General features: G+C 39.4%; 5 protein-coding genes across 12 annotated transcripts in view; 2 read left to right on the forward strand and 3 right to left on the reverse strand.

Moving 5' to 3' along the window:
- Positions 1–12116: 12116 nt before the first annotated feature.
- On the reverse strand, positions 12117–53918 carry mtbp (MDM2 binding protein). 2 transcript variants are annotated; one of them, XM_034698316.1, is made up of 23 exons: positions 53725–53918; positions 53262–53345; positions 53092–53165; positions 51920–52056; positions 51566–51624; positions 50364–50508; positions 49780–49894; positions 44906–45022; positions 34605–34699; positions 34348–34414; positions 34028–34145; positions 33465–33644; positions 29623–29736; positions 24092–24256; positions 21768–21861; positions 20471–20629; positions 19912–20007; positions 19514–19735; positions 18148–18311; positions 17442–17554; positions 14496–14609; positions 12338–12403; positions 12117–12252 (listed from the first exon to the last, which is right to left on the reverse strand). In XM_034698316.1, the coding sequence occupies exons 1-23, from the start codon at positions 53789–53791 to the stop codon at positions 12214–12216; spliced, it is 2604 nt and encodes an 867-aa protein (XP_034554207.1). In that variant the 5' UTR covers positions 53792–53918; the 3' UTR covers positions 12117–12213. The 2 variants fall into 2 exon arrangements, with proteins under 2 accessions (XP_034554207.1, XP_034554206.1); XM_034698315.1 differs by having other exon boundaries at positions 19472–19735; positions 53725–53917.
- Positions 53919–55439: 1521 nt separating this feature from the next.
- LOC117823444 (zinc finger protein ZFAT-like) lies at positions 55440–68680 on the reverse strand. Of its 3 annotated transcripts, none has more exons than XM_034698645.1 (24): positions 68475–68680; positions 66813–66971; positions 66229–66408; positions 66013–66141; positions 65757–65864; positions 65509–65631; positions 65329–65402; positions 64020–64099; positions 63584–63658; positions 63227–63375; positions 63001–63092; positions 62388–62536; positions 61521–62298; positions 61257–61383; positions 60932–61164; positions 60686–60767; positions 60407–60526; positions 59007–59180; positions 58450–58538; positions 57765–57903; positions 57469–57575; positions 56149–56236; positions 55965–56062; positions 55440–55881 (listed from the first exon to the last, which is right to left on the reverse strand). In XM_034698645.1, exons 1-24 carry the CDS (start codon positions 68491–68493, stop codon positions 55681–55683), a joined length of 3573 nt encoding a protein of 1190 aa, XP_034554536.1. In that variant the 5' UTR covers positions 68494–68680; the 3' UTR covers positions 55440–55680. The 3 variants fall into 3 exon arrangements, with proteins under 3 accessions (XP_034554536.1, XP_034554537.1, XP_034554538.1); XM_034698646.1 differs by lacking the exon at positions 68475–68680 and adding an exon at positions 68290–68409; XM_034698647.1 differs by lacking the exon at positions 68475–68680 and adding an exon at positions 68227–68245.
- A 4308-nt stretch (positions 68681–72988) lies between these two features.
- Positions 72989–78388, reverse strand: LOC117822589 (protein tyrosine phosphatase type IVA 3). The gene is made up of 6 exons (XM_034697409.1): positions 78255–78388; positions 76422–76560; positions 76153–76245; positions 75931–76061; positions 75689–75763; positions 72989–74593 (listed from the first exon to the last, which is right to left on the reverse strand). The coding sequence occupies exons 2-6, from the start codon at positions 76515–76517 to the stop codon at positions 74476–74478; spliced, it is 513 nt and encodes a 170-aa protein (XP_034553300.1). The 5' UTR covers positions 76518–76560; positions 78255–78388; the 3' UTR covers positions 72989–74475.
- Positions 78389–92737: 14349 nt separating this feature from the next.
- On the forward strand, positions 92738–96324 carry LOC117822588 (protein NDRG1-like). Its single transcript, XM_034697408.1, has 12 exons — positions 92738–92825; positions 93093–93198; positions 93404–93524; positions 93650–93712; positions 93823–93883; positions 94138–94224; positions 94347–94403; positions 94496–94662; positions 94944–95043; positions 95153–95188; positions 95303–95354; positions 95469–96324. Exons 1-12 carry the CDS (start codon positions 92775–92777, stop codon positions 95696–95698), a joined length of 1131 nt encoding a protein of 376 aa, XP_034553299.1. The 5' UTR covers positions 92738–92774; the 3' UTR covers positions 95699–96324.
- A 6377-nt stretch (positions 96325–102701) lies between these two features.
- LOC117822586 (focal adhesion kinase 1-like) overlaps positions 102702–144179 on the forward strand; it is a 79354-nt gene continuing 37876 nt past the window's right edge. For 2 of the 5 annotated variants that reach the window (XM_034697403.1, XM_034697405.1), the window contains exons 1-14: positions 102702–102971; positions 114122–114148; positions 131489–131775; positions 131863–132029; positions 135109–135196; positions 135359–135438; positions 135582–135644; positions 135751–135805; positions 136125–136265; positions 137327–137404; positions 142675–142782; positions 143310–143427; positions 143780–143810; positions 144142–144179. The exon at positions 144142–144179 is cut by the window's right edge and continues 33 nt beyond it. In XM_034697403.1, coding sequence (XP_034553294.1) covers positions 131533–131775; positions 131863–132029; positions 135109–135196; positions 135359–135438; positions 135582–135644; positions 135751–135805; positions 136125–136265; positions 137327–137404; positions 142675–142782; positions 143310–143427; positions 143780–143810; positions 144142–144179 — 1210 coding nt within the window. In that variant the 5' untranslated portion in view covers positions 102702–102971; positions 114122–114148; positions 131489–131532. The remainder of the gene's footprint in view (positions 102972–114121; positions 114149–131488; positions 131776–131862; positions 132030–135108; positions 135197–135358; positions 135439–135581; positions 135645–135750; positions 135806–136124; positions 136266–137326; positions 137405–142674; positions 142783–143309; positions 143428–143779; positions 143811–144141) is intronic. The other 3 variants (XM_034697404.1, XM_034697406.1, XM_034697407.1) reach the window with 2 other exon arrangements.

Here is a 144179-nt window from a genome sequence, read left to right on the forward strand (position 1 = left end):
ACAACCTTGACCCTAATCACAGCCCAAACCTAACCCTAATCACAGCCCTTATCACAACCATTACCCTAATCATAACCCTAACCCTAATCCTAATCATAACCCTAATCATAACCTTAACCCTAATCACAACCCTAACCCCAATCACAACCCTAACCCTAATCACAACCCTAACCCTAACCTTAATCACAGCCCTAACCCCTAATCCTAATCATAACCCTATCCCTAATCACAACCCTAACCCTAATCACAACCCTAACCCTAACCCTAACCTTAATCACAACCCTAACCCCTAATCCTAATCATAACCCTATCCCTAATCACAACCCTAACCCTAATCACAACCCTAACCCCTAATCCTAATCATAACCCTAATCACATCCCTAACCCTAATCAAAACCCTAACCCTAATCCTAATCCTAACACTAACCCTAATCATAATCATAATCATAATCATAATCATAACCCTAACCCTAATCACAACCCTAACCCTAACCCTATTCCTAGTCACAACCCTAACCCCAATCACAACCCTAACCCTAATCCTAATCACAACCCTAACCCTAATCCTAATTCTAACCTAACCCTAGTCACAACCCTAACCCTAATCACAACCCTAACCCCTAATCCTAACCCTAACCCTAATCACAACCCTAACCCCTAATCCTAATCATAACCCTAATCACATCCCTAACCCTAATCAAAACCCTAACCCTAATCCTAATCCTAACACTAACCCTAATCATAATCATAATCATAATCATAATCATAACCCTAACCCTAATCACAACCCTAACCCTAACCCTATTCCTAGTCACAACCCTAACCCCAATCACAACCCTAACCCTAATCCTAATCACAACCCTAATCCTAATCCTAATTCTAACCTAACCCTAGTCACAACCCTAACCCTAATCACAACCCTAACCCCTAATCCTAACCCTAACCCTAATCACATCCCTAACCCTAATCAAAACCCTAACCCTAATCCTAATCCTAACACTAACCCTAATCATAATCATAATCATAATCATAATCATAATCATAACCCTAATCACAACCCTAACCCTAACCCTATTCCTAGTCACAACCCTAACCCCAATCACAACCCTAACCCTAATCCTAATCACAACCCTAACCCTAATCCTAATTCTAACCTAACCCTAGTCACAACCCTAACCCTAATCACAACCCTAACCCTAATCCTAATTTTAACCCTAACCTTAATCATAACCCTAACCCTTACCTAAATCCCTAATTGGTTGTGGTTGTTTGCTCCAGTTTGGTTCAGTTTCTGTTTGCTTGAGTTTGGCTCTGGTTCTGTTTGCTCCAGTTTGGTTCAGTTTCTGTTTGCTTGAGTTTGGCTCTGGTTCTGTTGGCTCCAGTTTGGTTCTGGTTCTGTTTTATTGAATTTGGTTCTGGTTCTGCTTGTGTATGCATGTGTTCGGTTATGGTGCGGTTCGGGTTTGGTACTGGTTTGGTTCTGTTTGTGTTCGGTTATGGTGCGGTTCTGGTACAGTTCTGGTAAGGGTCAGGTACGGTTCTGGTTCGGATCTGTTCGGTTCTGGTTCAGTTCTGGTACGGTTCTGGTTCGGTTCTGTTTGGGTTCGGTTCTGGTTTGGTTCTGGTTCAGTCCTGGCACGGTTCTGGTTCGGTTCTGGTACGGTTCTGGTTCGGTTCTGGTTCGGTTCTGGTTCAGTTCTGGTACGGTTCTGGTTCGGTTCTGTTTGCGTTCGGTTCTGGTTCGGTTCTGGTTCAGTTCTGGTTCAGTTCCGGTTCGGTTCTGGTTCGGTTCTGGTTCGGTTCTGGTTCAGTTCATGTACGGTTCTGGTTCGGTTCTGTTCGGGTTCGGTTCTGGTTCGGTTTTGGTAAGGTTCGGGTATGGCTCTGGTTCGGTTCGGATCTGGTTCAGTTCTGGTTCGGTTCTGGTTCAGGTCTGGTTCGGTTCTGGTTGGGATTGCTTGAGTTTTTTTCACTTGAGTTTGGTTCTGGCTCTGTTTGCTTGAGTTTGGTTCTAGTTCTGTTTGTATGCGTTTTGGTTCTGGTTCCCTAATCACAACCCTAACCCTAACCCTTATCACAACCCTAACCCTAACCCTAACCCTAACTCTAATCACAACCCTAACCCTAACCCTAATCACAACCCTAACCCTAACCCTAACCCTAATCACAACCCTAACCCTAATCACAACCCTAACCCTAACCCTAATCACAACCCTAACCCTAACCCTAACCCTAACCCTAATCACAACCCTAACCCTAATCATAACCCTAACCCTAATCACAACCCTAACCCTAACCCTTATCACAACCCTAACCCTAACCCTAACCCTAATCACAACCCTAACCCTAATCATAACCCTAACCCTAACCCTAATCACAACCCTAACCCTAACCCTTATCACAACCCTAACCCTAACCCTAACTCTAATCACAACCCTAACCCTAATCACAACCCTAACCCTAACCCTAATCACAACCCTAACCCTAACCCTAACCCTAATCACAACCCTAACCCTAATCATAACCCTAACCCTAATCACAACCCTAACCCTAACCCTTATCACAACCCTAACCCTAACCCTAATCACAACCCTAACCCTAATCACAACCCTAACCCTAATCACAACCCTAACCCTAATCACAACCCTAACCCTAACCCTTATCACAACCCTAACCCTAACCCTAATCACAACCCTAACCCTAATCACAACCCTAACCCTAATCACAACCCTAACCCTAATCACAACCCTAACCCTAACCCTTATCACAACCCTAACCCTAACCCTAATCACAACCCTAACCCTAATCACAACCCTAACCCTAATCACAACCCTAACCCTAATCATAACCCTAACCCTAACCCTAATCACAACCCTAACCCTAACCCTAATCACAACCCTAACCCTAATCACAACCCTAACCCTAACCCTAATCACAACCCTAACCCTAACCCTAATCACAACCCTAACCCTAACCCTAACCCTAATCCTAACCCTAACCCCAAACATAACCCTAACCCTAATCACAACCCTAACCCTAACCCTAACCCTAATCACAACCCTAACCCTAATCACAACCCTAACCCTAACCCTAACCCTAATCACAACCCTAACCCTAATCACAACCCTAACCCTTACCCTAATCACAACCCTAACCCTTACCCTAATCCTAACCCTAACCCTAATCACAACCGTAACCCTTACCCTAATCCTAACCCTAACCCTAATCACAACCGTAACCGTTAACACAACCGTAACCGTTATCACAACCCTAACCCTAATCACAACCTTAACCCTAATCACAGCCCAAACCTTAATCACAACCCTAACCCTAATCACAACCCTTATGCTAACCCTAATGCTAACCCTAACCCTAATCACAACCCTATCCCTAACCCTAATCCCTAATTGGTTCTGGTTCTGTTTGCTCCAGTTTGGTTCTGGTTCTGTAAGCTTGAGTTTGGTTCTGGTTAGGTTTTGGTTCTGGTACAGTTCTGGTATGGTCCTGGTTCGGTTCTGTTTGGGTTCGGTTCTGGTTCAGTTCTGGTTCGGTTCCGGTTCAGGTCTGGTTCTCTGCTGGTTGGGTTTGCTTGAGTTTGGTTCTAGTACTGTTTGCATGAGATTGGTTCTGGTTCTGTTTGCTTAAATTAAGTTCTGGTTCTAACCCTAACCGTAATCCTAACCCGAACCCTAATCCTAACCCCAATCGTAACCCTAACCCTAATCGTAACACTAACCCTAATCCAACCCTAATCACAACCCTATTCCTAACCCTAGGATCAGGGTGAGAATGGTTTTGTAAAAGAATAAATGCACAAAATTGGGCAACTATACGGCTTCTCATAAAAACATTGTACGTAAAAAGGTTTTCAACACAAACCATTATTTTTTGCAAAGTTAAGGTAAAATATACGGCTACAAAAGATCCTAAATTAAGAGCCGCTCGGGAGTTGAAAGAGCCGGCTCCTCTTTGGGAGCCAAGTTAAAAAAAGCTGTCTCCCAAAAAAGAGCCGAACTTCCCATCACTAAAGCACATGCTTACTACCATTTGCACTCTTAGTTGCCCTTGGAACTAATTGTATTGTAAAACGTATCAATGTAAATACTTCAGCTCTGTACCATAGTGATAAACAGATAACACTTCAATTTGAATCAAGTAAATACCACTTGTATACTTCATTCATTGTGGACTCAACATGACATCATTTATACTTTTCAAGTAATTGATCTTAAACGCTTTCAGAAAATTAACAGTAGCAAGACTCACATATCCCTTCGAGGCACCAAATGGTATCATAACAATGGTATATGCTGTTTTGTAATGACACAGCACAATTTTATAATTTATTAGAAATTTATTCAAATTATTTCACGGACCCCCACGCTATGGTTCGCAGACCCCCAGGGGGTCCCAGGACCCCACTTTGAGAACAACTGAGCTAGAGTACGGTACTTGAGCTCTCAGCCTGCAGGGAAAGTTGTTAGGCACAGACCCCCAAGCTCTCTGCCCGACTCCACTGGTCACACTATAACTTAAATATAAGACTCTTTGAATCAAAAGAGTACTTTACAAGGTTAATGTACCATAAAACATAAACAATATACCCCCGTTTTCTGTGAATGCATGATTATGAAGTGAAGGAGAAAAGATGTGAAAAAAGTTGCACAGTGTCGCTGTCTTTTCCAGCACAGCGTGCACTCAACTTTCAATGAATGGGGATGTGTTTTGTTAATAGGGTCAGGTCACACGCAGCCATGTTGGAATAATTTTCCAGGACTATATGTGATTTTCCAGGACATTTTACCTTTTCTCCCATTTTCCAGGTGTTTTCCAGTACTGGAAAACTGGTCAACTGTTTTCCAGGTTTTCCAGGACGCGTGGGAAACCTGCTTTAGTTTTGAATAAATCTTGTTGATCTTCGATCTCTTGCCTTTGATCTTTTATTGTAAGGCACTAAGTGATGTCAATTCTTCAAAGCTGATATCTAAATACACTTTACTTACTAAATGAATAGTGAGCGGGACCTAGGCCTGGTGCACTCTGGCTCTTAAATGACCTTCTGGTTTCCCCATTCATTCTCTGGCTCTCCCTGGACCTTGGGCACCCTGTGGCTCTCTGGAATCACAAGCCACACACACACACACACACACACACACACACACACACACACACACACACACACACACACACACACACACACACACACACACACACACACACGCACGCACGCACGCACGCACGCACGCACGCACACACGCACACACGCACGCACAAACACAAACACATGAGCATTGCACCTCGCAGTATTTAGCTAGTTACAGCGGCAAGGAAAAACTTCCTTTTAAAAGGCAGAAACCTCGAGCAGAACCAGACTCATGTTAGACAGCCATCTGCCTTGACCGAGTTGGAGTTGGACAGAGGGATGGGGGGGGGGAGAGAGAGAGAGAGAGAGAGAGAGAGAGAGAGAGAGAGAGAGAGAGATTATTTGTCTATAGAGACTATTTGTCTCATCACTATCATCGCTCTCTCTCAATTCAAAGCAAATTTGAATTGAATTGAATTGAGAGAGAGTGATGATAGTGACGAGACAAATAGTAATAGTAGTATATACATACAGTTGGGCTCATAAGTTTACATACCCTGGCAGAATTTATAATTTCTTGGGTAGTTTCTGTTGTCATTATGATATAAAAAGAGTTAACACAGTTGTTTGACAATAAATGGCTTCACCCAACCACTAACCATGAGTGGAAAAAAGTTTTTCTCTTATCATTCATATTCTCTGAAAAATGGCCGAAAAAATCAAAAATTCTGCCAGGGTATGTAAACTTATGAGCACAACTATACATGTAGATTATGTTTCCTAAATAAAAAGTTGGGGGAAACAATAAAGTGAAGTAAAAGAAACAAGTTGAAATACCTCTCAGCTGTGCATCAGGCTGGTGACATGGTGTCTGGTCACAACTGGGTGGGTCCAGGATCATCTCTCATAAGGAGAATCTGGCACAGATGGCGTTTGACTGTGAAAGCTAGATGACAATCATGACTTTAATTTCAACTTAATGGCTCCTCGTTTTCATTAAGTTCTATAAAAGGTTTGTTGATGTGTATTTTTGCTCCATCATTTTTGTCATTGAAATGAGTGCTGTCACACACTGATGCACTCGTACTAAATAAAGCACCTTCCCATAAAGTGCCACAGACTTGGCACACTGTAGATGCTGAGTGGGATCCTATAGTCTGTGCAGCACTAATTACTGTTCTATAAAATGTACAAACGCAGCAGTCTGCAGCGGCCTGTTTCTCCAGGGAATTTGGAGTCTTTTAGCTTCCAGCTCATTACTGTCCCAGTAAAGGTATAGAGAATCAATCATTACCACTGCAGAAGAGTTTCTCATATGTGGGGTCAGGATTCAACATGGCTGCCTAATCACCGACGCAGATCTCTCTGATGTAGGGACTGTCAGTGTCCGTCCAAATCTTCTATTGCCTCTCCCAGGCTAAGTGCTGATTTTTGAGATTCTGGTTTGTATTCCGTCTTCTTTTAAACTAAAATTATACTCCAACAACCTACACAAAAACATAATAAAGGGCTGCAACTATAATACAAAAAAAAAAAACAGAGGTCTTGTGCCTGGGGGGTTTAAACATCTGAGAAGGAACAACTCATTTAATTTTCTTATTTAAAATGTTGAGATTACTGATGTGTTCAGACTGAATCAAAGTAAATTTAAATGACATGCTGTCTAGGAATAACAGATCACTGATGTATTGACCAATCAGATTTGAGTGTTAAACACCGCCTGGTATCAAAACACAGATAATTAAACAGAAGTTGAAAGTTTGAACATAAATTGGCTGCATTGTAAAAGACAAAACACTGTTGAAACATTGTCAAAGAGAGATACAATGCTGCATGGAATATAAATTCACTTCTGGAGTCACAACTTTCCATCAGTAACAGTAAAGCCTCTGGAATTTTGACTTAACATATTAATAATCCATGGGGAGCATCAAAATTTAAAGTGTCATGAAGCAGGCATGGATATCTGAATAAGAGACACTTATATGAATCAGTAAACACTGTTCAAAGTTAGCTTATTTAACTAGATCAGACCATAGACTGTATATTAAAATGAATGCCATAAGTGTTCACTGACTGTGAAGCCAAAGGTTCTCAAGCTTCCCTGACTGACTGGCTGCAGTTAACCCCACCCCCCCATGTTTAAGGATGGAAGATATGCCAAACTACAAACCACCTTTCAACATAAGAATCTGTTCTGCTGTAGACTGTACCGACCTCAGGGATCTTGACGTTTTAATAGTAAGTTTAATGCTTGTTTTTGTTTGCGAAAATAGTGTGAAGTTAGTCCCAAGGCTCTACCAGCCAGGTTCCTTTTGAACGCTCCTTGGCTGCACGAGTGCAATATGTCAATTGTCTTTTAGCTTAACATCTCACAATGGCCAGAAATGAAGGCATATTGTCCATTCTATATAAAGTCAATGGTTTAAACCAGGGGGTTCCCAAACTTTTCGGGCCGTGACCCCCAAAATATAGGTGCCAAAGACTCGCGGCCCCCCTGCCCCCAAAAGTGATTTAATGTGTCTTCATTTAGCTGGTCTGCAGAAAATTAGCCTACCTATATGAGCATGTGGCTGTGTTTCCTGTGCCGTTATGAATTAACCTACTGCTACTGATGCTTTTGATAATTATCTGTTCACTAACCCTAAACTTTGGAGTCATCTGACAAAAAAGAAAGGTAGAAAGCTCAGTACATTTTCTATTTTCAAGGTTTTATTTCAACTTAAGCTACTATTTTTGTCGATATTTTTTTACTATAATGGGTAAAATTTACTATTTTTAGATAACTTAAACTTTATTTTTTGCATTTTTTTCAGTATTTCTTTGTTCATCAAAAGTTAACGAATTATATATAAGAAACACAAAACCAATAAAGAGAAGAAAAAAATCAATAAATTAAAAAAATTAAAACATAATAATGATAATAAAGGAATAATCATGATTAAAGGTACAAACAAAAAGGAAGATGAACACAAGAAAACAAGGTAAATTCACTAAAATAAATAATAATACATATTTTTAGATAACTTTAAAAAAAAAAACATTCTGGAAGACATCTCACGACCCCCCATTTGTGTCTCGCGACCCCCCAGGGGGTCCGGACCCACACTTTTGGAACCCCTGGTTTAAATCATTTACTTAGGACTGTGTGGGCCTGGCAGTTCATATCTTAATTGACTAATGTTAATCAAGCCTAAGCAAGCCATTTAGCTCATCATGTTTGAGCCTTCTGATTTTGAAACAGAGGGCAAAGAAGACGCTCTGAAATGATTAATTTCAGATGGTCGCTGAGTAGTGAATTATAAAGTACTTATATTACCAAGTGACTGTGTAGTTGGCAAACACATGACATGCTAATTACAATTATTTATTTAACCATATTCAGAGGCTTCTGTGCTCACACTTGTTTTACCAGTGCTAATTTTTAAATGGTGGCACTGACTTACCAAACTATGATCATACATCTATCATACATCATCTGCTATCTTTTTGAAGGCTCCAACTTCCTGCAACTGTTGAAGGATAAGCAGTAAAGATAACAGATGGATGAGCGTCTTAATGTTGAGGTCATTTTAAACAAAACAACGCAAATGGGAAGTGAAGAAACTTTTAATGCTGATTTCACGGTTAAGAGGACACATGTTTAAAGAATCACACTGTGAGAAAATTGGTTTGGCAATACTTCCCAGTATGATTCAGCTCTTCAGTGCTTTGGTGCACTTACACACTGTCTTATCTTGGTACACCTGTTGTCATGAAGACAGATGTTTTCCTCACCACACTCTCACAGACTAAATTGTTTCTCTGGCTAACAGGCATCAGAGTGGTCTAGCTTGGCTGGGAGTACTTCACACATTGAGTCTGCCTAATGAAATGTTCAGAAATAAGATGGAAGACCATCTTTTCTCTCTGACCTTTAATTCCCTCTTTCATCTCTTTTTCCTGTATTTATCTGCTTCAGCCTAGTTTCCCCCATTCTTCTTCATCTACTTTTTCATCACTCTATCAGTTAAAAAGACAGACCTCCACTGCCTGGAACAAGAGCCTCCCTTGGCCATTATTAACAATTATTTTACACGGTTCAACAAGCAGCAGAAACAGATGGCCAACTCATCTCATCGTTTGCTGTGCTCATTTAATGGGCCCACAGAACATGCCTGTAAATTATTTTAGGTCCTGGCTTTAGAACCAAGACAGCAAGAGTACAATGTGGGAGTTCTTAGATGCCGTAATATTTGGTTGTGGATGTGTTGTTCCACAGAAATCCTCTACAGCTTTATTTGTGTATTTTTCTTATATAACAAAATGTTAGAAACAACAATTCAAACAGTTAAGTCTTCTTCAAGCTTATGAAATCACATATCACTTAGATCCAAGTGAAATAACAAGTGATAAGTGATATTGTTTGGTGTCTTTTCTTCTGCACAGCTACAGTGTTCCTTTTCTGCTCATTTTCTACAGAGGCATGTTTGTTCTCCCAGTATAGTGTACAATGTACACTGCTTTATCTCCTCTTGTCAACTTTGATATAACACCCAGATAGTAACTTTTTTAATGCAGACTCTGAGGGTTAGTGAAACTCCTACTAATGTATACTAATGTATGTATATTAACAAATGTTTACACTCAGAATTTTCCCACAAAAGCCCACTATAAATGTCAGGCTGTGCAGTGTCCATGACCTTTCATATTCACTCAGGGTATCCCTACTACCAAACAAACACACACAGGCTTTTATATTTGAATAGTACACATTTGAAACTCAGCTGTCAGCCGGCTGTAGAGAAGTAGAAGATTTGTGTAACTTGTCCATAATTCTATATCAAATTTGATCAGAAAACACTGACTAACACGCAAAAAGAGAGTGCGGTTCAGAGTACTGAGAATTCTTAAAAGTAAAGAGATATTACTACTCTCTAAAAGTAGTATGGGAGGTACAGCCTTCAGTTATCAGGCACCTCTCCTTTGGAATCATCTACCATGTAAGGGTCAGGGAGGCAGACACCCTCTCTACTTTAAGATGACTTCCCCTCTCCCTTTCCCATTGAAGTAACCAAGGCAGATGGCTGTCTAACATGAGTCTGGTTCTGCTCAAGGTTTCTGCTCAAGGTTAGAAGGAAGTTTTTCCTAGCTAAATACTGCGAGGTGCAACACTCATGATGGATCACGATGAGATAAGATGGGTAAGAGGGGACTGGATCGTATCCTGTCTTAACGTTTGTTGTGATTTTGCGGTATACAAATAAAGATTGATTGATTGACTGAGAAAAGACAGTGACTTTGGTTGAATATCTATTCTACTGAAGTGGAAACCACATACACACCAATTTAAAAAAGACGATATTTGCAGCATTAATAAACATATTTACAGCCTGGTTCAAAAAGCGGCTTGGCTCTATGAAGCTCATTTCGGCACACACTGTACAGTGGATGGTTTTTTTTTCTAACGCGACGGTTCAGAAGATTTTAAGATTTCGAGTTTTTGCCCAAATAAGGACATGACTGACTTGAGTCCCGGACGGGAACACATAACTGTTGGCTAGGAGGCTCAAACTCCGCCTCTTTACGTCACACTTTGGTTGTGTTCCGCATTTCCAATATGGCTGCCGCCGTCGATTGGCTTCAAAACAGCGCTCAGGAACAGATGGGTGACATCACAGATACTACGTCCATATTTTGTACAGTCTATGATTCTACTACATAAGTACAGCATAATCAACGATGTACCAATTTTAAGGAAAGGTGTGATACAGCTCAGTGCAAGCATTGACTGAGCAAATTAAAGAAATGCAAAAATGCCCAAAAGCATAACTTAAAAAATATATATGTTCTTTTAATGGTAAAATACAGGATTGATTTTTTTTTTAATCTATATTTGAGAAGAGGAACAAGTATTATTCCTATCTCTGTGCTTTACACCATACTGCATATTTATTATTCCAAAAAGAATATAAAGCCAGTATCAAACAAATGAACAAAATACCACAACTCTAATAATAAATCATTATTAAATAATGCCAAAAATACATCCAGTCACAGAAAATGAGAAATCACCCAGCTAACCACCTGCCCCCCTTCATTTTGGTACTACTGAACATCGTCCTCCATATTGTTCTGCATTCAGACAGTCATGATTATTCAAGTTGTATGTAATAGTTACGTCAGTTTGACTTTTACACTAAAGTGTTTAATAAACCAAACCAATAACTATATTGTGAGTAAGCTATTCCTGTTCATGGATCAATCAACCTGTTATATTTGATGAAACAGAAATGTGCTCATCATGCACAGTAATGAAACTGTTTGTTTGGTTATCCTGTTTATCCAGTCAACACATTGCCAAGACAGAAAAAAAACATCCACTGCTGTGAAGCTGAAGCTTTTAGTCTGTTAAAGTTTCACTTCACAAAAAAAGAAGAATGTTTGATGTTGTCTTGGCACGTGAAAGAACGTTTTTTGCCAGAAACCTGTGGCCAGCTCCTCCTGGCTGCAACAGTGGCATCTCATCAGCTCCTGATCAGTTTGTTCTGACGACAACCAACAAATCTGACTCTCGGTGATAATCAGCCGCCGCATAATGTGCTGCAATGCTCACAGCTTTGTTTTCACTGTCTGGATAACAGTTACCATCCAGACTGGGCTGTAAGCTGTCTGATATGATAATTTTATACATATTTCTTATAGACAGAACACACTGCTCACATTCTGTCATGTCATTTTTTACACGCACGCGCTCAGGCTGTAATCAGGAAGCTACACTCTGCAAGGTTCAAAAACACTTTATTGTGTCACAAAGAGAAACATGTGAAACACAGAGATACAATATGTACAATTAATAAGCTATAAAATTATTATATTTAGAAACAAAACAAACAAAAGGAACACATTTAAAATCATGTTTGAAGACAGCTACAAAGAAAAGACAAATTTCAACTTTAAGCTGTACGATGTCATACACAGCACATTTGAAAGAAATTAGAGGTTACCATACGATGATGACCTTGAGTACAATAAAATAAAATTAAATATTTAATCAATTACAAAAGGGTTTATTTAAAAACGTAAAAGTTATTGGCTTAAAAGTGAAATACTCAAAAAAACATGAAAATAAAATATCAATTGAAGCGTCTCTACTGCTTCGAGGTCTTCTCCAGGACCCAGTCAATGACCTGCAACGACAGCAGATAACTGTGAGGTGGTTCAGGTAGTACAGAACAAAACAGTTGAGAAGCTGTTGGTGTTTTGAAGCGTTACCTGTTTAACGTTGCTATTTGCCGCCTTCTTCATCTCATCATGCAGACCCCGAGATGTCTTCAGGTCCTGAGAACAAGCACAAGGTTTCAATGATTTACAAACCCACCACAATTTGTTCTTACAAACATTTTACACAGCGTCCCAACTTGTTTGGAGCTGGTGTTGTACATTAACATAAACCTTTACGTCAAAACTGAACATGTTTTGACTTAAGAGAGGATAAAGCAAAATAAGTGTTACCTGTGAACAGTTGCAGAACTTTTAAAGCTCATTTTCTGAAGCATTGTAGGGATGGGCATTTCAAGCCAAAATGCTATTCGACAATCACTGGCATTCATTCTGCAATTATTCATAATCGAGCCCTCTCACAGAAGGTTATTAAACGTCAAGTTGAGACAACAGTGGCAGTCGCGTAAACCAGCACCAGGACGAGGTGCTGCTATTAGCGGGCAGTGACAGCGTCTGTCTCGACCTTTATGCCGGTGTTTCTGTGGCGCAGCAGCGTGGCGTGTATGTTTACATTTAACAGCCATGCTCAGTCTCTGCAGTTATCTCCGTTTCTGAATCTCACTCCAGTGCAGTTAGCATTCTTCTCCTTGGCTGTTTTCAAAACCACCTGCTACATACTACCTACGAATGTAGTATGCAGTAAGTAATGCATACTGCATACTGATTACTTGAAGGTAGTATGTAGAATGACTGCTCTGTTGGATTGGTTATGCAGTCAGAGCCAGGCGCTGCTGGATTTCAGGTTTCCTGAAGCCGAAGTAAACAACAGCTAACCTGATAGCGAAACTGCTTCTTAGCATCCACTTATGATTTAAGAAGTGAGTTTTCTAAAATTTAATAATTTTCACAGCACCTAAAAACTGAGTGCTCCCCATCAAAAAATAAGTAAAAAGCAAAAGTGGAACATAAGCGCTGTGCATTGTCAGAAATCAGAAATACTTTAGTGTGGGAAACAGTACGCTAGGCAGACTGGTCTGCTGTATACTGAGAAATTTTCCTAAATCAGTAGACATCCGGGTATTTTTGGAATAATACAGATTTAGCTCTCGTTCACATACTGCTTACTATATACTGAATTTTGGCCAAATCAGTACGTACTACTAGTATAGTAGGCAGTTTTGAAAAAAAAGCCGTCCTGTTAGCTACTTGAATGCGGTCAGCAAACAGCTTTAAGATGCTCTATAGCCACAATCTGGCGGGAATACCGTATTACAACCATAGACAAGATTACAACTAGGCACAGGTGGAAAAGATGAAAAATGTTACTTTTAAAATGAGATAATATTCACATTAACTCTTCGATTATTAACAGTGAACAAATATTCAAGAATTTGAAAATCATGTCCCATCCCTTAAGCATTTTAATGAAAATTGAATTTGATGGAACTATTAAGAGCTAATCATTAGCTGCTATTCAAGTCTCTCCTCCAAAAATGTTCAGCAGGAGATATTGTGTGTTGTATCTATATTAGCGTTATTTGACAGGTGCAATTATTGGATACCCTTTCATATTAAGGTAGATTAAGCCTTTGTGGTATTTTTTCCACTCAAGAGAAAAAACTTTAAAAAAAAAGAGAAATAATGATCAAAGAATTAGCAAATAAAGATTGTAAACAGTAAAAAAAACATTTATACAAAAGGTCCTCCACTGATGACTTTCAATTAGCATTTCCTTGTCCAGGATTGAAAATGATAAATCCATATACAGCAAACTCAAAAATACTACTACCTGTATATACTGTATGTTGACCATTCTGTCATTGATACATTTTTCAAAACTTGTACTACATTTTCCTAACAGGTTATTTTACCTAATCAAAGTAAATAATCTGTGCATTCCTTCACTAACTCCTGGCAAGAAAGACTCTTTCCCTTTTTTTTGTTGACATCCAATCAGACAAAAACACCTGATCACAATATTCAGGAAGGCACAAGAAATAGATGAAAAGGTTTCTGTTGCCAAAAACAACTAAAAAGACAAATTATGTCTTTAAACTGTGTCTGTGATCGCGCCAGTTTGTTCCAAGGATCTCTCGCAACACACGACATATGGTTGAAATCCAGCCCTGGATGTACAGAAGAAAACAAACAAAGAAACAGTCAAAGAGAGGACAGTGCTCACTGTGTGTGGGCAGTAAAAAAGACCAACCTTGAGATAGAATTTCGAGATATCAAACAGTCTTTTGCTGCAGGCCTCAAAGCACTCATGTTCGCCAGTGATCCCGTGGTGTTTGAGGGTTTTAGCTACAACTTCCAGCAGCATCTGAGGACACAAAAGACAGACACACCAACACGATTTCATTGCAGCACAAATGTGAAAACATGGAATCTAGTTGTGTTCAGTCCCACACTGCCTGACACTAACCTGGTGCAGAGCAACTAATTTTAGCACAGCTCCCTTTTTAAAAAGAAAGGGATGTTGAAATGTCTTGACTTTGGGGGGATGTCCTTGCACAGATTGTCTTTCTGCTCACAGCAAGCACACAAATATTTTCCTGCAAGCATCAGAATGAACAGATCTGCCTTTAATCTTGTCACAGCGACTGCTCTGAGGAAACACCATAAATTATTGTGAGGAATCATCGGTGCCATTCAGTCTCACGAGGAGCAGAGAGTCGGCATTTAATCTCTGTTCTGAATAAACTGCTATCATTATTTCTGAACAGGACCAACTGTTCTCCTCTTTGTTGGGTAGAGTTGGATGATGGGCTTGTTTGCATACAAATTAAGTCAGAAAGAGTCAAGGTCAGGATGCAGATTGTTGGAAATTATTTGCAGGAGTGTGCGTGTGTGTGTATTTACATATATGTTTTTCTGTTCTAACACAAATCTTTGCATAAACGACACAGATGAGAGAGTGAGTAAGTGCTGGCCCGTGGAGGAAGCCAGCAGGTGATCTGATTGTAAAACTGTTGAATTGGTTCTGCCACAACATTATAATGCAGCCCACACATCCACTGTAATCAGGCTAAACATGAGCTGGTGGGAACTCTCAGCTGAAGAAGGTACACTGATCACCCATAACATCATGACCACTAATAGATGAGGTGAAAAGCATTAATTTTTTTTCTTTACAGTGGCAGCTTTCAGTGGGTGGGAAATATTAGGCAGCAAGTGAACGCTTTGTTCTTGAAGTTGATGTGTGGGAGGCAGGAAAAAGGAACTCTGACAAGCGTCAAATAGTGATGGCTAGTTGGATGGGTCAGAAAATCTTCACAGTCTACAGGGGTCAGTACCTACCAAAATTGGTCAAAAGAAGGAGAACAGGTGAACTGCAACAGGGTCATGGGCACCAAAGGCTCACTGATAAAGGTAATGATGATTCTGATAGAAAGGTGTCAGAATACAGTGCGTTGTATTTTGTTGTGCATTGGGCTGTGTAACTGCAGACTGATCAGGGTGCCCATGCTGACCATTGTTCAGAGCTCACAGTGCCTGCAATGGGCATATATATATATTACTCCCTCCATGACATTTACTCTTCCCGCCTCACCCGAAAAGCCCTGCGCATAAGCAGGCGACCCCTCCCACCCGTCTCACAGCCTCTTCAGCCTGTTGCTATCAGGAAGGAGATTACGCAGTCTCTGGGTCAGAACCAGCAGACTGAGGGACAGTTTTATTAACCAGGCAGTCAGGATGCTGAACTCTCTCCCTGTTTTGCCCCTAGTGCCCCCTTCACAGACTTAACCCGGTCACTGACCCCCCCCCCCCCCAAAACCAACGCTGAGGTCTGTCATCCTCAAGACTGAACACGCACACACTCACTTTGATTTTAAATTGCACTATAGCAAAGTTTTTGCACTGTTTTAAACTGAATTTTATTATTAGCTTACTCTTTTTAATTTTAGCTTATCTTTTTCTAGTTATTTCCTATGTTTATCTGTTGTTGTTGTTGTTGCTACTAGGGTCTGAGAGAGAAACGTAATATCAAATCCTCTGTATGTCTGGTGCATACTGCAGTTTTTGACAATAAAGAAGACTTTGAACTTTTTTTGACTTTGAATTATCAGGAGAAAGGTCAGAACTGGACTAAGGAGCAAAGGAAGAAGGTGGTTTTGCTTCCAAATTCCCCAGATCACAACTCACAGTGCCTGGAACATATTGCTTGATTCCACAGCACATCTTTAGGGGTCTAGTGGAATGCACCTTTGTGTGGAGGGACCTACAATCAATCAATTAATCAATCTTTATTTGTATAGAGCCAAATCACAACAAACACTATCTCAAGACACTTTTACAAACAGATCAGGTGTAGACCGTACGCTATACCAAATTATTAACAAAGACCCAACACCAAGACAGGATAAGATCCAGTCCCCTCTTACTGACAGGACTCGATCTTATCTCACCTTAATTCACCATGAGCATTGCACCTTGCAGTATTTAGCTAGTTACAGCGGCAAGGAAACATGTCCTTTTAACAGGCAGAAACCTCGAGCTGAACCAGACTCATGTTAGACAGCCATCTGCCTCGACTGAGTTGGGGTTGGAGGGATAGAGGAGAATAAGAGAGAGAGAGAGATGACAGCTATCTACATACTGATTTCAAATTGCAAAAGTCAGTCTAAATGTTTTAAATTCCTTTTCATACAGCTAAAGACCCAGCTCTTTAGGAAGCACTATGCACTTAGCTAGACTGTTCTCCACTGTTGTCCCCAGTGGCAGATCATGTCTTCCAGCTACAGTTGATTCACACTGTCCTGCTCTACTCTGGGAATCTGTGTTCAGCTCTTGAGTGACCCAGCACTTGGTACTTTGGTCATTATTGTGGTGATGTTAATTGTTGATGATGATAATGGAAGGTCTTAAATTGTTTGGTTGCTTCATTATAGATGTTCCTTATTTTGAAAAAAAAAAATAAATAAATACAATTCCTTACTTATTTTTGTGCAATGCCTTTACACTGCTTGGCAGTACCTGCACCCAAATTGACTTGAAGCACTTTGTTACTCTTACTGATCTTGTTTCCTCTTGTCTAGATCTTTGCTTGTGTTGTTCTTGTTCTCGTATGTACGTCGCTTTGGATAAAAGCGTCTGCTAAATGACATTGTAACATTGTAACATCGTAATACAGAACCGACACACAAACACTCACCCTGTTGTGTTTCATGGAGCGTGACTCTTTGGAGGATTTGTCCTCTGTTTGTTCAGGATGTGTCTTCTGTTGTTGAGCTTTAGGTTTGTCAGCAGAAGAAAGCGCCACCAAACCTGTGGAGCAATGTCAGGAGAATGAAGCATGGCAGTACAAATCTGTAGCATTTCAAACTGAATCTCAAAGACTGATGGGTATGGTTGAGTTTCCCCTGTATTTAAACAGTTTATAGATAATTGAAATATAATGAAAAATAAAATAAATGCACATAAATAATAAGACCCTATCATGGTCTGTGATATACAGTGAAATAAGGATGAAAATATTTGAGAGCCTCTCTAACATCAAAAGGACAGGTGATGATTGGATAGCTTGAATCATCTTGACGATACACTGTAATCATACTTCAGACGAAATGATGGGCCTCTCACTTATACAATAAATATAGGATTTCATTATGTAAATTATAGTACAAATATATTATTACTACAGTTAATGAATACATTTTAGGTTCCATTTTTTAGATAATGTGTGTTCTTCTCACCTCCATACACACAAACTAGGTCATGTTTAATGTATGGGTATAGAGGAAGTATATTTTAAACAAGGACACATGGCATCATTTCATGAATGTTGTGTGGAAGAAAATGCAGCTAATGTAAAGCAGAATTATTCATCTTTTTTTCCCATTTCAGATAAAATGATTTACCTGAGGATGTCCGTTTTGGTGCTGAGGAAGATGAGGGACTACTGGTTGAGGAGGTGGACTGGGATCTGCTTGGTTGTTGCCGCAGAGACCTAACAGCAGGGTGTGTCCCACTGCTGCCGCTGCTCTGAGAACAGAGGGAGTCGCTGCTCTCCGACTTTACTAACCTGGATTATCCAGACAAACACAAAGACACAAACATGTAGAGGAGGGCGATATTGAAAAAGATGTTATCACAATAAAATATTTCATATCAGTCGATATCGATAATTATCACGATAAATATCAAATCATTATTTCATTTAAAGTTAAATGCAGATTTTTGAAAGTTGAAGACATCAGACGGTTTATTAGCTTGTATATGGATTTAGTTCTCTGATAAGCGTCTTGAATCACTCATTTTTGCAATGCTGACAGGAGGCACGTCTTTTGTGTAAGATTTTTGTGAAGTTTTAGTTTGTAGATTATTATTATTTTTTTCCAGGTTGAAATTATTTATTTAAATTTACAACAAAGAGATATCAAACTGTATACTGTGTATCAGTTTATAGAGTATTGTTTTGAGAAGTGCACTCCCTTTAAGATTACTAAGAGTTACGGGCTGGGTGATATTGTTTCCCACAGTGCAGTGAATGCATGACGCCTGTTCAGTGTTCAGTTGTACTACAGTCGTGGTGGACATTAAACGAGTTGGAAATGCACAGCAGAAGTTGTCTCCCGACTCTTTCTGTACCCACATCCTTAAAGTATATTTAATGAAGTGTATTAAGTTAACGTCGAGTCAGCACAGTGTTAGACTAACAACTCTGCTTTAAGCTGGTAGGTTTTGTGTTTTCTTCAGTGTTGCTCATTTCAGCTGAGTTTGCATTCCGCTCCAAACGTCTTTAAGCCTGCCTACCTTTCTCCCTGCAACATGATTGGCTGTTCAATGCTGGATGGCAACTAGTGTTCAAGGCACATTGGAACCATCCTCCCTTTCCAGTAGTTGGGGGTTGTAATTACAGGTTTAAATATATAGAATTTTTCTCAAACATTTGTTATGTTTATATTGAGAAAAATTATATCGCAATAATTATCATTATTGAATTATCCCACAGCCTTACAAATATGAACATCACTGACAGGAGCTACAACCCTGAGATCTAGCTAGCCTTCCACCAAACCATTCCTTTATCTTCATACTGCTAACTAAGAGCAACACACACACACACACACACACGCACGAACACACGCACGCACACACGCACGCACGCACGCACGCACGCACGCACGCACGCACGCACGCACGCACGCACGCACGCACGCACACATGCACACACACTCATACCTCTTGCGAGGGTAACCCCCGATAACGTCTGTGTCCCATGACCTGCGTTTGAGTCGTGCTACGTCAGCATTCTGCAAAGTCTCTCCATCAGGCACACTTCCTGGTTCTGACATCACAGCAGGGGAGGGGGCAGGGCTGAGAGTGAACGGGAGGGCAGATGGTTCTTTGGAGCAGGTAGTTTGGGTCTCGTACCGAATCAGACGGGACTGGAGTTTCATAAAGGTTTGGTCCCGGTCTAAGGAGCGCTGGTTGTCCAGGCAGAACCTGGATGAGCAGGTAAGAAGTTTAAAAACTGTAACAATAAAAACCAAAGACGTAAAGGAGACTGATGTGACCAGCTACTGTATGAGCTTGTGCTGATCAGTGTGCGTTTTTGTATCTCACAATATCAGGTAGATATCCGTGACTGCATAGTTTTTGCATTGTGAGGAGAAACTTACTCTATGCCATGGTAATGTGAGGCCGAAGCTTTGTTGAAGGACATCTGGCTGACTCTTCCAGGAGAGAGGTCTGGTGACAGCTGAAACACATTGATACTTAACAGATAGAAAAGATTAAGAGCAGGGGGCGGGGGTGGAACAAAGGGAGAGGTAAGAAGGAGAAATTAACGGTTAGTCAAAGAAAATCAATTTAACTGTCTCTTGATCAAACCACAAACACAAATTACACTCATTAAAACACACAGTTCGCCTGACTGAATCATTAGCACTAATTGATGGCTTTCTGCCCCAGAAGGATTTTTCAACTGAAATCAATTTTTCTAGAAAGGCTGTAAGCTCTTTGCAGCAAGCTAATGATCATAATCAAATCCTTATTACAGCCTTATCAACTGTTGATTTATCAGAGTCACTTAGTTTAACTGTGAGTGAAGCTTTTGTGTCTAAACCAGGAGTGTTATCACATGTTCATCTTTGTGTCTGACAATCATGCTGTTATCCTCTTCAGGTTACATGTCAAGGTGCCTCTTAGCACAGAGCCAGTAAAGATAACATGACTTACCCTCTATTGACAGGCAGGGGTTGGAGCTCCCCAGTGGGCTGACCATCACAAGTGAAGTGTTTGAGAAGTTCTTTGGCGTCCAGTAAATTTGAAGAGGCCTTTTGGACATCTTTAGGACCCAGTAGACTGTCACTGGAGCCTGGACCTAACAGACCCAATCTAAAAGACACACAGCAGATTAGACACAGATTAACAGGAGTTACAGCTGTCCTAAACACGAAACTGAAAAAAGTAATAATAAACAAAAAAATACTGAAAATCAGACATTGCTTTTAAAATTGTGTGTTTTGGGTCATTATCCTGTTGGAGGACCTGCGACTTAGACCAAGATTTCTGACACTGGTCAGCACATTTTACTCCAGACTGCCTTGATAGTCTTGAGATGTCATTGTACCCTGCACAGATTCAAGACATCCTGTGCAAGATGCAGCAAAGCAGCCTAATAACATAACCAAGCCTCCTCCATGTGTCACAGAAGGTACAGTGTTCTTTTCTTAGTAAGCTTCATTTATATATCCGGGAACATAGAGCTGATGTGACTTGCCAAAAAGCTCCACTTTGTCTCATCAGTCTCCCACAAGCTTTGACGGATGGTGTGATCTGACACTGATGTACCTTGACCTTGGAGTTCACCTCTAATCTCTTTGGAAGTTGTTCTGGGCTCATTGGTTATCATTCGTATTATCCTTCTCTTCAATTGGTCATCAATTTTCCTCTTTTGGCCACGTCCAAGGAGGTTGGCTACAGTCCCGTGGACCTTAAACTTTTGAATAGTATGTGCAACTGTAGGAAGTCACAGGAACATCAAGCTGTTGAAGATGCTCTTACAGCTTTTGGAGATAGGTCTCATTTCTTTCTAATGAGACAACTCTCTCCTTAGTTTTCTATGGTGCATGTTCAGTGTGTTACACACCATGATGCCAAACAGCACAGTGACTACTTTTCACCCTTTAAATAGACAGACTGACTGATTACAAGTTTGAGGACACGTGTGATGCTACTCAGAGGACACACTTTAGTTTAAATGTCCCTATGGCCAAATTATTTTCAGTCTTTTCTAGAGGTACCATCATTTTGTCCAGGCCAGTTTCATGAGTATGTTTTTTTTTATATTCTGTTGAACCAAAATTCAAAAGCAATGTCTGATAATGATTTGTTAATTTTCAGTTATTTATTGTGTATTATTACTTTCGTCAGTTTCAGGTTATTTCAGTGACTATTGTGGGTTTCTCTTTCTTTAACGGAAGGGTACCAGCAATTTTGTCCACGTGTGTACCTCTTTAGAAAACGTACTCACCTCTTCTTCTGTCGTCTCCTCTGCAGGTTTTCTATGTTGTGGAGGACGCCTCTCTCAGGCCAGTCAGCCTGCAGCTGTGAAAGGAGCTGTAAAACTACAACAACAAAACAACAAGGCAGCAGTTTAGAACAAGGTAGAAACTATTACAAAGGCATACAGTGGGTATAATGGCATTGAATACTACATGATAGATTTGCCATTGAGCCAGGTCAACACACTGAACTCTAGGCAGACAAAGAGCTGAAATCTCAGCATCTGAAGTATCATCACTCTGCCTTTTTCTTGTGGCTGAACAGCAGGAGCGTATGTTATCTTCAGGAGAACAGAGATGTCATCAAACTCAAACAGCAGGTTCGCTGACATGAGAGGAGAGTCACAGACGCAGTAATGTCCCGAGGTTATAAATGTGTTACATGAAGAAAGAGAATCACTCTGCCACAGGTTTGACAGCCCACACAAAGTCACTCACACCTCCCGGCCACGCATACACACACATGCAGAAAACACTGCTAATGGACTGCAGATGATGTTTACTGCTGTAAATGACATCAGAGCAGAGGGTGGGCAAGGACTGCAGAAAAAATAACATGATTTGTTAGACTCTATGTCTCTGTGTTGACACTCATCTGTCACCTCTTACAATATTCACTCACATCATTTTTGTGAGGTCCTTGAGAGCTTTATACAGTGAAGCTGGTGCAGAACATGAAATCAGGAAGATACACAATGACAAGGCTGTTTAAAAGCATTACACAAGTGCTGCTCTCACTGGTGACACTGATTGTTTATACCAATCTATCCCTGTACAAGCACACCATAAATATTATGTCAAAAACTGTTGTGCTGAAACTCTCAAAATAATTGGAGGTATTGCAACAGAATTTATGACATCCTAACAGCTTGACATGCAGGTCCATTGGCCCTACAGCATCATGTTTTAGACTTGCCACCCTCATTGTGCACATGGAGTCCTAGCTGAAAGCAGGATCCTGTTCTTTTGTTTGCATTATTAACACTTTATTAGCTGGTATTTTTTCTTAAAACTGTCATCCTATGTTTGTATGAGATGCACATCAATCAATCTTTATTTGTATAGCCTCAAATCACAACAAACGTTATCTCAAGACGCTTTAACAAACAGATCAGGTCTAGACCGTAAATTATTAACAAAGACCCAACATCAAGACAGTATACGATCCAGTCCCCTTTTATTGACAGGACTCGATCTTATCTCACCTTAATCCACCATAAGCATTGCACCTCACAGTATTTAGCTAGTTACAGCGGCAAGGCAGAAACCTCGAGAAGAACCAGACTCATGTTAGACAGCCATCTGCTTTGACCTGAATAAATTAAGGTATTTAACAAATGTCTTAATTTGAGAATAATCTTAGAGAGATAAGCTTGGAGATTTTTTACAATGCACATGTCGGACAAATAAATACGTCTTGCTGTTTATTGCAACAGGCAGTCCAAAAAGTCTGTGCTGCCTTTCTTTTGTGAGTGAAAATCTGTTTATGTCATCAAGGTCATGGTATCTCCAAGTTTAAACTACAAAGGAATTGGGCTTGGTGGTTCATGTTCTTGTTTTAGCACTAATCAGCAGGTATTGATGTTTGCACTCAAAAACCCCCCACCATACCTTGTAAGAGTGTTTAATGTTTGTCATACATTGATTTATTTGTATCTCTGGCACGAGAGTCAGAATAGTTCTTGACTTTCCCTTGCAGAGAAAACTTGTGTCCTTCCTGCTGACCTTCATGATGTGAAGACACAGCCGGGCTTGTACTGTTCTCCCCAAGCAAGCTCCATATTAGCTCTCTTAATATATGAAAAGCTGCAGCCAGCAACCACAGAAAGAAAATCTCATTCTGTGGGACACATGATGGGTAACTAGCTCATTCACTACATAATGAATAAGCCAGGAGCATGGACTGTAAGAGTGTATCTTTAATAAGTCTATGCTTGCAAACCTCACTCCTCTCCAGTGCCACCCTCTGTAGAGTTTGCCTCAAGCTAGATTTCCTGCAGCTTGAATGATTAAACAATACATGCAGAATGCTTCCCTACATGACACACAATCTGATAGTGGAAAACACTTTGAAACAACAGGTGTTAGAGCACAACAGCAACAAGTACATTGAAACTGCCTTGCCAAGCAAGACAATGTAAGATTTGTTTTTAGTCTATTGAAATGAGACTTGCATCAAACCACACTTGTCAGATCTTCTCAGCCCTCTGACAAATGTAGCTCTGTAGGTATGCACTGTATCTTCTAATCTATGTGAAAAAAAACACAGTTTAGTGCTTTATTAAGTCCATACCTGGGTTCTTAGCGTCAGTGCTGTCCTCCTCATCTGTTAGAGTGGTGGCAACAGTCGGCAGCGTGGAGTCAATCATCTTCAGATATTGTTCTCTGGCCAGACTCAGAATGACCTTCAAATCATTGACGGGTATTAAGGTTGAGGCTGAAGCTTCTTCTCTCCGTCCTGCACACAAACAGAGGCTGGTTTTCACTACCGCAACATGTGATTGTGTTCCCTAAAAATAGGATAGGAAATCTATCTAACAAGCATTTTTTGGGTTGGATTTATTGAAATTTCCTTTACATCCAATCCAAACATTAATCAGTACATCAAATAATCTACCCCACAGAGCAAATCATCTGGTATCTGTGGCTTTAGCTGACCATAAAAAGTCAGTCCTATTTGAACCCAACGTGGATGGGTTGGCCTATTTCCCTGCTTCCTACCTACCTGCACTCTGACTCTGCACTTATTGCACATGAGGGGAATTTTCAACAAGCTCAAACTAGAAAGCCAGAGGCACAGGCTGGCAGAAAAGATAGTTTTACACTGTAAGTTGTAACTACAATACCCTGCCCTCCTCACCCCAATGCTTTCTTATGAACAGGTCTTGCACACTGAGTGGGGCAGATCCCTTTTATTCATGCGTGGCTGTGGCTTTGACTTTTTTTATTGGACTCTCCCAAAAAAATATTGCTTACTCTTGCTGGTTTTTACACAGCTGCCTACCTCATCCTTAATGACTGGGTTAATGGTAAACTCTTCTCCTGAGTGTTTTTCTTTTGATTAGTTTTCTTTTTTTCTTACTCTTTTATAAAGTAAGGTTTCTCTTTCTTTTAGTCTCTCCTTAGAAGTGCCTAAGGGGTATAGATCAGACACGATCAAAAGGGCAAAGTTTTGGTTTATTATGCAACAAAAAGAAAGTTCATTCTTGCCCCAATTAATGGAATGTGTACTTAAAAATCTGGAAAAGGATGATGTCTCTTTAGTAGGGTTGGAAGACCTCTGATTATTAACTTCTCATTATTACCCGGCTTTCTTAATGATGTTCAGGTTGTGTAAGATGCTTGATTCTGATTGGTCAAATCCCCTTGACAACGGTGATTAACTTCACTAATATGAGCAACACCAGAGGCAAACTGATCACATGTCATGTCAAATCAATCCACTGAAAAGAGTTCCAGCACATATTGCATCTGCTTGTAGACACCACAGACCGTACGGAGAGGGGAAACCTTTTGTTTCCATTTGCATCAAAACAATAGTGGCTAAAACGCTAGTTTCAGTTAACATGCTAATGCAGCTGGCTAAAAACCTTGGATATTTACATCTTGGATCCTGTCCAGCATTCCTAGCAATGAGCAAAGCAGGTGAGAGCAACTTTGTGTACTGATTGCTACAAACAATCTTAAACCATGAGCGGTGGTGATGATAGCAGAAGTGTTCAAAGTTGTGACTGTATAACTATACAGCAGTTGCAACCATTGTTCTGTTTAGGTGATAGATGTTTTCTTGAGAGCTTAACATGACTTTATTGAAATGAAGTGTCCTGGTCTCCTAACTGTGTGTGCGGAGTAGGCAGGGCTTACCAAAAAGCGTAGCAAATCCTTTTGGTTTCATTTCACATAGTTAAGCGTCAGGACTGGTACGCCTTGTCGGTGAGTAATTGTATACTGGCAGCGCCGATGTTTCAAACGAGAATTAATGTAAACTTATGTTGGTTAATTTTGAGTTATGTTTTGTGCTTATATTGCAGGTTTAAGAGTCCAAATAACTTCTAACAACTGAGTGTCGGTAGGCAAGCTGGCGTTTGTTGTGTATGCCTGTGCAATAAATGTAAAAGAAGGATACTTAAGTTGTGTCCACCGTATCTGTTCTGACAATCCTTGCAGAGGGGAGATTATTAAACTACAGTAGGTACATTAGTAAAAATCTGGACAGTGACTATTGCCCCGTTTATTTTTTAAAGGTGTGTGAACCCCAGAGCTCAGAGAAGGAGAGCTGAATGAGGACAGTTTAATGTAAAATCAACCGCAACAGGCAGATAAGAATCCATCCCAGTGGAACGCTAACTGCAGTGGAATCAGTGGGACTATTTTTTTAAACTGTAAACATAAATCCCTTTCAATCAATAAAATGATCTTTTAATCAAGGTTTGTGTCACCGTGTTTGTATTTTATGTTAGTAGCCGGGTAATAAGGGGGATAATGTATGGTTAGCAGGTAGTTAGGGTAAATAGAACCCCTTCAGGGTTACTTGTACTGATGTACAAACTTGGCATCTCTGACACTCTTTAGCAGGGTTTACCATGGCTAACTAGCGGACTAAAATCCCCAATCCAGTTAGATTATATACATAAAGATGTAGGTGACATGATTCTTAATGCTAGAGTAGTCAGCTGGAAATGTATTAATGGCACAATGACAGTTCTTAGGAGTAGAACACAAGCCTCATGTAGGCTGCTATAGGTGTGTGGGAATGAATTGCATAAAAGGAACAGATAGTTGAAGCTTTTTTTTGACCATCCAACTCCAATTCACCCAACGAAATGACAAGTGAGACACTGTCCTACATTTCAGCATAATCTGCAGAGTGGCTGGGGATTTGAAGAAGCATTTAAACTTCCAGTAGTACTCCTAACTTCTCTTCAGACTTAATGCAGAGTCAGAAAATCCTGCAATTTATCTTATTAAGGTCTGTATTCTTCCAGAGGTCTTCATTTTGCTTCAGGCATTTCACAGTACAGTCTTATTGCTTTTCCTCAAGTCTGAAAAATTCACTCCACTTCCTGTTATCTGGCTCCTCTCCACTGGTGCTACACTATCTTTGTTTGCCAAAGGGACATTTTGAGAGTCTGTAAAATAATGATATTTCAGCAGTCTTTCTATGCACCAGCCTTGGCTGAGGGCTGGAGGAGAGCTGAGAGTTCAGGATGATGACAGTTCAGGAAGCTTTGAGAAACCCCCGACAGTGGATAATTCTCTTCTGTTCATTTGGCTTCTCAAATTCAACCACACATCTTTCAGACTGAAGTTTGATCTCAAATGCAGTTATTTTCAGAAAAAACAGAGAGGGCTGAGGACAGTTTATTTGACCAGCAGGTGACTGAATAAAGCTGCCATGTACAGTCAGTAACAGCAGTACAAGAGCACAATACTAATATCAAAGAAAGTCTCTTCTGAAAATGTTTTTTTTAAGTTGTTTTTCTTATTTTCTTTTCAAATGAAGCAACTGTTGTTATTTATTTTAATGTATTTAATTTAATTGATTTAGTTGTTTTTTTACTGAATTAATTCTTCAACACCCCTTTCTAAACTTTGAGAGAAAAAAGTGTGATATCTATTAAATTTCACTTTTGATCATTGAAAAATCACAATTCCAAAATGTCCTTTCCTTATAAAAATAGAAAAAGCAGCAGATTGAACAAAATCAAATATAAATGAATAATTAAATAAGGTGTTATCATAGCGGCTGTAATTGTTTCAGATTGATGGAACACTGTATACCAATCCTTCAGGCCCTAATAACAGTATCAGATGAGATCATTCATATTTTTTTAAAAAGATGAGCTATGAAAAAAATGCTGTGACTCCAATAATTCCTTTTGCAAACTGATCAGCCAAACCATGAAGGCTCAGATTTGAGAGTAGCCCAAAGTGGCTGTGTCAGTCTGCCTACAATGAAGAAGATGAGATTGTGAAAAGGACTTATTATGAGAGGAAGTGTGCCAACAGCCATCTTCAGGGTCAGGATAGGGGTAAGGGGCAAGTCTTCTTCATACTGTATGATATATTAATGATGTACACTGACATCTTGGTTTATATGTGTGTATGTCTGTCTTTAAGCTAACATAAGGGCTTTTTTATTGAATTGTCCAACAATCTTCCCCATATGGGACAGCACAGTTATTGGTAGTGCTGCACGATTAATCTAACTGTGATTACAATCAAAAAACTTTAACAGGCAGAAAACTCGAGCAGAATCAGACTCATGTTAGACAGCCATCTGCCTCGACTGTGCTGGGGTTGGAAAGAGGGATAGAGGATATTAAGAGACTCTACCTGTGTCATTGAAAGTTACTAACCATAAACCTTTCTGGAGTCCCTGAGCTCCATTGTCCCGTAGTTTCTTCTGAGCTGCCGTAGACATCCTCCTGCTGTGGACGTTCGAGACTCCAGCTGATACGGATGTGCTGGACTCCAGCAGCAACAGCTACTACTACTACTCCTCTATCCCTCTTTCCCAACTCGGTCAAGGCAGATGGCTGTCAAACATGAGTCTGGTTCTGCTCGAGGTTTCTGCCTGTTAAAGGAAGTTTTTCCTTGCCGCTGTAACTAGCTACACACTGCGAGGTGCAATGCTCATGGTGGATTAAGGTGGGGTAGGACTGAGTTTTATCCTGGATTGATTTTGGGTCTTTGTTAATAATTTAACATAGAGTACAGTCTAGACCTGCCATGTTTGTAAAAGCATCTTGAGATAACTTTTGTTGGGATTTGGCGCTATACAAATAAAGATTGATTGATTGACACGCAAGTCGGCTAAAAAAAAATACCTTGAAGTATTAATAACTGTTGAATCTGAAGGACATTTTTAAACTATAATGATAATCTCTTATTATCTCAAAAATCATCCCTTTATCAACACTTAGTGCCCACGTCTTTGTATCTTTAGGCAGTAGCACGGTAATACGTGGGATAATGTGTATTGTGTGAAATAGAACCATGCATAATAATCAGCTTACTATACAGTGCTGTGAAAAAGTTTTTCCCTCATCCTGATTATATATATTATTGCACATTTTTAACACTTACATGTTTCAGATCATCAAAACAAAACCTTAATATTAGACAAAGATAACCAGAGTTAATACAAAATGCAGGTTTTAAATGATTATTTTATTCATTGTGGGGAAAATAGCTATCCAAACCTACCTGACCCTATGTGAAAAAGTATTACCCCCCCCCCTTGTTCAATCACAAATTAACTGTGATTAACCAGATTTTTTTGGAAAGCTGAGCTCAATTTCAATGCTCAAACCCTCCAATTTAGCTGAATTAAAACAATTCTGTGAAGAAGAGTGAGCCAAAATTCCTCCAGAGCGATGTAAAAGACTCCAGTTATCACAAACGCTTGTTTGCAGTTATTGCCTCCAAGGGTGGCACAACCAGTTATTAGGTTTAGGGGGCAATTACTTTATCACACAGGGTCAGGTAGGTTTGGATAACATTTTTCCCCTTAAATAATAAAATCATCATTTAAAAACTGCATTTAGTGTTTACTCTGGTTATCTTTGAATTTGTTTGATGATCTGAAACATTTAAATGTGAAAAATATGCAATAATATCAGAAATCAGGAAGGTGGCAAATACTTTTCCGCAGCACTGTACATTATCCCCTGTATTCTTTATAGTCCATATAACAGAACTGGTACAGAAACCTCTTTGCCAACAATACTCCCCTGCTGGCTCCATTTTCCTTTTATTCCCTGAACTATATATATGTCCTCTGAGATACATTCACATGAGCTGTTTAGGTGTAGTACTTACTGAGGTATTCTTTCAGTACCAGTGCCTGGGCTTGGGTCACCTTCCTCTCTCTCTTCAGCAGGCTGTCTCCTTGGAGACAAGGCAGGGGGCAGAGGGTGTTGCTTACAGCTCCTCCTAGTCAAAGAGAGAGTAGTAGGGGATGAAAAGGAGAGAATGAGTGGCTGTGGTGATCTAACGGAGGGAGAGAGGATCTAATTAAAAGGACTGTTTAGCTGCATTACAAGGGTTCAAGGGTCCATTTCAAGAGCTTGAACCATGACAGCCTCCAAAAAGCATTTCTTTTTATCCCTTTGCTGCTTTAATTTTGACATATTCTGTATCTGTCCACAAACTTAAAAGTGATTCTTTTGAAATCTACAATGAATTACCCAAGAAACTTAACAGTATGCCTAATAAATAAAAGCTGTAACCTCTTTCCAAGAAAATGAGACATTCACTTCACATTTCCATGAAACCTCCAACTAGCACAGCACACAAAGGTGTGTTGAGTATTTGATGCTTTTGTTAGGGGGGAAAAAACCTTCAGGTGAGCACTTTAAGACTTTCATTTGTATTGAAAAGTGAGCTGTGTTCCTGCTGTGAAAACTGTGCTGTGCTCATACTGTGCCATTTCAGCTGTTAGGGCACCTTTCACAGGCTTGCTTTGCATTTAAAGGTATTTCAAAAATGTCTCCTGAAGGTTGAATAAAATGTTAACAAGAGCAGGAACTCTCTGGAGGAAACACCACAGCCTGTCTCTTGAATTTCATATAAAGCCTGAGAACAATGAAGGGCTTTTATCAAGAAGAAAGATTTAATCTAAGGGAACAAAAACACGTTTGTTTTTCTTATCAGCCATTAGTTTAATCAATCATCTGTCCAATCACCTATACATTCACACTTTTCCTCCTCATCACCTTTCCCTCCTTTTGTCTCCCTCTGTTAGTCAGTCTGTCCCTTCAATACCCTCTCACTCTCTTCTTCCGTCATTGATTTTTCTTCTTTTAGTGACAAAGACAAGGAAATCCTGAACAGAGCAGTCACAACTCTCAAGAGCTGTAAGAGTAGAGACAGAAAGGAGGAGAGGAGTTGAAGAGGCAGAAGAGAGCGGTAAAACAAAGACACGTAGCCCCGTTTCTGTAAAACAGCAGAGCCTGATAAAAAAAAATGACAAGCGTTCAGACTGTGTAACTGAAGTTGGAGGGGCTTCTACTTCAATCACACGGAGGAGCTGCTTTAAAGAAACAGGGGGATTTGAAGGGTTTTTCTTACCAAACAGAAGAAAACAAATAACTGCTTGATGTTTCCAAACTACCATGTTTTTAAATGAGCGCTCTCTTATTGGTTATTACAGCACATACTTTGGAGCTCTTCTCCACAGGGGAAAAAGAGACAAAGGTGTTATGAGAGGTTAGAGTTAGATGCATGCTGAAGTTAGCGTAGTTCGGATCAGCAGGGGACACACAGCCCATGTGACATAAAGGCAGTGGCGGTTCTGGGGAGGGGCAAACAGGGGCCAGTGCCCCTGTAAAACTGAACCTGGACCACCCTGTGGCCCCCCCTCCACCCCAAACTAATATTATACAATAAAAAAAGCTTCGGTATCGCGTCAATGTTACAGGCGGAACACATGCGTGTGGCACTTGGTTCCAGTTCCTTAGAGCACTAAGGGACTCATGTTGAGTGTAAACAGCCAAACAGCTGCTGTCAGTCTGCATTTTGATATAGTACACAGTAGTATATATGTCTAGTATATAGGGATGCACTGATGTTTTGCCAGTTTGTTCTCAGCCGGTCCTTGCCCTTCTCAGTCTCTTTTGTCAGGGTTGAATGTGTCCCTCTGACAACACCCTTGGCCCCAGCCTGCCCCCCCAATAATATTGGTCTAGAACCACTACTGCATAAAGGCACTTTCAAACCTCCAACAACTCAGTTCAGTGTGTACATATTAGATGTGCTAAATACTCAGTGCTTAAGATTATCATTATACCACATGTTAAGGCAAAGTGATGTCAATAAATCTTTAAGAATATGTGGGAAAACATCAATCCTTATTAAACTAGATATGACACGCTGATCTTATGCCTTCCCCAGTGAAAGTTGTCAGAGTATTTATAGATATACTGCAAACACAGGCATCTAAAAGCTATCTTTTCACAGCCTTGTATATTTCAGATTAGTTCAAACAGAGGTAAAAAAAATGGAGTGACAAGGTAGTATGGGAAAAAGTGTCAGATTTTATCAGCGAAGAAGCCGTCACATTTAGAGTTTAATAAGATTACAATCACTGCCGTGTGTTTCTTTGCTTCTGCAGATCAGTAAAGTTGCAGTTTATATCCATCACTATTTTAGTACAACTGTGGCAGGGAGGGAGGCATGTAGGGTGAACACGTGATTATACAGTACTATATCCTTAAGACAAAACAACAGCATAAATAGGTTAACATTAACCCAGGGGGACCTCACTGCTCTGATTTCAAGGGGAGATGGGATTGCAAGTACACCCTTGTGTACAAAAAATTTACAAGAAGGGAAAGTCGAGGGGATGTTGTCTCTAAGTGATTGCTGTTGAGTTGGTTATAGTTGATTAAAAAATCAACAATGCTTTTTAAAAAAGAATCAGATGTAATGCAGTTCCGTTCCAAAAATGTCTGAGGTTTTAGGTTCACTAAAGTGGGGCTGGCTGTAGTATGGATTCTAAAGGGCTCATTGTGTCCTATTACCCCTCTAGAACACTACACTCTCTACATGCAGGCCTGCTCGTCGTACCTAAAGTCTCTAAAAGCAGTATGGGAGGTAGAGCCTTCAGTTATCAGTCACCTCTCCTTTTGAATCATCTACCAGTCAGGGTCTGGGAGGCAGACACCCTCTCTACTTTTAAGAGTATGCTTAAAACTTTCCTTCTTGATAAAGCTTATAGTGAGAGCTGGCTCAGGCTTGGACCAGCTCTTAGTTATGCTGCTATAGGCTTAAACTGCTGGGGGAACTGGCACACTGACACACTGGGCTCCTACTTTAACTCTCCCAGTCCCATAAAATCACTAACCACAGACTTTTCTGGAGTCCTTGAGCTCCATTATCTCATAGGTTCCTCTCAGTCGCTGCCGTAGACATCATGATGCTGTGGACGTTGCAGACTCCAGCTGCTATGGACGTGCCGGACTCCAGCGGCAACAGCTACTACAAATATTACTACTACGATTCGTCTCATCACTATCATGTCTCTTATTCTCCTCTACCCCTCTTTCCAACCCCAACTTGGTCAAGGTAGATGGCTGTCTAACATGAGTCTGGTTCTGCTCGAGGTTTCCTTTGTTTCCTTGCTGCTGTAACTAGCTAAGTACTGCGAAGTGCAATGCTCATGGCGGATTGAGATGAGATAAGATCGTGTCCTGTCAGTAAGAGGGGACTGGATCTCATCCTGTCATTTGTTGTGATTTGGCGCTGTATAAACAATGACTGATTGATTGATAGTTGAGTAGAGGAATAAATATTAATCAGTTCTGCTATGCTATGCTATTTAATTGGTATGTTAAATGTGTGCTTTGTTTAGTGTAAGAAAGGTAACGTCACTTATGTTACGTCGCAAAGTACTATGTAGATATTTCCTTCATGAGAATGGCAGAGGTTAACAGACGGCCAATAACCTAAACACCTCTCTACACAAATAAAACTCCTGCAGTACAATATCAGAAAAACACGCTAACTCTCTCACGCAGACTGTAAGGTCTAAGGTCTTGCAATTAGGTTTGGCAAATTATAGCGACACTGAAGCACTCAGTAAGAGCTATGACATACACAGAGGCGGGAATACTCACACACACACACACACACTCTTCTATGAGCATGAAAACATTATATACCTGATGATGATAAAGACTTCTCTCTCAGCAACCTGGAGACGGTTGCCATGGCAGCAGATCCATTGATTTGGCTGTCTGAGTGCAACATCCTGACCCTGCAGGTTCCACTCTCGATGTCCTCAGAGCCCTGAACTAACAGGAAGTAGTGAGCACTTTCACCTTTCACTTCCACATCAGGGACTGTAGAGCACAGACACAAGAAAAGAGGCCACACCTAGTTAGAGCATGATGCAGGAAGAACTTAAACTTCTCATTATATCAACTCCAATATATATTTATAATGTTTATAGTAGAGCAAATACTTCAGTTTCACAATGCTTTTATGAAGTTTGATTTGTGTGAATTTTTCCCCCCAGGATTTTGTTGTCCTTCTTGATTACGTCCCCCTTCTACAGTCTTAAACATATGGCTATATTTTCTGTGTGCGGTCTGTCCCAGTAACCATTATTCCCCAACATAAGTTGATATAGCTCTGCTCTGATATAGTTTTCACCAAACAATCATCCATAAACAAGGCAATTAAACAGAATACAAACCAAAGAAGGGAAATAAATCAGTCTTGCCTGGTAAGGACTTCGGTCTCCTGGCGATAGACTCTCTCCAACGCGTGGAGCTGAGTTGGCTGGCTGCAGGCTGGGCGATGGGGGTGATTATACAGGAGAGGCTGAACAATGCTCCAACCTGGAGACACACACAGAGCAGATAGAGACACAAAGTGTCCCATGAATCACATAAATGAGGATTATATTATTTTTCCTCTGAGTAAAGTACACAGAAAGCTAAGTCTGAATTAATTTAAATTGCATATTTACTCCATGTCAAACTTATCATGTTTTTTCCTGAAATATTTGTACATGTATGAGCAAAGATCAGAGGTCAATACCTTTCCACGCAGTGACCTCAGCTGCTCCAGTAGAAGTTTAGATTTCATTGATTTCCCACACAGGCTCCTGTTTGTTGCTTGTGAAGGAAAAATACTTAGCTGAGGAGAGGAGAAGGTGCAAGCACAAAAAAATAAAAATCCAAGCTACACTTTACAAGCTCCGTAAAATCAATATCATATTAAAATCTTTATATGTGGATCAAGAAAATCAAGGTTGTTTTTTTTTTGTGTGAGACCTGCAACTGAAGTAAGGATACAGTTCAAACTGAGTAGGGGAGAAAAGAAAGCTGGGCAGGTCTGACGGATCGACCAATTGGACCAAATCTAAGACCGGTGCGTAGTAATGGAAGATCTGCAAACACATAACACACAGACAGACAGCGTTTGATGAGGAGAAAAAAATGCAAAGAAAGACACAGATGCTGAAAAATCAAACAATCACAGAACGTCATTCAAACTTTTGGACTTTTGTTGATACAATTTCAGAGAAAAAAAAAAATATTAAACAATCCTGTTTTCAAAAAAGGTTTGAAACTGTGTAAATTCTGAATAGAAAAATTGCTAAAATAGCAACATTTTTAATGTTGAAGCTACATATTTGATTGCTTTTGGAAAATGAGAAGCCAATTTTGAATTTGATGCCAACAACATGTTTCAAAAGAGTTAGGACAGGGACAACAAAAGACTGGAAAGGTTGTGAAATGTTAGAAAAACATACCAGGTGGAACATCTCAGAGTAATTTCAGTTACCCAGCAACAAGTTAGTAACATGACAGGGTATAAAAGGGGCATTTTGAAGAGGCTGACTTTGTGAAGAATGCACTGGCAAACAGTGCAAGAATTAAGAAAACATATCTGAACATAAAAATGCAACGAGTCTGTGAAATTCCACACTTACAGAACATAGCATGATTAAAAAGTTCAACAGACCCCATATTCCCTACTAATAGGAGAGAGGTTGACAAATCTAGACACCCTTAAAAGCCAGTGGGATGGAGATTTTGATATGAACATTTCAGAGACCCTTTGGTCTAAGATGATGGGGAGAATATATAAATACTCGATATGTATGAAACATAGTATTATGCAGTTTAAAAATTTCCGCTGACTACACTTGACCAAAGTTAAACTGTCTGAATTTGTGTCCACTATAAACCCCATGTGTGATCGTTGTAAACAATCCGTAGCCACTTTAATTCACATGTTTTGGGAATATCTTGGGTTATCTAATTTCAGGCTGTTAATATTTGATATACTTTCCAAAACTATAGGTAGAGTTTTAGAATTGTAGAATCTGAAGAAATCTCTGCATGCCAAAAAAAATGTATTGCCTTGAGATGGCACTACTCTAAAAACAGGCATGATTATGCGGACATCATTGCATGAGCTTAGTAACACTTTAAAAACCATCTGTGGACAGAGTTCCTGATGCATCTACGAATGCAAGCTGAAACTGTAGCACACTGGTATCCTATCTCACTCCTCTCCCCTCACTACCATCACTTACTTTAAATCCCCGTGTCCCATTTAAGTCAAGAACCATAGACCTTTCTGGAGTCACTGAGCTAACTTGTCTCGTAGGTTCCTCTGAGTCGCTGCCGTAGACGTCCTGCTGCTTTGGACGTTCTGGACTCCAGCTGATACAGACGTACTGGACTCCAGCGGGACCAGCTACTACTACTCGTCTCATCACTATCACCACTCCCTCTATCTCTTATTCTCATCTATCTCTCTTTCCAACCCCAACTCGGTGGAGGCAGATGGCTGTCTAACATGAGTCTGGTTCTGCTCGAGGTTTCTGCCTGTTAAAAGGAAATCGCTGTAACTAGCTAGATACTGCGAGGTGCAATGCTCATGGTGGATTAAGATGAGATAAGATCAAGTCCTGTGAGTATGAGGGGACTGGATCATATCCTGTCTTGATGTTGGGTCTTTGTTAATAATTTAACATAAAGTAAGGTCTAGACCTGCTATGTTTGAAAAGCGTCTTGAGATAAAGTTTGTTGTGATTTGGCTACACAAATACAGATTGATAGATTGATAGATTGATAGATTGATAGATTGATAGATTGATAGATTGATTGATTGGAAGAGTAGAAAAGTGTCCTCTGGTCTGGAGAGGCACATTTAAAATTTGGTCAAGAAATCATTGGCTTGTCCCCCATTGAAAATGTTTGTCACATTATGACACATACAACTTGACAAAGGTAACCCTCAACTGTTGAGCAGCTGAAAGCGTACACGCAAGAATGGTCAAATATTCTACCTTCAAAATTACAGCAATCGTCCTCAATTATTCTTACAGAGGGCTGTAAAAAGAAGAGGTGATGAAACAGAGTGGTAAACATGACCAATGTTTTGCAATGTGCTGCTGGAATCAAATTCAAAATGGGGATACAATTTCAGAAAAACAATGACTTTTTCTCATTTACCATTTGATGTGTTGTCTTTGTGCTATTTTCAGTGAAATGTGGGGTTCCAATGTTTTGCAAACAACACACTGGATTTTCATTTTACACTGTTTTGCAACTTTTTCAAGAGTGACCCCCTTTTTCTGTTGAATCAAAACAGGATAATGAAGTTTCAATTGTTCAAATATGAATAAGAAACAGAAACGCAGGAAATCTACACACTTGAGAAGCTATTGTAACTATTGCACATGGTTCCCTTTAGAAATACAACAAAATTAAATTCAATTAAACTTGAGCAGCTTCTTATCAAGGACCTAATCAGTCATCAAATAATCTCTCACCATTGGAATGATTAAGACCAACCACCTAAACACACACAATGCCCGCAGTACTCTTATATTCTCACACTTCACTTTATCATTGTAAGTCACAATTCTAAAGAGGCCTACACTTCAACATTCTGCAGCTGTCCTACTTACCTAATGAGCTCATTATGTTCTGAGAAAATCAATAATATATAAATAAAAAGTCACATAGTAAAAATAGGTCATTTGCATATACAGAAAATACAAGAACACCAAGGAGAGCCGGAAATCTCAACCTCATAAGTTATTGATCTGGAACTAAGAATGACCTACTTCTGATAGAGTCCTATAGATAAAGAGCAGCTGAAGATTTTAATGATTTCAGACAGATTTACAGCATGTTTGTTAAGTTTAGTCCTCTCCAGTCCATACCACTCCTATGCAGTGGACTGAAGAGATGACACACACAGATCATGAAGACCTCCAATCTTGAATCGTCTTGGTTTACACGCCTGTGGTTAAAATATGTTGGGTTTGTGTTTACATAGTTTCTTTTTCAGTGGCATTACAACTTGTAATCTCTATTCATGTCTTGTGTGTGGATTGCTGTAATTCTCATGTGCTTTTCTCCCTAAATGACTGTGCAGTGCTCAGCAGTAATTGCGGCACATTGTCGTGTAACACTGTAGAGCAGTCACCCAAATAGAAAGGCTGCTGTGAAGGCACTTCACTGACTATCACTGTTCTTTTATAAACCATATAGAAAGCTTTTACTTCCATGCCAACAAAGAAACTATTGAATTTGCGTGACACTTCAATTTCAGCCATCATGTCATTAGAGCACCGTTTTTGTATTTTTTTTCTTGTGTATTTTGTGGTGCCTTACAAAAGTAGGCATCAACAAGCACAGAAGTTGGTGCATTTTTACTAAAGAAAGAGGATGCTTCTAACAGTGACAGGCTGATGAATGGCTATTACAGCAGGTTTAGGGAATGAGGAAAAGGGGGAGGTTTTGAATGCATATTTTTGTAGTTTAAAATCCTAGAGGGAAAGTGCAGTGTGATGCCGATCCCCTCCCATGACGGACAGGGGTGAGGTGATTTTTATAAAACTCTCCAGGACTAAATGTCAACCAATGCTGTAGGGTAGCAGGAGAATATTCACCGATAATAAAAAGTTGTTCTCATCGACAGCTCCCTGAGAGTAAAGTTAAGAATAAAAAGGGTGACTCTCACAATGTAATTCAGAGAAATGTCCTCCATAAACTTTGAAATATGGTGGATGAATGAACAAAAAGAGATTGGACAACACCACCGTTGTATAGAGCAAGTTATTTAAGATGATTTTTTAGACAGATAAAAAAAACAGTGTCCTTTTTGTGTGAGATGTAATCAATCAACCTTAATTTGTATAGCACCAAATCACAAGAAATGTTATCTCAAAATGCTTTTACTAACATAACAGGTCTAGACCATACTCTATATTAAATTATTAACAAAGACCCAACATCAAGACAGAATAAGATCCAGTCCCCTCTTACTGACAGGACTCGATCTTACCTCATCTTAATCCACCATGAGCATTGCCACTCGCTGTGTTTAGCTAGTTACAGTAGCAAGGAAAAACTTTTAACAGGCAGAAACCTCGAGCAGAACCAGACTCATGTTAGACAGCCACCTGCCTCGACCAAGTTGAGGTTGGTAAGAGGGATAGAGGAGATTAAGAGAAAGAGAGAGCGATGATAGTTATGAGATGGATTTTAGTAGTAGTAGACTAGTAGCTGTTGCCGCTGGAGTCCTGCACACCCATAGCAGCAGAATAAAGATGTTCGTTGTCTAAAAATATGATGTGTTTCCAGCTTGCTGTAGTGCCATGTTACATGTGTTTACCACAATGAAATGATTGTTCCAGCATTAATGCTTATTTAAATTATTGTAGCCAGGTTACATCTATCAAAGGGTTTAGAACTGTATTTTCAAAGTTATTAAACTTACGAGTTTAGCCCAAATAAGGAAATGACTGACTTGATTGACAGGCGGGCACCCTGTAGCTGTTAGCGAAAAGACTTAAGGCCCGCCTCTTTACCCCGCACTAGCTCAGATGAAGTTTGACTGTGTTCAGCAATACCAATATGGCACCCGCTGATGATTGGCTTCAAAAAAGCGCTCAGGATACTCACGGATATCACTGATACTACGTCCATTTATTATACAGTCCATGTTAGCTACTTAAAGCAGTTAGCAAAAAGCTTTAAGACGCTATATAGCCACCATCTGGCGGGAATACCATATTACAACCAGGCACCATTGAACACAATGAAAAATTTTATTTTTAAAATGAGATAATTTTCGCATTAACTCTTCGATTTTTAATAAGTGAACAAATATTCGAGCATTAGAAAATAATGTTCCATCCCTACTTATTCATGTGTGCTTGAAGCAAACAAACGTATTGCAGTTTACTTTGTAACTACTGCGTAACTTTGAATAACATCTTCAGGTTTGATGCTCACACAGCACAGGATGGTCTCTCTGGCAGCTGAGGACACACGTGTTTGAGTCAGGTTTTTTCCATGACAGTGAAGTCTGACAGACAGCAAAGTCTAGACTGTAAATAATATGGGAGTGCAAGTTATTCTACAGTGTCTCATCCCAGCAGTGAGTTAATGTGATAGTTTTGTTGTCCTCAGAGTTTTTTGTAATGTTTGCCAAGACAATCACTGCCATCTGCTTCTCCATATAGGGATCTGATTAGATCACACACCCACACAAACACAACACAAACACACATAAATACAAAACCTCATAGTCCAAGTCTCAAAGGACGTATAAGAGGAGCACTTACCATCTCGCACACACATATACAAGCACACATGGTTTTACTATATAATAGCTGTGTTAGCTGAGAAAGAGCGACCACAACACTTACTATCAGCTCCAAGACACATACTCACAAAACAGACGCAACATTCTTCCACCTGATTGTCTTTAGTGTTTATGCTTTGATGTTGAAGGAGAATAAATGAGTGCTACGGACCCACATCAAGCTTTAACAACTAGTGTGTGTAGTTTTATTGTTACTGATATTAATCTTCATAAGAAAACTCATTAAAGAACTAAAGTACAGCAAGTGGTATGAAAGAGAAAGTCTCATTCTTAGAACATTTAATATTAATATACAGCTTTTAGACTGCAGTCACACACGATACAACCTGAGAGCTCACTGCTGCAGCATGTAATAGTTCTAGTCTTTTATGTGGGTTAATGTCTTATTCTCAAAGGGCTGAGTTCTCTGTGGATATGATTCATATGAGTTCATGGCTTTTTCAGTGGCTGTTTAATAAAAGAGGGAGACCACTTAAATGCACTTTCTGCATTTTTCAACTAATTGCATAGTTATATTTGTAAAATGTAGTGCTTAAGCTGAAGTTCACTCATTCAAAGGTCAGTCAACAACTGACAACTTCATCCTTAAAACTTGTTTGGTATTATTCAAAGTATTTATCAGGAGCTGAAGGAAAAGCATTAGAATCACTTTGAAAATGCTGCTAATGGGTCTGATGGTTTCAGCTTTGATAGAGTGAGGCTTTTAAGCTTTTCTCTGTATCATGTAACTCTGAGATGAACTTGCTTGAGTTTTAAACTGTTGCTCTGAAAAAGAAAGGTGTCAATATCTGAAATCTTCTTTTTCAACCCTGAAATGTTGACCAATCAATATCAAACAGAAGGAACTGATGGAATTATTCTGGAATGAATTGTTACAGGCCTGCTTGTCGGACCTGAAGTCTCGTAAAGTAGTATGGGAGGTAGAACCTTCAGTTATCTGGCACCTCTCCTTTGGAATCATCTACCAGTCAGGGTCCTGGAGGCAGACACCCTCTTTACTTTAAGATTAGGCTGAAAACTTTCCTTTTTGATAAAGCTTATAGTTAGATCTGGCTCAGGCTTGGACCAGCTCTAGTTATGCTGCAATAGGCTTAGCCTGCTGGGGGAACTGACATACTAAGATCCTATTTCATCCCCCTTCCCCACCCCCCATTACTTACTTTAACTCTTCCCGTGCCATTAAAGTAACTAACCATAGATCTTTCTGGAGTCCCTGAGCTCCCTTGTCTCGTAGATTCCTCGGAGTCCTACTGCTTTGGTCATTCCAGACTCCAGCTGATACGTCGTTCCGGACTCCAGCTGCAAAAGCTACTACTACTACTTCTACTATCCGTCTCATCACTATCATCGATCTCTCTCTCTCGCTTGTTCTCCTCTATCCCTCTTTCCAACCCTACACGGTCGAGGCAGATGGCTGTTTAACATGAGTCTGGTTCTGCTCAAGGTTTCTGCTTGTTAAAAGGAAGTTTGTCCTTGTCACTGTAACTAGCTGAATACTGCGAGGTGCAATGCTCATGATGGTGGATTAAGATTAGATAAGATCAAGTCCTGTCAGTAAGAGGGGACTGGATCATATCCTGTCTTGATGTTGGGTCTTTGTTAATAGTTTAACAGAATACTGTCTAGACCTGCTATGTTTGTAAAAGAGTTGTTTGTTGACAATCACAACAAACAAACATTTTTTGTGATTTGGCGCTATACAAATAAAGATTGATTGATTGATAACTATGAGGGGTTTGCTTTGAATGGGTGCGTAAATATGAAGATAGATTATGAAGATGTGTAGTATGAATGCATTTTGTCGCACATGTAAATTTAAATATTTCAGTGCTTGCAGATGGAATTTGTTTATTTTTCTTTCCTGTATTCTTTACTTGTGTGTTTTTTCTATTGTTTTTCTACATATTTGAAATAAAGACATCAAATCAAATTAGACAAGGCCATTTTAAAAAAGTCAGTGTTTAAACATAAACCTCAACTAAGGCTATGCATGTATGGAAATATCATAACACATAAAAAAACTCAGTGGCAAATAATAGGTTTCTCTTGTTGGTATGGTAAATCAAGTTTTCAGGCTACAAGTCCAAAATATGAGAAGTTCTTTAATAGATAATACACATTTGATTTATCTGACTGATGGTCCTTCTGTCACAGGTTCCTCAATGTGAGTTAAAGGATAATGTGGATGCGACCCTTTTGAACTCATTTCCTTCCAGCCACAAGAAATCATTAAGAGATGAGAGTGCAAGGAGTCAACTCTTCAGCTTGGAGGAAAGATGTAGGTTGAACTGGGATTAAAAGGAACAGTTCTTCCCTAACAGAACATGCAGTCATTATAAACTCTACATCCTGTCAATCAAAACCTGCCCTAGAGTTCAAGAACATGGACACGCACAAATGATTTCATCAGGTAAGAACCGTCTCAGAAAACCCTGAGTTTTTTAAACAAGACTTCCTTATTGACAACATTTGGATGGAGTGCAAGGCCTGGAGCTCTCTGGCAGAAGATTGTGTTGCTACTGTTGAGAAACTGCTGGCATGTTTGAGAACAAATCTTTGCCAGCTAGGAAAAAATCAAGCGCTAATGAGGGGAACAGTTGGACTTTTTAAACAACAATGCGATTGTCTGCCAATAATCCTCATAAATTCATCCGCCTTAGGTGTTAGGAAAAGTTAAATGAGATGCAGTTATGACTTACCCTGGTTACAGACCTCTGACTCTCCACTCACAGCTCGAATATATAATCAAGAGAATGAGTGTGTTTCTGCCAGCTAACTGCTGTTTCCCCTTCAGGAGAAACATTCAATCAATCACAGATTTGTATGAGAGATTCAAAGCAGGAAGCTCTTCATACTGCGGCAGGCTCGCTTTTGAACTTACTTCTGTGGCAAATAGCTTGAGGTGTGGGTGCAGCTATATCAGTGGCGAAAAAATCTTCAATTAGCATAATTAATTTTGTTATTGTGGGAATTAGAAAGAGGTTACTCTGAAGAAAACTAAAAAGTATGGTTCGTATTATCTCAAAAAAACACAGCACTGTGAGTAATCAAGCAAACCTCATGCTTGTTTTTCATGAAATACTTTTCAAATATTTAGCAAAAGTTTCAAACCAGGAGTAATTGAAAGATGGGTTTATTGCAAGCAGTGTTATTCTTCCCTGCCTCTGTATGTTGCATGTGTCCACCATCAACTGGTCCTCACTAAATACTGTGAAACTGGTGACTGAATGCAAGTTACAAACATAACAGAGATCACAAGATCTCACCTCTAATCGTTTGCAGGGGTGGCATAAGTTGTTTTTCGACCGCAGGAACTTAACCCCGGAACTACTTGCTTTTCGACCAGAGGGGTCAAAATTTTGTTCAGGGTAGGGATTGGTACGATTACTTCGAATAGCATTTTGTTACTCGCCCACCTGGCAACATAACTTGAACACATACAGCGTTACATGTGTGACCATGTGCTTTTTGTTTTCACCTAACTGAATACACTAGGTAGGAAAATAATTAATGGGATATAAGCGTATGACTTCTCCGGCCACAGCTTCAGCTTTAGAACACACCGAGCCAGATTTCAGCAAAAACAACTGTTTTACGGCAGCTACGGCAACACTTTAGGAGCACATTAGTCCACCGAAAGAGAAAGCACAACAGACCGTCTGCGACACCTGCGACATGTTTGCTAAACAAAGTGATGTCTGGAAGTACTTCGAAAAAACGATGCAGTTAATGTGCAGTGCAAGATATGTGGCGTTTAACTTGCATACCATAGAAATACTAGTTTGATGATTAACCACATACGCTTAAAGCACAAGGAGAAAACAGCGGAGACAGATAACAGGCAGTCTCGTCTTTTGCTAGCCATGTTAACTCACGTCGTTGTGACGAAACCAGAGCCTGCTAATAACCAAAATGGTAACTGGAGATATGCTCCCATAAAGTTTTGTGGAAGGAGAAAGCTTCAAAGACCTGATCGCGTTAGTTGAGCCGGAGTACAAGCTACCATCACAGAGAACAACAACTACGAGAGTGGCAAAGATGTCTGAAGAAAAGGCAGCACAACTTACTACAATTCTGGTCCGGGAGGTCCGTGTCCGACAGACTTTTAATTTTTCTTAATTAATTAATTTAACTTTTCTTAATTTGTTTTTATTTGTTCTATCTTTTTTTGTACGTGTGTACTTAAAAAAAAAAACGAAGCTGTGATTCACTTGACTAAATAACTTGTAACAGCAGCCTTCTCTGAGCCCATCGCGAATTTTTCTCTTCAGGTGGTTTGATTTTAAAAGTGACCCTGTAAATCAAAGACCTTCAAAAGCCTCTTCGAAATCTGGTTGGCCCCGCCTGATGCCCCCCCACCAGATCCTGAAATATGATTGGCTCTTTGCTTTGTCAGAGGCAAGACTTTTTTTAAAACCAACAGCGTAAGTTGTGTTGCAACAGGCTGCTAGCTTTCTTTGCATTTCAATGAAACATGTTTTCATGTTGTTAATACTTTACAGTGATTTTAAACACTCCTTTTCTATCTAGCTCTACTTGTGACTGCCATCTCTTTCATTCTCCCTTCATCATGTAATTCTGTCTGTCTGTTTTGCACATAGGCATGCTGTGTGAACACAATCTCAAAATGAACGTTGGCTGAGAAGTTAAATAAGATTTTAATTTCTTACCCTTGTTTCTGTTGTAAAAAAATAGGGAAACATGAGTTTTCTGTTTTACACCCAGGACCCACACACTCAGAAATCTTTCCTCTTCCTCTCACACCATGTATAAGGCAGTGAGTGAGTTGTTGAATCCTATATTCTGGGCTACACTCTTAAGGTCAAGGGGCCAGCGCTCCCTGGAGCGTGGAAAACTGGAGAGCCTATTGTCTCTGCTTTGAGCTGGCTCTGGGGGCCATTCACAAAAAAAGTGCTAAGTGGTGAAGAAGAGCCGATGTCAAGTGCTCGGGACTCACCTCAGACTGTAGTTTGTGGTCTGTCATGTTGTATGGGACTTGCAGGAAGCTGGAGTCAGACATCTGATTCACAGGAGAGCGCAGAGAAAAGCCATCGAAACGGAGCTCTGACACATACTGATGCAAAAAAACACAAAGGGAAGAGGAAGGTCATAAAACAGCAGGTGTATTTATTTTTGTATAAATTACACACAAGCTCTCTTGGTCAGTTCAGGCCTAATGCCACCTGCTGTGTCATTACAGACAATCATGCTGACATCAAGTGTTTACTCTCAATCAAAATTTGCCATGGTTTGTTCAGTCACATGGCTGTACAGTTAAAGGAACACGTGCAGAAATGTTTTTAGGCTGACATGTTGCGTATCACACAGTTGTAGTGTGATGGTTGTTCTTAGACAGGCATTTATTCCTTAAGGAGTTCTCCTTTGTTCCAGTGCTCCCCAGCTGTGCAGCTTTCAGTGGATGACTGCTGGAGCCGGCTCACTTCAAAGGAAAACATCGGAGAAAAGGTCACTTTATTGAAGGAGAAGCTGCATGTTTGCTCCTGTAGACTATGTGCTCAGGAGGCAAAGAGAGATGAGGGGAGTAAACTTTTGTCAAGTGCATGGCAGCTTCATACTGTATGTTGACTTGGATAATTATCTGACTGTCTAGATTTTCTTGTTTTAACTTTTTTTAGTGTGCAGAAACACCGGAAACCACATACACACCAAGGTAAAAAATACGATCTTTGTAGCAATAAAAAACAAATTTACAGCCTGGTTCAAAAAATGGCTTCGATCTGAAGAGCTAATTTCTCTATCAGCACACACTGTACGGGGGGGTAAACATTTTTCCAACACGACGGTTCAGAAGATATTAAGATTACGAGTTTTGCCCAAATAAGGACATGATCGACTTGATTGACAGGCGGGAACACTGTAGCTGTTGGCTAGGAGGCTCAGAGCCGGTCTCTTTACCTCACACTAGCTCGACAGCAGTTAGCTTGAGTTCAGCATTTCCAATATGGCTCCCGATGACGATTGGCTTCAAAACAGCGCTCCGGAACAGATGGGTGACGTCAAGGATACTACGTCCGTCTATTTATAGGCAATTTATAACCCAAAATGCAAGTCGCAAGCACCTTTATACTTTAAATGCATTTCATTATAATAAACCTTAAGTCATTAGAGTAAATTAAAGTGGGAATGTCCAATTAACACAACCATCCATCATCTTGACTAGGGATGTTAACAACTAATCAAGTATCGATTAATTTATTGTTAAGAACTTACCGGATCACGTTTTTTTGTTTGATCATGGAGACTTAAAATTGACATTCCTAAACTCTACCGCTGGTTCACACTCACACCATAGACTGTATAAATATTGGACTTAGTACGCCTGTCAGTCAAGTCAGTTATGTCCTTAAATGGGCAAAACTCTTAATCTTAATATCTTCTGAACCGTCGCATTAGAAAAAAATTGCCCCCCGTACAGTGTGTGCCTATAGAGAAATTAGCTACGTAGAGCCAAGGCGTTTTTTGAACCAGGCTGTAAACACGTTTATTAATGCTGCAAAGGTCGTCTTTTTTGAATTGGTGTCTATGTGGTTTCTGGTCTTTCTGCAGCCAGCCTCAAGCGGATGCTCGATGAATTGCAGTTTATAACACTTCTGCATGAGCTTCATATTTGGAGACCGGAGGTTGCTGCTTGACTCACACCTACGGCCAATTTAGAGTGACCAATTAACCCGGTGAGCATGTTTTTTGGACTGTGGGAGGAAGCCGGAGAATGCTTAGAGAAGCCACTCATGCACAGGGGAGAACATGCAATCTCTACACAGGAAGGCACCTGCCCAGGATTCGAACCAGGAACCGTCTTGCTGTGAGGCAACATTATATTATCATATCAACGCCAAAAAGGGAATTTTTCTGTACTGCAGTTTTTTTAAGTCTTGAGTTTTTTCTCTCCAACGAATGGAATACATGCCACCAATTTCTTAGACCTTAATCAATTTAAAGCAAAGCTGCGTGATTCTAAAAGAAAAACACACATTCAAGTATTGACAGTGAACAAATCATAATTTCATATTCTTAGCAAAAACTTATTTTATCCTGAAGATGAAACTTATTTTTTGATACAGTCTGCTCAGTGCATAGATGGAAGCTGAAATTCTCAGCCAATTTAAAAATCCCAACAGTGTGAGACATAAAGGGAAACTGCAGCGAAACAGATTGCTGGAGAAGAATAGCACAAAATTGGCCAATTCTATCCAGAGACAGAAAACTGCTGCTCCTGCCAGAGTTCCTGCTTAATGAGGAAGAAGTACAAGTGGGTGTGAGGTAATCTCCAGAGTGGCAACTGAAAAATGCTGTCAGCTCACCTCAGCCTATTCACACTGATACCAGGAAGTGTGTGAAGCTGCGGGAAGCCAGGTAATGAAGTGCACTACACGGCCAGTCAGATATCATAACAATATGCAATGTTAAACCTGTCATTCAAAAACTCAATGATGACAGTATGCTGACATGACTGCCTTCAAACTTTAGGAAAAAGCCTTACAACGAATGAGAGACTGGCATTTTTAGGATAAATGTACACTACCGGTCAAAAGTTTTAGAACACCCCCGTTTTTCAATTTTTCTATTGAAAATGATGCAGTTCAATGTCTTATTTGTGTTCTGAAATGAAAACATCAAACAAATAAACAATTGAATTTCAAAAATAAATCATGGAATCAATTCATAAACCAAAATGTAGTCAAAACTTTTGACTCATCGAAGCAGCCACCTTTGGCAGCTTTTTCTGGCCATCTATTAAGCAACACATTAGTTTCTGGAGTACAAGACTGTTCAAATGATGTTCATGAGGGTATGGTACCACAGTGTGTTTCAACACTACTTGTATGCAGACAGAGGAGGTTGTAAGTAAGGAAAGTTGGGACACCTCTAAGTAATTGGTAGCACCAACTTTCAAGGCTTGACTAACCTCAATTGCTGCAGAACAGTAACCCATTTCTTGTTCCCTGAAAAAGGCCTTTCATATAATTCTAAAATGTACATTATGTTTTCAGTTTTGGGTAATCTTACCTTTTTTTTTTTCCTCTGACAGTTCACCACTTACCTTTGTACCATTTCAAGCTATTCAATGGACATGAATCGCTTGGATTTCAATACAAAAGTGGGAAAATTGGGGTGTTCTATAACTTTGGACCGGTAGTGTATCTCTTTGAATGAGGTATGCTCTGAAGAGACTGTTATATATTATAATAGAAAGAAATTATATATTTTTTTCAGACTGAACAATTTGTCTAAAGTTGAGAAAAAACTCAGAAAACAGTCAATGTTGAGCATAATTTTTTTACACAGGATCACAGAGGCTGCGAGCAAACAAATTTGTTGCACAGTGTGGCTTACAAAGCAGAGTTAGCACCACCAGCCCTCAATCTTCCTTGCAGGATATCATCCACTGTATCTGCTGTTTATGCATTGCTCCAGTTGAGGGGTTACATTCCAGTTTAATCGGACACAGCCTACATCAAACTTTATCTCCATTGTCTGGATCTAAATGCTGCCAAACTGCACCTAACTGCATGATGCCATCTGCCTTCTGTGCTTGTTTACATGAGGTAGTAGATAATTATAGCATTATGGTATTGGCCAACAACCAGAGCTATAGCCCCGCCCAGTGGTGGGTGGCTGCACTACAGCTTAGACTCCATATATACAGTGGGGTGCGAAAGTTTGGAAAATCATATAAGAGCACAGATTAACTTGTGTCTGGATCTCAGTACCAACAGCACTATCCTTTACATACATACTGCCCAGAGGCGTTCTCTCACACTTGTCCTTTCTTAGATCCAGACCAATAATCAATTACTGTTGAGTCAGAGCAGAGCCGTGCCAGGGAGGGCCAAGTTTACCTTTTCAGGGCAATGCCAGCAAGGCAGAGCGATTTCCCATGACCTCTCTAAGGCCTCCAGTAATACCCGTAAACTCAATCACCAGCTCAGACAGATTCAGTCAAACAATCTAATCATGAAAATATAGGAAAATGACACTATGGCCTTGTGTTTTATTCAGTCTGTGTGTACTGCAGATGAATTGAATAAGAGAAAAAAAAGGACCAAATATGGATGATTAACCTAGCCCATTATTAACCTGGCCCATGATTAGCCTTGGTTTTCGAAGGTTGTTTGGGAAACACTGTTAGTTCTGAACTATGCTAGCTGTGTGCTCCAGCCTACAACCTACACTGCTAACAATAAAAAGCCCCAGGCAAGTATGCAGGCAAGTTCAAAAGGACGCAGCTTTTTCTCATGCACTCTACAGCACAAACAGAAACAGAAACACAGCCACAGAGATAAGACAGAAAAAAATCCTCAACAGCTAATACCTCACACACACCTTCTCCCTTCTTTGCTGCTTTTAAAACAGCATCACGACACCATCATGCCTTTCAAAAGTGTACCTTGATGCATGTAAGCACAAAAAAAAAACAGCTGACTAATCTTTCTTTTCTCTGCGAGAAATCCAGCTTTCATCTTGGTGCTCATGTTTCTCAATGACTACATGCTGAGACAGAAATATTGTCCTCACACATATACCCACAACCCTTTCCACATTCTCTTTCCTCCTCTCTTTAATAAGCCGTCCTCTTTGTTACCCCAGAGTCCTGTGTCACCAGCACCCTCTCGTCTGTTTATAACCATTACATGGTGTTCTATACAAAAAAAACCTCTCCGCTGGGATGCTCTCCTGCTCTGCTGTACCAAGTTTTCTCTAACTCCTCTGTCTCTCTGCACTGAGAGAAGACAAAAGTGAAATAAATTATGCAAAAACTACACAGAATGTTTCTTCCGCACGCTCGCTCAAATTTTCTGTGGTCATTACCTTCTTCTCTCTGATAACCAGGCTGCCCCTCCATTGTTCTCTGTGACTGATACAACTGTCAAGGTCAGCGGGCTCAACCAGACAGGCACTCAGGTAGGATGCTGCTTTCTGCCACCTGTGACAAAAAAAGATCCATTAGTTGATCTCTTAGTTAAAGTCCTGATTCATTGTGAACTTTAACTCAGACAACTTTAGCAGTTCTGAATTTGGTGCAGATTTTATTTTTCTCTTCAGTAAAGCTTCGCGCTTCTTAAGACATGCTACTGAGGCTTTTCATCCATCACCCTAAGCCAACACATGCTCATATTTACTCTTCTAAGACCCCCTGGTGGTGAACTGGGAGCATTTCACAAATGATACTGTCAATGATTTCACACTATACTCTGCATTTCCTGGATTTTCAACAATGCTTTCATCACTTCTTAATGCTTGAATCCTGTTAAAACAGTGACTATAGGAGACTCTTTCAGTTAGATTATAAGTGAGTTCTAGTATTAGACTGTAGATAGCCTGTTCAAACTGGTTTTGAAAGTGTTTTCATCACGTGCTTTGATTTGATGCATGTGTATTCTTTCAATCCTCACCCAGTTGAGTGCTGTGTGGCTACAGTGATCTTCGCAGCGTGCCAGCAGGACATGTGTTTGAGTGCTCCGAGCAGAGGCAGCAGGTCTTTAATAGGAGGGGATTGCTCTGCAGAGCCCAGCACTAGCACATCCAGCAAAGCTTTACCTGAGGGGGAGGACAAAAATTGGACGAATCAGAGAGGAATTCATTAGAAATTTTCTTTCTTCCTCAATTTCCGAGCACACATCCTCATGAGAGGTCAATGAACGAAGCAGCACTGACTGACTTTTTTTTTTTAACAAAGACGCAGTATTGCCCGTGTGCAATAATAAATACCAAGATCTTTGCAAGTGAAGTTGGAAGCTAGAGCTGACTCCAGGTCCTCAGGGCAGCTACAGATGGAGGGTGACCGCTCCTGAACTCCTGTGGAGGTGGCGAGCTAAGAAATGCTCTTTAAGTGAAATATGGCTTCAGGAGGCAGACTCACTGAGAAGCAGCCGGAGCAGAAGTATCCCATCTTCCCAGTGGTGAGTGCATATGTTTGAAGTGAACCAGGCCACCTTTTCTACAAGGCTGCAGCAGCAGGCAGGTTTTCAAAATGTAATTACATGAATCTGGACTGGATCCTTGTCATACAGCCGAGAAGTTTGGCTCAGGTAAACAGGTTTTAATTCCTCATTACTGGCAGCTTTAGGCAAAGACAAATCTCAGACTTGAGACATTGTTTCTTGCAGTGAACGCACTTCTTGCTCTGTTGCCCTATCAGTAAGCAAGACCTTTGTTGTTTTCCTCATTAAAGCAAAATAGAGGAAACTGCTGAGCTTAAGCTGTCCTGTGGAGACATTCATAACACCCGAATCATCTGAAAAGTGAAGGGGCTTTGGGTAAAACATCATGAAGGGAATAATTGGGTACAATTCATGATTTATATTATTTGAATGAAACGTTTCAAAATACCAACATTCTCACCGGGCATGGGGTCAAAATCTTTACGAATGACAAGATGACGAATAGGAAAGTTCTGTACATGAAGACAGTGATGGACTGTACTTCTTCTGACCACTCTAAGCACTTTTACTTGTCACATCAACCCATTAACACTCCATTCATACACTGGTGACAGAGGGTGCCATTTAAAGTGCCCAGCAGAATTAATAAATCCCGCTCTCATGCATGCACACTCCACTGGCAAGAATCCAGCCGCCCTTGTTGGTCTGGGTACCTGGAGGCGGCAGCTTGTCTGTCAGCAGGTGAAGTCCCTCTGCAGCTTCCTCCAACAGTCTGTTTAGTAAAGACAACAAGATCAATCAGTCCCACTGGGTAATATGTTACACTAGGGACTTTGATTCTTTGAGACTATGTGCTATTCTTATTATCATCTTTAGATATCTCAAAATCAATCTATTAATTAGATAGCTGCCGAAGAAGACGTTATAAACGTTGATGACGATTAAAAATTATGATATCAACTTCTTGTAAGCTCACAGAGATATATTAGACCCACATCTGCAACACTGTGTTGCAAAATAATGATCATGTTTCATATAAAGAACATGAAATGTTATCCGTCGCTCACTCTGTCAGTGCTGGCTGGTCCTGTGAGTCGTGATTACTCAGATAACTGAGACATGACTCTAAAGCAGAAGGCGTGTCCTCCTCGCTGTCAGGCTTGGGTTGAACTGTCCCCGGTTCTTCCCAGTCCAGGCTGCAAAACTACAAAACAGGGAATTAAAGGAAGTATCAGGGGGAAGACACTTCAATTTTAAAATGTCATATTATCTTCATAGTTGGAGAGGAACACTAATGGAGCACTAACAAATACATAGGATCAACCACTTAAATGCTGCTGGTCATCATCATACAAGTGGATGTAACTTTGTATGGACAAAATGTACAACATAGAGTAAATACAAACACTAATGTGGGGTAAAGATACTGTTGGCACATGATAAAGTTGCTATAGAGGTGTGTGTGTGTGTGTGTGTGTGTGTGTGTGTGTGTGTGTGTGTGTGTGTGTGTGTGTGTGTGTGTGTGTGTGTGTGTGTGTGTGTGTGTGTGAGAGTGTGAGTGTGTGAGTGTGTTTTGTATTATTACAAAATAATACACAAACATATATAAATGTATATATATCATAAATGTATACACAAACATATATAAATGTATATATATTATAAATGTATACACAAACATATATAAATGTATATATATTATAAATGTATACAAAAACATATATAGATGCATATATGCATATATATGCATATATACATACATTTAAACATATATACACACATATATACTTATGTATAAAAGTATATACACATATAAACAAATATATATACACATACATATACAAACATACACACATATATACATATATAAATGTTTATAGAAACATATTACAGTATATTGTGTGTGTATGTATGTATGTATTTATGTTGTATGTATGTATTTATGTGTATACATGAATATATATATATATATATATGTATATATATATATGTGTGTGTGTATATATGTTGCAATGATTTTAAGTATTGGAATGATTGAAGTATTGAAAACTGTAAATAGAATATAAAAGCTGGCACATAATGCTGGTTCACTGTATCTGAATTTAGTTTAATGGTTGAACAGATATTTCTCAAATAAGAACACTTTAGTGCGGTTTGTAAATATAGAGACATTCATTCCATCACACCGTGAGTACCTTCTTCTGTGGCAGGTATTTCTTGAAATGTACTAATATCTCACCTGTGCTGCTCCATGGCAGGCCTGAACGGCAAAGTACCACCTCTGAGCTGCTGGACTGCCACTGAGAGAACATGCTGGGAAAGGGGAGAACAGTTACTGAAAGAATAAAACAGCTTCTGTGTGAAAGTTAGAAAGATTAATAGACGCCTTTATCTACAAGATGACTGTACCTGGAAACACAGAGATCCCTCTCTCTGATTCCTTTGTTGAGATGTCCACAAGTCTGTCAAAGATCTGCTTCACTGGCTCATGACCTGTGACAAACTCAACTGTCAGGCTTCACCACATCCATGGTCAAACTTGATTTACACAAACACATTAAAGCATGTTCTGAATTGGCATCGATCAGCCCATTATCAAATCAAACATTCAGACTGAGAAAGCAATTTAATAACGCCAGTAACCAACTCTAACCACACTTAATGACCGACTTACAATAATAGTTCACAGAGAATAACTGCGACACAGAAGAAGGGTTAACAATCTACATATAAAGTGTGCATACAGGCTGCCTAAGCAGACACACATTAGAATTTCACACAGACTCAAGCTAAGAATGTGTTACAGAAACTTAGCATCACAACGTTAGCAGAGTAACTTTCAAACCTGCTCCACATTAGAGAGAATACTTACACTCAAGGTCTTCAGAAAGCTCTTTATCAGTTTGGCAGAAAGATATGACAAGCACGTACCGGTCCATACCTTCGTTACATTAAAATATCCCCATGTAATGTTTGCAAAAGCTCAATTCATGAGTCCACACGGAACAAAATGTTTCGCGCACTGTCAAATTTCCCACCAGTACTTCTACTTCTGTTCTTACCACCAGTCGACGGTAGATACCAGACTACAAGACGCGACACCGCCCCCGTGTGGGCAAAGACGGAACTACAGGACAAATAGACCTGCAATGCTGTTTTCTTTTTCAAACTTTTCTTTTTCTTTTTGTTTTATATAGGCATATAACAATGAACAAGTGAGGATTAGAACATTACAGTATAATCATTAAAAAATAAAATAAAACTTAAGTATGATAGACAAGTAGAAAATTATGGTGGACCTTTGTTTGTTACAGGCGAGGCGTTTAATGTGTGTTGCCCCTCTCTTGGTCGATGGTTAAAGGAATTAACAGCAAGTGTAGCTCTTGAAAAACGTACTTATGTTGTGCAGAAGAAGGCTTCCGAGTTTAGTGATATCTGGGAGACATTTTTGAATTTTATAAAAAATGTTGACATTGAAGAAGTGCTGGAATTGTGAGGCAATGATGCGAATGACACATTCTATAATTGTATATTTATGATGTGAGGAATTTTTTTGATACATTTTAGTTTTTTATGTATCATTATTATTATTATTATTATTATTATTATTATTATAAAAAATAAATAAATGTCATTTTATTTATTGTAGGGGTTTGTCTAGAATTTTCTGAAAATGTACTCTAAGCTCTAATAACAATATAAGCGTTACTCTTATTTCATATTTTTTATTATTATTTGACGTTTTCTGTATGTGTTTCATGTGTGTGATATTCTGCCAATATTTTGGGGGGTTGTGTTTTCTTTATGTTTTGATAAATTCTGTGAATACCCTGTGAAATGTGAAAATCAATAAAACATGTTTACAAAAAAGTATTATAGACAGGTATAGTACACAACAAAGGCATCCAGACCAACAGAAAAAGTTAAGAGTCTTTGTGGTTATAGCAATCCCATTTTTCCCATAGTTTATCCCCCTTCTCCTTCTGAAGGTGAAGAGCAAAAGTCATTTTTTCCATCCTGCGAATGGAGTTAATAATGTTTTTAAGTAGTTTAATGGCGGGAAGGTTCATCTGAAGCCAGCCACTTTTTATTGCTTTCTACTTGCAGCAAAGAAAATCTCCAGAAGGTATGTGTCCCCTTTTCTGAGGACTTCAGGTATTTCCCCAAGGTTCAAAAAGATGAAAGAAGGTTCAAATGTCATTTCTTAAGTCTCTGAGATTAAGTGTTCCACACCTGTCCAGAAGAGCTGAAGAAATGGACAAGACCAAAAAACATGTACAAAGTCATCAGAAGTCCCCAGAAGTTTAAAGTATCAGTTCTTGGTGGCATCCAATGTGAATTTGTCCATCATTGTTTACTTAGATGAGGTTTTCTATGAAAGTCTAGACATGTTAGATCATATAGACTTAAAATAAGATGTTGAATTAGATTTCCTAAAACACAGCCCCATCAGGGGCTCATTCTAGTTCAATAGATTAATTGTTTTCTAAGTTAATTATTTAAGTGTAATAGTTTTCAAACAAAACAGCTGAGAACAACAGACTTCCATCAACACCGTCTGGGAAATATTTAGGAAATGCAACTGTATCAAGTTTACATGATAGGGATTTTATTTAAAAATAGGTTTTCTACGTACAAACAAATTTCACATTTTTACAATGAAGTAGTGCATGCATGGTTTTACATTATTAATATGATTAATTACACTATTAATCATGATATGCATACATTCACTTCACCAAAATCATAAACTTAATTTCCTTCTCTTGTGCAAACTGGTCTTCTGCTATCCACTGATCAGCTGTTTTATCATTAAATGATAACATCATCAGTTGATTTCCACAGTATGCTCCTGGACGTAGACAATGTAGTGGTGGGTATTGTCTCCCTGAGTTAGGACCGTCAGAGCCTCCAGGCCATGTGCGTCCTCCACCACCATCACCTGGTCCCCGGTTAGATCTCCGTCTGCGTTCACCACCATCAGCTGGTTGCTGCAGTCACCGACTTCCTGTTCATCACCAACCTGCAACTATAGATGTAACTCAACATCAGTATATTGTTCTCAACCTTCCTGACATCCTGGGTAGTTGAAGTGATGTAATGTTTGTTTACCTGTTGTACAACAGTAACAGTGCCAGGAGCCATGGCAACCATAGATGTGACAGCTTCTTGAGTCTCTGAAGTGAACTCAGTGATCTGCTGGATGTCAACTAAGGAAAACAACAAACATACTGTATTAAGTTTCATGAGTTGCATTGATTTGTGAGAGTCTTGTATCTCCTGTATGTTTAGTTACCGTTCTCCTGCAGGGCTTCTACAGGTATTTCAGTCAGCTGCTCTCCATCCTCAATAGTCACATACTGGGCCTCTACAGCCTCACCAACCTGGACATTCATACAAAATACAGCTCATGTTATTGTGAATATACTGGTTATGACACCTCTAACCATTAAACTGGTACTGCATACTAACATGTTTTGGCTTGGAGCTTCTTTTTTCTATAAGAATTCTGTTCTGTTCTGCTTTAAACCATGCCATAGCACAGAAACAGCATTACCAAGTGTTTTTAATGATCTGTTGGTAACTGTTGACTCAGGAAACCTTGCCATGCTAGTGCTCCTTGACTTAACAGCTGCCTTTGCTTTGACACTGTAGATCATGGGATCCTCTTGGCACAACTGGAACAGTGGGTGGGCATTACAGGCTCTGCTCTCTCATGGTCCCAGTCCTACCTCTCTGATCGGAATTTCTCTGTGCAGCTAGGTGAATTCACCTCATCCTCAGCACTTCTCACCCCCAAGGCTCCATCCTCATACCAATTCTTTTCTTGCTTTATATGCTGCCATTTGGATCAATTTTCAAGAAATGTAATATTTCCTTTCTTTTGCGGGCGGGGTTATGGGAGCAGAGAGGGGAGGGGGAGGTGAGTGAGAGGAAATCTAGTGGGAAGGGGTGATGTTGGCATTCGAAATCTCTCTCCGAACTGATGTTTATATCTTGACTACCAACAGCAGCTTTACAAGTATTTTTTGTGCAGTTTTCAAGTTTTATTTTGAAATATAATTTTTGATAAAAAACACTTAAGGTGTCCTCAGAATCTCTTCATCTACATATTTAAGAAGTCTTTATTTTAAAAAAAAACTCATCCTGCTGTCTTTTCAGCATGCTACAGTGACATTTTCACAGCAAAGATTCACAGCAAGTGAGTCTTTGCTGTGAAAATGTCACTGGAGCATGCTGTTTATCACTACATCTGCCTCCTATATTCTAGCAGCAGTTTCAGGCATTAATAATAATGATATATTGAAATAATCAATCTTGTCCCTAATGTTTTTTTTATCCAGTTTTGTAGATCATGCTAAGAGAAAAGTATTAATTTTACTTTGTTTCATAACCAGTAAAAAACTACTTACAGGAGCTTTGATTTGAAATGTTAAACCAATTGGGAAAGGTCTATTCAAATATTAGTGGATCATAAATGTCTGTACAAAGGGATCCAAAGGTGTTTTACTTGGGAAAGTCGTAAGTTCTTGACCAACAGACTGATACAAAACCACTAGATTGACTTAAAAGAAACAACAACACCCTTTTCAGTCCATGCATGTGTGTTATTTACCTCCCAGGTGCCTTCCACTACTTTCAGACTGTGTTTGTTCTTCATGTGCCGGTTCAGCTCCCACTTTGTGCCGTAAACATACTCACACTCTGGACACTTTATACCACCTAAACACACACAAAAACACACCCATGTTTTTACATGTAAATGTGCTAAATGTTAACATAATAAATGGCATAAAAACTACTTTTACTTAATACAACACTGCTATTTACTATTACTCTATAAAACAAGTGCTGTTCTGACACAGTTATTTTAAGAACATGAACAAGGCTGAATGAGAGCAGAGATCAGACCTTGCTGCTTCAGAGCTTCAGCGTCAGGCAGTCCAGGTCCAGTGTTTTCATATTTCTGATCTGGGTGTTTTAGCTTGTAGTGTCGCTTCAGGGGACCAGTAATGTTACACGAGTAGTGGCAGTGGGCACAGCGAAATGGCTGTAAACATAAAGAAAAGCCCCAAAGTGAATGCAAATGAAATGATAACTGGATAATGCTGTTTGTTCTGAAATACTACATTATTTATGTTTTTGCTTTGTTATTAGGTGAAGTCAAGGTTAGCTTCATAAACCATTTGAATGTTTGATGAAAAAAGAGCTTACTAAAGCCTAAAGTTATTCTGTAGTCGTTCTTCTGTATCTTAAAGAATGTTCACTTTAAGTCAAATGAATCATGCAAAACTGTTGAAAGTGAAATACTGCTGTTGGGTCTCATTCGGGGCACAGCATGGGGACAAAATAATGAAGCAGGAAAGAGCAAAACAAAACATTTTGAAGGAATTTATTCCTACCATATTTCACCTTATCAACAGAGAGAGTTTTGATTGAGATAATTTCTATATATAGAGTGTAAGCTCTCTGTGTGTGTGTGTGTGTGTGTGTGTGTGTGTGTGTGTGTGTGTGTGTGTGTGTGTGTGTGTGTGTGTGTGTGTGTGTGTGTGTGCGCGTGTGTGTGCGTGCGTGTATGTATAGTGTGTGCTCTGACCTTAAACTCAGCATGTTGCTCCATGTGTCGGAGCAGGTAAGGTTTATAGACTGAAGTGAAGTCGCACTCTGAACACTGAAACCGTTTTCCTGCAAAAAACAAAACATTTAACATTTAGATTTAACACATAACATTTAGATTTATGTTTAACATTTAGATTCAACATTTAACATTTAGATTTAACATTTAGATTTAACAGTGATTGTAACTTATGTATATTTTTTACAACAAAATCAAATTTGAAAAAGATCACAAATATTCCTCTGTATGTGATAGAAAGTGATTTTTAAAATTGCACAATACATTTTTATGACGTTTTGGAGCTAAATGTGGAGAATTGTTGCTTTTATTTTCAGTGTGCACAACTGTACAAACGGCGCCCCATATACCAGATCATAATTTTTCACTTCTTTGAATTTGTGTAGTCTGGCACCACTCTTAACAGATAAAGTACCTTTAAATGCAATGATAACATAGGTAATAATGAATACAGACATTAATAAATAACCACTAAATTAGCAGGTACATCATCAGCTTCATCAGCAAAGAGCTCAAACCTTCATCTGTGTGACTCAGTCGGTGGCTCTTCAGTGTGACTTTGGATTTAAACTTTTTCCCACACAGATCACAGAGGTGACTTCTCTCTGTGTTGTGTAAATTCATGTGAGTCTTCAAGTTGCTCCGGTTGCGGGTTGCATAGTCACACACAGTGCAGATGTAGGGCTTCACTCCTGCACACATGGACATTCAGAAAACAGAACACAAATTCAAAAGATTACACACAGCCAAATAAAGAAGCATTATCCACATTTTTAAATTTTGATTCCAAGGGAAAAAAATGAAAAAAGGGAATATTTCACTTTGGACACCAAAAAACATTAATAAGTAAAACTTTTGCTTTGGATGTGAAAAAACATGAAAAAGTGAAATTTTTACTTTGTATGCCAAAAAAACATGAAAAAGTGAAAATTTTGCTTTGGATGTGAAAAAACATGAAAAAGTGAAATTTTTACTTTGTATGCCAAAAAACATGAAAAAGTGAAAATTTTGCTTTGGATGTGAAAAAACATGAAAAGGTGAAAATTTTGCTTCCAAGGCACATGACAAAAAGTGAAAATATTACTTCTGAAGCGAAAACCAAAAGGAAAAGTGAAATATATATGCTTTCGAAGCGAAAAAACATGAAAAAAGTGAAAATTTCACTGCTCAACGTATCAACACGCACTATTTTGCAGAAGGATCCACAGTGAGCATGTGCACTGCAGGGATTCTTCAGGTAAATTGGCTGTTTTTACTGAAACCTTGAGAAACTTTTATACTGGATTCATATCTGTAAATTATATTGGCCCTAAAGTTCAGATGTGACTTCAAGCTTTACAGCTCACCAAGGTAAGGATGTAATAATGTAGGGATTAAGGGAAAGAGGAGAAAGTAAGAACAATTACCACTATGTATTAGTCAGCACTACAGTGTTTTGAAACAGTTTTGAACAAACTTATATTTGATGACAAACATGTTTGGTAGATATCAAAAACCCCAAACCAGATCATTTGAATAAAAAAAAAACATCCTGTGATATTACTTCTGTGTAACCTTTATCACTACTTTAATCAATTTAATTTTGACCTAACACCAGCAGCATTATTCTCATCACTTCAGCTTTAACTTGACCAGCAAGCCAACTTCCTAAATCAACAGCTGCAGTGTGTTTTCAGTCTAAGTCTATTCTGGAGGGCGGCCAGGAGGGACAGATGGAAGCTCATATTGCACATTAATCAGAGAAAAGTTCTTCACTGACCTAAACGTGTTCCTCCAAACTTGAACAGTGTGTGTGTGTGTGTGTGTGTGTGTGTGTGTGTGTGTGTGTGTGTGTGTGTGTGTGTGTGTGTGTGTGTGTGTGTGTGTGTGTGTGTGTGTGTGTGTGTGTGTGTTTGTGTTAAAGCAAGTTAAATCACACCTTGGTGGGCCCAGATGTGCCGCTGAAAGTCACTGCTGCTCTTCACGAAGTAGGAGTCACAGTAAGGACACTTCTCTGCACCCTGCGCCATCAGGCCTGCACCCTGAACAGGAAGTGTGTCTGTCCAACATACATGCAAACAGATGAACTGTGAGCTCTGATTGTAATCTGAACAAATGATAACATGGTGATCACACTTTTATAGGGAAAGGATTAAAATTGTAAACATAGATTCACAGGAGAGGTTTATGTCTTGAGACACACTTGTGTGTTCTTTACCAGGGTGGGAGGTCTTGATGTGATGTTTTAGTCTGTGCTCTGGATAGATCTGCTGGCAGACAGGACAAGCTACACTCTTCTTCTGCAAAGAATTACAAGACTTTAACATAAACATGTCTGACAGGTAAAAAATAAGAATCAATGTTCTTTGAAAAGAGACCCTCATGCTTTCATCAAGGATACCCCTTACTTTTTTACTCAAATAATCTCAAATGTTTAGCATTGTTTAGTGTTGTTGCTGGTTACCTTGCCCACGTGCGTCTTCATATGCGCCTGTAGTTTGTATTTGTCCGGCGTGTTGTATTCACAGTCCTGATGAGAACAAGTCAGCAGCAGGTCGCTGTGCTTCTGGATCTGGTGCCGCTTTAAAGAACTTTTCGTGATGGTGGAGAAGCTGCACTTGGAGCAGAAATGCGAGTGCTCCTTGGTGTGTGTGCGTACATGGACGTTATAATGGACTTTGTACATAAAGAGTTTACCTATGTAGCAGGAAAAAAACACGTGTTTAGATGTAGTGGAGACTTATTAATGTTCAAGTCACAATAAGGAAAGTAGTGTGTCATTATCTCACCACAATATTGACATTCCAGTTCTCCGTATATTCTCCTCAGCTGTTGGAAAGACTCGATGTTAAGCCGTGTTTTCTGAAGGGACGAGAGAACCTCCTGGAACGCACTTTCATGGGAAACTTCAGACACCTGCAAGATGTGAAGAAACAGTTCACTTGTTGCGGATGAATGAGAAGTTCTATAGAAATAACTAGTTATGGTTTCAAAAAGGGAGCTTTTGACTTTTAAAACATTGGCTACATTTTGAATTGAGTCTGTTGTCTTACCTTTTTTGTATGTGAAGTCTGTGTGTCTCCCCCTCGATGTATTTGTACACTTGAACCATTCAAGTGTGTGTTTCCTGGTGTAGAGGGTGTGTGTGTGTTCTCCTCAGCAGTGTGAATGCTTTCTGTTGGTAAAACTGTGTCTGTGTTGGGGGTGCATGAGTCTGTCATATCGTCCTGCTCATCCCGTCTGTTAATTGAAGATGTGGTTCCTATAGAAGCCTCTTGATGGGGCAGTTCTTGTGGTTCACCTCTGTTTTCTAATCCTCCATTTCTCTCTTTCTCTCCCTCTACCGCCTGCTCTCCCTGTGCAGTGTCACCCTGTACTCCAACCTCCTCCTCTTTACCATCTTCTCTCCTCCTCTCATCTTCACCTTCCTGCTCTATCCTGTGCTCATTCATCATCCCTTCCTCTGCATCTTCCCTCTCTCCCCACAGGTTTTGTCCAGCCTGCGTCAGACAGAAGCTGTCGTTGATGCAGTCTGTTAAGGCTGCGTCCTGGTCCAGCTCGTTATGAGTCTCCTCCAGGTGGCTCTTCAGTCTGTGGGCGCTTACAAACTTTCCGTCACACGCGCAGCAAACATACAAGAAAAGGTGCTTTCTAACATGAGCAGCAAGGGCGGCCATCTTTGTTGCAGCATAGTCACAAAGGAGGCAGGAGAAGGGACGCTGAGGTCCATGCACCAACAGGTGGCGTTCCCGCTCCAGCTGGTTCTTAAATTGACGTTTACAAGTGGGGCAGTGGTAGAGGAGCTGTCTAAGGCCCTGACGAGTTTTTAATCTGAGGGAGATCAGAAGGGCAGATGAGTTAAGACAGGATGAAATAATATAAAATAAGAAGTTAAAATAATGTACACATGATGATTCAACCTGAGTTGTTGGTAACTCTGTTGGACAGCAGGGTCTTTCAGGTTATGCCATTTCTCCATATGCTTCAGCAAGTTCTTCACATCAGAGTATTTTTTCTCACAGAAGCTGCAGTGCTGCTTCACCTTCAGATGGACTCGCTCTATGTGAACCTGTGGTACCAGAAACACCAAATTAAAGTATCAATCAGTTTCTCTTCTCTGATTCAGTTTTTTGCACTGTTTCTCAAAGTGGATCAGAGTGGTCAAGGCAGATGGCTGTCTAACATGAGTCTGGTTCTGCTCAAGGTTTCTGCCTGTTAAAAAGGACATTTTTCCTTGCTGCTGTAACTACCTAAATACAAGGAGATGCAATGCTCATGGTGTACTAAGATGAGGTAAGATCGAGTCCTGTCAGTAAGAGGGGACTTGATCGTATCCTGTCTTGATGTTGGGTCTTTAATAATAATAGTTTAACATGGAGTACAGTCTAGACCTGCTATGTTTGTAAAAGCATCTTGAGATAATGTTTGTTGTGATTTGGCGTGATACAAATAAAGATTGATTGATTGAGTGTTTAAAAACACATAAGCACAGTTACAACAAAAACAAAAACAGTTATAAATCAATGACGGCACCTTGAGGTGACCCTGGCTGAGACAGGTGAAAGGACAGTGCGGACAGCTGAATTTCTCTCCTGTGTGCTTCCTCAGATGAATATTCAGGTTTGCTTTGAAGAAAGATGTATTGAAGAAAAAAGATAAGAACGTAAGAAGATTCTAAAAAAATCAAAATAACTTCTCACTGAGCTATTTTTGTTTAATTTGGTTAATCTGATACTGTGGTCCCCTCACAACGATCTACCTTTGATGGCTGATGCGTAGTCACAGTGTGGACACTGGAACGGTTTCTCCTGGGTGTGCGTCCTGAGGTGAGCGACCAATGAGTGTTTGAATTTAAAGATCTTATTGCAGAACTCGCAGGCGAAGACTTTCAGCTGGCTCTGGTGTAAACTAAGACACAGGGAGGGACGAGATTACATGTTGATCATTTCAGCTGCTGATGTCGCAGATTAAATCGAGAAGTCCTTCTTGGACTTGCTGAAGGCTGCAGAGGTAACAAGATTACCAACAAACTAATCTTGAAATAGAAAGAAAATAACAAACCATTAATAAATAACACTGACAGTCACACATTTCAATAAACAAATTAATATAGTACTTGGGAGCATCTTGCTTTAAAGAATATTCCTGGAAGCCTCTGCTGGTTGTTGTTTTTGTTGAGGTCAGATTAGAGCTGGGGAAAAGAACACAGGGGGGTCAGACTTCTGAGAGCAGAAACTAGAAGACATTATTTTTACATGTAGACAAGGCAGCCTTCATTGTCACATTTTCTATATTATATTATTTGGCACTTAACATTAAGTTATGACCGCTATTTTGTACTTTTATAAAGCAGCTTAACACTCATTTGTTAAGACTAGCCTATGTTTAATCTGTTGCTTTATATACCATGTATATTGTTATTGCTTTTACTATGTTTCACTACTATGACAGCACTAGGTAATGATCAAATAATATACTTGTTTTGTTTTTTTAAATTTGTAATAAATTGTAATAATTAAAGGACGGTTAGCCTTTTTTTCCAGTCATCTTACCTTGCTTCCTGATCTATTTCAGGGTTGCCTTCGGCTTCACTTGTGAGGCTTTTTGTCTGACTCTGCAGGACCGCAGATATCTGGCAGAGTAGAAAAAAAGTTTAGGTCGATAATTCATAGACCTAAACATAAAAACATAATCTGACCTCAACAATAGAGTCATCATACGTAGATCATGCACCATAAAACTCAACCCCAGACACCCCTTCTACCCGTTTTTCACACTGGCTGTTGATGCAAATCTCTGGCGAGGAAATGAGCTCGGTTTGGCAGGAGCTTTGTCCGGTTCGCTATTGCATTACTCAACAAAACCACCCGGTAACTGCCCTGTGTGACGTGAACTAATTTATATGTGTAGTGTGTGGGGTGTGTGAGGGTTGTGAAACTGTATGGTTGTCAGGCAGGGTAGATGTTTAGTATTCATGTTTTCTATGTATGTATGCTTGTGCAGACTGTGTGGCAACACATTTTCTCGTTAAGGACAATAAAGGTCTATTCAGTGTATTTATTTCTACAGTGCTTTATTTTTTACCTACTTACAGTACCTGCCTGCCTGCCTACCTACGATTCTGAATTTCACTCCAGCAACTGTCCTACCTGCCTGCCTGCCTGCCTGCGTTTCTGAATTTCACTCCAGTCACTGTCCTACCTGCCTGCCTGCCTGCCTGCCTGCCTGCCTGCCTACCTACCTTTCTGAATTTCACTCCAGCGACTGTCTGTCTGTCTGTCTGTCCTTCCTTCCTTCCTTCCTTCCTTCCTTCCTTCCTTCCTTCCTTCCTTCCTTCCTACCTACCTACCTACCTACCTACCTACCTTTCTGAATTTCACTCCAGTGACTGTCCTTCCTACCTACTTACTTACCTCCCTACGTTTCTGAATTTCACTCCAGCAACTGTCCTTCCTTCCTTCCTTCCTTCCTTCCTTCCTTCCTTCCTTCCTTCCTACCTACCTACCTACCTACCTATCTATCTATCAGTCTATCTATCTATCGGTAAAAAATACATGTGAATTATTAAATATTATATTCATATTAAATGAATGCTAACATGTTCAAAAACAATGCAATGTTCAGAAAGAAAATGTTGCTATATTGTTTTCAAACAAACGACCTCTCTAATGAACACAGTTTTTATGATAGAGAGAAGTTTCTCTCTGTGCTTGTAACTTAAATGTCTAAACACTGTCCATCAGAACAGGGACAGTGTTTCTGATGGGAAATGTGGTTGGTCGATGTTTTTTTTCCACTGTGATAAGCAGCACAAAAAGAAACAACCATACGTAAAATCATTTTTAATATTCCCCTGCTTACCTGAGGCTGAGCCTGGATGCCTGCAGACCCTGTTTCAGCTGAGTTTTCCTCTACTGGGATCATTTTAGTAACACCTGTCAAAGAAGACACATCTTACTTTGAAGGATTTTCTTAATCTTTTAAATCTACTGTTATTCAGAATGAGAAAAACAAGCACGAAACAGGCTCCTCGGGACTAACCTGGAAGTGTTTCATCTTCTGTCAGAAAAACACTGATGAGTGACTTCTTCTTCCCTGTTGCCTGTCTTCCCTCTTTGGAGTTGTGGCCTCGGTTGGTTCTGGGAGGTTTAGAGTTAGGTGTGTCTGCAAGCAAAGAGCAAGAGGGTTCACTCAGACAGAGAACATCACACATTCATCTAAATCTTTACTCCTTAACTCGTCTGGTAAAAAGTTATTGCGAGGGAATCATCATCTGGTCTCACACGTACTCTTTTCTCCTGCAGGTTTTACTGATTTGTGTGTACTTTGGTTTGGATCGCCTCCACCTGGATCCAAACTTTCAGGACCTTCAGCTCCTGCCTGGCCACCAACACTCCCTGAAAACAAGTTTATCTTTTATTAGAATCCGCGTCATCACCAAGAGGAAAGCATATAGACTTTCTTCAGTACATTTATCACATACCTCACTTAGAGGTAAGCAGAACTATCATTTTAACATACTCCCTCACTTTTTTCCCTCCTTACCACTGTCTTCTCCGTCCTCCTCTTCTTCCTCTTTTCTCAGGCAGATGTGTTTGAGGATCTGTCGTCTGTTGCCAAACGAGCGATGACAGTTTCTACACTCCAGACCCAATAACTCATCATGACTGTTACCTAACAGAAGAACATATAAAGAGTTAGGTAACAGAGTGTCTCCTAAAAAAGGAATGATGGAATACTTGAAAATGGAAAATGTACAACCTTGTTTTGAGTCACTTTTTCTGTCTGCCTCTTTTGCCTTCTTTTTCTCCACTCCTTCTTTTTGAACATCTTGAATATCCTGTGGAGAATGAGTAGCAGCAGCATCGCCCTCTCTCAAATCTGAGTTGTTCTTCTTCTTAGAGCCTTTCGGTCGTCCTCGTTTACGTTTCCCCGAACTCTCTGTAAGCCAAGAACAAAAGGGAAAGGGATATAAAATACTTAAAAATAAAACCATGATGATTAAATCAATACAATAAAATCAGAGAAGTAACAGAAAAATAAAATAAAATCAATAAAATAAAATCAGACAAATAACAGAAAAATAAATATAACATACATATCATTAAACAACGCTGGGAATGGGAGCTTGGCCACGGCCCCTAAAAGTGTACACTCGTTTTAAAACTCTGGCAGCAGTGTATTGAACAAGTTTTTTCAGAGACTTTTAGGCAGACTGGTAAAAAGGGCTCTTAATGCAACTATTCTGATATATATATATACCCACACACATACACACACACACACACACACACACACACACACACACACACACACACACACACACACACACACACACACCTTACCTGTAAGCGTCTCCGGAGGTCCTCCTGCAAGGGGCTGCAGTGCAATGACAATGTCATCTGGAGACTCCTGCTCTGGGTGCGACCGGGAGCAATGTGCCAGAAGTTCAGAGCGAATGGGGGAGAAGAGGTTGCAAAGCCGACACATAAACACTGAAGCACCTGGACAGGTGTGGAGAGGGGGGATGGGGGGAAAGAGGCAAGTGGTAGAAAAACAGAAAGAGAAATTTAACAGTGAGCAGGTAAATTCGAACCAATTTCCATGGCAATGCTGTGATTTTGAGTCATTCATTACTGTTCTTTCAAACATCTTCAAAATCTTATGGAAGTTGAAATCTGAAGGGCCACAAAGACGGGACAAAAAGTGGCTCTTTGCATACATTGAAGATACTTTAGATAGGGTTAATGTGTTATATTAATAATGTGTAATGTGTAATGTGTGCCGGCTATAGGTGTTTTGAATGTCTGGTATCTTGTGTTGTTCAGTTATTTCTAGCCTATTTTGTTAAGTTTCTGTGGATTTTTTTAGGTGGTGGCTGACAGGAGAATTATGGCCAAGCTGTCATCTCTGATGGACTTTTTTTTTCTATATATATTCTTGTTGAAACTCTTGTACTGTACACCTTTTTTTTTTTGCTGATGTAACTCCATGAATTTCCCCGTTGTGGGACGAATAAAGGAGTGTCTTATCTTATTTTATTTCAATTCCACAGAAACTCTCTCTCTCTCATTCTCCTCTATCCCTCTTTCCAACCCCAACTCGGTTGAGGCAGATGGCTGTCTAACATGAGTCTGGTTCTGCTCGAGGTGTCTGCCTGTTAAAAGGACGTTGCTGTAACTAGCTAGATACTGCGAGGTGCAATGCTCACGATGGATTAAGATGAGATAAGATTGAGTCTGTCAGTAAGAGGGGTTGGATCTTATCCTGTCTTGATGCTGGGTCTTTAATAATAATAGTTTAACATAGAGTATGGTCTAGACCTGTTATGTTTGTAAAAGCATCTTGAGATAACATCTGTTGTGATTCGGCGCTATACAAATAAAGATTGATTGATTGATGTTATTTTTTTTCATTTCAATTAAATTCCTGTTGGTTTCTTCCAGTCATTAGGTTTTTTTTTTTCAGTAAAGCAATCTCAGACCCACACTTTGTGAGATATTTCACATCAACCTTCTTTTTTTTCTAACAAATACAATTTACATAGTTAAGAATTTATAACATTGGACAATTATTCAGTACTTCAAAGTTAACTTGATCTGATACTTTTCTTAAAACCGTTAATTGTTGCTTTTGTGAGAATTGATTCAAAACCATGAATATGAAAATAAATGATTAAAGGTGCATTTCCAGTAGTTATTTGGGTGTTTCCTTCTCAAATAAAGTCGTGTATCAGTATCTGCATTTGTTCCACCCAACTTGAAGTTTGCTCAATTACGATATTTTGAAACACCAGGACACATCAAGTATTTCACAGTCAACCTTCTGTCACATTGTGTCTTCCGGACAAAACACGCCAAGCTTTTTTTTAACAAAGAAGTCATTAATCTCCAGCAACAGTACATTAGTCTAGTTACTGTCTACTGATGATAATACATGTTTGTTTTGTTCGGCCAATTTACAGACCTCACAAACACATTCGAGTTAAAGCCAGATTAAATCCGTACCTGCTTTTTGTTTATCCATCACTCCAGCGTCCAAACGATAAACGAATAGTAATTCATAGATAAATATGAGTCAGCCTCCGAGTGAATATATTCTCTAATTATGAATTTAGAGTCTTATTTCACATTCATCCGTCCACATTTCTGACGAATCTGCCACATTGAGTCCTTCCAGCTAGCGGAAGTAGCCATTACACAGTATTACAGTTGGTAGCTCAGCAGCGCCCTCTATGGCGGGAGGACCGCACTGAGGCTGGCAGGGGAAAGAACGGGAAAGAAACAGAGACATGATTTTTAGTTTCCTTATAGACATACATTTGGTCAGACAGTTCTCTCTACAAATCTTCACCACCTTTTAATAACTTTCGACTGTCTCGTGTGTTAACATGCCTCTTCAGTTTTGCATAGGTCTTATCAATCAATCAATCAGACTTTATTTATAAAGCGCTTTTCATACAATGACATTGTAACACAAAGTGCTTTACATAAAAACAACCTAAAATAGAATCAATTAAGAAACAGATCCCACCCTCAGCCCCGACCCCAAACCCACCCACAACCCTAAGGTTAAGAACACAATATATGCAACAATAGTAGTAAAACCAATACAAATTTAATAAATAAAACATAAAAAAATAAGTTACTGAATGAACTGAGGAAACGCTCTCGTGATATCTAAATGAGGAAACACTGGAGGTAAAGTAAATGTTAAAACTCAACACAGGAAATTAAAATCACCAAAATAAAATATGTGTCTAAGATAATAAAAGACTAAAATATTAAACCATTAAAAGAAAATAAGATGCTATACTTAAATTTAAAAAAAAAATAAGTACATAAATAAGTAAAATAGAATAAAATTTACTAAAATTTACTTAAATTTGAACTAGATAATAAATAAATAAATAAATAAATGAGTAAATAAAACTGTTATAAGAATGAAACTCAGGTCTTATTGTACAAGCGCCGAGTATCATAATACTTGACTGACCTCCTTTAGTGTATTCAAAATATGTCTCTTGCAACTAACATCAGACAGCTTCAGTTTACTGATTGATGATTTAAAGTTTTGGGAAAAGTGTTTTGTTACAACTAGCTAATGTGTAGCTAGCATATTATTTTAAGAACTACTTTATTAAAAAAAGAAGTATCAGGGTTCCCACTCTTTTCCAGAGATCATTTTCCAGGACATTTCCAGGACATTTTCATTGATGATTAAGCTGGTATGACAGTCTAAATTTAGTTCCTAATTTAGTTCCTAAACAGTCTAATATGTTCCTCTCAGTGGAAGTCTACATTGAAAGATGTGTAGTCTATGGATATCTATGAAATCATCTCTTACATACTTAAAAATTATGGCAAATTGATAATAGAATAATGCAACCACAGATGTAGGGCACTTCACTTTATTAGTGCAACCAAGTAACAATGATGGGCAACATCTCAGCTTTCTCTTTCTCAAAAAATATAAAATGAGCTAAGAAAAAAACAAAAGAGCCTGCAAAGGAATCAGGAATCATCATGCGGCCGATCACATGTGAGGATATAGGGTATAGGTGATGGAGGGGAGGCTGTGTATCGTGGCTACATCTGTTCCTTCTGAGAGGGTTAGGGTTCTTCTCGAAGACAGGGCAAATACTGAGAGGAGAAATCAGATCAGCCCATCCAAGCTGAGGCATCTAATTTTTCTCAATGCCAACCTGCACTGAGGACATTAATAATGTTTGCTCCAGTTTGGTTCTGGTTCTGTTTGATTGAGTTTGGTTCTGGTTCAGTTTGCCTGACTTGGTTCTGGTTCGGTTCTGGTTCGGTTCTGGTTATGTTCTGGTTCGGTTCTGGTTCGGTTCTGGTTCGGTTCTGGTTCGGTTCTGGTTCGGTTCTGGTTCTGTTTGCTTAAGTTCTGTTTGCTTAAGTTCTTGTTCGGTTCTGGTTCCGGTTCGGTTCTGATTCGGTTCTGGTATTGGTTCTGGTTCGGTTCTGGTTCGGTTCTGGTTCAGTTCTGGTTCTGTTTGTTTGAGATCTGGTTCGGTTCTGTTTGCTTAAGTTCTGTTTGCTTAAGTTCTGGTTCGGTTCTAGTTTGGTTCTGGTTCGGTTCTGATTCAGCTCTGATTCAGTTCTGGTATTCGCTCTGGTTCGGTTCTGGTTCTGTTTGGTTCTGGTTCTGTTTGCTTAAGTTCTGGTTTGGTTCTGTTTCGGTTCTTATTTAGTTCTGGTTTGGTTTTGATTCGGTTGTGGTTAGATTTGGTTCTGCATCTGTTTGGTTCTGGTTCTGTTTGCTTGAGTTTGGTTCCCTAAACCTAACCTTAACCCTAACCTTAACCCTAATCCTAATCCTAATCCTAACCCTAACCCTAACCCTTAAGCCAACCCTTACCCTAACTCTAACCCTAATCATAACCCTAACCATAACCATAACCTGAAACCCTAACACTAACCCTAATCCTAATCCCTAAACCTAACCCTAACCCTTACCCTAACCCTAACCCTAATCCCAATCCTAACCCTAACCCTAACCTTAACCCTAATCCTAATCATAACCCCAACGCTTACCCTATCCCTAACCCTTACCCTAATCCCAATCCTAACCCTAACCCTAACCCTAATCACAACCCTTACCCTAACCCTTACCCTAACCCTAATCCTAACCCTTGGGTTATCATAAAAATGGTGTATATGCTGTTTTGTAATGACACAGCACAATTTTATAATTTATTAAAAATGTATTAAAATTTTTTCACGGACCCCCATGCTATGGTTCGCAGACCCCCAGGGGTCCCAGGACCCCACTTTGAGAACAACTGAGCTAGAGTATGATAATTGAGCTCTCAGCCTGCAGAGAAAGTTGTTAGGCACAGACCCCTGAGCTCTCTGCCCGACTCCACTGGTCACACTATAACTTAAATATAAGACTCTTTGAATCAAAAGAGCACTCTACAAGGTTAATGTACCATAAAACATAAACAATATACCCCCGTTTTCTGTGAATGCATGATTATGAAGTGAAGGAGAAAAGATGTGAAAAAAGTTGTGCAGTGTCGCTGTCTTTTCCAGCACAGCATGCACTCAACTTTCAATGAATGGGGATGTGTTTTTTTAATAGGGTCAGGTCACACGCAGCCATGTTGGAATAATTTTACAGGACTATATGTGATTTTCCAGGACATTTTACCTTTTCTCCCATTTTCCAGGTGTTTTCCAGTACTGGAAAACTGGTCAACTGTTTTCCAGGATGCGTGGGAACCCTGAGTATAGGCCACTGTCTGTGAGAGTGTGGCAACACACTGAAGCCTCTAGGTGGTGACCTAGGAACACTGAATTATAGTTTAAGGAGTTTTTGTTACAGAGCCAGGCCAGGCACTTTCATTTTCACAATAAGATGGCCACTGCATGAAATAAAACTCAGAGCATGATCTGATTGAGAATCAACTTGTTGATATAGAGGAATTTAAGGAAAGTTTTGCTTTGGGAAAAACTAAATGTTGGCTCTTTTCAATTGTTTAATGCTAAATCTGAATCATGTTTTTTATATCCACCAACCGCAAGGAAAATAATTGTTTGGGTTTTCAGGTCTACACTACAAAGTTGTTTGAGATCATTAACTAATGGTGGAGACCTTTTTCATCATCATCATTCTAATTATTATTATTATAATTGTTAATATTATTTCTTTATGCTTATATCTTGACTTATTTCTATGCAAGTTAGGTATGTATTTATGCGTGTGTGTGTTTGTGTGTGTAAATATATATGTATATTATATATATATATATATATATATATATATATATATATATATATACACACACACATAATATATATATATTATGTACAGCATAAAGTTTCTTAAAACTAACTCCATAATTTGCAAAAATACTACAATTCAAGATATGTCATACTGCAGATAACATTACCTTGTTGCCATTTCTTCAGCTCCCTACCTGTTTAATTTCTGTTTCTGTTGCCACTGTTCCTTGTCATGTGTTGTGTATAACTTTGTTAACTGTCCTTTTGCTTATTTGTTAATCTCGAACTTCACTTATTAAGTAGGAAAATAAAAAAATAAAAATAAAAACAGTGGAGATCATTCATGTATCTTGAAGCTCATCAGTACGTTTCATTTCTGTTTCAACAGTCATTACAAGAGTGGTTTTATTACCAGGCTTACTGATCAGCAGAAATGTTCTCAGTAAGATGGTTTGACATACTCATTATTTTGTGGCAGATAGTTGAGATGCAAACGTATCCTTCCCAACTGAAAGGAACTTATTCAAGGATCCATAAAGGTGCATTTAAACTAACACAATGGACAAGACCTCTTAAAACAAAGTGACAATGACAAAAAACCTTTATTCAACAATGCAAGAATGTACAGACAGACAGACAATCACAACGTGTGTCAAAAAAGTGTCAGCTCAGATCAGTCAGTGATCAACACTACAGTTTAAGACTACCACACACACACACACACACACACACACACACACACACACACACACACACACACACACACACACACACACACACACAAACACACACACACACATACATAGACACATGCATTATCTGAACAAGTGATTTACTGCCAATTTGTCAAAAAATAACACTTTCAAATAATGATAGAGGATCATCTTTTCTCTATAAATTGCGACTGCCCTCATTCTCACAAAGTGCTGTTGAGGACCTTAGTTCAGATCTAAGATTTTTTCCTTTTTTTAATGGAGTACAAGAATGTCATGAGCAACTATTAATTACATAAAAAGTGCATGCTCTAACATCAGCAAAAAACAACAACAACAGATCAGAAGCATTGATTACATGCATCATTCAGGAAGAAAAAAATACTTCAAACCACCAAAACAACATAATGTATTCTGTAACAGTGGCTAAAGGATGTGCACAGTGATGCACAGGAGTAGATGCGGAAGGATTAAACCAATATCTTGATCTATAATAAAAATATTTTGTTCAAGGGATTTTACAATCTCAGAAATCGACTCTTCCTTGACAGAGACTCATTTTCTCACCAACATCTTGGAAGAGGGGTCCATCCTGATCTCCTGATTGAAAAATAATAGAGATCCTTATTTTATATTATTTACAACTATTTTACATGTCTGTGTCGATTTGTTTTTATAAATAAATTCCTCTTTATCATACATATGTGCACATGGCTTAAAATCAGCTTCTTCTATTGGTGAGGCTTCCTTCTGTGGGTGTCAGTAAACAGAGCACAATATAATGCACACATTGATTTGTAAACACAATTTGAGCACAATATTAAAATGGTGATGTAACAAAACCAAATGAAGGCTTGATGTTTCTAAAAGATACTTTTAAAAGCTGATTTTATGATGACTGATTATAGATGAATGGCATTGATGGCTAGGATGAAAATGATCCTAAATTTCTTGAGTGATGATTATAAAGGAAGAGCATCATGGAGTGTTGATATAAAGCTACAGTGAAACAGCAGAAAAACTGTATGTATTTATGTACAATGACAATGGTGAAGTTTTGACATAATGAAAATCCATGCAATTAATGAAAATTTGTGTCTTTTTTTTCAAAACGTCTGGTATGATTAGAGCTTTGAAGGCCAACATATGAGTTGTGATAAAACAGGTCTGTCCAGGTGCTCTCCAAGATACACATTATGGGTGTTTGTTGAAGATTTGGACAAAATAAAGCCAATAAGCCTGAACAATATGCAACCAACTTCATTTAAAATGCAACTTTCCCTCTTGCTGTTATTGCCATCTTTCTTTACAGTAAACAATATTATAAAGCAAACATGCCAAGAAAACCCTCATTAAAAGACAGCCAGAAACAATGGAACAAAGATGAGTTCTACTGAAAAGTATTCCGAGCTTCCCAGGGTAGACTTTGGCTACAGAAGCAAAGATATTTCTCTGATTGTGATGGTGGAAGAAGGCTGAATGGTTGGATTCCTGAGAGCATCTGCTGAAGGGTACAAGATTCTGTGTTTGTGTGTATATGTGTGTGTTCACATGGTACAACACTTGTTCTTGCGTGTGTTAGAGTCCTTGAAGCGAAGCCTCTGCTTGGATCGATGTTTCTCCAGGTAGGTGAGCTGTTTACTGTTAATGGCTCCACGACGTTTCCTGAAAAACATAGAGCATAAAAGAGGTCACCGCTGCAAAACGCACTCTTCTGAACTTTAACACTAGATGGCGCCAAAGATTAGATGAACTGAGTATCATGTGCATGTGAATTATTGGTGTTGGTGCTGCAAGGTGATATTTCTAAATAAGTTGAAGCGGAAGCCCTAAGCAGACATAAATTCATAGTGGTGTATTCAGAGGGGGCCAGACTGCCCCCCCCCCCCCCCCTCCCTTTTGGATGCCCCTCAAGTGTAAAAAATGTAAAAAATGTAAAAAAAAAAAAAAAAAAAGCACCCTCTTGATGCACTTCTATTGATCTTAATGTGGAAAAATACCCTCTGGATGCCCTTACAGTCAATAAATTGTTAAAACATGTCCTCTGGGTTCTTCTCAGTTGGATTGAATGGACAAAAGTGCCCTTTGAACGCCCTTCCAGTGAATTGTGTTATGATCATTATGTATATATTATCAATAATATATAAATATATCAATAGAAATAAGGAGGACCCCCAGGTCCCCCTCTTGTCACCTCAGCATCACTTCATTTAAATGAACCCTAAAATATGAGTACCAGGGGTTTGAAAGGAGGTGCCCTTTTTTGTGATTTTCGCCCCTGCCCCTCAAACAATCTGATTACGCCACTGTGCATTCAAATAATTTATATAGTCTGATTTTCCTTGATAACAAATCAATTTCATTTCTTGATCTCAACTTAACATCAGATGATGGCAGCTTGTGTCCCAGGAGTAGCTTATAGGCTTATTTTACCAAATTAGGCATCATTAGGACTGACCACGACATGGCATGTTGTGGAAAAAATAAACCGATATTACTGGATATCATGGGGAAATTGAACAAATAACATGTATGAAAGAGGGTCTTCTTAGGGCTTCCGTACATTTAACAGGTGACTTTTTGTGTACAGTTTAGTGGTGTTCTTGTTTTCCTTACCTCATATAGATGCAATTATGTTGTGCTATGAAGACATATATCTCCAATATGAAGCTCTTTTTTTGTTTCTACGTTGACAGTGCTCTCACAACATGATATGTGTCATTTCTGCACTGACTGGGATGTTAACAATAAAGCACTTACTGTCTGATAAGTTGAATAGCATCTTCATACTTCATCCCGCTTTCTATCAGAGCCAGAGCAACCAACACAGGAGCCCTGCAAGAATGTATGCATTGATACACACAAGCACACAGAGTCAGAGGTATTTTTATTATAGCCAACAGTGCCATTAGATACTGGTAACAACTTCTGTTTTATCTATGTCAATAATGTCTGCTGTGCATTCATAGAAGAGTTTTTGTTTTATTTTGCGTGTCCCTCACCTGCCAAGTCCAGCCACGCAGTGAACAGCAACGCAGCTTCCTGGATCTTCTTGAAACTTCTTCTTCAGCAGATTCAACCAGTCATCAACAAGCTTACTGGGGGGTGGGGCTCCATCATCAAATGGCCAATCCTGAAAGAGAAAACAGGACGTTTGTAGTACTTCTGGCACTTGTGCAAATAATGTCCAGATGTGTGTTCATTTGTGTTCAGTTGTTGCTCACCACCACAGTGATGCCGTCTTTCTCTAGTGGTGTCTTATCATAGGTGATGTCACAGACACGAACAACTGTGGTGGCACCATATTGCTTCAGATCCTGAAACAGAGAACAACAATAATGGAGGATTTTCAGATTGAGGCCCACAAGGTGTTGGATCAATCAGATGAAACATCAACGATGTGGTTTCCGCTTACATGCCAACTGCAATGGAATCAATACACACAGTTTATACATTATGCGTGAGTGTTTCTGTCAACACACACATTTCTTACCTCTAAGAAGGAAGTGAGTGTGCTGTCTGTGGGGTTGTGTGTGATCAGGAATCTCATGTTCTTGTGGCACAGTTCCACTGGAGCTGGACGGTTCATGGTGACCAGTGTGTTCTTTGCTATCTCAAGATGACCTCTGACCCTTATGTGGGAGCAGAGAAATCATGTAAGTCAAGAGCCTAAGGCAAGTTCAAATGTAACACATTAAACATAAACAACTTGTGATATTTGCAGTTATGGCTCAGCCATTTTTGAGACGGCACTCTTTGATCTGCTGTATCTTTAACTACAAAAGGCTTGTTCATGTTATATTTTCATTGTGGGCAGTACAACCTGATTCTAAAGGTTTAAGTCGAGGTTACCTGGAGTCTGTTTTAAGGATCGGGCGAGTGCTGCGTTGAGTTCTGGATGATAAAAACAACCTCTGATAAGAAAACCCACAGACATGTCTTCAGTCTGCTTACAGGACAGGCTTTATTTGTGAGACCTCAGTTCAAAATCACAATGTAGTCAATGAAAATCAAAGTCAAATGTCAGCACAGTAGATCTTTCTGAACATTTTGGATGGAGGTTGAATCAATCGGTGACGCGCCTAAAGGACTGGACGGTGGGACTGACGGCGCAACATTTCGTGGTTTAAGGTCTAACCAATTAAATCAATGATGGTTTAAGTTCATTTGGCTGCTGTTTCAGTCTCATTGCTCATTGCACATTAATGGATAAGAGCCCTCGTTAGTGTTATTGATCAAACCTGCTTCTCTCCTCAATCAAACCTCAAGATCTCATCACAAGGTCACATATTTACAGAAATGTTATATGGAGTGACAAGAAGCAAATCATGTGATACAATGACTGAGAGGACAGAAGAGATGTGTGTGACTTAATTAAAAGCTCCTGCATGCAAAAAGGTGTTTTCACTCATTTCTTCATTTACGACTAATTTAAGAACTCTGAGTGGACTCTAATGACCATACTTCCATTCTATGTAAACTAAATAGTAACTGGCAAAAAGATTAAGTTTTCCCCTTTACATGCAGAAAAATATAATCTGCAGAAAGAGGATAGACAGATGCTCTAGAGATCTGTGGATCTGTGCTGTAGAAACAGGCTGTTTCTGCAGCTTCATCTAACACCATACCACCAAGTCGCAGTTTCAGGCATTTAGAATAATGATAGAGAAAAAACTAATCTCCTTGTTGATGGTCTTCACTTTTGTAGGCCATATAGAGACATAAGACCTAATTCTAGTCTGTTTCATACGTTACATGAACTAACAAAATGGCAGGTACTCCGTGTCCTGTGCTGACTGGCATTTCTGTTGTACCCATCTTCAGTAAGATAACACAACTAGGAGAGTATTCTAGGAAGAATTTTAATTTCTGTAATCTTAATTCAAGGATGCCACACATTCCCCTGATACTATTTTAGTTAGAGCACTGATAAGAACTATTTGGTGCCATCAGAGTCCTCTGATGAGGAAGGCGGCATGAGTGTCTAAGCCAGAAGGCTGGCTAGAGATGAGTTTGAATATTATAAATGTGTGACGGTCTGGCTTCATGCAGCTTGTCAAAATCTGTACTGCTCATTCATTTCACAGATTAGCATCAAGTACCTTTGTTTGGCAGTAACAGGTTTGTCTAAAGTACATGTGACTCTAATTGGGTCAACACTCCACATTGGCACTGGCTACAGTGTAAATATAGTCTTGTAAATAAATCTAATTTGGAAAGGAAAGCACAAATTTGAGTTCAGGTTATACTAATAGAACTCCAAAATAAATGCAGAATGAGTTAACCAGCTATATATTATGATGTGTGTTGGTGCACCACTACTAACCTTAGTCCCAGCTGTAGCAGGTAGCTGCTTGGTCTTCACCAGTTCTTCAGATGACTCTGGACTTCTTGTCTCTGGTTGAATGTTCTATTCAGAGACTGTTTATAGCCGTTAAAAGTACTTTCCTGATTCTTGGGTCCAGTTCTTATATTATCCCAACAGGTGTCTGTATCCTTTATTCCAGAAGGCTACAGAGTGTCAACTCTTTCTCTGTCCGTCTCTTTGGTTCTGTCTCTCTGATTGCCCAGTTCTTATCACTCTTTGTCTTTCAGCAGCGGTCTTCCTCTCTCTCTCTTCGGTCAGCTTTCGGTGTCACGGCTCCACTTGTTACCCCATGAGCTGGGCTGGTCCAGAGGGCAAAGACCAACTGTCCCTCAGGTCTCAGGGCTGCAGATCTTCATGCCTCATTCCAGGTAGGGTTTAAATGTGTTGGGCGTGGCAGTAGTCACCACTCCGCCGCACAAACTCCATCAACCAGTGATTCTAAAGTAGAAATTGTGGTAAGAAATTTGAGTCACTAACACTTTGACAGTAGATACAAATAAAGTTTCAATAAAAGGTACAATTGTTATAAATACACCAAATACACTGATGGCAGCTGATTGGATGGTTCACCATCAAGACACAAACATAAACATAAACATGTGCATACATAGATGTTTTAAAAGATTTGCCTTTGAAACCACTAAACAAAATCAGATAATAATTTTCTGTCTGAACTTTTGGAAATAACAGCTCTGTCCCTGTAGTCATTTTAAAACAAGCTAAAGGCTGCAAAAAAAACAAGACCATTAGAAAATGTTATCATTCATTATCCCAAGGTAGTTCTAACTCTGCCTTGTATGAGAGGCCAGTTCTGTGCTTACAACACAGGGCTGCATAATAAGTCAAAATTTCACCTTTTATTTATTACGTAATATCAGTATGACTATCCAATATTAAAACATCACTGAAGCCTGAATTTATCCCGATGAATGAGAAAAAGATATGCAGACAATGATTTCTCAGTCAGCATGTGTACATGTTATCTGTTGGATGGAGGCCTGGGTGTAATGGTCATGCTTTAACACCAGTTTGATGCAGTCATATGAAGATAAGCTAGCTATCAGCTGCTCTTAGACCAACTGGTACCAATTTAGTCATGCTGGATGTTGTGCTTAAAGGTTTTGTTTTGATTAGGGAGCGACATGTATGAACCATGAAGAACAGCAGATATAGTTAGAGACTGTGAGTTTTAGCAAATATGTGCCCTTGAATATTGATTCAATTCAGTCAGACAACTCAAGTTTTTATGACTTGACAGGTTTATTGCAGTAGCAGGAAATTGTTTGGTGTCAGATTTATTTCACATAAAATACTTCACGGAGTGATGAGATACTGTGTTAAAGCCTTTGCCAAAGTCTGTGTGTAGATATTTGGAAGGTCAGTTTGAGCACAGCACTGGCGCAGGGCAGTAAAAGGAGTGACCAGGAATCTTACATCTTAAATAAATTGAGAGGATACTTTTGTCAAGTGATTGCGAGAATGACGCTTGTCAAGTGAAATCAGTGCAGCTATAGCTCCAACATGTTCCTGTATCAATCTCACTTCATAACATTGTTACAGCATTAAAAAGTGTTATTCTACATATTATATTTTTCATCTATTGTGAAGGCCTAATATAAACACAGTGGTTAAACCATAGACTGTATAAATAATGGACGTAGTATCTGTGACGTCACACATCTGTTTCTGAAGCGCTGTTTTGATGCCAATTGTCGGCGGGAGCCATATTGGAAATGCTGAACTCAATTGAACTCAACCTAACTGCTGTTGAGATAGTGTGAGGTAAAGAAGCAGGCTTGGAACTCCTAGCCAACAGCTACAGTGTTCCCGCCTGTCAATCAAGTCAGCTGTGCCTCTCATAATGGAAAACTCATAGCCTTAATATCTCCGAAACTGCTGCGTTATGACAAATTTCACCCTCCGCACAGTGTGTGCCGATTGAGAAATGAGCTATTCAGACTAAACTAATTTTTTGTGCTGGACTGTGAACATTTTTATTTCTGCTGTAAAGATAGGCTTTTTTGAATTTGTGTGTATGTGGTTTCTGATACTTCAGGAGCCAGCCTCAGGCAGACACTCAAGAAACTGCAGTTTGTAACGCTTCAACATTGGCTTCAATTCTAAAAACTGGGCAAAACGTGTTCCTGATTACTGAACATGTAAGCAGGCAAACAGATGACAGATGCAGTATGAGCTAGTAAATGTAATCCATGGTGTGTTGACATTCACAAAATATGGAAAAATTACTGAATGGTACAAAGAAAATTAAATCAAGTCTTAAAAAAAGAGGAGACACAGTCTGAAAACTGGATGTCTATTCACTGATTATAAGTGTAGAGTAGCTGTGAATTAAAGCAGCTCCTTGGGCTTGGGAACAAAGAGATTTTACACTGTTGTAAAATGAAAATTCAAAGGCAGGCTCAGGTTAAGGCAGTCCTCTTAGGACTTTCAGTTTGATTGACAAAAGTATTTTCATTGGATTTAAAGATTCTCATCATATCTTCTGGTTGCATCTTGAATTCAAAACAGCTTTTGTCTTTGGCACACTGAAGCAGGGGTTCTTATTCAGATAAAGGCCTGTAGTACATGTAGGTGAGAGGCTTGAATGATATTAGTATGAGATGGGTGGGTTTCAAATAAATTAATGTGCACTTTCCAGCTAAACACAAGTCAATTACTTGGAGGATGGAGCATGGGCTTGTTGACTTTCTTTGAGAGTCAACAAGTTTAATACCTTTGACACGTCAACAACAGAACAGAACATTTTGAAAGGTTCATGATGAGGGCAGGATGTGACAGGAGTAGTAGAGAGAATACGGCTTAACAATTAAATTAGCTATGTGATGGTTTTTTCTTTTTTAGTGAAAGAAAACTCAAATCTGAAGATGAGATAATGACAAGGGGAAAGTTATGGAGGTGGTCTTCCCACTCACGTGTCCAAATATTCAGACAAACAACCAGAGAATGTCCTGAGGCACTCTGGGTAATCCATTGTCACCTCTTCACCTAAGCTCAGTCCACACACGCACTCACAGACACAGTCAAACACACACACACACAAACTCTTTGTAATCACATGCTGACTTACTCACTAACTCTTCTAGAAGAGCATAGTCTATTCCAGGTTGTTGACTATCTATAATTAGGAATTTATCCTGTGTTACCGCTAATCAGGCTAAAGGTCAATCATTTCTCATCAAGTCCATACAAAGTGTTAACATTACTGTCCTGTACTGGGCTTTAAGGAGATCCCTGTTTATGTTTACAGCCTCATAACACAAGCACCACTAAATCAAAACTGTGAAACACTGCATCAGAAAAAAGCAACACAACAGAGGAACAGCAGAAAAAACAGTGACTGACACTAAGGCATCAAAAATCTATAAATCCTAACATATATAAACACATGTAAATACTACCTCTTAACTAGGACTGCTGTCACTTTATGCATGTGGCCACCATCTAAAACAAGAGACTTAATCTAATACGAAATATTAATGCATAAAGGACCATGAGTGATGGGGCTAGAAGATAATTCCCTTTAAAACTGTAAAGCCGATCTCCCCCTGTTACCTTAGAGGGCAGTCTGGTTTGTAAAAACAGGTGCGTCTCCAGTTGGTCGTCAGGCTGCCTTGCTGTTTCCCTGTCACAGGCTGGGTCAGGACCCAGAGAAGTTAAAAAAGGATCTCAATATTATTATAGAGCCGCGTTTAGCTGCCAAAGTCTTTCTACAGAACCTGCAACGTGAGGCTGAATGAGACACAGTAAGCTTGTGGGTTAGTAGTAAAGACAACAGCGAGGAAGGTTAGTATTAGTCTTAAATCCTGTTACATTCACCTCCACAGCCTAACAACTTGAGAGGAGTTTTACTGTAAAAGCTCTAATATGTCACTGTAAAAAAAAAAAAAAAAAAAAAGGTGTGCTAAATGCCTAAATCTGGACTGAAGGCTGCACTAATATACAGCCTTCCCTCTTACCCAAGTTGACAGCTTGGCTGCCGAACAAGGAAATCCCCAAACCACTGACCCAGAGCTACACCAAAGTCCTGCAGAAGCAGCAGCAGCCGTGCAACTGTGGGCTGACTTATCACCAGCTGACTGCCTGATATAGTAAACTCCCTGCAGCTGTATTTATAGCTGTACTACAGCTTCTTGTTTGAAACATCAGAATTGTGTGTCTCCAGTGCTAGTCCAGAGCGTCTCTTCCTGCTCTCAGTGTGTTGTTCCAGAGGATCAAAGAGTTGCGTGATGACTATTTTACTAACACAGTACTAAAAAAGATTTGATCTGTTATCAAGAGTCAAAAGTTGCAAAACCTTTTGTATAAAAGACAGCATCAATAAGCTCTCCAAATACAGATAATTATTTTTTTTAGAAACAGCAACAAATCAAATCTTACCTGCTATTAAATGTCTCCTCCAACCACAGTCTTAACATCAGCCACCTGAATCCTCCTGTTTTCAGTTTTTTCTGCTTCTAAAAGCCAAATTGTTTGACAGTCACGCAACAGAGAATAACACTTTTCCTGCAACAACCTGTAGCTTTGCCCCACTGTAACACTGAACTGTGAATCTCCACCTGTGCCTCCTGCGGTGTGCTGCAAGTGCCAGATTGTGTCTCTGTCTTGCTGTGGCGGTGCAGTGTGCTGCGTTGAGGATCTGCTGTGAGCTGGTCTAATCAGGCTGAGCAGCCATCTGACCCTGACAGCCCTGTCACCAGCAGAACACTCTACAGTTAATGCTCTTAGAGAGAGAGGAGAAGAGTCTCACTCTCTCCTCCTTCTCCTCCTCCTCTTCTTCATCCTCCTCTTCATCCACTTGACTCCTTTTTCCCTCCCCTCTTAGGGTACAAAAGAGGTACCTTCCTCCCACTATGTTTTCTTCTTCTCTCTTCTCTGCAGTCTTCTTTCAGGTTGATGTGGTTCAGTCCAGGAAGTCCTTGGGTACATAAATACACACAAAAAAGTAAGCAGAGGAGTTAAGAAAATAAATGCAATCAAAGCTTTAGGATCAAATTTCTCAGAAATCTTTGAACAGAATATTCTGATTTGAAGGTCTAATGAGCTTTTACTGCTCAGACACTTCAGCCTGGATCTCCTCTTGTTTTGCTTTCCTTCGTCTCTCCCCCCTTTTCCCTCCCTGAGCTGTCTAAAAATAGACGCTCCTTTGAGCTGGCAGACAGATTGGACGAGTCAAACCTTTGAGGCCTGTTTCATGGAATTAACTTTCTCTTTAACTGACAAAAGTACCTCTGATATTGCTGTTGTTGTGAGGTTTGCAGACTAGCTAACGTGTGAAGCCAGTGTGCTGCCGCCAAAGCACATGAGTTTATGTATTTATGTACCCGAAAATCAAATAGTAAGGGTAAAAGTTTATGGACACGCTAGTTCGACCAACATCCCTCAGATAAAATCTATGCAAATTTGTATTTGTCAAGTTTTTTAGATTCCCATTCAAGCCGCTGCTCCATCCAAATGTGTTTTTACAAGGTTATGATGAGGATACGTGAGTCCATGGAGTCACAAGGCAGTCACACTGTAGGCACAGAGTTTTTTTAAAGTGGAACACGCCAGGGCCTCACCTCACTATCAATCATTTTGAGTGGAGGTTAGCATGACTGTTCACCCGCGCGCAGCCGGACCTGCTAAAATTAGCTGACGCACAACTTGAACGCTATCCAGTTTGTCACATTAGGATCTGACTGTTTGTTATCATGACTGTGGCTGATATCCAGGGGGCCCAATATTTCAGTCTTTGAGCGATATCATCACATATGTTATTGTATTTGTGAACTGTACTATGGCCAAGTGTTATCCCACATTAGTTTGTAACAGTAACCTTTGACCTTTTTGAAACCCAATGTGTCCATTAGTAAGCCCCAGACACAAAGTGACGGTAAAGACCTTTAAACAGAGGAAGAAGATGGTAATGAAAATTGAGAAGGACTCCTCCTCATCCTCTCATGACAATTTTGATTGCCAACAAAATCTAAACATAGAACAGAAGTAAGTAACTGTGGCCCGCGCACATACAGTACAGTATGTTGGCTTACAACTTGAAGTATAGATGTCTCCATCATGTGTGTTAACAGAGGAGAGGGAGAGACGGAACATGGGAGTGAGATAAGGACACAGCATGTAAAGGAAGGCTCAGAGGGACGTAGTGGTAAGTGAGTGAGTCTCAGTTTATATTAATTCTGAAAGCAGTCTAAATAACAAACATCAGAGTTAAAGATACAGCCAGGGTTGTTTTAATAATATGATTTAGAATTACATTTAGAATCACACTGACGTTAAGTATGTTGTATTGCCTTGATGTTCAATCAATTAATCTTTATTTGTATAGCACCAAATCACAACAGATGTTGTCTCAAGACGATTTTACAAACATAGCATGTCTAGACCATACTCTATGTTAAATTATTAACAAAGACCCAACATCAAGACAGGATAAGATCCAATCTCCTCTTACTGACAGGACTCGATCTTATCTCATCTTAATCCACCATGAGCATGAGCATTGCACCTAACAGGCAGAAATCTCTGGCAGAATCAGACTCATGTTAGACAGCCATCTGCCTCGACCAATTGAGGTTAGAAAGAGGGATAGAAGAGAATGGGGGAGAGAGAGATGATAGTGGTGAGATGGCTAGTAGTAGTAGTATAAGCTGTTGCTGCTGGAATCTGGTACGTCTATAACAGCTGGAGTCTGGAACGTCCACAGCAGCAGGCCATCTACGGCAGCGACTCAAAGAAACCTACAAGACAAGGGAGCTCAGGGAATGCAGAAAGGTCTATGGTTAATACATTTAATGGAACAGGGAGAGAAGGTGAGATAGGATCCTAGTGTGTCAGTGCGCCAGTTCCCCGGGCATTCTAAGCCTACAGCAGCATAACTAAGAGATGGTCAAAGCCTGAGCCAGCTCTAACTATAAGCTATATAACTGTTCACACACTAGACAACTTTCTTAAACTATTTTAAAACCATGGGAAATCAAACACATAGGACAGTTACGGTCAATTTCTGCACACTATACAGTAGACAATTCCATGAGATTGCTAGATCACACGCTTGACATTTTTGGTAACAATTTCACTGCGGTGATTCCACAAGTTTGTGTTGCACTACATTCTCTGCCATGTTCGTGAGCTGTTCAAGTATGCAACCAGTTGGTGATGCTTCCCAGTCTACATCTCTCATTGATTATTACTTGTCTTGCAGGCAGTCTGACCTGGAATCGTAAATATAAAAAATGTTGGATATTTACAATCCCAGCTTGGGAAGGCTCCAACTGGATCGGGAGCAGTAAAGTAGTTGTGCTGACACCATACACTTGATTATTTGAATAAATAAACAGTTACAAAAACCCTCTGTCATCTTCAGCCTACACCAACAGACTCTGCTAGATTGTTGGGCTAACCAAGTCTTTATTGCATGGCAAAGTCAAGCTCAGTTCTGTCTTTAGCTTATCTCCAATACATATCCTATTGTTCTCCTGCTTTCTACTGTGACTCATACCTGTTTGTTTCCCTATATTCAGGACCTCAATTTCTGACAGCCTGCCTCTTCTCCAAAGAGTGCTCCAGACTTTTGGTATCACTTTACTTGGTTGGTTTTAAATCCTTCCTGTTGCTCTGTTGGTCTTGTTTTGTATATGTTTAGGAAGTGTTTCTGACAAGAAAATGTATCACTTACTGCGAGGATTTGTTGAAAAAACTATTTAAAATGCTCTTTTTAGCATGCTGTCAATCATCCGGTATGTTACCTATCTTCCTAAGTGGTTACAGGCATTGAAAATGAGAGCATAGAAGTAGTCGGTCTTGATGCTAATCGTCTCCTTTGCTTTGATAGGCCATAAAAAAATAAAACTTTTAATTTTAGACTATTTCATAACTAGCCAAAAACTCCTCATTGGGGCTTTCAATAATTAATTAACATATTAACCTATACACAACTGGGGTAAGCTCCTATACACTATAACTTATTGTAATTAGAAGTGTTCCCCATAATTCACATACTCTTCCTCTCAAGGCCTTCTCAGTATGAGCCTCAAGAGGAACAGTGTACTCCTGTCTGACCATCTGTTTTGACACTTCAAATGACGCTGGCACTGGCCTAAACATGGTTGCTGCAATGGTTTTTGGAAATGTGAGCTGACTTCTTGTAGGTCAGCCCTCAGCTGGCAGTCCTGTGCTTTATGAGGAGCCTAAAGGACACTTACTTCAGAGACCGGTTAAAGCCTGATGAGAGCGACAGGCTGACCTGCAAAGACTTTAACCCCAGCAACACAAGGAAATGCCAAGAAGGTGGTAAAGCCTTTATTTTTATCAAGTTATCATGGCTGAGGGTGACAAAAAACAATAATAAACAATAATACAGCCAAAATGATCTCTTATCTCTTTGTCTTAAGTTGGAACAAGTTTGTTCTTTGTTGTCACATGTACTGGTTTCTGAGACAGAGTTTTTGTGTTTTAAAGATGACACGATGTGCTTGCAACAGGCCAACAAATAAAGAATAGTATAATAATAGTTTATTAAGGAAGACATTTTCCATTATCTTCATTGCGCTGTAGCAGATTATGCAAAACTAAGTTTCTACCCTCATGGATTCACACCACTGAAATCATCAACAGTCATAAAAATAGACAAATGTTGCTGCAAAAGCTCAAGAGGGGAAAATGAAAGTACTTCTAATTCCATTATTGGTTGTGAAGTTTCATGTTGTGATTTGATTAACCAGATTAAGCTCCTCTCAGCCTTGTGTAATGGTGGTGCTATTTAAACCTTTTATCACCTTTCTAGAAGAGCCTTAATCTGTCTCAATCTGCTGTATTTGTGTCTGATGAATACAAACATAGCATCCAATGAGAAGACAATTAGCTGCAGTGATATAACCAGAACATATAACTGTCTACTTTGTCAGCCAGCAACTTAGATAAACTGTTTGTTAACAGCTACTGCTGAAATAACAACAGCAACAGACCTGGTGATAAAGCTACTGACACTTTGATCAGCGGTAGCTTTTATCTCACATAAAAACAACAGTGATAGGTCCCTGTTAGGAATTTTATCTCTGATAGAACGTCTTCTTAATTTTGTTTCTGTCATTCACTCCTGATGAAAGGCAAGCTTAACATTTACGCTGACTTACAATGTTTATATATACAATTTCAAAGTGTTCCCTTCCCTGGGTAGTTTGTAATTCTGTCTCACAGACACACTCCTCATGCAGCAGTGTGAAATACTGTGTAATTCCCTGAGCAATAAGCAGAAACTTGATCTGAAAAGGAAGCTTAGTTTCGTTTATACTGAGCTGTCATTTCCTGGTTCACATACAGTTAAATGATAATCTGATTGGCACTTACTCACACAATGTCAGATTTGAGTTTTATACACAGGTGCATTGCTACGCTGCGAAACAGAGACCCTGATTGGTCAGGGGTGCATGGTGGAGAAGTCGCAGTATGCTAAGAGTCAGATTCTTGAGGAAATGCTACATTCAAAATGCATGCTTGTTTTCCGTGGCTACCTAGCTTTAAATCCAAATGCTAGATATAAACATGAATGTTCAATTTTAAATATAAATGTTAAATATAAATATAAATGTCAATGTTAAATTTTATGTCAAATCTAAATGTTGATTTTTAAATCTAAATGTTAAAATGTTAAATCTAAATGTTAAATGCACAACTTTACAAACGGTGCCCCATAGTAGGCAGTGCTTTGTTTCAAGAATTAAGGAACCTGAGAGGATTAACTGTGTCTTTGATTTTTACTTTAGGGAAACTATTTTAGGAATTCTTTTCATCTAAATCCCACAGAAAACATTGTGATACAATCTCCTTTTACTCATGATACATCGTGAAGCCTTTTAAGCTCATTATACCACACATTGAGGACTGTAAAATCCTGTGTACACTACTTATAGACATAAACATGTACATATAGAAGAGCTAACACATGCAAAAACACATGCATTGAACTTGGTTCAGAGAAAAATCCTGAACATAGATCTCAACACACAAACACATACACACGTACACACACAAATAACAACAAACACACTCATAGACACACAGTCAAGTATGTGGCAGGCGGCAGCAGCTGCTGTGTGTATAATTAGACTGTTTTGAAAACTGAGAGTTGGACGGCAGGACTTTCACCTGCAGACTGAAGAGTTTCCATGACAACCAGCTGTCAGCATGACAATACAACAAGACCATAACATTTACATTTTCATGTATGCATGCATATTTAATCTGGATGTCCTGGAGTTATGAGACTAATAGATTCATGCATTCATGCAAACTGTTATAAATCAAAGAAATTAGATTACTTATCAACTGCATTAAAGACAGTCCATAACACATGAACAGCTGGTTGTATAACAAGTTACACATCAATGCTTGTTTCTCAATGATCACTTCACCATATGTTTAGATTTTTGGCTTAAAAAGAGTCACTTTCCATCTCAATGTCAAACCCCTCTGCTTTGGAAAAACACACTCATAAAGGACTTCAAGACCAAAAAAGATCCAAATGACCCTCTTCAACTGTCTTAATGGGAGCATTAAACCTACACTTGTATTTGGTATTTAATCTAAGCTAAGCATTGTACAAATTTACCAAAGTAAAGACATATTTCAGTTTGTTGTATTACATTTTGTGTAAAAGGCATGAATAAAGCAGCATTAGCCATCACACACTGCAAGAGTCAGTGCAGAGCTGAGCAACTGGAGCAACATGTCCACATCAGAACTGTCTTTGAAACTTCAAGTCATACCACTCAAATTTTTCCAGTGTAAAGCACAATATATAAATGCATATATCATGGTTTTTTCACCACCCACGTGACTTCCCATAGTCCAACAACAGCACACTGATCACTTTAAACTACAAAGAGAGACATAAGACACAGATGTGGTTTTGCGGGAAAAAAAATCCTGGATTCAACAGTGCTGTAATAACAGCTGTACATGCATGTAAAAGCAAGATTATTAAACCAGTGTTTAATATACGGTTCTGAAAAATATCTGAAATTTTGTGTTTATCAAACTAACTATAGTTATTTTCCTTTCAAAGTTTGATTTCTCCATATTATGTAAACAACTGATGTCTAAAGGGGCTATATTCCCATTGACTGTAGTATACAGGAGGATAACAATTCTGCCCTGTTTTAGATAAAACTCTGAAATATAATAATTAGTCTAATTTTTTTGATCAATCAAAAATCCATCATGATCTCTCAACAGAACTGCCACGTCCTGAAAACCTAACTCAGTGTGGTTTAAAGTCAAACAGTATATTGACACCCCCTAGTGGTTCATTACCTGCATCCAGAAAGTTGACAGCAAACTCCCTCTAGTGGATTCTAGAAGGAAATGACCCCACGTGTCCAAGTTTGTTGACAATCTGACCAATCTGATATTTAGCAATATAAATTAAACATTTATCTTATATCTATTTCACAGTTGTAAGCAAGAAAGATAAGTATTCTTTAACTTACTTTTACCAGGAAATGCAGATTCACATTGCAAATTTGAAACTGTATGGCTTGCTGATGGTTTACATTTAGAAGACTGATCTTTCACTTAAGATTTTTTGACAGATGATCAGATCCCTGTTCTGACTTACCTTTAATGGGATACTGAATAAACATGATAGAAAGGAGCCTTGGTCGGTCCTACTAAAACACGTGCTATAGTTTTAGCTGTTTCATGACCTCAATTCACTGTCTGATCAAGTGGCTAAGTGTTTCCGGTGACACAGTCGCTGTGCTCTTCACTGACTTGGCAGAAATTCCAGCTCAGAAAATAATCACTATGTGTTCAGACAGTTTGAGCTTTAACACTTCTGAATTGTAACACTTCAAGTTGTTAATAAATCAGAAAGAGAGAGAAACAGAAGGTTACGACTCAATTAGTGTGTAAAGTGTCTTCACGATAGAGTCACTGAAGTGCATAAACACTGTAAACAAAGATGGATATTGTCTGCATTGTCACTTTTAAATGATTCCTGCAGAATATGACTCATCAATCACATGACAGATGCTTCAAAATATAGGACAGTGTTGAATTGAGAAATAGGCTAGCAGGCCTAAGCTTAGTCAGGGTTAGTTTAATGTTCAAAAGGCTTCAGACTGACGTTGGGCTGAGTAAGACCCATCTGCTGCCCTCTGCTCTTCAGCCACCACTAACTGGATTAAACCTACTACCCACGCTTGTCATGTTGGTGTGTATGTGTTGATGTAGTGGTGACATTATGTCTCCAAGAAAATGCTCACATGGCAGTCTGCTGAGTTTCCGTTCCGCCTGCTGTTACCATGTGAAATGCGGTTTACCTGCTGCTGTGTGCACCTGCTGTGGTTTTTAATCTTTCAGTCTATATTAATATCCAGTATGGCTGTAAAAAGAACTGCTTTATAATGAATGTTGAGGGTTCAGATGATTGGGAGTGGAGAAGGCATTCATTTATCCAGTCTGATTTTCTGAATGTAATCCAAATCCTCAAATCCTTTGACCTCCTGCTATCATGGGGGAAACCCCTATTCATTCAAGAGCAATTTGATTACCCTGGACCATGCAATGCAATGTAATTTAAAATCTTTGTTTACCGTAGCCAGCCCACTTTTAAAGCACCAAACTCTTATTATGCATTTGTAAACTTATTTGTGATGGTGTAAATTTCAAGGCTCTTCATTTACTCTTAATTTTTTTGTTATTCAACCATTAGTTTTTATTGTGTGTATTTATCTTACATTTTTATCTTTATCTTTTTATTGCCTTAACTATTTATGTTTCAGCTAATTATTTATTTCTTTAATAATTTCACAATATTTTAAACTATATTAATTTATGTGATTTGTGTAGATTAGCCTGAACTGTTAAATCCATTTCTGTTTTAAGCTTATAATTATCTTTTTTTATTAAATCACTGTGAAGAACTTTGAATCCCAGTTGATTAAAGATGCTATAAATAGGTGCTATCCTAATGAAGATTGATTGATTATCTGGACTTTAAACTCCAATTCAATTCAACAAGCATTTCAGAATCTTATGAAATATGATTAATTACTGTAGAAACTATCCAAGTGTATATAAAGTAGTTAAAAAGCAAAACCTTAAACACTTTAGGCAGTAAAATACAACATACACATTAATACAGCTGCAGTTTCAGTCTAAATCTGCATAGATATTGTATGGTAGTATATTGTATAGTAGCCTACTTTGATAATTTTGGTTAATTACCTTGCTTTGAATGCAGGACTTGAAGGTGTTTAGAGATTCGGAATTTAATTAAAAAGTTGAATCAAATCAAACTAGTTAAAAGCTTTTCCCTCTGATTTTTTCAAAACCACCTGTAGCTTCATACTGACCATAATAGAATTTTCACTTAATTCACTAAAGCTTCAAACTGACTCGAGGGGCCCATGTGACCACCATGACATTTTTGATTTTGTTGGATTTCCTGGACTTAAGCAATTAAAGAATGTAAAAACAAAAGTATAAACCAAAAAACAGAATGACATTTTTAAATAAAGTTTCCCCCTGGTTTACTATTCTATAAATATTACGACCAATGCCTCATGTTTTTTCAACATACTGTGGAGTTGCAAAGCTGAAAGATTTGTCAGTAGTTACCAGTGGCCTTTGAATGTCTGATACCACATGGTGAGGTCAGTGTAGGCATGTATATTTAGTTGACATGCTAAGTTAGAAGGAGGGTCAAGGTTACTAAACTGCAGGGTGCTGAATGCTTTGCAGTGAGGAACAGATGGCATGCTGGGATTAGACAGGTGACCTACTCAGGACTTGGCTGAAGATGCTGGGATTCTCCTGACGCCAAAATATAACAAGCTTTAACTGATATTTTACATTCAGTTCCAATGAATCAGCTTGTAACAAGTCAAATGTCTGACCATGGTTTGCATGCATTTCAGTTTTTCTGGATATATACTTCAAGGCTGAATTCCAGGAATATTTCAACTTTACTAAAATGACAAGAAGTTTCAGAATTATGACTGTGGGAAAACAATTAAATCTTGTGTCATTGCAACAACACATTTTTACTTTAGGTATCAGAAGTTGCATGAAAACTTCACAGATAAGTTGTGTTTCCTATGATCTTGATGCCCTGCCTAATTCCCCAAGGAAATCCAGGCCTGTCTCTGTGGGAACACAGCAGCCTGAGGTCAGATTAAATCAGGAAGGGGCCAGTTGGCCACGTGCGAGACAGGTTGGAGTTAAGGCTTAGAGAGAGATCAGAGCTGGAGGATATATAAACCAGCTCAAACCCATAGACCATCACACACAAAAATCACTGCTGCTCTCTGGTTACTTCTTGCAGCACAAATAAGGAAAAAAAAACCCAACCTGCTTGAGCCACTCAAGAACTGAGGATCTTCACCGTATACGGGACATCTGCCCCTGCATCTTCTGCACATCTTCATAACGGCTGTGGACTCATCTGCATCAGCAACCATGGTTCTGGAGGACAACGAGTGTGACTCTGTCTTTGAGCCTACAATCACTGTGAGTATCCCATCACACAGAGCATAAGCTAGCCTTGAGGCTAGATATGCTGTTTACAGGTGTAATCCCTCTGCAAAGTTAAATAACTTTTATGTTCTGAGACGATTGGGTGAAATTGCATGATCACAAAGAGTTTCCAGTCTAGATTTATATTTTAAAAAATTAACTTCTGTTTAGTGTCTTGCATTTAAAACAAGCACACAGACAGCATCATGCCTTATTAGTCTAAATGAGAGACTGAATTTTTCCCTTTTTTTATTCTTTTAGGATGAGCATGTGGAGACGCAGTATGGAAATGTCCACTGCATCATGACAGGAACTCCAAGGGCAAACCGCCCCGTCATCCTGACTTTTCATGATGTTGGACTGAACCGTAAGTCCAAACCCAGCAGCATTGTATCTGCACCGTTACAACCTGCACATACATATCATGTAGATCTGTGTTAAAGATGGGAGAGAAAAGCTATTATGTTGAATTTAAATATAGTGCACTTGCCTAAAGAAACATCTTCGAAGTTTTGTATCTTTTTGTATTATTTTTGCTGCAACTGATATAATTGTTGTATTTTTTCTTACAGACAAGTCTTGTTTTGAGCCGCTGTTCAACCATGAGGACATGCACGAAATTACAAGACATTTGCCTGTTTGTCATGTCGAAGCACCTGGACAACACGAGAGAGCAAAAACTCTGCCAGCTGCGTAAGTACACTGTCCTTAATACTCTGTTACCTTGCTCACCACATCCTGACCCTTATTCTACTCACCCATCAATTTGCTGTAGGACAATCATGAGTGACCTTTTTTTTGGTTCTGTTGACGCCCAGGTATACCTACCCATCCATGGACCAGTTGTCCGAAGCTCTGCCTGCTGTCCTCAAACACTTTGGGTGAGACAAAATACTTTTAAGCTGCCCTTTCATTAAATGTTAAGATATCTTATTCACACAGCGTACTGGAGTATGTCTCAGTTTTGACCTTTTGTCTGTGTGCTTTGTAGGCTGCGCAGTGTGGTTGGAATAGGAGTTGGAGCAGGAGCTTACATCCTGGCGAGATTTGCTGTGAGTTCCAATCTCTTCTTTAAATCCCACTTAAGCTTGATGCACATGGAGAGAACAAAAGTCAGCAACTAGTGTTTCAATTATAAGGTCGAAATATTTTCTCTTTTCAGTACAGATGATCAGGGTAAATGAGAATGTGTAAATCCAATATATGTCAGGGTTAGAGATGAAATATTTTCTGTGCAAAGCTATACATAGACAGAGCTGCAGACTAGCATAAGTCATCACTAACCTGTCTGTCTGTCTGTGTGTAGCTGAATCACCCTGACCTGGTGGATGGATTGGTTCTGATCAATGTCAACCCCAGTGCCGAAGGAATTATTGACAGTGTTGCCTCCAAGGTTGGCATTATTTCAGATCTTGTGTCACATTCAATCCTGTAGTATGACATTAGAGTCATTTCACTGACTCTGATATTACCACAGGCTGTTATCTGAATGTGATGTAATTGTGTGTGTTATAGATCACCGAATGGACCCACACTCTCACAGACCAGGTCATTGCACACTTGTTTGGAAAGGTAAATTATCAATGATTCAGCTTCAGTTACTGTGTGTGTCTTACATGTTGGACGAAAAGGATATCTGACTTACTTTCAAATCAACTTTTCAGGAGGAGATCCAGACAAACCATGACCTCATAGCTACATACCGTCATCACATCACAACCACAATGAACCAGTCCAACGTGAGCCAGTTCTTCCGCTCATACAACCAACGCAACGCACTGGAAGTGGAGAGGCCTATTCCTGGGGGAAACATCAATGTCAGGACCCTCAAGTAAGTACAACTACTGACCTAAAACAGGAAACAGACAACTTTACTCTTTAAGTCAAGCTTATACTCTTGACCCAGTTCAATGAGTGGGGTTGGAGTCTGGTCAAGTTGGCTGAACTTACTCTCCACTTCCTGAATCCACTGACCTCAACCTGCTTTAACCTGCTTACCACACATTACAGTTACTTTAAAGGCTAACTTGTGCGGCATCATAACTCCATCAGTGGTTGCTGGCTATGCAAATTACTACTTATCCATTTACCTGCCTGTCTGTTGATCTACAGGTGCTCCACTCTGCTGGTTGTAGGAGATGACTCACCAGCTGTGGAGGCTGTGGTTGACTGCAACTCCAAACTCAACCCCACCAAGACCACGCTGCTCAAGGTACAACTTAAAGATAACAATTGGCTTTTTGTTAAAAGATCCTTATTCAACTAAGTCAACAAAGTAAAGGTTCTGCCCTCAAACTAAAGCCTGCTCTTTGCTCTTGTAGATGGCGGACTGTGGAGGACTTCCTCAGGTGTCTCAGGTAGGCTGTAACATCATATTGGTCACTCTGCTGGCAAGGATGTACAGAATCTGCTCTAATCATTGATTGATAAAATATCCTGTATATTAATCCCTTTTCATATCTTCTTTACAGCCAGCAAAAGTGACTGAAGCCTTCAAATATTTCATCCAGGGCATGGGACACTGTAAGTTAGTTCACTCTTTGAGAATTTTCCTTAGATTTTATAAAAGCATATATTACAGAGGTGGATTATCAGTAATGAAATACCTTAGCTCAAACCTATATTTCCTCTCTCCAGTGTCAAGTGCCAGCATGACCAGACTTCGCTCACGGACAACCTCCAGCTCCAGCATCTCGTCCTACGATGGCTCTCGTAGCCGGGCACACACCAATGAGCTGCGTGGCAGAACACACTCTCATGGCACTGAAGAGAAGCGCGGGCGCTCACACACTGATGTCTCTATGGATAGTTTTTCCAACAGCAATGTGGACCAGATCATCTCAAAGTCCACTGAGCTGGCATGTTAGTTTCCCTAAATCCTATGCACTTAAACCCACTCATACCTCATTATATCCACCAGATAGGACCCCTCCTCTTTTATTCTCCAGATATTTTTCATGCCCTTTCATCTGCACTATCTCTAGTTAAGAAGTCACTAGTCATGTGACTCCATATGACTTTAATCTAGGCTTTTGTATACTCTTTCTATATCTTCATTTTAACCCATCCGTCCATCAAAGTCCTTCTTATTGTACCCTGAACTGTCGCTGTATGTCTCTACCTCTGTTTCTTCTTTTCTACGTATTGTCTTCTCCCTGTCCCTCTTCATGTCTTTGTCTTCTTCTTTTCTCCCCTTGACACTGTTCACCTTGTACTTCAGATTCTGCTCCAAGCTTCCTCATGCTCTGATATCCTTCATGGCATACACAACATGAGGAAATTATGGAGACAGGAATATGAATGTTAAGTCCTTAAGCTAACACGTGTTGATGTGAATCTCATATGTGAATTCATTTATCAAGGGTACAAATTAAGCTGTAAAGATATATCCAAGTGTAAAAACTGGATGATTATAACTGTGTGTTATTGACTATATGTGACCATGACAGCTATGTGCTATTAAACAGCAAGAATGTATTTCACATATATTTTAGATCACAAACTGTATAATTGAAAGTGTACTGTGTAAAATGAATGTATGTTGTTTTATTAATCAATAAAACAGATAACAGATAAAGTAAGTGTCTTTGTGCCGTCTTTTGAGGCTTGATATCTATCAGTACAAAAGTGAGCTTGTCAGACTTCTTGTTAATTGCAGTTATCGCAGCGAAAGGCTTACAGCTACAGGCTACATTCACTGCTAATCACAGAACATTTTTATAAAGTCAACAAAGGAACAATAAAAGTCAGGGATGTGAGATTACAAAACACACTGATATTAAGAGTTTCAAATGCATCTTTTTTAGACCAACTGTCACCTTTACTGTTCATCCTTTACACTAATATGTGTCAGAGCAGATATGAAAACAGAACCATTATTCAGTATGCTGATGACTCTGTTATTGTTAGTCTGCTCTATGATAATGAAACCAGCCACACTCTAGTCATTGATCAGTTTGTTCAGTGGTGTGAGGAGTCCCACCTTCAATGTATAGTCTTACCTTCAATGTATCTAAAACCAAAGACATGGTCATTGATTTTAGAAGAAATAATCAGTTGAGTGAAGTGACTATAATCAAAGTTCAGCCTATCGAGTCTGTGCAAACTTAGAAATACCTTTATATATGTTATACCTTTAAAGAGCTCAGAGTGACATCTTACCCCTCTGATTCACTGCCGTAGACATCCTGCTGCTCTGGACGTTCCAGACTCCAGCTTCTATTGGCTACTACTACTACTACTATTCATCCCATCACTATCTTCTTCTCCTCTATCCCTCTTTCCAACCCCAACACAGTCGAAGGTTATCCTTATTAATTAATTTACAATTTAATAACATGTTTGACAACAAAACTGATCAAATCAAATACAAAATAATGATTGATAATAATGTGTGTGTATACACTAGGTGCTGAATAATGTGTCTTTGCTTCGAAATACTCAAAATCTGTCCCTAATTGTGCGTCAAGCATTATGACTGGTTTTGATGAAGAAGAAAGATGTTCTATTTTTTGGCGATCATTTTGATTTTGTAAAACGTGTGAGATTCAATTTGAAATACTAATACAGTGAAGCACTCTTAAACAAAATAAACTATTAAAGTTAATACATGAGCAGAAAACCAAACACAACTGAAAGTCTTTTAGAATAGATTTCAAGTTTATTTTAGTGTTTTTCAAACCTCTGGATTGTGGACTGGGGTTGGGATTGGGATGGGGGGGTCTTCTTATTTTTTGTATTTTTTATTTATTCTATTTTTTTTATCATTTTTGTATGTACAGCACTTTGTGTTACAATATCATTGTATGAAAAGCGCTTTACAAATAAAGTCTGATTGATTGATTGATTGATTGATTGATTGATTGATTGATTGATTGATTGATTGGTTGATTGATTGATTGATTGATTGATTGATTGATTGGTTGATTGATTGATTGATTGATTGATTGATTGATTGATTGGTTGAATGTAGAAACTATTTTCCCTTCCCCTCCTGTAAAATAATACAAATTGTTGTTGCATTGGTGCTTAATACTGTCATGCCTGAGATCAAGATTGTGTTTTCGATCATTGTAAATTAGGGAAACCTTAAAGATTTTCGAAGCTTGAATAAAAGTGAATGATGATAATAACCACATCATGTTACTACATCATAAATAAAATGATGGTTTTACTAACTTGCTCTCAATTCATTTGGAATGATCTTCTGTATTAGCCACTGTGTACCTTTACAATCAGTCCACTAGATGGAGCTCTATCATCACTCCGGTTCTCTCCAGCAGGGCTTCTGCTAGCAGTCATGCACCGCAGGGTCAGGCTGTGTATACAAACAACATTGAAATCCCATATTCAAAACAGTGCAGATTGTTTTGAACACTGAATTTGACTCACACAGATGCAATCACTCAAAACAGAGAAACCAATCATCTAGTACAGCATTATGGAGCTTTTTAATATCTCTTATGGTTCACATTTACCCTTGGACTCTCCCAGACGGCTGGATTAAAGTGCACTGTATAATAGTATGTATTTAATCCCTGTTTTTTCCTTCCCTGCACATGGTTTCTGACGTGCACACTGACATGTAATGAGAGACTGCTAAGGTTTCATTTTTTGTATCCAGTTTAACCTTTTAAGTGTTGCTTTTAACTGAGTTTCATTCTTATAATAGTTTTATTTCACTTTACTTTATTTATTTATTATCTGGTTAATTTTTGAGTCACTTTTTTAAGTATATACTGTCCTATTTCAAATTACTATAGACACTCATGTTATTTGTTCAGTCAATTTTTATTATGTATTTATTTATTTTACAGATGACCTCTCATTATCTTAATATTTTATTCTGTTTTACTTTGCTGTATTAACTTTTAGTTTAGCATCTTAGTTTATTTCACTGGTTTTATTATCTTAGAATTGTATTTTATTTTGGTGAGTTGAATTTCCTGTGTAGAGTTTTAACATCTTATTTTACATTCAGTGTTTCCTCATTAATATATCATGACAGTGTTTCCTCATTTCATTCAGCAACCTCTTTTTTATTTTTCATTCATTTCTTTATTTCATTTTTATCATTATTATTATTATTCTTTATCATGTTCTTAACCTTCCATATGGGTTGGGGGGTGGGTTTTGGATCGGGCCGGAGTTGGGATGGGGGTCTTTTTTTCATATATTTTTAATTTATTCTATTTTTATTGTTTTATGTACAGCACTTTCTGTTACAATATCATATATGAAAAGCGCTTTACAAATAAAGTCTGATCTATTGCTTGATTGAAGCTATTTACTGTTTAACACGTCAAATTATTTGCTAGGTGGAATGTGGAAATAACAGGTCAATGAAACAAACAATTAGAAAAATGTGTTTCTATGCAAATAAAAATAATAATCAGAAATTACAAATGCTTGAAAACCGGAACAGTTCCAAGTGGTTTTCTCTTTTCACTCTGGAGAATTATTTTAAATGTTTTATAGTACATTTTTGCCACTACTTGTTATAAGATTTTTTAAAGTTGTGTTAAATACTGATATATTTGAATTCTTAACTCCTCCCCCACCATCAAACATCTGTATCTCTTGTATGCTGTGATGTTTTTCTGCATGCAGCAAAGAACATAATGTGATCTACCATCTGCAACTTGCTCAAAGTTAATTAACATTTTATTTTCTCTCCAGTAACATTAATTACATAAGGATGATTCATTTTACACTAAACATAATTGGTTTTCCCCAAAAGCTGCCAAGTTTTTTGACTGCCAAATGTATAAAAATGGAGCGTACCATTGGACCAACAAAAACCATGTGACAATGATGTCATGACTTTAATTCCACCCTTGTGTCACCCACCCAAGTGCCACGATCTGCATCCCTCTTCTGAGAGGATAAAAATATATTTGAATTGGGTTTGAGTCTGCATTTGTGTTTATGGAAATTAGCTGCATTCATGAATGCACTAAATATGTGTAGGTGGGACTGTGTGTGTAGGCCCATCAGAAGATGGATTGTTTTGGGGGATATGACTGAGAGACAGTGGAGACACACAGATCATCATAATGGCTGTCAGCATCAAAGTCACAATGTGTTTTGTGTGCATGTGTGTGTATCTGTGTCTATGTGTGTGCAAAATGTTCTTTTTTCAAAGCTTCTTTTGTTTGGCTTACATTATGATGCTATGATGAATAATGTATAACAGAAATCTCTGAAGATTTCATTTGAACGGCAAACATCAGCTCATAGCAAGACTGTTATCTCCCTGTGCTTTAGTGACGTGCTGCATAATAAAACCACTGAATCCTGCACATTAATTTCCATCCACTGCAGGCACATCTTTGTAATGTGTCCTGTAAGGTTTATTTGATGGCAGCCCTGCCAGCAAAGCAATGACTACACCAAAGTGGGGCTGACGAAGTGGAGAGCTATTTCATCTTCACTAAGTAACAAACAGTGCACCGTGAGATATTGATTTTATACTAGGATGTTTGTCAATCTCCACAAAGTTTATCTCCTTACAGCATGTCTGCATTTCAACACATGCAGTACCTACAAAGTAAGTCTACACACATTTCATTCAATTTCAATAGACGTACAGCAAAAACATAATATTATCACCAAAACGTGTTAGCTTACTAACCATAGACCTTTCTGGAGTCCCTGAGCTCGCTTGTCCTTGTCAAGAATATTTTTTGCTACCATCACATGCGTTTTCAAACGTATGGGTATTTATATATTATGTTTTGTAATACGCATTGGAGCATTGTATGTGAGCACTTTAAAAGTTGTGGACCCTTAGAATTGTCCATTGTGGCGCTCCTTGTGAACAAAGCAGTATATCTTATGCCTTTGCTGATCTTGTCCTGTATATACAGTATGTGTGTAGTGTTTTCTTTGTTTTAAGTCAAATGTATCACTCAATGTGATTCTTTGCTGTGGCTGTCTTTTTTAGCTGTGCTTACTTTGTTTGACTCTTACCCTGCAGTTTGAGGCATTTAAAATCACCTTGTAGAAATTATAGATCCTGTTTCTGTTAGTCTATTAAGCTGTTGTAGGTCATAAAAAGGCACTATCACTATTTATACAGTCTCATACTCCTACTTACTCAAACCTTTAAAACCTGCTTTTTTTAACCAGTGTGTGAACAAAAGCTCCCCTGTCATTTAATGTTGTTTTTCCATGTGACAACTTAATATCCATACTTAAAGAAAAATCATAATTTATTCATTACCCCTCCTGTTATGTTGGGGTCAAATTGACCCTTTTAAAGGTCTATTTTAGGCAATATTTGCCTTTCAAACCAGCTAAATGCTGCATAAAAATCGTTGACAGAAGTGGTGTCGTGTTAATTTATCAACATCAAAATAAATTTCAAAACGTAAAATAAAATGAACAAAAATCTATGTAAAACTATTTTATTAATATTTTGGGCTTCTAAATGTACATTGAAAAAGTTTTAACATTAATTTTAATGAAAAATTAGTGACTTATCCTCATTGAACCATGATCTTTGAGAATTAAAGAACACCAGTGGACTAAATCTGGATTTAAATCAGGGGTGTTAAACATGCGGCCCTTGGGCCAAAACCAGCCCGCCAGAGGTTCCAATCTGGCCCACGGAATGACTATGCAAAGTGACAAAACTACAGAGAAGACATTAACTGCAAATTTTCAATAAAAGTAACTACTATTTCAAATTTGCCCTCTGGAGGTTGCAGACAATCATAGTGCTGACTGAGCACACCTGAACGGTGCTCCGGGACTTTTTTCCTCAAAGTGAGAAAATAGATGACTTGCTGTTTGCATAATCCGGTTGAGATTCATAAAGACTTTTTAGAGCACTATAAGAAGATCCACTACTAACACTAACCCTACCATGGCCGTGGGAAGTAGGGGTGCTGAGGGTGCTGCAGCACCCACTGTTGGAAAAGGCATCACACAATTTTTTTCTGGATGCATAAATAAGTTGAAACAAATACATTAATTAACACAATAAATCTGTTTTTTATTGTATTATTTTCTGAAAATGTAATGCCTGAGGAAGATTTGAGAAATAATTATAGCAATTTTAAATAATTCATTTTAAAATAACCCGATGCCTGGGCCCTGTGTGTGTGCCTGCTTAAAAACTAAACATATTTGGATAAGTTCTGTTCAATGCGCTTTACTGCCTTTTGGGCCTGTTTTACCAGGTTTGGCTTGTATGCTCTTTGCTGTTCAACGGGGTATGGAAGTTGCAATTTGTGAATTTATTATGAAAAGTTCTCTTGAAAGCTTGTATTCAAACCAGAAAAATAAAAATTAAATGTATGTGCGCTATAGCCTATCAGTTGCATAAGTAACCTAAATGCAAAAAGAAAAAAAAATTACACCTCTTACTACAGCACCCCCAAGTTAAGCCACTTCCCACGGCTCTGAACACTACGCCCTGCATACAACACTGTCCAGCAAGCAAACTGTTCATGATGGAGCTGAGGGGTCCAAAATAATCAACTTTACCTTCTTCATTATTATAATCTATCTGTTCTTTTGATGTAAACATTACACTCTGTGTCAGGTAAAATATTTGGCCCCACTATGAGACTCATCATGGCAAAAAATACCACAGATGTTTTTGTAGAAAAATAGTTCATCAAATGTTAACATTTTCAGAATGTACTTGCACTTTTTGCACTAAAACAATGGGGGGAAATTAGAGTTTTTGTTATCTATAGGTTATTATGTTATGATTTTACTGGTCCAGCCCACTTCAGATCAACTTGGGCTGTATGTGGCCCCTGAACTGAGTTTGACGCCCCTGCCTTAAACCATTCGTTATGTATTCTGAGTAAGTATTCTTACATAAGGACACTTTAGGGGGCCATTGCTTCAGACCCGGACTCGTAGGACCCCTCTCCTCCTGTCAGTGCGCCCCTCCAGCTGCAGCCATGTTGGAAACTAACAGTTAGCGTCAGTGGACACCGACTACCGGGCACGGCGCTGTTGTGGACAAAAACAGACTGGGAGAGGGATCATAACGGAGGGATACAGCCCCTCATACCGGCTGTGTTATCAGCGGGTAGATTCATCAAATTACAACTCACTGTTTGGGGGAAAAAGGTGGCAGGTCACGAAGAGTAGCTGCGACCAGGCTCCGGGGCGACAGCGGTGAGTATCGATCCTCCGGAGGGAGGATTAAAGGGAAGAGCCCACCGTTAGCCGAGTTAGCTTAGCATTAAAGGGGGTAACATACAGACAATGGGGAAAAGGGGAATACGTGTGGGGTTGTTTTCAGTAGCTGGTATTATGATTTAAAGTGAATTATCTGTGAGTGAGTGATAAGAAATACTGGTCACCGTGAAGTCATTTGTATTCCTCACAGACAGACAGTGGTGCAGTGGCCGATCCACCCCTCTCTGTTTCTCTGCTGAGGTGCAAAGGTCCAAGCCAAGGAAGATTTCTGTCATACAGGGCAACAACATTACAGCCAAACATACACATGTGATTTCATGATCACCGATTACTGCTCAGACTGAGGCTTATTGTTCCAAGCAGAGGGTTGGAAACAAAAGAAGGGCAGCTCTTCCCTAACCTGTGCAGTGTCTCAAGTGTTTTGGCTTGCTTACTGCCTTGTCAACCACAATAGTGCACACGTATCGCTGTGCTAGGCCGGGAGAAATGTATTAATATTAAAACATAACGTGGATTTAGGACTGCAACTCAACCCGCAAGCATGCATTTTGTGATCAGATTTATGTTTTAGATGCAAAGCCTGCATTTTCAACGCTGAATAAACTGTATTGTGCAGCCTGGTGAACAGCAGCAGCAGCAGCCCTGTGGATGTGATTTGACAGTTCTCCTTATGGGGATTAGGAGTCAAAGCTGCCCTGTCATGACTCACACAGATTTCTGCCTTCCTGCGCACTTTCCATCTTGTTTCCTGCCTTTATGTGACTGTTGCCCCCCATCACAACCTTGTATACATCCCCCTGCAGCCAGACTGCAGGGTCAGGACCTTAAAGTGTATCCTCTCAGATATTATGGACCAAAACATTATTCATATACTTAATGAAAACTAGTCCAATAGCATGACAAGGATGGGATCAGTTTGCTTTGCCCTGAGTAAACTCAAGATGTAATATTAAAAGCATAGCGTTCCTTCAAAAATGTTCACTTCTTGTATTTTCCTGAAGCCACTTCCCTTATAATGGATGACCACAAGCTGACACCCGACAGCTTAGATGTCATTCAACGTCTGGTTAATCTTTACTAGACTGTATGTCTGCTCAGTGCTGTGATTTGTGGCCTTTTTTAGTATAAAGATCTGCAGCAGATGCACGCTAGAATTTTTCAATCTATTCAAACAGGTGTGATAAAAATGTAACTTTCAAATGACTGTGTATTCATACTTAACATATTTGAAAGAATCATTGTAACACTCTTTTTATTCATTCAAGAGATCATCAGGAGAGCTTATAGTCCCCAGTGGCTTTCTTCCTCCTCTGCCTGTCTCTTCTCTTTGCCTCCTCTCCTGTTTCTTCCGCTAATCTGAAGAGGCAGGGATGGGGAAAGCAACATTGACGATGTTGGATCGATCTTTACACCTGTCTGTTTTCAGTCAGGAACAGATAAAGAGGAAAGACAGACGGAGGGAGATAAGATGGGAAGCGAAGGGAAACGCAAGTGGGACGGCGATTAGAAACGAGAGCTCAGCTGAAGGAGGGAGGGTTTTGGGGAAATTAAACTCAGCCCTCAGGTGTGTCAGCGCGATACAATCAGTGGGCGGGTGTTTCCCCTCCTTCAAGTGACAGCGTACAGTACAACAAGGAAGTGAAGACAGAGCAGGAACACATACACGCATCTATGATTTAGCAGAGGTTCAGTCCTCTGTGCGCCGACAGCCAACATGCAGTTCTGGGATTTCCTGAGCTGCACCAATGGAGGTATGATGAACAAGTGAAGTCATTGTGATCGCTCAAAGGTGTATTTAGCTGTGGTTGGACTGGTGAGCGTGTGTGTGCTCAGTGCTGGTAGGCAGGTAGGTAGAGAGGGTCTGGCAGGCTGAGGACTGGAATGGAATTTGCGCTGCTCGCCGCTGTGCAAGCAGTTGCATGTGAAAACCTTACAGACAGGTAGAGTGTGGAGCACAAACAAAGACGCTGAAGGCTCTGATACAGTGTCAGCCTGCTCTGTGTTCCTTTTGATAAACCTGGTTGGCTGCCTCTCACGACACGACAGATTTGTCTAATGACTAAACTGGCACTAATGCAGTGATTGTTTGTATCCTTTGGCCTAATGTTTATGGATTTTGCTCACACGGTTGTTCTTAATGGAATAGAGAAGAGGTGGGCTGTCATTTCCATATTGAGGAGTCTCCTTTTCACTTGTTTACTGCCATGTTTTGTTTTTGTGTAGGAAATGGCGAACAGTTTTAAAGTCCAACAAACCTGTAAAGACGTTCACATCCACTGCCGCAGCTACACGTTTCTACTGTCACTGACACTACAGCTTTCATACAGTCACATTCCAAAGGCAGAGACATCCAAAGACAAAGAGCATCATTTGTAATTTCCTCATAGGTGCCATATTAACTAGGCAGTCTTTAAATATATCAGCCTAAAGCTTATATTACTGTTCTTCAATGCTGTAAGGCACAAATGCGTCACTATCGTCTCGTCTTGACCTCTTTGGTTCAAGACTCAAGATTCAAGATTCAAGAAAGCTTTATTGCCAAGTGAGCTCGCACACACAAGGAATTTGACGTAGTGAATGGAACACTGATACTTAACAACAAGACAGTAAGGACACAACAAGACAGTAAGGACATAACAAGACAGTAAGGACACAAAGAGACAGTAAGGACACAACAAGACAATAAGGACGCAACAAGACAGTAAGGACATAACAAGACAGTAAGGACATAACAAGACAGTAAGGACACAACAAGACAATAAGGACGCAACAAGACAGTAAGGACACAACAAGACAATAAGGATGCAACAAGACAGTAAGGTCACAACAAGACAATAAGGACGCAACAAGACAGTAAGGACACAACAAGACAGTAAGGACACAAAGAGACAGTAAGGACACAACAAGACAATAAAGACACAAAGAGACAGTAAGGACACAACAAGACAGTGAGGACACAACCAGACAGTAAGGACAATAAATATATAAACCTAAACACAAGTCCAAAAGTTCTAAATAAAAATACTACCTGTACAAAGAAAGGTAAAGAAGTACTTTTAAAGACATTAAATAAGTTAAATTAGCCTAATCCAGAGTGCACATTTAGTAGATGAATATAATAATAAAATATGTTATGGAATAAATTACCATATTGCACATGGTTATGAGGTATTTCACAAGCCAAGCCATGTCAAGTCAAACCTGTCCCACAAAGAGTTAAACAACATATGTATGTCAGCTAAACCGCCTCAAGTCACAGCTCTCAAATGTCACTTTTGTTCTCCGCAGTGCTAAACACATGTTTAAATGAACAACCCCCTCAAGAATGAACAATTATTAAACAAACAAGCAAAAAACCCTTACTGCTGATTCTTTTGAGGAGCTAAGTAAGCTTGTAAATTTAGACTGACATGTTTTTTAGCTTGCAGTTGAATACAGAGGGTTCTCAGACCTTCATGGATGAAAGTATTATGTTTATATAAAGCACACACTCAAACCCATACTGATCTACTAAGGATGTAAACGTCTTATGGTTTTAAGTTGTGCTGTGTCTTGTGGTTACTTCATTGTGCTCTATTGAATTCCAGGACAGTTCCACCTCCAACACCCATCCTGTGCCTCAGGCCATGTTTTCTACTGTTGCATCAATAGCTAAATCTGAGATACCTGATAGGTTGTGTCATATTCTGAAATAAAGAAGACTGTGTTGTTGTTGAGTAAATGCCCCAACTGAGTGTTCAAGCTTTATAAATGCAGTTCAACTTTCACTACTAATGCTTCTGTCCATGAATAATTGTACAGAAGCAATTAGTCGTAGACAACTCCTATATAGGTATGATAAGATAATGTTTCATGTATAGCTGTTGAGTCCCAGTTTGTCTAAACCATGGTTGTCATTTGTTTGGAACAGCACAGCAGCAGACTGTTTGTTTGGACATGCGAGAGTAGGACTGGAAACACATGCACTTGTTTTGTCATCAACAGTCGTTCCCTATTTGCATTCATTGGTCTCTGGTTTGTTTGGCTGGCTCACTCCATGTGGTCAGCACTCCCTGACTTTGACTGCCATTATGAAATAGCTTATATTTCACATATTACAATATTTATCAGCTATGAGGTGCTGGTAGTTCTAGAAGTTACTATAAGCTTGTATGGAATATATGACACTGTCTTACTGACACTGTTTTTTACTCTTTAAGCTAAAGATCCAAAATCACACAAATGGGAATGACTGTCTGAAATCCATATACAACAGTTGAATGGCAATTCTTAATTATACTTAGCTGATGAATATCAGTGTTTGCCATGTTAAATAAAAGCCTCTTAAACTTTGACTATACTGGATATTTTATTTACTACAGAATTGTCTCAAAACTAAAAAAAATATATTATTTTTGTGAAGCAGATTTTTATTGAATTTTTTAATTTTGAGAATGACAAAATGTTTCCACTAGACTTATAAAAATGAAAACACTAATATAAATCCAAGTCTGTGCAACTCTCCGAGGACTTCCACCAGATCTGTGCCCGGTCTGTCTCCGATCCGCTGTGGTCCGGCTCCGTGCTCTCTCTTCCCTCAATAACATAGACTGTATAAATAATGGACGCAGTATCTGTGACGTCACCCATCTGTTTCTGAAGCGCTATTTTGAAGCCAATCGTCAGCGGGAGCCATATTGGAAATGCTGAACTCAACCTAAGTGCTTTGGAGTTAGTGTGAGGTAAAGAGGCGAGCTTTGAGCCTCCTAGCCAACAGCTACAGTGTTCCCGCCTGTCAATCAAGTCCACCGTGCCTCTCATAATGGAAAACTTGTAATGTTAATATCTTCGTAATTGAAAAAATTTACATGTTTATTTCTGCTGTAAGACCTTTTTTTCTGTGTCTGTATGTGGTTTCTGGTACTTCTGGAGCCAGCCTCAAGCAGACACTAAAGAAAAGGTGTTTTTTAATACTCCCCCATTGGCTTCAATTCTCGCGGACGGAGGTTGCCGCTTGGTCAACACCAACCAGTGGCGCTTTCAGAACGTAGCACGGACTGCCAGACAGCTGGAGTCATGTGACAGAGGTCTTCCCACGGTAATTACTGCATTAATAAATATGTCCATGTTGACCTGTTGACTCCAGGCCTGGCTCTGCTCATCATGATTTGTTGTCGGAGTTAAGTAAAAAAAGATCTAGTGATAACACAGGGTGTTTTATTTTGAAAATTAACTGGATGTTTTAATTTTATTGCCTGACTTCCTGTCCTGCTCGATCTGCTCTGTTGAGATTTATCCATCGCAACCATAGACTGTATAAATAATGGATGTAGTATCCGTGACGTCACCCATCTGTTCCTGAGAGCTGTTTTGAAGCCAATTGTCGGCAGCAGCCATATTGGAAATGCGGAACTCAACCCGGCATAGTGTGACTTAAAGAGGCGAGTTTTGAGCCTCCTAGCAAACAGCTATGTGTTCCCGTCTAGGAGTCAAGTCAGTCATGTCCTTATTTGTGCAAAAACTCATAATCTTAATATTTTCTGAACCGTCATGTTAGAAAAAAATTCACCCCCCGTACAGTGTGTGCTGATAGAGAAATTGCTATGTAGAGCCAAGCTGTTTTTTGAACCAGGCTGTAAACATGTTTATTAATGCTGCAAAGATCGTCTTTTTTGAATTGGTGTCTATGTGGTTTCCGGTGTTTCTGCAGCCAGCCTCAAGCGGATTCTCGTTGAATTGCAGTTTATAACACTTCCCCATGGGCTTCATAGTTTGAGACCGGAGGTTGCCTATTGGACGCAACGCAAAGGAGTAGACCCAGTAAGTTAACACATTGACAAGAACAGTAACCTATCAACTCTGGAGCAGTGGCGGATCAGAGACGGACCGGACACGGATCTGGTAGAATTTGGCCGTCTGGCAGTAAAACAAGACATGACTGCAACAAATCTCTGACAGCGGTTATCTTTTGTTCTACACAGCTTACCTCGGAAAAAGTTGCACAAAAATGTTGTAAAATACCAAAATCCCTTTCTCTCCCATTCCTGAGAGGGTTCAGTGATGTGGAGCTTCTGTTGGATCTTGCAGACTTTGTGGTGGATCAATGAATTTGTGAGCGTTTAAGCATTAACTTTGCTGCAGTGCACTGCACTCTCAAGTCGAGCTGTAAGACAGCTTGCAGAAAAAGGCTTGTTTGTGCACAGACATCTTAGATGTACAAGATGGCACTATAAATCTGTGAATCTCTCAAAGAAGAGCAACAATAAGGGGCATAAAGGGAGAATTAACTGTGCATGCTGTTGTCCTACCCTGTAAAACTGTTCAAAGAAAATGGATTTCTTCCAAATAATGTCACTCATTGCTGCATCAGTGTGTTCTGTCACCTTACAGATGCATAAAAAGGTCAACCTCAACCTGAGCACTGACATTTACTTAAAAAAATTAAGAAGGGATGAAATAAAAAATAAATATGGGGGTCATGATCTGGGGACAAACCTGGATCTCTAAAGTCTTGCTTTGAAGACCTTTCAGTTTGATCTTGAATCTCTTCTGTTATTGCACAGACCAGTACAAGACAGTCACAATATAATCCAGGTGAATAGCACAAAACTAGGGTTTTATGTCTGTGTCAATTTGAGTTGTTGTTCTTTAAACAAGAAAATATCATTATCGATTTAGAAATTATCACCATTACACAAACATATGGTTATTTTTATCAAGTGTGAAATAATAATGATAGTTAATTGAATTTACAGCACAGGAAACACTGTGTTTAAGCATGATTCACACACTGCTCAGCAAATTGAGCGTGTAACTTCAATTAATTGTGTGTACACAAGCAAATGACCTCTGCACTGCGTCTGGCTGGCCCACAGAGATAAAGACTGATGAAAAAGAGGGCTACTGCAAATCAGACTGTTCCCTGTCTTTGCTACTTCACTATTTCTGCTGTAGTCCCAATTCTACAACAATGTTCTAATGGCAGCTCCTGACAATGACTGCCAGCTCTTTAAAGCTGCCACTCTGGTGACTGTAGTCTGTAAGGTAGCTCTGTGCGCGCGCTGAGGCTCTGCTCTGTTGTTCTCCCTTCTGACAGGCACATCAGTGCCGAGGAACTGCGAAAGGCTGTTGTTGTTTTCTTGATGAGAATGGAGTTGTGCAATGCCCTTAGCGTGGTGTCAACTGTAGCGTAGCCTCTGTGCTTTACAGCCAGAGGCAATCGTTTTCTACTCTGAGTGGGAGAGGGAAAGAAAGAGGCTGTGAGAGCGAGCGAAAGGAGGGGGGGAAATGTGATCGAGTAGGAGGAGGAGAAGCTCAGAGGAGTGTTTATGTGAGTGAAAAATGTTATAAGCAGTTCAGAGACAGATGTTTCAGCACTGTTTTAATAACAGCTTCTAGTTTTGGATTGTTATTTGTGGATGTGAAAGATTAAAGTTGACTTTAAAGTGAGGTCATTCCTGGTGGCACGGAGGATATCTGTTCCTGGAGGTTTGTTTAAAACTAGTAAAAGCAGCTCTGTTTTACAACATATTTATGAATACTGTTGTGTATACAGTTATATTCCTGTAAGGTATTATAGAAACCCATGAATTAACAGTACTTGTAGTTACTAAAGACGGCTAAGACTACAATTTTCAGTGGTAATAGTACTCCAGCTGAATATTCATAGTCATATTTCTAACACCAGGAAACATATCAGTACATGCTGAAGCCTTCTTCAAAAATGCACTGCCATTCCTGTCTCAAAACAGCTCTATGCATCAATGCCTCAAATGGTTCATGAGGGTATTACCAGGACTGATGTTGTGATGCTTTTGTTGATGTTGATTGTTAGCATCCTAAATGTAACTGAAGTAATTAGCACAGCCCTGCAAGAAAACACATGGATTATGTGATTAGTGAATACAATGGGAAGTAGCAGGAGATGATTAAGTAGAGACAAAGTGACCAAAATGTCACCAATCTGTAACTCAAACAGCTTATTATTCTACATATGAATTAAAGTTTGTTTTGTAATTCACAAGTCCTACAACACTAATGCTTAACCACTCTCTCTGTTGTGTCTTACTAACACACACGCTTCCCTTTAACCTATGAGAGAGCCTGTCCTTAATGATACACATTTAGAGCAACTACCTGCTAGCGCCTATGAACAGGGGTTGATCGATCAGGGAACTAATTCAGGACTTTCACCCTGTGTACTGGGTTTCAAATGTCATATGACACCATATCATGCTGACTTATTAATTTCACCTGAACCATGATCTTTTTTTTTTTTACACTTAATCAAGACTTCAAATGTTTCTGAACATCACCTGTTGCAAAGGGGTGGAAACAAAACAGCATACTTTGAGTTTGTTTATTTACATGTGATGCAAAATAAAGTGTGGGGATGAAGCATCACCACAGGGACTGTGATGAATGAGTTCCCACTGTTCTGATTGCATAAAACAGCACCTGGTGGTGTGTTTCTGTATACCTGGAAAGTTTTGAGTGGCGATCAGCAGTTGGGCCAATAATCTAGTGGCAGCTGCCGTTCTCTATACCAGCGTGCCACTCCGTAGCTAGTGGCATGCAATCGGGCGTGTTTCCAACCTCGCCGTCACTCCCAATTTTTACTTTCTCCATCTCGCAGCCGGATGTTGCCATTGTGAATCATGCACTGTCGCGTTAGAGTTGCATTCAGAGCAGCCTTGGATTTAAGCGTGCTGTAATGCATGCACACCAGTTTTGTGGGTCTCATACAACAGAGCTTGTAAAACAGATTATCAGTTTTACAACAACGCTAACTGGATTAAGTTAAATGGTATAAACATTAGACACATTTTAGTTATTTTTTTAATTACTTTTTGTTGTTTAAGGAAAAAAAGCAGTGTGCAGCTCAACTCTCTTACCTTTCGTGCGACTATAATCTAGGCAAACACAACAATCGGATAGGAACTCGGTATTGGCAGGTATACCATATTAAAAAATCTGATTGGGATCAGGGGACAAAAAAGCCGATCGGGACATCCCTAATAAATTGCCTTGATTATAATATCACAATGAATCACTGAATGTAGAACTATACCCCTGTATTGTGATATGGATAGTGTTGCTGCATTATGGCATATTTTCTATAACTATAATATAATAAACTTGCAGGTTGTAAAATCAAATAAACATAGTTTTTATTTAACTAACATAATTCAAACATTACTCGTTCCAATGCATACACATAGATTGCTACTTTGAAATACCACTGCTACTTAAACTTTATAAATAGACATAAAGTATATCATTTTTAATACACACACTCAAAAGCATCTTGAAAATTCTATATGGTACAACTTCAGCTCACAGCTTGAAAGGAGAGCGCAGTGGTAGATGAAAAATACAATCTATATTTCAAAGATAGTTTTAGGGATTGTCACTGTGTGTCACTGTCAGACTGTTTCCTGTCAGTGGTGTGGGCAAAAGAAACCCTGCTAAAATGCCCTCTTGGATTCCGCTGTAGTAGATAGAACATCAATAATTACCTTCTCTGGTTCCCCTTTCAGTGGAAAATGCATGAAGGAGTGGCCTCTGGATGCCCCTCAAATGTAAAAAAAAAAGGTGTCCTCTGAATGCCCCTCTCATGAACTTGGCATGGAAAAATACCCTCTGAATGGTACAGTAAATTAATTGTAAAAGAAATGTGTCTTCTGGGTTTCTCTTTGTTGGATTGAATGCACAAAGTGCTCTTTGGATGCCCCTCCAAAGAAATAGATGTTAAAGAAAGTGCCCTCTGTTGCCCTTGTAGTTAATTATGTTACGTTATGTTATGTTAATTATGTAATATGATAAATAATATAGAAATATATCAATAGTTTTGTGTTTTCCATTTTCATAATTCAAATTCCAACACAATTGTTCACAAAAGTATTTACCACGATGCAGGGAATTAAGTGTTAGACGCTCTAAATTTTAATTTATCAATACATATAATATAATCATAAACTGTGAATACCAGGGGTTTGGAAGGATGTGCCCTTTTTTTCACCCCTGCCCCTCAAACAGCCTGAGTACACCACTGTTTCCTGTACAAAATAAGCAATGTCCATTCATGTCTTCTAAACCTTCTATAACAATGATATATTGCATATATTGCACAGAAGAAACAAGTTATGTCGATTTGGTCCTCAGCTCTTATCTGACATATATTGGTATCCTTATTTGCACCAGAGTGTTGCTTTGTGACTGTTGCTTAGTAACAGATGTAACAATAGAGCTCCCGAGAGTTGTAATTTTCATCATATTGCTCATTTTGGTCTTTTTTGTACATGACAATGAAGTGAGGGGTGAGTGATAAAATGAGATTTAGGAGTGGTGTGGTTAGGAGACACATTTGAGGAGTTGAATGAGGCCAGTGGGTGACGTTGTTGAAGCAATACACGGCAGATCCATTATCCTGCCAAGTCATGATTGTCGCCTCACTCTGACCGTCTGGTATGTAGCTCAAATGAAATCCTCCTGATTCATTGGAGCTGCTGCACAGTCAGTGAAGGGTCAGTGCTGACATGTGAACCAACGGATGCTTAGCGTGATTAGAAATCGACTCCTGTCTATCACATGAACCTAGCAAGCACTGCAATGAATCTGAATGAATGAGTGAACTGGTTAGACTGTGTGATGTGTGTGTTATTTGTGGAGACATCCTATGCTCAGTCCTGCTCTCCTCATACAATTGTGTACTCCTCTACCTTTTCTCCCCCACATGCCTTTTTTTAAATTTGTGGAACAGCTGCACTTTCTTTACATCATCATTCTCTTGTGGAGGCATGAGTTAGACTTGAAGTAGAGTACGGTATAGCAGTAGAACAGCCCACATTAATTGTTCATGGATGCAAAACGAATCCATGTCTAATCAAGTGGTTAATGCTTGAAGTGAGTGTATCTGTTGCATGGACAATTTAATGCAGAGATGTGCTGGGGCTTGTCTGTGAGGAAGCAATACACTACTTTCTTTTATTTTTGAACATATAGCAGTCATACAGCTGCTATAGTGTAATGTCATATCATGCACACATAGCACTGAGACTCTCATTGATGCCGTAATTCAATGCATTAACACTGTTTCATAAAGACGAATATATCCAATTAAAATCGTCTTTCTTTCTCTTTTGCAGATATTTCCAGGATATCACACTACGCTGGTGAGAACCATTCTGTCAACTTCTGGTAGAAACTAAACTTTATCTTATAAAAGCATGCGAAAATGTTAAACATTCACCACCACAACAACAACAACAACATAAAGTTTTGTTTTGAAAATTGCAGCAAAAAGGTTTCCACCACTACTTCTTGTCACAATCTGATGCCAGGTATATTATTAGACACAGAGGCAATTTTACATGTCTTTATCTCCTCACGCCTGGACTACTGTAACAGTCTTTTTAGCTGCCTGCACAACAAATCCCTTGATCGTCTCCAGACTGTACAGAACTCAGCTGCCAGGGTTTAACCAGAACCAAAAAATTTGACCACATCTCTCCGGTTTTAGCTTCCTTGCACTGGCTCCCTGTATTTTTTAAAATTGATTTTAAGATTTTACTGATTACTTTTAAAGCTCTACATGGACTTTCTCCAAGCTACATAGCAGACCTTTTAATACCCTACGAGCCGACGCGTGCACTGAGATCCTCGGGCAGAGGTTTACTGCGCATTCCTGACACAAAAATTAAAACGAAAGGGGACAGGGCGTTCGCAGTGAGGGGTCCAACACTCTGGAACCATCTGCCCGAGGAGATCAGGTCTGCTGAGTCAGTGATCTCTTTTAAATCCCTTCTTAAAACATACTTTTATCGCAGAGCCTTCCCGGATTTTACGAAAAATGTATTTTACTTTATTTTAACCGTCTTAAGAAATATATTTTAAAATAATGGTATTCCTTTAGAGTTCTTTTATGGGAATTTTATGTCTTTTAAAATATGTTTTATTTCTTTATCTTGACTTGTGTGTTATTATTATCTGCCTGTTTTATTTTGCTGCCCATGTAAAGCACTTTGTAACTTAAATAAAATTATTATTATTATATATGAATACAAAAAATGTAAAGCACGTAATGAAAAGTCAAATATCCCTCTAATTTGACTTTCCATGATAATAAAGAGAGGTTCATTCTTCTATTTAATTGTCACAAGGCGACGGTGTGCTGTTCCTTGGTCTAGCACAGACTTGAAGACTGCTGCTGTTTCCGCTTTGTAGCATGAATAGAGGTAGAGCTGAATAATCTCGTTGCTAAAGACATTTTTTATAGCCCTTAGCTCCAGTCTCTCTCCATGGCTGTTGCTAGGTAACTGTTGATCCTATGTTTTCCAGGAGTGTGTTATACATATATATATTTATATATATGGAGCTGAGCTTGAACCTGTCATTCCTGAAAAGAAAAGAATCATAATTTACATTTCACAGCCCTATAAATAGTAAGCCTGTATTGGGAGACGTGAATGGAGGTTAAACTGAAACCGATGATGAAATGGTAACTTCTAACCTTCGTAGAAAACAGCATGCTGTGAATGACACCGACTAGATAAAGTGAAGTGAACAAGTGTGCTGGGGAATGTTCTTATTCTTGCCTGCTGATGAGGATCATGTTCTTATTGGTAGTTGAGCGCAAACTAAACATAACATTCATCCTCTGTAACTGTTTGCAACTATTTTATGTATAGAGAGAGATTTGTGTATGTGTGTATAAATAGATAGATAGACAGACAGACAGACATACAGACAGACAGACAGACAGACAGACAGACAGACAGACAGACAGACAGACAGACAGACAGACAGACAGACAGACAGACAGACAGACAGACAGACAGACAGACAGACAGACAGACAGATAGATAGATAGATAGATAGATAGATAGATAGATAGATAGATAGATAGATAGAGCTCTGGATTAATAAATACACAGAATATACTCTAACATGAGAATACAAAAACATGCTAGGTAAAAATAAATCAACTTAACAGCATTTAAAAATATTTATAAATTCAAGAAAGGAAAACGTAAAGGTAAAATATACAATAAACATAATCAGAGAGGTAGTTGTAATGTTCAAATGTGCACAGTTTTTTATAGGTGTCAATGTGCAAACACACTGTTTGAGCATCTAATGTGATTTATTAATGTGTTGATAAATTAATAAAACAAGGATACATGACTAAATTATTATTGAAAAATTTTGTCTTGTTATAGCTTTTCTTGTAATAAAAAAAAACTTTTGCTAAACAGAAGTTGTAGCATTCTCATTAAAAGACCCTCAAGTGGATGTAGCAATTATGATCACAGTAGAAAATGTTCTCAGTGTTTTGGAGCGAGACGCTTTTCTAGGAAGTTCTCAAGATCATCCTGTCCTTTGGCACATCAGAGAGATTGAATGTCTGACTGCTTTATTGCCAATAAGAAGCTGGCGTGCTGCAGGACAGGTGAAATATGTTATGAGAGGAAGAGAGACAGGCAGCACAGAGTGAGGACAGAGGGCAGCAGAGACCTGCTGAGGGCAGTGGAGACGGAGAAGGAGGGTGCTTAATGAAAATAAGGACGAAAAAAACTGTGTTGAAAAGGGTCACAGAGTGGAATGTATGTTAAACTCTAATCCTGGTAATAATACCTCGAGTGTGTGTGCAAGGTTTGTGTGCTCATGTGAGTGCCTGTTTATAAAGTCAGAGTTCTGATTGAGACTGAGGTCCTATTAGCATACTTATTAGTGCCTTTTACTCAGCTTGGCTTCTTTGCACTGCATCAAGTCTCAATTACAATTTTTCAACCCCGCTTTTTTATCCTCCCATCCCCTTCCTTCTCTCACAGCCCCTCTCCATGCACACTCTTTCATTCTACAGTCTCTTTGGTGCACTCATTCCATTGCTGAAGGATTGCGCTGGATATACAGTGTGTGGGGTGTGTGTGTGTTTGGCTGCGGCAGTGTGTGTGTGTAGGGGTGCTGTCGTGATCTGGCTGCTTTTTCAGCCGCTCCAGAAGAAAGCTTTGAGAAGCCAGACTTGAACAAAACGACACAAGATTTTTTTTTTTCACCTTACAGCCTTTTCTTGTTCCGGCTTTTTCTTTTGGTGTCCTTTCTTCTTTTTGTTGGCTCCACCTCTCTCTCTCTTCAGGTCTCTGTCACTTTATGTCGCTGGCTGACATCAGACACCTGCTCTGACCTGCTTAACTCCTGCGGGCTCAGAGCGTTGTGGGAAACCTTGGGACGATGCGAGGCTCCTCTTCTCTCCGGGGTTTCTCGTCTTTCTTTCATCATCCTGCTGTATTTTCCTCTCTTCTCTCTCTCTCATTTTAATCATTTCTTTTTAATTCAACCCAAATTTCATTTCTTTTTAATTCAACCCAAATTTCGTATTCTTTCTCTTATCTTCATCTCCTTTTCCCCTCCTGCGTCGGTCACTTTCATCTACCTCTCTCCCTCACCATGCTCCGTTTCTCGGCGTCCCTCTTTGCCCTACATTCTTGTCACTGATGAAAGATCTCTTTTTTTTTCTTCCTTTCATTCGCCTCGCCACCTCATCTAGACAACATTGTGGATTTACTGAACAAATCTACCTCCTTTGTGCTTTGATTTAACCATAAGGAGCCTCAAGTTGCCAGGAAGGGATGTCTGAGTTATTTTTTAACCTGGATGTTTGACATATAATGCGCCTGAGATTTATGGCTGCAGGGAAGCTTCCTTCTTTGAATTTCCCATCAAGGATTGATTAACTGGATTAGCCTCTCTGCACTGAAGACCAAAATTTAATATTTTGTGTGGATTTATTGGACTGCAGGATAGCCTAATGGTCCACCAACCGCAGGATCCAGGCTTCAATGTCTCTTTTAGGAACCCTCCGGTCTCCTGAAGTGTCCTGGAGCGAATGAGTCTTCTCAGCCTACAATAGGTTTTATCTTCCTCAAGAGAAGGAGAACAAATGAGCTTCCTTACACAGATCATACATACCATATCACATTGCACTGTGGTAAAGGTATTTTTCTAGGTTAAAGGTCGCAACATGTATTAGACGGATTGATTTCTAAGACTTGGACCCCAAGCCCTGAAGTAATGTGATGCAGTCTTGTGCTTTGAAAACTGCACCAGCTAATACTTCTATTTTTTTTTGTCCGTGTTAAGACTTTTTATTTATTGCTGAAGAAGCTCCGACTTCCATCAACTGGACTTGAAGTAGTTCTGCTGGCTGGTCCGCTGTGGATGTGAGAAGCTGAGTCAGACCTTCATTTCAGCGTTATTTAAAGGTGAAATCTTTCAGAGCGTCTATATGATCTGGACTTGAATCCCTGATGACAGATGAGTGTAGTGGATGCTGGAGGATAAAGTAACAGTCTGGTATATTCTCTACTTCCTGTGGGGACACTTGCTGTGTCATCAGATTCCCGCAGAACAAAGGATATTTGACTTTCTCCTTTTTCTTCTCACTGGGCTCTTTGCTTTATCGGCCTTACTTACATCCCTGGGATCCTGTCTCAGATTGATTTTTCTGTATCATGTTTCCTGTTGCTGTCTTGTGAGGAGGATAAAAGTCACACAATGGATACGATCACGGCTTAACCAATTACACCTGCAGCAACACTTAATCAAAACATTTTTGGATATCACTATTTGCTTTTCCTTGGCTTTGTGGATTTTACACCAAGAATTTTACAAGTTTTTGAGCAGCCAATATGGACCAGTACTAGTTTTAGGCTCTATGCTGTTTTTGGATTCCTGCAGTTTAGTCTGGGTCTGGTGGTTCGACCCTGAACAGTCCCTTCTACAAAAAAAATGGAGAGCAGCGGCTGCATCCCTCTGTGCTGGAGCAAAGGGGCCTGCATCTACGCGCAGCATCCCCTACCAAGTATGTACTTAGAAGTAAATCAGTAATAACAAAGCATGTACCAGCTGAATGGAGACGTGTGTACCAACAAATAATAGGTTTGTTAGCTTATTAAGTTTCTCATGTCAGCACTGAATTTAACTCAGGATTTTGAATTTGCAGCTACACTGAGGCCTGTAAAATTCTTTATGAAAGCTTTCCTTAAAGACACTGTGCCTTTTTCCTCATCCTAATCTCAACTATCGGATCGGCGCCAATCTGGACGTTTTTGAATTGATCGGTGATCGGCATTTAAGCCGATTATCTTATCCGATCATTAAGTCAATTGTCACTGAACACGATTTGAAGCTGAAGGTGCGAGTGTAATCAAGCGTTTTGAGTCTGCTGAACTGTGTATACATAATGAGAAAATAATAAATGGGACATTGATGTAGAACTCATGTCGCTCCTAAACTAGCGGCAGCTACCGTTCTGTATACCCGCATTCCACTCCGTAGCTAGGGGCATGCAACCAGGCGTGTTTCCATCTCACTGTCACTCCCAATATTTACATGCTCCGTCTTGCAGCCGGATGCTGACATTGTGAATCACGCTCTGTCTCGTGAGAGTTGTGTTCAGGGCAGCCTCGGATTTAAGCGTGCTGTAATGCATTCACCCCAGATTCTTGGGTCTCATACAACAGGCCTTGTAAAACAGATTATGAGTTTTAAACCAATGCTAGCTGGATTAAGTTAAATGGAATAAACATCAGACATATTTTAGTTATTTTTTAAATTGTTTTTTTTCAAGGAAAAAAAAGTGTGCAGCTCAACTCTCTTACCTCTTGCTCAAATATTATCTAGGCAAACACAAGTATCGGATCAGGACTCGGTATCGGCAAATATTCAATATTTAAAAAATCAGATCTGGATCGGGGGCCAAAAAAGCTGATCGGGAAATCCCTAATTAACATTCTATCCTCTACTTCTCATTTGCTTTAAATCATCTTTTTATTCTACAAAACACTTTGCTTGAAGATACAATTTTTTAAAACATTTCCTCTGATTGAATAAAAATGACCTAATCTATGTTTGTCTTCTGCATGACAAAGTCTAAATCAGACAGTGGAAAAACAGATTTAGTTCATCAGACTGGTCTCTGAGGAGGGTATGGTAAACACTGTTATCTCTGTTTCGTCCTCTGATTTGTTGTTATTCAATCATTATTCATCACTTTCAGACAAAGGACTTATAGTTTTTTGGGATTTTCCCGGCAGGTTTATGCCCGAAGATGAATGACTAAATTACAAAAATGAACACTGGGATCGCTTGTCAGTCGGTATTGGCTTTGATTAAGTTTTTGATTTCATAAGCCATTGCAAAATGAAATGGTTCTTGTGGGTTTAAGCCTTTTGTCTGAACAGCAAAACAGCAAAACTGTGGTTGTGAATTGTTATCAGTTTGTTTGCCAGGCTTATACTGAGCTGTAATTAGATGTGTGTATAACACTGTGTTGGTTATTTGGTCATTTTGTTTTGTATGCAGAAACATTGTGATGTTATGGAAGGGACATTTCAACTAGTGTTTAACAGTTAAGTATGTGTATACAGTTATTTTTATGTGTTTAGATCTTCTACAGCTTCTCTCTCCCATGGTATAGATAATACGCATCCTTGGCAAGAAAGAGGAGAGAGCCTAGTAGTGTTGTGGAGAGAGGGGGTAGAGGAAATTGTTTGAGAATGAGAGAAAGATGAGAAGAGGAAGGAAGGGAAGATGGTTCAATAGGACGGGATGATCAAATGGAGATGTGAAGGCAGGAACTAAAAGGGCTGTGAGCATGCAAGATGGGTGGCAGGAGGAGATTAAGAAGAGAGGAGCAGAAAAGAGACGCAGATGAAGGGAGTAAAGAATGGAAAAAGAAAGAAGGATGCAGGAGACTTGTGAGGCATGTAAGGTGTGAAAGTGGAAGGAAAAGATAAATGGCATAAATGTGCAGAATGAGCAGCTAAGAAAAAAGGATGGAGAAAAAAAAGACCTAGGCTCCCCCAGGATTGTCTTAACCCCAGTAACCCAGATACAAGTGAGGTGAGGAGATAAACTGTCCTACTGCTGGTGCGACGGGACAGAGCTCCACTCATGCCCACTGTGGTTTAACAGGCTGAGTGTCACTCACTGGACCCCCACTGAGAGTGGGGCTGGTGGGCCTGGCAGCCGCCTGCTCCCCTCCTGGCTGCCTGCATGGCCTAGTTGATTTGATTCCTCTTTCTTTTTTTTTCTATTGGGGTGTGTGAAGACATGCATCATGTGGGGATTTAGTGCAGTTCTGCTGCTGAGTAGAAACTGGTGCAGTGAGAAATTGTGTCATTTGTCCTGTGTTGTGTACTGCAAGGTTTAAAAGAGGAATTTATGCACTGCAAGATCTGCATATTGTGCCCTGAAATTTGGTTTTGCATGGTGGAGTCAGGTAGCTAGTATTTTTCAGGCTAGCATTCCTTATGTTTGTTAGTTATTCTGTATTAATTCACGAGTATTATGCCCAATAGAGGAGTGCTGATTGGCAGCCAACGTGAAAGTCATGTTTCAGAAAATTATTAAGTATTTTACAAGCGGCGACTCCCGGTCTTAAAGGTGACATATCATGCAAAGTCGACTTTTTAATGGTTCTCTACCTGAAATATGTGTCCCTGGCATGTCTACAAACCCCCCGAAAATGAAAAAAATCCATTCTGCCCCTGTTCTGATTTCTCCACCTTTCTGTAAATGTGTGTGAAACAAGCCGTTTCAGTTTTCTGTGTTTTTCATACGTCATAACGACATCCGGTCTGTAACAGACAGAAGTCAGAGCTCGGAACTCGTTAAGCCCATAGACTGTATAAAATATAACTCAACCCCTCCTCCGTTTTTCATTCCCTGCACACGTGTGCTAACAAGGAGCTTAGGAGGGAAGCATGCTAGTTGTAGGCTGTCTTAATAAACACAAAGGTCGGGTTTACTCCCCACGTCTGCAGATTTGAAGATCTAGTTGATGATTTTTATTTTTCATGGAAAAGTGCTAGCGCTAGTTAGCATAGCCACATAGCTACATTTTTTCGTAGCTGTGTACCAAGACACATGTTGACATACTGACAAATAAAACAACAAGAAACACTAAATCTGTGACCAATCGTTCAGGCGCCTCTCTGTCAGGATCAGATTCTGGACCAGATTCAGAGGGTTGAAGTAACGTGGGTCTGTGAGCAGCCGTGTATATTCAGCCAACATGTAAACATTAGATCAACGTGCTGGAGAGCCGAGGCCACATCCACTTCCTGAGGGGGCGTGGTCAGAGAGCTCATTCTCATTTGAAGGCAGAGACACATAAAACAGCCTGTTCTGAGCAGGGCTGAAAAAGAGGGGTTTACAGGCATGCCAAAATCTGATTTCAAAGTGCTTTTTTGAGCATAAACTTCAAAGACATGTTTTGGGGACCTCTTAGACCAATATATTTTGATGAAAAAGAGCGTAATATGTCACCTTTAAAATATGAAGCCCATGAGGAAGTGCTAAAAAGTTCAGTTCATCGACCGTCTGCTTGAGGCTGGCTGCAGAAACACCAGAAACCACATACATTCAGAAAATGACGATCTTTGCAGCAACAATAAACATGTTTACAGCCTGGTTCAAAAATGGTTTAGTTTTGAATAGCTAATTTCTGAATCGGCACACACTTTACAGGTGTAAAGAAATGTATAACTCAATATTTGAAGATACATGTTTTTCCCAAATAAGGACATGGCTGACTTGATTGACAGGCAGACTCCCTGTAGCTGTTAGTGAAAAGGTTCAAAGCCTGCCTCTTTACCTCACACTAGCTCAGATGAAGTTTGGTTGTGTTCATCAATTCCAATATGGCAACCGCTGACGATTGGCTTCAAAACAGCGTCAAGGAACAGATGGGTGACGTCACAGATACTACGTCCATTTTTTATACAGTCTATGGTATTTTATAACCTTTTCCCAGGCACAGTATGAATATTACAGCATACAGATATTTAACCGGAAACTACAGTCGAACATAATTTCTTCCCCACATTTTGATAAAAGCAGAACCTTTCAACAATACATATTTGATGCAGCTGTAGTACATTATGTTATGCTACTGGCTTTAGCATACAGGCACTATTTCAGCAACAGTTCCTTTGAAAAACAGGAATTCATCCTGCGTTTCTGTGAGTGATATAACCGCATTTATAGCTTTAAGTAGCTGCATGCACACACTGTCTGTAATAGGATTTCTACAAGCTGTTGGTATGTAGGCTAAAGTTACACGTGTCATTTTGTGTCACCATGTTTTTTATGTCAGTGTATGTTGTGTACTACAACATTTCAGTGCTAAATATGTAATGTGATTATTGACTGAGTGAGTGCAGTAGCAGCAGATGGCTGGCTGTGACTCTATAACTCCTCTGGTGCAACTGCTTCTATTTTAAAAAACGAGCTGCAGTCAAAATAATGCCCCCAATACATTTTTTAGTGTGCCCCTCTGAGACGAGGAGGCATGAAGGCTGGATATGAACTAAAGAGAGAAGCTGGTAGAACAAGAAAAATGAGGTGTTGTGTAATTGTATTTCTGCATATGTACACTCCTGACAGAGTTTAAAATAAAGTTTTGACTCACCCCAATAGTACAGCCTAGCCTACACATGCATATTGCATTTCAAATAAATGATGTGTTTTGTAGCAAGTTGTTTATACATGTGACAATTTTCAGTCACACGATTAACATGAAACTGGATTTGTCTCAAAGACATAAATATCTGTGAATCCACTCGTGACATGATTAAAATCAAAAACTGAGTACGGTCATTGTGTTTCAAAATCAGACATAGTTGGTTTTTGCTTAATATAAAACCAGGGTTGCCAACTTTGAGTGTCTGACTGGAGTGAGATTTTTATGACATGGACCTTATCACATATTCTTGCATTTAATCACGTGCACTTATTTTGAACACACATGGGTTTAAAATAAGGATGAAAAGTGGTGTACTCACGCTGCTTGAGAGGCAGGGTCAAGGAAAATAGAACAGGACTTCCTTCAAACCTGATACTCAAAATATTGGGTTCATTTAAACCAAGTTGCAACCTCTGTCCGAGAGAATTGAATCCAATGCGGAAGTTTTAAAAACTGCAGTTCATGGAGGATCCGCTTGAGGCTGGCTACCGAAGTACTGGAAACCACACACGCACAAATCCAAAAAAGCCAATCTTTACAGCAGAACTAAACATGTTTACAGCCTGGTAAAAAAATCGGCACACAATTTTTTGAGCATCTAAAACCTAATTCCCTGCACCCTGGTGAATATTTATGTGACTGGAAACAAAAGTTGTGTAAAAAGAAAACACAAAATCATTGATACATAAATAACAAAAAAAAGTATTCAAATCCCTGAAAGAAGCTTACATTCGAGTCATTTTATATTTGTTTTTTTTGCCTTTTTCTTGCCTTTATTTGATAGGACAGCTGAAGAGAGACATAAAATGTGAGGAGTACAGAGTGAGGGAATACATGCAGGAAATGGTCGACCGGCCGGTAATCGAGCCGGCGACCCCTGCGACGTGGACTTCAGCCTTTGTATGTGGGGCGCTTAGACCGCTGGGCCACCAGCACCCCCATTCTAGTAAAATTTTATGTTATTTTCCATGAGGTTTTTTTTTTTTTACAATTGAGTAGTCCAATTTAAATTAGGACTAAGAAAACATTAAACACTGAAATCAACAAACATTTCTGGGGTGTTAAACTAAACTCCCAAACCTGTGACAGTCAGGGGTCCCAATCATTCAGGTAGAGATAACAGCGATAGCTTAGCTAAAATAAGGGATGCTTTGCAGGCTATTTGTTTTTACTACTGTAGTTAAGCTAAAGCAAATTCATTGTGCTGGTACTGTAAGGCAAACATTTGGCAGCCACTTTAAATATTAAGTATTTTCTTTCACGTTACTCTGAACAAGTTTACGTAGTGTATCAATCTAGCCACCTTAAGTGTCACAACAATAACTGACCTTTGTGTTTGTTTTTAATAGTCTCACAACCATTGTCTCTTATAGAAGTTAACCAGAGTCAAGTAGGGTAGATCGGAATCCTGTTTAAGCAGCTGACCGACCAACACAGAGATATAGACCTTGCATACCACAAAGTTTTTATGGTGTAGTGTTTTTGCGTGAGATTTTTACTGGGCTGAGACTGACGATGAAAGCGTGTCACATGCCAGGGGTGTGAGAGTTGGAGACCCTGATAAAACTGATGTGATATCTAATGGTTGTAAATTAAAATGTTGATGATGGATATTTTTCGAATTCATCATTCTTTAAAGAAGAACACAAGCTGTCTACAATTTAATTCACAGCAAATAATATTGAGTTAATGTGAATAATGAGTCAGGCAATAATTTTATACCTTATCTTTTATTTGCATAGTAATCAGAAAAAAAGACGTCCATTCAAGTCACACAGAGGCTTTGACATTATACAGTAAGAGTGTAAAGTGTGGAATAGTGTGTTGCAAATCTGCAGCCAATACAGTCAGTGCAAACAAGAGTTCCATCCTCCCCCCTTCGATGCAGGGCTAACCTCCTCAAACACTGTTCAAAAACCAAAACAAATGCATTGTGTATAGTGTGGGATGTAGTTCAGCAATACTGACATAGGTGTCAACTTGTAAAAAGAAAAGATTGAACAAAATTACAAATTATACAGTGAAATGAATCATGGTTGTAGTTTTCGCTGACACAGGGTCAGCAGGCAAATTGTTAGTAAGGTAACTGCCATAGATTTAGTGGTATTAGTAAAGGACTCTTTAGGGATTGTTACAAATCACCTGATAATCCAGGAGTATCATAGCTACAGTCATAGCACTTTAATTGGATGATGATTATAGTTTTATACAGAGACATTTGTAATCTCATCATTACTAATCTGTTGTATTGAAGCCCTGAGAACCATTTTACACTAAACTCTGTTCATCAAACCAACAGATGTGTTCACTACACCACTTCATCTGCTAAGCTAAGAAATGTAGTCTCATCATAATCACAGTTTAACCAGGTACAAAAACTTGAAGCTAGATTTGTGGTTTGATGGAGTTCTGTAGGGTTGTGGAGATGCCTGTAATGTATATGTTACATAGTCACGTGCACTAAGCATTTTTGGCAGTTAACTATTTTCTGTTTTTAATTCCTTTACAGATGAGTAATAATTCAGGGATTGTTTTATTGCACTTCATGTTGAAAAACAAACCAATACAGTGATTATACCTATGATGTAGGAACCCAAACCAAGCAGCTAATCTAGACAAACTATCTGATCTACCTATTAACCTACAGAGCAGGTATTTCAATAAGATGATTTCAATACAGACAACAGGATAATAGAAAAAATATGTAGATAAGGAGGATTGTGAAGCTTCTATGTCATAAATATAACTGCAACAAGGACCCCATAAAGGAAAGCTAGCTCAATGTCCCTCCATAGACACAGGATATAGTAGGGTTCGACATTTCATGCCAAAATACTATTCTATAATAACTGGCATTTATTCAGCGACTATTCATAATCAAGCTCTCTGACAGCAGGTTTGAAACGTCAAGTTGACACAACAATGATTAACACAACATTTGTTGTGCTGCAGGTGCAGACAGTAAAAGTAAACACTCCACGACACACCTCTCCCACAAATGGCCCGTAGTGTTAACCAGCAGACAAGGTGCTGCTATTAGCGGGCACTGTCTCGACCATTATGTCGGTGCTTCTGTGACGCAGCAGCGTGGTGTGTGTGTTTACATTTTACAGCCACGCTTAGTGTCTGCTGCTGGCTGTTTTCGAAATTGCCTGCTATACTAGCAGTACGTACTGATTTGGCCAAAATTCAGTATGTAGAATGCAGAATGTGAACAAGAGCAAAATCTACAGTATGCCAGAACTACCCGGATGTTGTACTGATTCGGGAAAATTTCACAGTATGCATCAGACCAGTCTCCCTCGTGTACTGTTTCCCATAATGCACAGCGCTTATGTTCCGCTTTTCCTTTTTTCTTTTTTTTTGACGGGGGCCATTCAGTTTTTAGGTCCTGTAGAAATTACTTAATTCCATATAAACCACTTCTTAACTTTTTTAATTATAAGTGATGCTAAAGAAGCAGCTTTGCAATCAGCTTGGCCGTTGTTTATTTCAGCTTTCCAAAACTGGAAATCCATTGACACCTGACCCAGCATACTGCAAAAGAGATCCAACAAAACAGTCAAATTTACATACTTCTTTCAAACGCAGTATGTAGCATGCAGTAGGTACTGCATGCTAAATTTGTTGATCGTGTGTAGCAGGTGGTTTAGAAAACAGCCAGTCCGCTGTTGTCTCTGTTTCTGGATCTCATAACACTACACAAGACTGTCGCTTATTTTTTCTTCTTCTTTTGCTATTTAATACAGTTAGCATTCTTCTTCTTCTGTTACTTAATGCGGTTAGCAAACAGCTTTGAGATGCTCTTTAGCCACCGTCTGGCGTAAGTACTGTATTACAACCAGGCACTGGTGGAAACAATGAGAAATATATTCGCATTAACTCTTTGATTTTTAATAAATGAACGAATATTCAAGCATTCGAAAATCATGTCCCATCTCTAGGATATAGTAATGTGTGTGAGGGGCGTGTGCACAACATGGCTCATGGCCTTTCACACACATGCACACTATTGATTCAGCAATTTCTCAAGAGTTCTTAAGTTATCAGATACACTGATTCACAAACAGTGCATGTGTTTCTCTCACTGTCTTCGAAGAGGTAACTGTGGGTCAAACATTAGAAAGTGCTGATCCAACTTTCCCTGCATCAGTCTCCATATTTCCGTCTCTCAGTTTCTTCTATCTTTATCAGTATATTGTTATCCTCCTGTGACCTGAATACAACACAGAAAATGCTGAATGCAGTGATGTGATGTGAAGGCTATTGATTTTCATTTTTTTGCTTGTTTCTGGCTATGAAACTACCACTGACTGACAGTGACAGTGCCTGAAACAAAAACGCTTGATAACTGGATTTATCTCCATATTAATTGGTTTCAATAAGTCATTCAAAAAGGATTATTAAATCCCCTTTGAGCACTAAATAATCTGTTAGATGATGGAGCAGATCACAGTTTTTGTCAGGTCTTTTGGAAAACCATTTAGTCGTACATGAAATCCCCAACACTGGAGACGAGCCATAAAATTATTCAGTAAATCAGTTTACTTGCATCTTTTTTGTCACCACATGACAGCCACATTTTACAGTCAGCTATAATGACTTACTGAAGCGATGATGACTCAACAAAGCCTACAGCCGGGAAGCGGCAGCATGACACAGGAAGCAGTGTGGGGTCTTTGCACAGGGATGAGATGTGTGGAGATGAGCCTACAGTAGAAACAACCTGAAGGGGAGTGAACAGGTGAAAGAGATGACCTAAGGCACAAATGTGAGAAACAACATGGTTTGTGCGAGCTTACAGAGGATTTCTGTGAAGCACTGTAGTGGAAATGTTCCTACTTAAGCCCCATGCAGTGAAAGTGAAAGTAAATATGGAGCAAGCTATTTCTCCATTTTTTTTCCTTATCATTTTACATTTAAGACATTGAGGGATTCCCTGGGTTTATTTGTAAGCTTATTATAAGGAGTTTGCCACTAGAAATGCATGTGGTTCAGTGGGGGTCCCGACCCACACTTTGAGGACCCCTGAGTTAGGCAACCATTCAACTAAAGCCAATACAGTACAGCCACATACTATCATCTCTTTCTCTCTCTTTTATTCTCCTCTATCCCTCTTTTGGTGTGTGAAATGGTGTGTATGTGATTTCCAGTACTTCTGGAGCCAGCCTCAAGCGCACACTCGAGAAACTGCAGTTTTTAACACTTTTGCATTGGCTTCAATTCTCTGCTTGGTTGCTGCTTGGTTGTAATACGGTATTCCCGCCAGGCAGTGGCTAAAGAGTGTCTTGATGCTGTTTGCTAACTGCATTAAATAACAGAAGAAGAATGCTAACTGCATTTAATAACAGAAGAAGAAGAAAACAGTAGCAACAGATGCTGGAAATGCATGTGTAGTGGTGTGAGATTCAGAAACAGAGACTATAGCAGACACTGGGCATGTCTGTAAAATGTAACAATACACGCCACGCTGCTGCGTCACAGAATCACTGACATAAAGGATGAGACAGTGCCTGCTAATAGCAGCACCTTGTCCCGGTGCTGGTTAACCATAGACTGTATAAAATATGGACGTAGTATCCGTGACGTCACCCATCTGTTTCTGAAGTGCTGTTTTGAGGCCAATTGGCGGCGGCAGCCATATTGCTGCTGTGGAGTCAGTGTGACGTAAAGAGGCGGAGTTTGAGCCTCCTAGCCAACAGCTACAGTGTTCCCGCAGTCAGCTGTGCCTCTCATTGGAAGACTAGTAATCTCAATATCTTCAAAATTGCAGCGTTAGAAAAAAATTCACCCCCCTCACAGTGTGAGCCGATCGAGAAATGAGCTATCCAGTCTACACTCATCTTTTGTACCAGGCTGTAAATAAGCTTATTTCTGCTGTAAAGATCGTCTTTTTCCCATTCATGTGTATTTGACTTCCGCTACTTCCGGAGCCAGCCTCAAGCGGATTCCCGAGTAACTGCAGCTTTTAGCACTTCCGCATTGGACTCATATTTTTAGACCAGAGGTTGCCGCTTGTGGTTAATGCGACTGCCTCACAAACGGACTGTTAACGGGACAGGTGTGTCTTGGAGTGTTTACTTTTACTGTCTACACCTGCAGCACAACAAATGTTGTGTTAGTCATTATTGTGTTAACTTGAAGGTTTAAACCTGCTGTCAGGGCGCTTGATTACGAATAATCGCTGAATAAATGCCAGTGATTATTGAGTAGTATTTTGGCTTGAAATGCCCATCCCTATTAACTGTTGACATGGAGTTCATGCAGTGGTGTATGTACAGACATATAGATAACATTTGTTTAATCTTGTCTCTCTGTCTGCAGTAGTTCGATGTTTTTAGTACTTGTTATTGCCTTGTCTATACCTTGATTTTTGCTTTGCATTAGTGATGCGTTGGTTGGGAACCACACAATTCTAAGAGCTAGCTCTTGTACATGAATAATATGAGCTGGCTCCTGCTGGAAAGTTTGTTTTTGTTTTTTTTACCCTTTTTGTTGTCGTTTGATGCACAACAGAATAAAGGGACAATCTTTTCAGCCACAGGCACACCACACGCTGACTGAATGCTGCGTCACTGTGTGTGGCATGTGACCAGTCAGATGCAGGGGAGGGGGATTGATGGTGCACAGTGAGATGATGCTGTAAGTGTAGAAATGATAAAGTTTACTATAATTACAACTAATAATGAAAGTAAAATACATGCACACATATCAATCATGGGTCAAAGCATCGCTATCAGTGGCTGTTTGATACAAGCCAAAGTGTTCCTATGAAGAGCCGATTGGGAACTGAAAGAGCCTGAAGAGCTAAGCCAAATGATCTGATCACTAAAAAGAGCTGGAATTCCCATCACTACTTTACATGGGTCATCTTTTGTCATGTCTTTCCGATTGTTGATTCAGCCTCTGTTTTGAGTTTTGAAACATACAGATATATGTTTGACGGGTTCTTCAGTAAAAAAAAAAGAGTAGTTTTTAGTGAAGAAACACAGCAACAAAAACAAGACAAGACACCTAGAACACAACACAAATTAAGCTTGGCCGCTCAACGAGTTACACAAAGAAATAAACAGTACGCATTTGAGGTAACCATAGCGCATTATACAGAAGGGCTCTAGAAGGACAAAAGAAGAAACAGGTCAAGTATGCATACGTGTAATCTTCTGCACACGTACAAGAATGTGTAGAGACATACACATAAAAGAGGGATGTACACATACCACTACCATAGCATTCAGCAAGAGAATACATAAATAAAATATAATAGATAAAATAAGAAGGTACAAAAGCCCTGGTGTAACCACTCACATTATGAGTCATCCAGTAAGTGCAGACCCTTAACATATTCGAAGAAAGTGCCCCATGTTTTATGAAATCTTTTGGTTGAACCTTTTGTTACACATCTCATCTTCTCCATTTTAAGAAAGTATAGAACACCTTTGAGACATGCAAAGTGAGAGGGAGGAGTGGGTGATTTCCAACGCAGCAAAATCTGTCGTCTAGCTAGGAGTGTCACAAAGGCCACCAGATCTGTCTTATATTTTGGAAGCTGTAGGTTAAGAGAGGGGATGCCAAAACAAGCTGTTATAGCAGATGGTCTGACGTTGACCTCTAGGCTTTTAGAAATTGTTTGGAAGATTTCTGTCCAAAATGTAACTAGGGACGGGCAGGACCATAACATGTGACTGTATGATGCTGACGCTTGATGGCACCTGTCGCAAGGTCGGATCAATATTTCCATAGATTTTTGCTAATCTGACTTTAGTGACATTAGTTGGTCTTTAAATCTCTTGCAACTCCTCAACTCCTCATGCTTGAAGAATTGGTTAAATAGTTTTCTGGACCTACCCTTGTCCCATGTTTTAGAATAGTTTATTTTCATTCCTCTGCGCCCCGTCACAAAGACAGATAATTGATTACACACCAGTTATAAACCTCATTTTGATATCTGCCTTGACTGTTTTTCTCTCTCTCTCTTTTTCAGAATATGACAGCCAGTTAGCACCAGCCGTAGGGTCTGAGTCAGGCATGGCATCGTCTTCCTACTTGGAGCCCAACCACAATCACTCGGCAACGGGTGGTTGTGGGGTTAAATCCCGATCTGGGATGTCTGGTGGTACCGGTGTCGGTACCAGCGGGTCTGCAGGAGGTCTCGAGCGGCCCCCTGGCTCCATGGACCGGGTCCTGAAGATCTTCCATTATTTTGAGACAAATAGCGAACCCTGCACCTGGGCTAGTAATATCAGACACGGAGATGCCACAGATGTCAGGGTGAGAAACACAAACATTTCTCATCTTTCCAGCCCACTTTGGTTATCATTTCCTTGATTCTCACTTTCTCCTCTGATGTTTCCACAGGGTGTTATCCAGAAAATAGCAGAGATTCACAAACTGCGCTGCGTCTCTTCTCTGGGCCTCCGTCTGACCCACCTGCACTCTGATGCACTTCACTGGTTACACCCTGATTTGGGCGTTTCTCACGTCAGGGAGAGATATGAGAAACAGCACCCCCAGGAGGAGTGGAGGTAGAGTTACAACAGGATTTTGTGTCTTCCACTGACTCTTTATCAATTGTCTCTCAATTTGTTTCATAAGAGGTGTGGGAGTGAGGGGCTTGTCTATAGTTTAGATAGCTACAGGATGATAGGTACTCAGTAGGCTCCTACTCCAGTGTTTCCCTTCTCCTCAACGTCTCCCAGTTGTGAACATAGAAGAATTAATAAGACTAATTTAAAAGCCCTTATATATAAAGGGTTGGCAGGTTGGAGTTCACTTAATCTTAATTAGACAAGCTGACATCATTATATCATACATATTGCAGTTGCTTGTTCCTGCAAACACCATCCACTGCCTCTTATACCAGTTAATTTAAATCTGCCATGAGGGATGATCTGCTCTTTCTGATGAAGGCATTTATCTCATTTATCCATGTTATTTGAAAGAATTGCTTCCCCTTTTCAACCTGTTTCAAACTGTGCCAGCTCTCAGCCATCTGCAGTCCATATTGTTAACAGCTCTTCTTACAATTTAGCCCATTGTCCTTCTGTTGATATGTTACACCCAAAGTCATTAAAATTGAAATGAATTCAAAGAGAGAGACTTGTTCACACTGCTGACATGCAGCCGAGCAGCTCCAGTTGTTGCAGCCCTGCCTCGGAGGGCAGCAGAGCTGCAAGCCCACAGGAGCTTCTGCTGCTGCCAAGCTATTGTTAGAACGGAGAAGTAGCCCAGGGGATGGACTGACTCTATCTCACTCCTCTCACGCTCCCTCGCGTGTTTTCTCTCATTCTGTCTCGTTCGCTCGCAGTCGCTCTTTTTCACTTTGATCTTCCTCTCTATCCTCCCCTCTCTTCATCTCTCACATCTGTTCTCTTTCTTATCCAACTCTCTCTTCTCTCAAACATGCATCCTCTTCTCTCTTCTCACACTCTCCTTTTTGCATCATTCATTATAGAACGAGGATGTTTTATTCATCGTGTCTTTTGATTTTCCTTTGTTGTGTAAGTACAGGCCTTTAGCATCATGGCAGCGAGAGGCTTTCTACTCTGCTGACCCATTTCTGTTGACTACTGTCCCAGCAATATGTCAGTCAAAAAGTAATATGTCACTGTGAACAATGATGGCCCATCTGGGTACTACTGTGACACAGTTGACTGTAAATTGTAACAGCAGGAATCTCATTGTACTTTATGATAGGACAAGGGTATCACTTTCAGTAATTTCACTGTCAGCAAAATACAAACTCACGCCTTACTGCGCCACCAGGCAGTAATATAATGAGGAGAAAAGGGCATCTTTCAGCCTCAAGACTTGGTTTCAACGCAGGAGGTATTGGCAAACAGCCACCCTGCTGAGGTGACTTTGGCCAAGATATAAAATCTAATGCTGCATGAGGGCTGTTATGACGCCAGCTTGTACTGTAAGCCTCCTGTAAAGGTAGAACAGGAGAAGTTAAGAAACGTGTCCATTTATTTTCTACTTCTTTTTATAATTTATTTGATAATGAATTATCCCAACAGGGTATTTTGTATTTTTCTAATTGCTCAATTTATCTAAAGTGACAATTTTTGGGGTACAGCATCATTATACAGTGGTTTCCACTCAAATAATCATAACAGTGCACTGTTTGTTTCCAAATCTTTGACACTGAACAGACACATACACCAGATATATTTAGGTAAAAGTTTTTTCTTATCAATTTCAGTATTATGATTTACAATTTCTTTTATAACACATTGTAAGATTTGGTATTGTGCAACTTTTGGATTAAAAAAACTCCCTTTCTGGTTGTCTAAACCAAAGGTATCTATTTTTGAACTTTGAATTAGTCTCTACTTAAAGCTCCTTTGAGGAGTTTTTAGGTGGTTATGAAACATACTGAAATGAACGCTGTTATCTCTTTATGATCTAAAAAATCAATCAAGGCAATCAATAAGAAGAGTGACTATCCCTTTCTTTTGATTTTTAATGTCTAAAACCACTGCTGGGGGGTAGGTGTCAGACCTTGTGATCAACGGATGCGGCTTTACTTAACAGTAAAATGTGTCACTCATCAAAAAATATTTTCTGTGCAACGTGAAAAAACAGCAAGATGAGGTTATTTGTCCAAAAAACACTAATTATACAGTATTGGGTAAAACCATAGACTGTATAAATAATTGACGTAGTATCCAGGACGTCACCCAACTGTTTCTGAAGCACTGTTTTGAAATCAATTGTCGGCAGGAGCCATATTGGAAATGCTGAACTCAAACTAATTGCTGTCGAGCTAGTGTGAGGTAAAGAGGCGGCTTTGAACCTCCTAGCCAACAGCTACAGTGCAAGCGAGCCGGATGCGACCCTGGTGGTGAGGCTTTCAGCAGTGTGTCTGCCCCCTGGTGGCTGGCTGCAGTATAGGTAAAAAAATGGGGAGACAGCGTCTTGTGAAGTTACGCTGTAGGGCAGAGCTTGTTACAGTGGCTTCACAGGCTCTGGCTGCACAATGGCGGCGCCCAGGGGAGGGATTTTTTGGCTTCAGAGTGGTACAACGGAAAGAGGCGGAGCATTGTGTCCATTTTTATTTACAGTCTATGCTACAGTGTTCCTGCCTGTCAATCCAGTCAGCTATGCCTCTCATAATGGAAAACTTGTAATCTTAATACCTTCGAAGGTACGGCGTTATGAAAAAAATTCACCCCTGTACTGTGTGTGCGGATCAAGAAATTAGCTATTCAGGCTAAACTCATCAACTTTTTTGAATTTGTGTGTATGTGGTTTCCGGTACTTCTGGAGCCAGCCTCAAGCGTAAACTCAAGGAATCACAGTGTTTAACACTTCACATTGGCTGTAATTCTTGCGACCGGATGTTGCCGCTTTTGTAAAATCCGCAAAGACAGCTTTGACCACAGGGGGCGCCAAAATCAACACATACCAAAAATTCCTCATAGGAGCTTTAAGTTATCTCCAAACGTATTTAAGGCTTTAAAATGTATGGAGCTGTATGTATGAGTAAACATGCACCACCTGTATATGCATCAGACAATTTGGAAGCTAAACATAATTTCACTCCCTGTGTGGGCGATGACTGTACTCTTATTCAACCAAACTCTCCAATGTCATTCTCAGGTATGAGTTGCGGATGCGGTACCTTCCCAAAGGTTACCTCAGCCATTTTTCTGAAGACAAACCTTCTCTCAACTACCTCTATCACCAGGTGAGAAAACACAGAAAGAGAGCAGATAGGGAAGTCAAAAAATGCTCAATAAATATAATCAGTGTCAAATCCTGTTTGCTATTTTCTTGAAGACTCAACACATTTTTCAAGCTTTAATGTTTTGTAATCAACTTAGGCTGTTGTCACACCATGTTTCCCTAGGTAAAAAGTGACTACATGCACCATATAGCTGATCAGGTGGATCAAGAAGTTGCTTTGAAACTGGGCTGTTTGGAAATAAGGTAAGAACAATGAATACAAACGTTTTCATACCACAACCACATCAAAAAACAATATACATTTATATATATATATATATATATATATATATATATATGCTCAAACAGTTGGTTGACTGATCTTCATCTCTCCGTGAATTATACAGGAGGTTCTTCAGAGAGATGCCGGGAAATGCCCTAGACAAGAAATCTAATTATGAACTACTAGAGTAAGAGTGATTTGCTTTGGTCCACAATATGTCGCCTTTCATTTGTGTTCATGGTATTTTAACAAATATTTTACAGAGACTAATGTTTTGTTTGTGACTTATTTAGAAAAGACGTCGGTTTGAGAAGGTTTTTCCCCAAAAGCTTGCTGGACTCCTTAAAGGTGAGGTTAACAACTCATGTTGAAACACAACTTTTATCTCACTGATCATCCAGTTTTAGTAACGAGAAAGCACTAGAAAATGTATTTTTCAAATCTGATTAATTAATTTGACTCAGCACCCATCTGACTGGCAGGCAGACCAGCTGATGAAAGAATAGATTTTTTTCTCAATGTCTCATAATCTCCTTGTCTGAGATTAAGTTAAACCTCCTCTTGTCAATTGATGTGCCTTATCAGTTGTCCTTCAGTGTTGTTGGCCCTGAACCAACCTGACAGCCTTGTCAATGTCTCTTTTCCCCTCTCCTGGACTCTCCTTCAGGCAAAGACTCTCCGTAAGCAGATCCAGCAGACCTTTAAGCAGTTTGCCAACCTCAATGATGAGCAAAGCATCCACAAGTTCTTTGAGATTCTCTCGCCTATCTACCGCTTTGACAAGGAGTGCTTCAAATGTGCTCTTGGGGTAGGTTAATGAAGACATAACATAACGTATATACAGATGAACAGATGTTGAGACCTTTTTTTTTTTTTTTAAATATCGGATCATTTGAATTTTTTCACATTATATACAGTGGATCAACTTAAACAATTAAGTGGTGTTTTTCTTGTAAAACAAAACAAAAATAAGTAAATAGGTGAATAAATCCAATGAATGTACAAAAAATAGATAAGTTTACATTTAAAAATAAATAAAAAAATAGTGGTGTTTTTCTTGTAAAAGAAAACAAAATTAAGAAGATTGGTGAAAAAATCAGTTAATTAAAAAAAACATAATAATAATAAGTTTACTAAATAAATAACTAGAAAAAGAAAATGTCAATAATCAAAAAATAAATACGTTAAAAATTAGAAATAAATATATGAATTAATAAGAAAGGTAAAAATAAGAACAACAAACAAACAAACAAACAAACTGACCAATAAAAAGAATAAACACCACATGTAATAAACTACAACTACACCCAGAACAACAGAAAATGTTCTTTCCTGATTTAGGATACTGTGCTACAAAAAGGGGTTAAAACCTTCAAAGGATCAAGAGGAAGAGAAAATAGTCTTTGATAAAAAAAAAAAAAAAGAAGAAACTCAAAATCTGCAACCAGCTTCATTGATGTAGATCTTAGAACTGCAGGATTTTTATAAGATCAAAGAAAGGCTGCCATATCTTAAAAAAATTGGTTTGTGGATCCACGCAGAGTATGCTTAATGTTTTCTAACCTGCTAAAATGAAGAGCGGATTGTGCTCGTAAATGTAGTAGACAAGTAGACAGGGCAATTAAAGTAATTTACATTTGATCCGCTGTCATGCCTAATGTCGTCAGTATTTTTATAATGTTGTAAACCTTCCTCAGTCCCAGAGAGCATTTCATGTCAAAAGAAGTGAAAACAGATGAGAGCGGTTACATGACATCAATATTTCATTTCTGCTGGTGTAATGTATAGTTTATAGCGCAGATGATGTGATGAAATGTGACATCTTTTTCTCTGCTCTTTCTATTCCCTTCTCTTCCTTTCTCTCTTCAGTCTAGCTGGGTAATATCAGTAGAGTTAGCTATCGGTCCAGAGGAAGGAATCAGCTACCTCACAGATAAGGGCTCAACGGTGAGTATGCCAACAAACAGGTTGAACTTTGCACTGAGTAAAAGTGCAGCTGTTTCAAATTTCTGTTCATAAAAGTTTTGATTCCTTTAATATGCATCTATTCTAACAGATGTCCCAGTTTTTTGGTTGTGTACTTCAGGTTATTAACTTGAAGGGCATAGTGTCAACTCACTCTACTGCCATCTACTGGTTCACTTGTCAACACGTTTTTTTAATTGTGAAATGAGTGCTGAAATGATGGTTTGTAGGTAGTCTTACATACAGTGGCTGAGAAGTGCAATGCAAATTTGCAAAGGATAAAACACTTTTACAAAGTTGGAGACAAATTTTAATTTGGGGAAAAAAAATTACATAAAAACAATATATATATATTAAACAAGAAAAACACTTTTACCAAGGCCAAAACAAATTTACATTTAAGAAAACACATTTTACAAATCAGAAAAACAAGCGGTGAGACAATTTTACAAGCAACGGAACATTTTTTAACAGTCCTGAAACAAAATTACAAACAGCAGATTCTGATTGGCACAAGGACTGTACCAATGATTTTCAGAATACTTATGTCTGTGATATGAAAATGTGCAACAGACAGGGAATTATTTGATTTGGATCTGATTTGGAATTTCAGAATCTAAATCATTGGAAATTTAGTAAATACATTTATTTTGAAATTCCAAATCAGAAATAGCTGTGATTGGCAGGAACAGATTTTGAGGTGTTCCCTTATCAGTCTGAATCAAAATATTTAAGTGGAAACAGGGTTTTTAATGTCAAGTATATATGAATTCCCTGGCTGTTGCACATTTTCATATTACAGACGTCTTTTATTTGGGAAATTGTTGGTACATTCCTTTTCTTTCAGAATCTGCTGTTTGTAAATTTGCATTGCACTTCCCAGCCACCATGCTTATGCTATAAAACAGATAACGTGCCTAAAATGCCATATATTGATGTTATATGATCAGAGAATAGCAGCTACAGAACTTAAAATGTGTTATCATATTGTAATGTCAACAATTACTTAAATTACTCTATCTGTGCATAGAAATGAATCAGGCCTTCAGAAACGTAATGACCTTGTTTGTTTTGCTCAGTATTTAAAAAGTGTGGTTACTGTGGTTGTGGATGTTTTAAAAAGAGAAACACTTGAGGAAGTTTAATTATAGGAAATGTGATTTAACTCCATGTATTTCTGCACGAATGATCTACAGTTCTTTGAAAAGATGATTTCCACTGAGCTGAGAACAGTGTTAATTTTGGCAGCTATTTTAGATTTAGTCTTAGTATTATGACAAAAATGCCTGTAGTTTTAGTCACATTCTATTCTTTACAGTTTTAGCCAACAAAAACTCAAAACATTTTAGTCTTTGATTTTTACCGAAACATTTTCTCTCTTTCAAATAATTAAAAATGAAAGCTAATTAAAAAGTGGAAAGAAAACATTCTTCATGTGATCACTTATTGTGACTGTATTTCATAAAAATGCCATGAAAGGGCTGTATTGCACTTTTGCGACGGTCCCTGAATCTACCTGCAGTGACAGGCGCACTGGACAGACAGTTCATGGCACCCTGAACTGCATCTATATTTTTTTTTTTTTCCCAACTTTATTTATAGAAAATTTTCAACATTTTAGACAGACAGTGTGACATACAACAAGAGGTATATAAAAAAAAAAAAGGTAGAATAGACATCAATTGGCACATCTGAATGTTAACACCCTTCCCCACCCACCCATTACAAGGCCATTCAACAACAAACACAACAAAACAAAAACAAGACAAATAAACAAAAACAAAAACAAAACAAAAAACAAATAAAAAAACAAGAAAAATATGTGTATAATACAAACACAGACAAATGGCAAAATAAAACAATAATGGTAATAAATAAACGTTGCACACATCAGTCCTCCAACTCCGAGGAAAAATCTAGAGAATGTATATAGTTCAAGAAGGGATCCCAAGTAGCATGAAACAATTTCACCGAACCTCTTAGTGTGAACCTAAGCTTTTCAAGCTTCAAATTATACATCACCTCGCGTATCCAATGTAAATGTGAGGGGGGACGGGGGAGCCTCCAACTGAGGAGAATCAACCGACGGGCCAGCAGGGTGGTGAATGCCAAGGCCTGCTTCGAATTTTTAGGGGCACCTGCTGAAGGGGCGATGCCAAAGATTGCAGATAAACTATTTGGAACAAGAGTGTAACCGTATGCCTTAGTTAGCGTGTCAAAAATATACGACCAAAACGTCCCCAGTTTAGCACAAGACCAAAACATATGTACATGATTCGCAGGAGATGACTTACATCTGCCACAGGAATCACTAACAGTAGGGTAAATTTTCGCAAGTCTTGCGTTTGTGTAGTGAGTTCTAAACAAAACCTTACATTGAATCAACCTGTGTCGAGCACAGATTGATGACAAGTGGACAAGAGAAAGTGCGGATTCCCACTGCTTATCAGTTAGTTTAATCTTGAGACTCTCTTCCCATACGGTCTGTACAGCAGTAAGGGATGATGAAGAGGCTGCACAAATAGATCTATATAAAAAGGAGATGCATCCCTTAGCAGTCGGATCTGTGTTCAAAAGAGTATCAACTAGGGTTTCCGGAGGGCGATTTGGAAAGTGGGGAAAAAGTTTTTTGACATAGTCACGGACCTGGAAAAAGCGAAAAAGGTGATGGCTTGGGAGGCTATACTCTGTTAGAAGCTTTGTAAAAGAAGAAAAGGTATTGTTAGTATAAAGATCGTTGACTGACCTAATACCATTGCTGTGCCAAAGCCGAAATGCTGAGTCGGTTTTAGATGGCTCAAAGGCACAATTTCTGTAAACAGATGTCAAAGCAGATGGACCTGGTAAGCCCAAAACTTTTCGAAACTGACTCCAAATCTTCAAGGAGACAGCCACAACAGGACAGTTGCCCACACCCGACACTGACAAAGGAAGCTGTGCACATAAAACTGAGCGTAATGAGAATGAAAAGGATTGATTTTCCAAACGTACCCACACAGGCAAGGGATCTTTATCTTCATGCATCCAAAACAAAAATTTCTGCATATTGGCTGCCCAATAATAATGTCTAAAAACAGGGAGGGCGAAACCACCCTTGTCTTTTGGGGACTGGAGAATTGATTTACGAATTCTTGTGGGTTTGCCCTTCCATAAGAATGTTGAAATTTTCTTATCCAAATTGTCAAAGAAAGATTTAGTCAGGAAAACAGGGAGGTGCTGAAAGAGATACAAAAACTTAGGGAGAACGACCATCTTGATCAGATTGATCCGACCTACAAGTGATAGTGGTAGGGCCGACCAGCGACCAAAATCCCCTTCCGTCCTCTCAACTAGAGGGGCAATATTATTACGATAAAGATCCGAAAGAGAAGTGGTTATGTGAATACCTAAATATCTGAAGCCGCCACTCGACCATTTAAACGGGACTATGGAATGAGGAAGCGTCTCGGCCAAGTTATTTATCGGTAAAATCTCGCTCTTCTGATAGTTGAGCTTATATCCAGAAACACTACTGTATTCGTCAAGAATATTAAAAATTAAAGGGAATGAGTTGATTGGGTCTGACACATAAAGAAGGAGGTCATCCGCATATAAGGAGACTTTATGGACTGTAGTCAAACGAGTAATGCCCTGGAATCCAGCCTCTGAGCGTAACCAAAGAGCCAGCGGTTCTATAACCAAAGTAAATAAAAGCGGGGAGAGAGGGCAACCCTGTCTCGTGCCACGGCATAAGGGGAATGAAGAAGAGGAAATATCATTAGTTCGGACTGAGGCTTTTGGGGAGGAGTAAAGAAGCTTAACCCAATCAACAAAGGCCCCACCCAGCCCAAACCTAGCCAACGCTTCATACAGAAAACTCCACTCGACCCTGTCGAAGGCTTTCTCTGCGTCGAGGGAGACCACAACCTCGGGAGATACAGAACAGGGTGAAGTGATAATGTTGAGCAGACGCCTAGTATTATGAAAAGAGTGTCGGCCTGGCATAAAACCCGTCTGGTCTAGCCCAATGATAGGTGGTAGAACAGTCTGAAGCCGTGAGGCAAGAACTTTGGAAAGAATTTTGAAATCGACGTTCAGCAGCGAGATTGGTCTGTAACTGCCGCAAAGGAGAGGGTCCTTATCCTTTTTAAGGAGGAGAGAGATGGTGGCCTCCGACAGGGTGTCTGGGAGGCGGCCTTGAGCGAACGCTTCGTTATACATTTCTGTTAAATAAGGGACAAGCAAGTTGGAAAAGGTCTTATAATATTCAGCTGTAAAGCCATCTGGCCCAGGCGACTTGCCACTCTGGAGCGACTTAATTGCCTCTAGAACCTCAGCTGTGGTGATAGGGGCTCCGAGCATTACTGCCTGGTCCTCAGGGACTTGGGGGAAATCTATTTTGTCTAAAGTACTGTTCGGTAGACAAGGGTGATCTGAGCTGTACAGAGAAATATAAAATTCCGAGAAAGTATTATTAATTGCCTTTGGGTCAGTATACGTCTCTCCTGTATTCGATTTAACTGCTTTAATCAGCCTTGAAGTAGCCTCAGCTCTAGCCTGATGGGCGAGAAGTTTGCCTGCTTTGTCTCCTGACTCATAAAAACGCTGTCTCGATTTTAGTAGCAATGTATTGACTTTGGTGGTGGAAACGAGGTCAAACTCAGTCTGCAACTTAAGGCGTTCTCCATATAGGCTTGGATCCGGGTCAATAGCATAACGTTCATCAATATCCTTAATGTCTCTAAGAAGCCAACTGCATCTATATTTTAATAACAAGGAGTTGATCAAAACTTACTAAACATGTCTGATATATCATCAAGCTGTAGACGCGAAGCTTTTTACGGTAATAGCGGCAAAAATGACAAACATCAAATAGTAAACAGACGTCCCCCGGTTGTGTCTTTGTCAACGCACACTGCGGGGTAAAAATCATCAATGAAATTAGACAGATGCATGGAGGCGGGGAGAGCTGGTTCACAAAGCTCAGCTGCTACAGGTAGAGACCAAGCGAACACTGTGCCCCTCAAACAATAACTCCGCCAATCGTCAATGTCTCGTTAACAAAAGCTAATCAAACATTGGGCAGTTTTTATTAACGGTGATGCACTTTAGCTTATCATAGTCTTGTTTTCGTCCTGAAAAAATGGGTCGTCGATGAAAATCCTAATTTTCTTTAACAAAATTAATACTGGCTGGGTAAAGGTACCATTGTGGATCATGAAATTAAATGTGATTTTTGATCTTTCTGTGTCCGTCTGTCTGTCTTTCTGCAGCCTACACACTTAGCTAACTTTAACCAGGTTCAATCCATCCAGTACGCCCCACTGGAGGAGAAGGACAGGAAAGGCATGCTGCAGCTCAACGTAGCAGGAGCTCCAGAGGTGAAAACACACATACTCACAACTTGTACCCGTTCCTTTTTTACTGGAGGGATGCAGGTCCCTTTTTTTGTCTTGTCTTCCAAAACAAAACGCATTTGTTACCATAACTACGTGTTGTTTTTTTTGTTGCCTTGTAAAAATGACAAGCACGTCAAATTTGTGCAACAACGCAAAATCTATAGGAGAAGGAGGATATGATGTCAGGGAAAGAAGGAAGCAGCATGTGAGGGTGAAGGCGGGTGAAGCCATCTGCACTTGAGTGTCAGTGTGTGCATGTGTGTTAAGAGTGTGTGTCTATGTTTGCAGCAGGCCGTACTTCTAGAAAAGCATGTGTGCATCAGTGTGCGTGTGCTGTGGTAGAAGCCGTTATCTCTAATAAAGCTGTCATTGTATCACAGTGAAGCAACTCTCTGTCCTACTCTTACACTCGTGTGTGTGTGTGTGTGTGTGTGTGTGTGTGTGTGTGTGTGTGTGTGTGCGCGTGCATGTATGTGTGCGTGTGTGTGCGTGTGTGTGTGTGGTTGCAGCCCCTCACAGTCACCACGGCATCGCTGACAACAGCAGAAAACATGGCTGACTTGATTGACGGTTACTGTCGACTCGTCTCCTCAGCTACTCACTCTTTCATTGTCAGGGTCCACAAAGGTAAGCCGCACAGCTACAACATTTTCATATTTAGATGTATATTTTGGCATTGTTATGGAATATTCCATAGAATATTATTCTGTTGTTTGGATTGTAAGAGCTACTTGAAGTAAAGAAATATCTTACAGTATAAACAGTGCTGACAGCAGTCTTTCACATGGTAGTCAAGTCAAATCGTGGCCGTTGAAGCTGTAAGCCTGTCACTTTGAATCACTAGCCTGTCAGTTTTAAACTACTCTTTTCTAAAAATAACAATGGCCACAAAGAAATGCTTTACAGTGATGTGGCACTAACATGATGTGACGACAGTCTGCTCAGTGTCTGATTTCATGTGTTCATTTTGGCTCTGCAGAGGGTGACAGAGCTCTGCCTTCCATCCCCAAGTAAGTCATAAGACTCATTTTTTTATATGTTTATCATGTTAAAACAAGGTGTTGCTAACCTGTGAGACAAAAAGAAGTATAGGAATGCATTAGGAAAAGGCAATTCCTGTTGTGAAAGTCCTGAAATACCCTGTGTTGTGAATGTCATTCTGTATAAGCTATGGACTCTCTTTTGTGTGTTTATTTTTACAACGATTCACACTGTTAGATAGCACATGACAGGATGTGTGTCTTCCATTCCTCTGGCTACAATACTATCTCCAGAGCTCATTCAGAACATGCTGCTTTAGCTTAATGTGAGCCAAGAATGATTTTCTCATCTCTCATCCAGAGTTTCAAATCATGAGAGGCGGATGGAGAAACGGATGG

Source organism: Notolabrus celidotus, chromosome 12, assembly GCF_009762535.1.
Source record: "Notolabrus celidotus isolate fNotCel1 chromosome 12, fNotCel1.pri, whole genome shotgun sequence".
Classification (NCBI taxonomy): Eukaryota; Metazoa; Chordata; class Actinopteri; order Labriformes; family Labridae; genus Notolabrus; species Notolabrus celidotus.

Coding starts and splice junctions, on each gene's coding strand:
- mtbp (XM_034698315.1), bottom strand. CDS start 53,791: ATGGACCGGTACGTGCTTGTCATATCTTTCTGCCAAACTGATAAAGAG. Junction 53,166..53,261: donor AGGGATCTCTGTGTTTCCAG/GTACAGTCATCT, acceptor CCCCTTTCCCAG/CATGTTCTCTCAGTGGCAGT. Junction 12,253..12,337: donor CAAATAGCAACGTTAAACAG/GTAACGCTTCAA, acceptor CTGTCGTTGCAG/GTCATTGACTGGGTCCTGGA.
- LOC117823444 (XM_034698645.1), bottom strand. Junction 65,865..66,012: donor GGAGGACGGAGAAGACAGTG/GTAAGGAGGGAA, acceptor ACTTGTTTTCAG/GGAGTGTTGGTGGCCAGGCA. Junction 55,882..55,964: donor CTGTTACTGTTGTACAACAG/GTAAACAAACAT, acceptor TTACATCTATAG/TTGCAGGTTGGTGATGAACA.
- LOC117822589 (XM_034697409.1), bottom strand. CDS start 76,517: ATGAACCGTCCAGCTCCAGTGGAACTGTGCCACAAGAACATGAGATTC. Junction 76,062..76,152: donor AAGACGGCATCACTGTGGTG/GTGAGCAACAAC, acceptor TTTCTCTTTCAG/GATTGGCCATTTGATGATGG. Junction 74,594..75,688: donor GCTATTCAACTTATCAGACA/GTAAGTGCTTTA, acceptor TATGTTTTTCAG/GAAACGTCGTGGAGCCATTA.
- LOC117822588 (XM_034697408.1), top strand. CDS start 92,775: ATGGTTCTGGAGGACAACGAGTGTGACTCTGTCTTTGAGCCTACAATC. Junction 94,404..94,495: donor TTGCACACTTGTTTGGAAAG/GTAAATTATCAA, acceptor TCAACTTTTCAG/GAGGAGATCCAGACAAACCA. Junction 94,663..94,943: donor ATCAATGTCAGGACCCTCAA/GTAAGTACAACT, acceptor GTTGATCTACAG/GTGCTCCACTCTGCTGGTTG.